Here is a 144,179-nt window from a genome sequence, read left to right on the forward strand (position 1 = left end):
TTTTACAAAACCTAACACCAATAGGAATGATTATGGGATTTTTTTTCTAGAGTGGGAACAGTTTTTAACAAAAGCTTTCCCTTGCAGTGTTCCCAGCTCAAACACTGCAGCTTCGTGCTAGTTCATGAGACCCCTAAATGGCCTAGAGACCAGCTAGAAGTAAACACCGTTACACACACATACACACACACACACATACACACACACACACACACCTCTAAAAGGCTTATGCTCACCTGCCAAAAAGTGAAATTGGAGGAAGTTGGGGCCTGGTGTTCTTAGCAGCAAGCTCTTGCTTGCAGAATTTGCTGCAGCTAGAAGTTTGCCTAGGTCCAAGCCGGACACTTTCAGAATATTTGTCCTGGCATTTCTATAAATTCCAGCTTAGTTGCCTTATCTTCTTGACCTTTTCTCAAGTTCTATGGGTCTTAAAAAGTCTTAAAAGCTTGGGATGTTGAGGAGAGTTGAAGGGAATTACCTCCCTATTTTTATATATAGAGAGATTATTTTTGCCTCAGTCTAAGCTATGTACAGTGCATCCTGATACGACACTGATGAGTGATGTACAAATGCCAACATGTCAAAGGGGGTTTTGAGTCCAAGGCCGGCGGTATGGCCAAGTGGTGAGATTCCAGACTGTGCTGTCTAGTGGTGGGAGTTGGTGGTTGCTTTGCCGAAAGCAGGATTCAGCAGCTGTGTCACCCAGTGGCGAGAGTTGGTGGCTGAGGGTAGTAGAACCCAAGCCCTTCCTGCTCCACCAGGTTCCAACCTAGAGCCCAAAGAAATAATAATTCAAATTGCGCAGCCTAGGAGATGGGCACCTCTACACCTGCTCCCAGAGCCACTTCCTACCCCAGCTTTGGATCCTGTGCTGGTGCCACCTATCTCTCTTGGGGTCCCTTTGGAGTTCCTTTGGGCCACTCTTCAGAGGGTCTTCCCCTCACTGTGGCAGTTCAGCATCTTTGGACCCCGTGGTTGAAGGGTTTGTGGCGGCTTTACCATAGAGCCTGGTCCTGGACTTTGTGAGCTTTGGCAGCTCCTCTGCAGAAGGTTGTAGCACCCAATCATTCTCCTGCGTGGTCAGCCCAGACCAAGCTGAGCTGTTCCCTTTTGAACTCTCCCTTCACTGGGAGCTTGCCCAGCAGTGGCGAGAGGGCATGGCTTCCTGTGTCCAGAATAACTCCATAACCCCAACCACAACAGTGTGGAGTTGGTACACCCTATCACACTACACTAAATAAATAATAATTTTAAATGTGAAATGGATGAGAGCCAAGAGTAAGTATTCATTTTCCACACTGAGAGAAATGAAAAAGTAAACAAACAGAAAAACAGTAAAAATAAAATTAGATTTTGTTTTAAATTATTTCCATTTTAATTACAGATGGACAAAAATGAGAAACCTGAGTCTGAATACCTTTGAATTCCAGGGGAAAGTTCAGATTTAAATCCCTGGAACCAAATTCACCCCTATAGTATTGCTTCCAGGTAGGTTCAAAATGGAAAGGATCCTTTTTTCCAGTTCTGGTTTGGACAAAACTGGAATCTCATAAGACTAGCAAATCTCATGAGACTTCAACCATTTACTGCTTAAACTTCACGTGAATAACTCACTGTTTTTAATGCTGAGTCTTACCCTAACTCTGATCTGACCTTGATCTTAAATCCTAGATTCTCTGGACCAAGATTCACATACTACCTCTTTGGCCCATCCCTCTTATTAATTAATACTATAAAATATTTTTAGTAGGATAGCTAATTTTTTTTCTAAACCTGACACTTTAATAGGCCTTAAAATAATGAAATATTTAAAAATGGAAAGCTCTTGGGTGAGATTTTGTCTATTAAATTAATGCTGGACAAAAAGGTACTGCCACCCTACATAATATTTCTAAAGGGATGAGTAAGACTGCCAACAATTAGAAGGCAGAATCAAGGATGGTATTCATCTCCTTATCTGAGAAAGAAAATTAACATTGATCTTGCAAATAAAGAAATGAATCAATCAATCAACATATAAGAAGATTTCAGGCAGCTATGACACCAGAGAAAGCAATTTGGTTATAAGATGTTCTGGAATACCAAAGCAGACATTCCAGGCTTAATTTTCACAACAATGTACCTGAGACATAGTTATATGTACAAAACCAGAAAAAGAATATAACAAAGAAACCAAGAAAGTGGAAATAACAGGTCAATTTTAGTACAGAACCCCCCCAGGTCAATTTTAGTACAAAACAACCCTACAATACAATACAATATAGAATCAAATTGATAATTATAGGGCAAATTGAAATATCATTTGAGATTTATGTCAAACTTTTTTACTCCGGTCACTTTGATCAGTCTGAAACTCATACTGTAAGTACAACTTCATTTTAACTATGCAGCATAGGGCACGTGTTCAGCCAGTTGCCCTGCATCAAGGATTTAATTAGTGTGATGGGGTTTACAAACCCCACACTAAGGCGAAGGCAGGGGAAAGGCTGGAGTGGTACCATGCCTGGAAAGCTCTGCCTCTCAGCACTGCCAAGCATGCTCCTGGCAAAAGGAGCAGTATAAAGAAAGCTTCAGCAGCCCAGGCAACAGAGACGAGAGATATTTTCAGGATGCCATTTTTCTGCAACAGTAGGAGAAGAAGCTCTTACTGAGGAGGTCTGTCAGTGAGTCTTTTTTTGAGAACTGTGTCTGAGGGGACCAGAAGGTTGCCTGCATCTAGGGTAGCCAGGTGTCCGGTTTTCAACTGGAATGTCTGATTGAAAAGGGACCCTGGCGGCTCTGGTCAGCACCACTGACCGGGCCGTTAAAAGTCCAGTTGGTAGCATAGTGGGGCTAAGGGAACTGTGGCCAATGGGAGCTGTAGGGGTGGCGCCTGCAATGGGGCAGCGTGTAGAGTCACCTGGCTGCGCCTCCGAGTAGGAGCCAGAGAGGGGACATGCTGCTGCTTCCAGGAGCTGCCTGAGGTAAGCGCTGCCTGGAGCCTGCACCCTGTATCCCCGCCCCAGCCTAGAGCCCCCTCCTGCATTCTGAACCCCTCATTTCTGGCCCCACCCCTGGAACCTGCACCCCCAGCCCACAGCTCATACCCTCTCCCACACCCCAACCCCCTGCCTCAGCCTGGAGCCCCCTTCCATATTCTGAATCCCTCGGCTCCACCCTCCCAGCCTGGAGTCCCCTCATGCATCCCAAATTCCTCATTCCCAGTACCACCCCAGAGCCCCAACCCCCAGCCGGAGCCCTCACCGCCTCCAGTATCCCAACCCTCTGCCTCAGCCAAGAGCCCCCTCCCATACCCTGAACTCCTAATTTCTGGCCCCACCCCAGAGCCCACACCCCCAGCTGGAGCTCTCACCCCCTCCTGCACCCCAACCCCCTGAGCCAGCCCAATGAAAATAAGCAAGTGAGTGAAGGTGGGGAGAGCTCCAGACCTAAGGTAAACAGATTCAGTTCTTTGTTCAGTTGCTCATTCAGTTGCCCAGAGTTAAGCGGGGGTGACAGGTAGGCCATTTATCTATGCTAAAGGTTATAAACACTTATACTAACTTGCTAATCATAGCTAATCATATAGGATACAGGCCAGTAGGTTATTTGCATTACAGCCAACTATTATGAATAACCATGAATAACTCTTATAAATATCATAAACTGGAATTCAACATAACCAAAACCCAAGAAAATACTATGATTCACTAATAATAGGATATGATAACAAAATAATATGAATCAAACCAATAAAGAAAACACATTATGCAATACAGCAAGATAGCAAACTGGCCTTATGGGCTACCCCTGAAACTGAGATTACCTCTTAGTGTCACAAAAGACTTTAGCAAGTGTAGAGCCTTCTTTTAGCATGTTCTGCTACAGTTCATCAACACACAGTGCCATCATATGATTATAGTACATTTACTCTGGTTAGCATTTATGAATGAGCTCTCTGAACCTTTAAAATTATAGTACCAATACCGAAAACTCATGACAACTGTATCAACTGCTAATATTCTACTACCGCCTTTTAATGATATGTTGGCTCATTTTGGGCACAGTCATGATTTTTTTAAGTATGTGCAGGATATTATGGAGAGCCAGTTTCATCTGGGTCCTAGGTTTCATCATAAGGTCCTAATCCTTCAAATATTTGTGAATGTTCTTACTTTTACTTTATGAATCGTCCCTTCCAAGTCTCTGTTTTCGTTCTTCACAGTATTAATATACTAAAGTACTGAGTTTACTAGAACATTTCCTACATGTAAAATGTGTACTGCACTGAGGGATTTATGCCATATCACAAAACGGTGTTACTCTTGAATGGCCCAAGTACAAGTTGCAGTTAGATGTTTAATATTAGATGTTAGATCTTTAATATTCTTGTTTTTAAAAAATCATGAAGCTCATATTTCCTAAAGAGAATTTGGCTGCTTCTGTTTTTGTGAGAGTAATTGCTTACATGGGAATACAGACCCTACATAAAATGTCAAGTTTCATGTTCTGTGGGCTTTCATCTTGATAGGCTTTAAAGTAAGTAACTTTTCTCTATCAACATGAAGATTCTAGAAGATAAACTGTTTGACTTGTAGTTCGGTCCCAAAATAGAAATTACTGTAATTTCCTTGTTTCTGAGTTGGAACTGGAGGTGATGAAACTGATAACTGATCATAAGTTTGAACTTTTAATTTTGCTCGTGAGAGAATGTTGAATGTTACTTTTTTCAGTCAGCTCTTTCTATAGAATTTTTATGTTGAACTTTCCATAAACTGGTGACCTAACATTATTTTCCTTTCACCCAGATAAGATAATGCCACTTTCCTCAAAAGTGGTCTTGTGTGTCTGGATTGTTGATATTTTGGGAGGTCACCGATGTCTGTCTGTCATGCAAAACAATGTATTTTAAATTGCTGATTTAAAAGGTGTGACATCCTGGCACTCCCATATTCACCACTGTCATATAATTATGATAAATTTAGTACAAAGTATGCCTTGTGAGGTATCGTTCTAGAAGTCTTGATCTGTTATACATTAATATCTCATTGGATTGTATGTGCTATCATTGTATGTGAAGTTATGAAGTTTGGCTATGTATGGAGTACTGAAACATGTTGTGGGGTTGAGAACACTCACAAGCAACCTTTCAGGTCCAACAATAGATAGGCCAAAGAATGTTAATGGCTTATTGAGGAAATACACACAAGCACAAGGTTTACCCCAGGAACTGTGTACAGAGATAGCACTACACAATGGGAACTGTTTGACCCAGGTCACAGCAAAAGAGCTTTCCAGCAAGTTGGAAGAAGAAATAAAAGGGGGAAATGACATCATGACCGTACCTCACTCTTCCTATAACAATACACCTGAAAGTACCGGAGGAAAAAGACTGAACTGGGGGAAGTGCTGGTCCCAGCCTAAAGGGATTTCTAGCCTATGTATGGAAACTTGGTGGACTGTATGTATCATCATTCAGGGTGAAAGATTACTGATGGAGATCCTATCTAGTTTTGTAGGCTCAGTTTGCGTTTTTGTTTTATTTCATATGGTAATCTACTTTGATCTGTTTGCTATTACTTATAATCACTTAAAAACTATCTTTCTGTAGTTAATAAATCTATTTTATATTTTACCTAAAACACTGTATGTTGTTTGAAATGCAAAGGGGATAAAACTCAGCTCATGATCAAGTGTTGGTGCACGTCCACTTTCTTTTGTAGAAGTTACGGACTGGGCAATAAATTCATACTGGTCGGGTTTTGACCAGGGCAGGGTGGTACAGCTCTGGGGTCTTAGGCTGGGGAACTGGGAGTATTTTGGCTGTAGCCTCTCTATTGTGGGTTCATGAGTGACTGGCCACAGAATTCATGAACACAGCTGCATGTGGATGTTGGTGTGAATACAAGCTTGGAGGGCTTTGCAGCTTGTCACAACATCACGGTGCAAGAGGGAACCCAGATTGGTGACACAGAGGGCTCAGCTGTACCTCAGTTCCAGGTGGCACCCCGGGAGGGGACCTGTCACAAATTAGACTAGCCAAAATTGACACTAGCTAAAGATGACCTAATTCAAATCTCATTTGACCAAGCTGCATGGCTCCAGGGCAGGTCTCACACCTGATTTGTCAGAAGACCTTGGAAGGAAGTGCTTTAAGGAGAAGTAGCAAAGCTGCAAACCAGAAGTATCGAGGATAAGGCTGAGAAGCATAATCCAGGGCTTAAATTCAGCCAGAGCTGCCTGGAGGAGAGCTCCAGTAAATATTTTCAAATATAGCATGCGGGGGAGGATACATTGGGGGTGCTGAGAAATACTCTATGATAATTTAAGCCTTGGGATCATCCCTAGGGTCAACAAGTCACCTGACAGAACAGGGTGAGAGAGGAAGTTATGACATCCACAGACAGGCTGGTCAAAGGCTGGTGAGGTCTCCTTCCACCTGAAGAAGGTCCATTAGTAAGAAGACTTGTGCCAGCAGAACATGACCATGTGATTCCTTGCCTGCAATTTTAGCCCTTATTCTCCAAGAGACTACAAGAGCTGAAAAGTTTGCAAACCCGTTATCTTAAATATCCTATTTTTTTTTCTTTTTCTGTTTTTATTAGCTGGGAATCTTCTGAGCTTTTTCATATTCTTTAATTTTTATGGTGTGAAAGTGTGGTTGTGTGCATGAACCTAGGAAGTCCACACAGGGAAGGCAACAGAAAGAAAACTTTCCCTAGTTTAAACAGGGCTAGATATTGTATCATAAAATTACACATTAGACTGTTAGAATGTTTTCTGTGTTCGATGTTTAAAAGTCCTAAGAGGCTTGAAATTGTCACCTGTAACTTCTGGTAAATAGTTGTCAAACTCTGCTGATCAAGAGTGTTTTGTTAAAGTCTGGAGGGATGGGGGAGGTTCTGTGGCCTGCAATGTGCACGAGGTCAGACTAAGTGATCAAGATGGTCCCTTCTCACCTTAAAGTCCATGAGTCTATGTGTATTTATAATATGTTTGAGGGAGGAGGAAAGGCTTAGAATTCTATTCTTATGTGGTAGCTAAGAAAGAAGCTTTATAATTGGCCCTGAGGTTGTGGTTTAGACATTAAATATTGGGTTTCAGTATTAAACCAATGGCCATCTTTAAATCATACAGTCGACTGATGTTGGTAAAATTCTTTACTTTGGATTTATAATCAAAAGGACAGTCACCATCTTAGACTCTTTCTTCAAATATATAAGTTTTGATTATTTTTGGTAGTAATTTGATGATTTAACTAATTTGTTTTAATTCCAGTCCAATATTGAGATGAATTTTTTTGGTTGATTTGATCTTGACATGATTTTAATTTTATAGTTGAAGTCATGCTCCATTTTTAGTTTCATTTAATATGATTAATGGTAGCTCAGTTTTGGTGATAGATTTTCTTGATTTTATTTGTGTTTAAGTGTTTTGATAAATTTGATATTGGGACACAATTCTTTCAACAAGTAAAGTAGGTTCAGATCATTCAGGATCTCTGTGGATACCAACTGGTCAACCAAGAATCCTGACCACTTCCCTTTAATTAGTCTTTGGTTCTCACATCCTGAAGCCACAGCATCTCCTGTGTCCTGAACTATTGAGATTTAGCATGTCTACATCTTTCCTACTAGCCTCCAAAATGCCATGAGTCCTGATTAAAAATCATAAGATTAGCCCATCTCTGCATCCCCCCTAAAATAAAAATAACTCAATACACTTTGAATTATTTTAATTTACTTTCTGTTTTTTTGACCCTTTAGATGGTAGTAAAATCACATTTTCAAGCCTTTCTTTCTGATTATAAGGGCTAGTACCTTACTTTTTCCTTTTTTTTAAATGAAATCTGAGATTTGCATGTATTCATGATTCCAGAAACTAGAGCTGGTAAGAAAAACATCAAATATGGCAAAACTCATGATAGCGTTGTGAGAATTGGGGATGCTGCTACATTAATGGTACATACCTCCCAAGTGTCCTATTCTCATGGCCCCCCATCCTCTCCTCCTCTTCCACGACCGATAATAAGATGGCCTGAATGCTGCTTTCTTGAGCCTTCTTAGCAGCTGGTAGTATGACAGCTACTACCTTGACTAGCACTGGCAATTGAACCAGGGGCCTCCAGAGCTAAAAGCACATATCTCTACAACTTTAGTTAAAGAGCCAGCCTTTCTAGTTAAGTACAGTAACAGACTTGCCACCTCTGTAAATTGGGCTCTGAGACAAACACAACACATGATGAAAGGGTCAGAGTCATAGTGTTTAAGGCCAGAAGGGACCACCGAATCATCAAGTCTGACCTCCTGTATATCACAGGCCACCCACAACACCCTGCACCCACACACTCAACTCAACAATTGAAATTAGACCAAAGTATTACAACCCACAGGAGACTAGACTATTATGTGCTACTGGCAGAGAATAGGAGAGACTGAGGTGCACCAGAACCTCTGCGATGGCAGGGAAATGATTAAGTGAGGTATACCCAGATAATCCTGGCAAGTGACCAACACCCACATGCTGCAGAGAAAGGTGTAAACCCCACAAGGTCACTGCCAATAGGACCCTGGGAGAATTTCTTCCTGACCCTACATATGGTGATTAATTAGACCCTGAGCATGTGAGCAAGCACCTGAGACAACAGCATGACTCTGGTTACAGTGTGTACAGTTCATCTAAGCTGCCCCCAGAGAGAGAGAGAGAGAGAGAGAGAGAGAGAGAGAGAGAGAGAGCGCTGCTATGCTGCCTATAGAAAATCCATCTCCATCTAGCAGGATGAGAGAGTAGGTGTGAAATGTGCAAAGCAGAATTACTCAGGCTTTGATTGTGGCACAAACCCTGTAGCTCCTAGAATGATGAAAGTTTGCACTGAACATAAAAAAAAATAAGAATAAACTAAAACATAAATATGCCTGTGTGTATTTTATGACATGGTTTTTACTATACAAAACTATGTAATCCCAAGTATCTAAATCTTTGACTCTCCTTGATGAAGGCTAAGAAAAATGTGAAGAATTGAGTTGTAATGGAAATGCTAACGGTGAATTTATTGTTTATGGTTTTGCCTTTCATTGTTATATTGTGCTATGGCAGTTTATAGTTTATGGACAAATACCTCCCAAGAAATTTCCAAGGGCAGCTGAAATAGTTTAATGCACAGAAAACAACAATGATTTATCTGCAGTGAAAATGTGATGTCCACATCACATCCCTTATTTCAGGGGCTTTGGCTCTCCTTGTCTCTCATTCTGAGGATCTGAGTGCACAGTGCTATGTCAGGATACTGATAGGTCTGACCAAAATGGTGATGGGCATGGCAACATACCTATATAATTCTTAGTGGATGATACAGGGATATTTTCTGTATACCGTTTAATATTTAAATGCAATTTGCATGTATTAGATTGATAGCAAGCCAAGGGGTTAGCTTTAGAATGAGAACATTTTGCATACCCTTATTAGTAAAGGTTGACACGGTGATGTAGCCAGAGCTGCCTGTGTAAAGAGATTATGCGGCCACACAAATGGCCACATAATTTACTTTTCTGAAAAGATTTCGCAGAAATCTGTTTGTGCCTCACACGTCTGTCAAAAAACCCCAAACAAAACCCAGACCTTTTCCTGTATAGTTCAGTTTCTGAGCTTAGACACTTATTTCATTTTGCCTTCCTTCCCCATGTCTGTGTGGGTCTGTTTCCGTGATTTCTCCATAGTAGGGTATTCAGCAGGTTTCCTGCTCCAGTGCTGCTGCCCTTGAAGGAACAGAGTTGGAGCCAGACAGGGGGAGATCCTTCCTCATTCAGAACAACAATAAGGGGATATAGGGGCTGGAACTAGGGGTACTGGGGGTACAGTTGCACTCCCTGGCTTGAAGTGGTTTCCATCATATACAGGATTTGCAGTGTGGTTCAATGGCTCTCAGCACCCCCACAATAGAAATTGTTCCAGCACCCCTGGGCAGTAATCTACTGTGCCATACCTTGTCCCAGAGGAATAGGGGCAAAGGAACTTTAATTAAGGAAGGGAGAGCTACTATCTGCTATCTGTGGCTCCAATCCTGTACAGCTCCAGCAAGCCACCCTTTACTTTCATAAGGCAGTGTCCCTGTTGCTTCTGTCACTGAACACTGAGCTTTGGCGTTACCCAGAGCAGTCATGTGGCTATCATACAGAGCTCCTAATTTACACTGGGTCACCTGGGTACTCTTGCTGAGCTCCCAAGCCTTTCACTTGAACTATATATATATATATATATATATATATATATATATATATATATATATATATATATATATATATATATATATAGTGACAAAGCTCTGTCCTTGCCTCCGTGGGTTCCGTGTTTCCTGATGGATTTCGCTAGCCTCAGAGGCTCACTGTGACCCTGCACGTAACCCTTCTCTCTCTAGAGACAACGGTCACAGTCTACTGAGCCATTTTCATCGTAAGCCAGCGAGGGAGGTGAGGAGAAGTTATCCTTCCTTGCACAGTCTCTGTTGTCTCCCAGCCTCAGTGATTAATCAGGGGGCAAAGGTGTGTGTGTGTGTGGGGAGCCCGGGCCCACCATCTACTCTGGGCTCCAGCCCAGGGACCCTAATAGTATCAGCTATGGTAGCTGACCTTTTAGAAACATAACATGTACAATTCCCTGGGCTATTTCCCCCACAACAGCCCTCACTGCCTCAAGCTCCACTTCACCCTTACCTCAGAGCCTCCTTCCTTGTGCATGATATGGTGTGTACTACTCAGCCTCTCCAACAGCGCAACTTCCTCCCACAGCTCCTGACATGCACACCCACCTGACTAATTGGGAGGCTTTTAACTAGTTTCAGCCAGCCCCTGATTGGCTTCAGGTGTCCCAATCAACCTAGCCTTCTCCCTGCCTTCTGGAAAGTTCTTAATTGGCCCCAGGTGTCTTAATTGACCTGGAGCAGCTGCCATTTCACTTATCCTGGTACCAGGGATTTGTTTAGCCTGGAGCTAATATATCTATCTCCCACTACTTTTCTGTAGCCATCTGGCTTTGCCCTGTCACATATCCCTCCCCTCTGCTCAACACCATAGAGTTGGGCAACTTGGGACGTCAGGCAGTATGCTCGTGACAGACCATCAGCATTGCCATGGTGGCATCCAGCCTGTGCCATATACAGAACTGGAATGGTTGGAGGGATAAGAACCACCTGGTGACCCTTGCATTCTTTTCCTTATTCCGCTGCATCCAGTGGAGGGGTGCATGGTCTGTCACAAGAGTAAATCGCCGGCCTAAGAGGTAATAACACAGTGTCTCCATAGCCCATTTGACAGCAAGGCATTCTCTCTCGACTACTGCATATTTCTGTTCTCTTGGGAGAAGCTTTCTGCTTAGGTAGAGGACCGGGTGTTCCTCTTCTCCCACCATATGTGACAGAACTGCTCCCAACCCCACCTCAGAAGCGTCTGTTTGTAAAATAAATTCCCTGTTAAAGTCTGGGGCTATGAGTACGGGGTCATTACCGAAGGCCGTCCGAAGGTCTGTAAATGCCCCCTCTGTTGCGTCGGTCCACTTTACCATGTCTGGACCTTGGGCCTTCACCAGGTCTGTTAGGGGACTTGCCCTAGTGGCGAAGTGGGGAACAAAACATCAGTAGTAGCCTACCATGCCTAGGAATGCACAGACCTGCTTCTTTCAGGTCGGCCGGGGCCAGTTTTGAATTGCCTCTAGCTTATTCATTTGGGGCTTCACTATGCCCCTTCCCACAATATATCCCAGGTACCTAGTCTCTGCTAGCTCTATGGCGCATTTATCAGGATTAGCAGTGAGGCCAGCCTGCCTTAAGGTGCGCAGTACTGCCTCAACTTTCTCCAAGTGGGTTCCCCAGTCTGGTGTATAGATGATGACATCATCTAGGTATGCAGCTGCATAACTAGTATGGGGGTGCAGCAGCTTATCCATGAGGCACTGGAATTTGGCTGGGGCCCCATGTAGCCCAAAAGGGAGGACGGTGTACTGGAATAGCCCATCCGGGGTGGAGAATGCTGTCTTTTCTTTAGCTTATTTGGTCAGAGGAATCTGCCAGTACCCTTTTGTCAGATCCAGTGTAGTCAAGAATCGAGCACTACCCAGTCAGTCAACCAGTTCGTCAATGTGTGGTATGGGGTATGCATCAAACTGGGATATTTCATTCAGTCGGCGAAAGCCATTATCATGGTACCATCAGGTTTAGGCACTAGAACAACTGGACTGGACCACTGACTGTAAGATTCTTCAATAACCCCTAATTCTAACACTTTCTTTACTTCGGCCTTGATTTCTTCTCTTTTGGCTGCTGGGATTCAGTAGGGTCTCAATGTTACCTTGGCTCCTGGGATCGTGCAGATATGGTGATAGGTCTCAGTCGTCCGCCCTGGTTTTGTAGAGAACACATCTTGGTTGTGATTAATCATATCGGCTGCCTCGATCTTTTGGATCGGCGTCAAGTCGGATGATATCCTCACTTGCTCGTGTAAGTTATCCTCCTGGGGAAGGGTCTCCTGCATGACTAAGCATGCTTCTCGATCATGCCAAGGTGTTAGAAGATTGATGTGGTAAAGTTGTTCTGATTTCCAGAGGACTGGCTGCCGCACCTCATAGTTCACCTCTCCCATGGCTTCGATTATTTCGTAGGGTCCCTGCCATTGGGCCAACAGTTTACTTTCTGCTGTGGGCACCAGTACCATCACCCGATCCCCTGGTTGGAACCATTGAAGCTTCGCTTGGTGGTTATAAGGCGTTCATTGGGTCTCCTGTGCTCTCTCCAAGTGTTCCCATACAATGGGCGTAACTCGGGCTATGTGATTTCTCATCTTCAGTACATGCTCAACTATGTTCCTTCTGGGATTTGGCTCCTCTTCCCAGGCTTCTCTGACTATATCCAATATGCCCCGAGGGTGGCGCCCATATAGTAGTTCAAATGGAGAGAAACCCGTGGAGGCTTGCAGAACCTCCCAGATGGCGAACATGAGGTAAGGCAATAGGGTATCCCAATCTTTCCCATCCCGGCTCACCACTTTCCTGATCATGGCCTTGAGGGTCCTATTGAACCTTTCCACAAGGCCATCTGTTTGCGGTTGGTATACAGAGGTCCGCAGGGCTTGTACATGGAGCAATGAACAGAGATCTTTCATCAACTTGGACATGAAAGGTGTCCCTTGATCAGTCAATATCTCCTTGGGTAGCCCAACCCAGGCAAAGATGTGTACTAGCTCCTTAGCTATTGTCTTGGAAGCTGTGTTGGGCAGGGAAACAGCTTCCGGGTACTGGGTTGCATAGTCCAGTACAACAAGCACATGTTGGTGGCCCCGAGCTGTCTTCTCTAGGGGCCCTACCAGATCCATGGCTATCTGTTCGATTATTGGATTATAAAGGATTATTATTGGAAGAGGTATCAAAGGAGCCCGCAAGTGTGGGCGAGGGCTATGTAACTGACACTCCGGACAAAAGGAGCAGTATTGCCGGACATCTTCATGTACTCCTGGCCAGAAGAACGTCTGTAGGATCCATGCCTGGGTTTTCTCTACCCCTAGGTGTCCTCCAAACAGATGACTGTGGGCGAGACGTAATATGGCTTTCTGATGTTTTCATGGCACTAGAAGTTGTTGTATCTCTTGCTCCTGCATTTGCACCACGCGGTACAGGAGATCTTTCTTCACTATAAAGTAAGGTCTGGGACCCTGGACCTTCCCATCCACGGGTATCCCATCGATCTCGGCCACCTCTTTCCTGGCATTATCATATCTGGGGTCCTCCACCTGGTCCCGCCCAAAAGTCTCTCTCCTGGGACTAACCTGCCCAAGCACCCAGGGGCTGGCTTCTGCTTCTTCCAACGGCTTGCCACCGTCATGGCTGGGGGCAGCTTCTGGCTCACCTTCTGTGATGGAAGTTTCTCTGTTGGCTGCTCGCGTCCATCTGCCTACTAGGGAGGTCCTCTGGCCCTGGGTCAGGATCCGAGTTCCCAAGGCCTTCATGGCCTTCCTCTCTTCTTTTGTCTTCCGGATCTTTCGGGGGTCTGAGAACAGATCCTGAGAAATCTCAGAGAACATCGGGGGTTGACATTCCCCCGGTGACGAGTTGCTGTCCTCAGGGTCCCCACCTCCCTCCAGCCTCTCCGCGGGGAGTAAATTATCAAACCCTGGATAGTCCCTCCCAATGACTACAGGATATGGGAGTTTAGGAACTACGTCCACGGTCACCTCAGTGGAGTTTCCCTGAACCTCTATCTCCACTGGGATGGTGGGGTAATGACTCACGGCCCCATGCATGCACGTCACTGCTACGCGTTTGGCTTGTAGCAGCTGACTACTTTTTACCAGCTTACCCGATATGAGGGTGATAGCACTCCCAGAGTCCACAAGCGCTATAGTCTCTGCTCCATTTATCCTCACTGGCCTGGTGTAATTATGCAGGGCTAATGTGACCCCCGCATGGTGGATAAGGGAGCATGGGTCCTCCCAATCCCCCGAGTTACATTGCATAGGCTCCTCGGTGCTGGGACACTGTGCTGCTATGTGTCCCCACTCCCCACATGCATAACACCTATAACTGCTTTTAATCACTGCCCTATCCCGGGGGTTTGGGGGTTTAGTCCCAGAATTCCCCCCACTCAGGCCAATCCCTTCCTTCTGGGGTCCCCACTGGTTTTCGGCTCCCCCCTTCTTCCACCGAGGACTCCCCGGGGGTTTGGCTGCCCAACCTTCCAGGGTTGGGGTCAGGTGCTTGCTTCGAAAGGGGCCTTCCTTGGGTAGTTGGGTCAGTTCCCTGGCTGTCATCAGTCTTTCTACCAGTGTGATCATCTCATCGTACATGGACGGATCATTCTGGCCTACCCATCTGCGGAGATCTGGCGGCAGTCCCCGCATGTAATGGTCTATGACCAGGGTCTCCAAAATCTCCTCTGGCCTGCACACCTCGGGCTGTAACCACTTCCGCGCAAGGTGTATGAGGTCGAATAGCTGGGACTTCGGGGGTTTGTTCTCCTGGTATTTCCACTCATGGAACCTCTGGGCCCTTACCGTTGTCGTTACCCCTGATTGTGCTAGGATCTCTGCCTTCAGACAGGTATAGTCAGTGGCATCTGTGACAGGCAAGCCAAAGTAGGCCGGGCCTCTCCACACAAAGAAGGGGCAAGAATGCTGGCCCACTGCTCCTGGGGCCACGCCTCACGCTGAGCAGTCCTTTCGAATGAGAGGAGATATGCCTCTACATCATCTCCTGACATCATCTTTGACAGACAACCAGTGGCCCTCAGGGTTCGCGTCCCGTCGGACCCCCAGGCCTGGGTGGTGAGGGTCTTCAGCTGGTCCACCACCTCTCTCAAGAGGGCACGATCTTGGGTCGCCTGGCTCATCAATAATTGATTGGTTTCCTGCTGTAGCCGCATACACTCCTGTTGTGCCATTGCCTGAACCTAGGTGGCCTCCTGCCGGGCTGCCGTGGCTTGTACCAGAGCTCTTACTACCTTCTCCACTGTGGTACAAAGCAAACAAACAAACCAAAACAAACAAAAAAAATCCAAAACCCCAGTGCACTTTTTTTTTAAAACCTCTTTCTTCCACCATGCTGTGAATGAAATCCCACTTCTAAAACAAGTTGTGACAAAGCTCTGTCCCTGCCTCTGTGGGTCCCACATTTCCTGGTGGATTTCGCTAGCCTCAGAGGCTCACTGTGACCCTCCACATAACCCTTCTCTCTCTAGAGACAAGGGTCACAGTCTACTGAGCCATTTTCATCATAAGCCAGCGAGGGAGGTGAGGAGAAGTTATCCTTCCTTGCACAGTCTCTGTTGTCTCCCAGTCTCAGTGATTAGTCAGGGAGCAAAGGTGTGGCGGGACTGGGGGGGAGCCTGGGCCCACCCTCTACTCTGGGCTCCAGCCCAGGGACCCTAATAGCATCAGCTATGGTAGCTGACCTTTTAGAAACATAACATGTACAATTCCCCCACAGCAGCCCTCACTGCCTCAAGCTCCACTTCACCCTTACCTCAGGGCCTCCTTCCTTGTGCCTGATATGGTGTGTACTACTCAGCCTCTCCAACAGCGCAACTTCCTTCCACAGCTCCTGACATGCACACCCACCTGACTAACTGGGAAGCTTTTAACTAGTTTCAGCTAGCCCCTAATTGGCTTCAGGTGTCCCAATCAACCTAGCCTTCTCCCTGCCTTCTGGAAAGTTCTTAATTGGCCCCAGGTGTCTTAATTGACTTGAAGCAGCTGCCATTTCATTTATCCTGGTACCAGGGATTTGTTTAGCCTGGAGCTAATATATCTATCTCCCACTACTTTTCTATAGCCATCTGGCCTTGCCCCATCACTATATATATATATATATATAATGTCCTCTTAACCTCAATCATATTTTCTGTTTTTTACTTGAATGTAATATGCATTCATGATATATTTTTGTGCTGTAGTGCACTTTTAGAATAATTTCAGTAAAAGGGAAGGTTGTAGAGCAACTCCATGATCAGTTAACATTGCTTCATCATTCCCAGGTTGCTGCATAATTCGCTGTGGCTCCACCATAACAAAGGAGACCTTGCTGCATAATATAGCTTTAATGTGCTGCATCTTACAAGGAGCCCAGCTAGTATAATACTGAAAGTTTATAAAAGCTTATACAATATTGGAAGCTTATGCATAATGTTCCTGTGAACACTAATAAAAAAAGGCATCTTCTGAATATTGCAAATCTGGTTTAAAAAAGAGAGAAAACAACATTAAAGAGCTCTGTTTACATGATTTAAGTCTTTAGAATTCTAACATCTTCCAGACTGTCCTCTAAGTATGGGTCAGATCCTGAATTGTGATGAGCTCCTCTCTGGGGTTTAGCCCATGAAGAAGTGTGAGTCAGAGTGGGTGACTGAATCACAGTGCTTCTCATCCTCTGATATGCAATTAGAGAGGATATGCAAAGGCATCTCCTGGGAAGTCTGTTTTTGAAGTTTTTTTGTTGTAATATTGTGACTTTTAGGTCTGTAATCGAGTGACCAAAGAGATTGAAATGTTCTCTGACTGGTTTTTGAATGTTATAATTCTTGACATCTGATCTGTGTCCGTTTATTCTTTCACATAGAGACTGTCCAGTTTGGCCAATGTACATGGCAGAGGGGCATTGCTGGCATATGATGGCATATATCACATTGGTAGATGTGCAGGTGAACGAGCATCTGATAGCATGGCTGATGTGATTAGGTCGTATGATGGTGTCCCCTGAATAGATATGTGGACACAGTTGGCAATGGGCTTTGTTGCAAGGATAAGTTCCTGGGTCAGTGTTTTTGTGGTGTGGACTGTGGTTGCTGGTGAGTATTTGCTTCAGGTTGAGGGGCTGTCTGTAATCAAGGACTGGCCTGTCTCCCCAGATCTGTAAGAGTAATGGGTTGTCCTTCAGATTAGGTTGTAGATCCTTGATGATGCGTTGGAGAGGTTTTAGTTGGGGGCTGAAGTTGATGGCTAGTGGCGTTCTGTTACTTTCTTTGTTGGGCCTGTCCTGTAGTAGATGACTTCTGGGTACTCTTCTGGCTCTGTCAATCTGTTTCTTCACTTCAGCAGGTGGGTATTGTAGTTGTAAGAATGCTTGATAGAGATCTTGTAAGTATTTGTCTTTGTCTGAGGGGTTGGAGCAAAGGCGGTTGTATCGTAGAGCTTGGCTGTAGACAATAGATCTTGTGGTGTGGTCTGAATGAAATCTGGAGGCATGTAGGTAAGTATAGCAGTCAGTAGGTTTCCGTTATAGGGTGGAGGTTATGTGACCATTGCTTATTAGCACCATAGTGTCCAGGAAGTGGATCTCTTGTGTGCACTGGTCTAGGCTGAGGTTGATGGTGGGATGGAAATTGTTGAAATCATGGTGGAATTCCTCAAGGACTTCTTTTCCATGGGTCCAGATAATGAAGATGTCATCAATGTAGCGCAAGTAGAGTAGGGGCATTAGGGGACGAGAGCTGAGGAGGCATTGTTCTAAGTCAGCCATAAAAATGTTGGCATACTGTTAAGTGCTGACCCTAACTTCTCTCCCTGCAAAATATTCAGATTTTGTTAGTCAGCACCTGTGTCAGATGTGGCATACAGACCCCATGCTGACCAAGAAGGGGGTAATGAGAGCCTGTGGGCTCTGTCAGCCCTGACCCCATTACACCTATAAGTGATGAGAAGCCTGGAGGGAGGGATTAAAAGGGGGAAAAGCCCAGCTCAGTAGTGGTTGTCTGGCTGAGGGAGTAGCTCTCTTGTACTGGTTCCTTGAAAGAAGGACTTCTTAGGGCTAGGGGGTATCCAAAGACTGCTAGATGCCAGTGCCTACCTGGGGACAGGGAGGCCTGATGTGGGACTTTTATATTTGCTTTGTTTTCTCTGGCTAAGGGATTTGCTTTTTAAACCTGTGAGACTGAGTTTGTTGTTCTGCTTGGACCCTGATTAGGGTTGGAATATGACCATAGTGGCCAATGGCTACTGGCAAGAAATGTGTGTTTATTTGACCCTACTGGAGCCCATGCTGTAATTTGTAATAGGACCTGAAATGACCTGGTCACACTAAGGCATAGATTAGTCATATGTTGACTGAGATTTTCTGGTATGAGTGATGCACTCACAGTGTTAAATCCTGTCCCTCTGCAACAACACTGAAGCCAACAGAGAAACATGACATGTCAGCCAGGATAGAATTTAATCTACAGTTGTTCTGATGTCCATCTTTTAAGCACTGAATGACCCGGAAGGAGGAACGACCTGAATTGTAAGTATCTTTCTTCCTTCCTTGTGATGGGATGTTTCATTTTAAGGTGAAAGTGTACTCTGACTAAAAAGTAAAGGCCTGATTTATACTTATAGTAAGGTCTTTTACAGGGCCAGAGGGGTGAAAAGGGGCCTTAGAGTAGGTATAACTTACCAGCCCACCAGAACAGTATAAAAGCCTTTGTGTAACTGAGAATTCATCCTTAGATATGTAAGTGGCACTGTTGGGTTCATATTATTTCTCTCAAATGTGATCTGATTGCAAGGAAAAAAACTATGGTTTTGCTAACTGCCGGCAATGCAAACTTAACCTGGGATCTGAGTGTCAGGTTGTGTTCTTGCTGGGTTGTGTGCTGTCAACAATGGTAAAGAAAATTCTGCAAATGTCTCTTTGCATTAGTTCCTCATCCTCCTATAATTTTCTGAGCAGTCCCTCTGTGCCGTTTACTGCACGATACTCCTAACCAATCTCAGAAGCAGGCAGGTCATGGTGGAGCTCTCCATCATAGAATCATAGAATCATAGAATATCAGGGTTGGAAGGGACCTCAGGAGGTCATCTAGTCCAACCCCCTGCTCAAAGCAGGACCAATCCCCAACTAAATCATCCCAGCCAGGGCTTTGTCAAGCCTGACCTTAAAAACTTCTAAGGAAGGAGATTCCACCACCTCCGTAAATAATGCATTCCAGTGTTTCACCACCCTCCTAGTGAAAAAGTTTTTCCTAATATCCAACCTAAACCTCCCCCACTGCAACTTGAGACCATTACTCCTTGTTCTGTCATCAGCTACCACTGAGAACAGTCTAGATCCAGCCTCTTTGGAACCCCCTTTCAGGTAGTTGAAAGCAGCTATCAAATCCCCCCTCATTCTTCTCTTCCGCAGACTAAACAATCCCAGTTCCCTCAGCCTCTCCTATTAAGTCATGTGTTCCAGTCCCCTAATCATTTTTGTTCCCCTCTGCTGGACGTTTTCCAATTTTTCCACATCCTTCTTGTAGTGTGGGGCCCAAAACTGGACACAGTACTCCAGATGAGGCCTCACCAATGTCGAACAGAGGGGAATGATCACGTCCCTCGATCTGCTGGCAATGCCCCTACTTATACATCCCAAAATGCCATGAGCCTTCTTGGCAACAAGGGCACACTGTTGACTCATATCCAGCTTCTCGTCCACTGTAACCCCTAGGTCCTTTTCTGCAGAACTGCTGCCGAGCCATTCGGTCCCTAGTCTGTAGCGGTGCATGGGATTCTTCCGTCCTAAGTGCAGGATTCTGCACTTGTCTTTGTTGAACCTCATCAATTTCTTTTGGCCCAATCCTCTAATTTGTGTAGGGCCCTCTGTATCCTATCCCTACCCTCCAGTGTATCTACCTCTCCTCCCAGTTTAGTGTCATGTGCAAACTGGTTGAGGGTGCAATCCACACCATCCTCCAGATCATTTATGAAGATATTGAACAAAACCGGCCCGAGGACTGACCCTTGGGGCACTCCACTTGATACTGGCTGCCAACTAGACATGGAGCCATTGATCACTACCCATTGAACCTGACAATCTAGCCAGCTTTCTATCAACCTTATTGTCCACTCATCCAGCCCATATTTCTTTAACTTGCTGGCAAGAATACTGTGGGAGACCGTGTCAAAAGCTTTGCTAAAGTCAAGGAACAGCACTGCTTTCCTCTAATCCACAGAGCCAGTTATCTCATCATAGAAGGCATTTAGATCAGTCAGGCATGACTTGCCCTTGGTGAATCCATGCTGACTGTTCCTGATCACTTTCCTCTCCTCTAAGTGCTTCAGAATTGATTCCTTGAGGACCTGCTCCATGATTTTTGCAGGGACTGAGTTGAGGCTGACTGGCCTGTAGTTCCCAGGATCCTCCTTCTTCCCTTTTTTAAAGATGGGCACTACATTAGCCTTTTTCCAGTCATCCGGGACCTCCCCCTCTCACCATGAGTTTTCAAAGATAATGGCCAATGGCTCTGCAATCACATCTGCCAACTCCTTTAGCACTCTCGGATGCAGCGCATCCGGCCCCATGGACTTGTGCTCGTCCAGCTTTTCTAAATAGTCCCGAACCACTTCTTTCTTCACAGAGGGCTGGCCACCTCCTCCCCATGCTGTGCTGCCCAGTGCAGTAGTCTGGGAGCTGACATTGTTCGTGAAGACAGAGGCAAAAAAAGCATTGAGTACATTAGCTTTTTCCACATCCTCTGTCACTAGGTTGCCTCCCTCATTCAGTAAGGGGCCCACACTTTCCTTGCCTTTCTTCTTGTTGCTAACATACCTGAAGAAACCCTTCTTGTTACTCTTAACATCTCTTGCTAGCTGCACCTCCAGGTGTGATTTGGCCTTCCTGATTTCACTCCTGCATACCCGAGCAATATTTTTATACTCTTCCTGGTCATTTGTCCAATCTTCCACTTCTTGTAACCTTCTTTTTTGTGTTTAAGATCAGCAAGGATTTCACTGTTAAGCCAAGCTGGTTGCCTGCCATATTTACTATTCTTTCTACACATTGGGATGGTTTGTCCCCGTAACCTCAATAAGGATTCTTTAAAATACAGCCAGCTCTCCTGGACTCCTTTCCCTCTCATGTTGTTCTCCCAGGGGATCCTGCCCATCTGTTCCCTGAGGTTATCAAAGTCTGCTTTTCTGAAGTCCAGGGTCCGTATTCTGCTGCTCTCCTTTCTTCTCTGTGTCAGGATCCTGAACTTGACCATCTCATGGTCACTGCCTCCCAGGCTCCCGTCCACTTTTGCTTCCCCTACTAATTCTTCCCGGTTTGTGAGCAGCAGGTCAAGAAGAGCTCAAAAGATTAAGGACACCCTAAGGTTCTTAGGATTTTGCCTCTTGTGAAGATATTACACTGAATCTGGGGAAATATACTGTTGTAAAAGGAAAATATGCCAGCATCTTAGTAGTACTCTACTAATCTAGAGTAATTAACATGGAACAACTTCCTGTGTTATTTGTTTTATTAAACTTGGGTTAGACAATGTACAAAAGGTTTTCAAAACTCAAAGCCAACTGTTGAGCTCTGAGGTCACATTCACATTTTGAAAAGTCACATTCAACTTAAAATGCAATGTTTGTGTCCAGTGCATAATTGTATGTATTGGATTTACAAACTATCTCATGGTCAGAAGGATATTTCTGTAACTCGAGGGACAGTTTGTGCAGAAATGGAGGCTGAAAAAGAAATGATATTTTAAAAGCATCTGACAATTTTATCCTATCTTTCCTATTACACATGGTCTGCTATCATTACAAGCTTTCCTGCTATAATAACTTGAACCCAATGTACTTTTCCTCCCAGCTACATTCAGCACCAATATATCGCCTAGTGCCAGATTCTAACCTCACTAACCGCTTTGATACAGTGTAACTTTTGACTATAAATGGCTCTACTCCTGCTTTACATCAAAGTAATTAGGAGGCGAATCAGGCACCTAGATTCCTGGTTTTAAACCCTCTATTTTAGACCAAAACCAGTTTGTTCCAAGGCTTCAAGTGTAGATTGTCTCTTTTTTAATGCATAAAGTGAGAAATAGGTTGAGCTAAGGGTCATGCTTGATGTACCCTTCTCAGGAGGAGGCATTAAATCCCTGCTTTGAGAGTAGGGGAAGGGCTAGAGGGAGGGAGAGACAGATTTAGGGCTGTTTCCTGTCCTATACAAGAGCCAGTATTGGCAGAGTGATTTCTGTGGGAGGGTACTGAAGGCTGAGTAAATGTAGCTTGGGCTGAGACTAGCCTCCAGAATACCATCACTCTCCTATCCATTCATGGACATCACAAGAGCCTCAGCTAACTCTCTGTGGGTACATCTACATTGCAGCCAGGGGTATGGATGGCAGCTCATGTACATGTACTCTCTCTAGCTGAACCCTCTATTTAGAAGTGAGAAACAGTTTTGTTCTCCATCGGCTTGGCCTTTAAACCTATGAAAGGGCAAGTAGAAGCCAGGAGAGGGCTCCCTCCAAATCTAAAATGATAGGGAGAAGAACTTATCAGGGGAGTAAGTGACCAATGAATGTGGCTGTTAGTACTATCACATGACTTAATTTGCTATTCTTGCACAAAGTGATGAGAGATTTCACATATTGCAATCTTCCTTTTAGAGGACAATAATGGCCAGACTTTGCTACCCTTATGTTAATTATAGCTTACTCCGTAAGTGGTTCCGCTGAAATCCATGGGACTACTTGCAGAGTAAACTACTATTCAACAGGAGTGTGGAGAGGCAAATTTGGGTGTTGGGATGAGCAAAAGATGTTTTAGGTATGGTGGTGGGCAGAGGTTGCAGAATTGCAATACACATTGCTTCTCTAGTGAAAATAAGAATTGAGTACTTTCTATTTTTTGAGTGAGCACTTATACCAGGGTAGAGATGTTTCAAAGTGAGCAAAACACTGGTTCTCAATTAGAGATGGTATATATGTCCCTTTTTCCACTGAAAAAATTAATTAAAACTTCAGCCAGCTGTGTTCTTAACCTGGGGATTATAAAGGTGTTTATCTTACCTTTCCCATGTTGGTAAATATGAGGAGGTCCTGGCTGGATGGAAGGGGGGTCAAAACAGGATTACCAGTGTGGAGGTATCACTCATCAACAGTTTAGACTAGCAGTAATCAGTGCTCTTGTTTTGTTCAGCCTCATCTTCATAAAGCTATAGGATACATGTTACTGAGTATCCCATAAACAGCTGATCAGTGTTGGAGTATGGCAGGTAGAAAAATAAAATATATTGAGTAACATCTGCATAGATATGAAGATTATGACTTTCTAGGGATGAGCCAAACCACCCCCCCGAAAATGGGGACACCCCACAGAAAGAAGCAACATCTGAGCTGAGTCTTTTTGGGTGAGTATATCGTTGAACAGCATGCAAAATTGGATTTAAACCACAACAAAGCTCTAGATGGCACCTTTAGCAGCACATTGCCTTCTAACACATTGTTGGAGGAAAATGAAGTATACCAGCTACTGAATTTACTACCCCACTTCCCTAGTGATCTCCAGTCCAAGTGTTTGGCCATATCTGAGCCTACTTAGCTTATAAATGACAGTTTGCTTGTTGTCTGTTGTAGGTACTTCTGTTACCTTAGTATCTGAGTGTTTCACAATCTTTAATGTATTTACTCTCTCAACATGCTTATGATGTGGGGAAGCACTACTATCCCCATTTTACAGGTATGGAGCTTAAGCACAGAGAGGCTAAGTGACTTACCCAAGGTCAGACAAGATGTCTTTAGAGGAACAGGGACTTGAACCCAGCTCTCCCAAATCCTAGTGCTTTAACCACTGGAAATGTATCTTGCTGAGAATAGAAATCTGTTAAGAAGCCATGATTAGTCATTATTTTCCTATCTAGTTGATGGTTAAGAAAAAAATATATAATTAAATCTGGATTTCTGTTCCTCTCTAGATGGTAGGGAGATAGAGCAAACAATCAGGTACAATTTCTGGGGTAGCATGTGATAAAGAAGTTTTCCTAAAACAGAGGAGAGGAAACATTGTTGAGCTGCTCACACCAACAACTGTTTGTATAGATAAAACAGGAAGAAAAATAACTTAAAAATGTTTTCTGATGGCAAATTTTGCCATACCCAAATACACCATAATTCACTTACCTCTAAAACATAGAGGGTTAGATTATGATACCTTTAAATCATGTTGAATAGTACTTTAGTACACTAGTGAGGCTGTTGAAATCAGTGGGGCTTCTTGTGCAGTAAGGTACTACTCAGTGTGAGCAAGCAGGTCTAGCCCAAAGTGGCTAAAAGCTGCAAAGTAAACATTATCGTATTGTATTGCAATTCTAGAAGTCAGGAACTTCTGAGTTGTAATTCTGGCTCTGACTTGACATCTAGCCTTGCACAACTTATTTTGGTCAAAACTTTGTTTCCAATAGTGAGGCACCTAAATAAAAGCTGAAGTCAATGAGAGCTATGGATGGCCAGAGTTTCTGAAAATGAGATGCCTGAAGTATGGATTGGACTGTAGGTGGTTAACTTTAAATATTCAAGCTTCAAAATTTTGGCCTAAACCTCTGTAATTCAGTGTCCCTGTTCGCATGGGAATAATGCTACTTCACAGGAGTGTTTCTGAAGATTACTTAATATCTGTTCAACCCTTTGAAGATGTACAGCACTGCATTGCTAAGTAAAATTTATAAGTATTTATAGAAATCTCCTGTTTAAAAAACCAAACCAGAACAAAAAGCCCACTTCTATTAGGCAGTAATTCATTAGAGCTGCTCTATATAGGAATATATTTAATAGCTATTAAGCGTATCCTCTAATCATAATGAGAATAATGCTTAACACTATTTTTTCCAAAGTGCTGCACAAACATTAACTAACAACAGTCCAAGGAAAAACCAGATAAGATTCAATAGATGGCACTGAGAATTTCTGCTACATTTATCCTTTTGGCTATCTTTGCCTAAAGGTAATTGTAATGGAATTCCATTATTTAAAAGTGAGACTGTTAAAGTCCTAAAGAAATGAAGAGCTTCCCATAAACATCCTGCCTGTGAATGGCTAGGGAAATTGCATTTTCTATAGATGAGTTTGAGGGATGGAAAAAGAGAGACATAAGGGAAGATTGTTATTTTAAGAGGCAAGGCACACCTCCACTTGAAAACTATTCCTCTGCAGCAAGCCCAGGAGTAGTCTGTTCAATCTGACTGAAATATACAGTGTTGTATACCACACTTGTGATTTTACAGCACTCTGAACCAACACTGTTAGCTCAGTTATGTACTAGATTGTGCCAGTAACAACTAGGGCTGTTATTGATGTCTATTCAAATGAATAAACACTCCCATGATATTATAGTGGAATTAACAGCTCCCTACTGCTCAACTCTGAGCAACATGTGGAAAACCTTATAGGGTGATCTGTTGCTGATTCATTTAGGAACAGAATCTTCCAGGTATTTAAATGGGTGTACGAAGCAGGGGTGGTATGGCTCTTGATAAATATTAAAGAATACTTGGATAAGTGAGATGTTTTTAAATCAGTAGGACCTGATGAAATCACCCTAGGGTACATAAAGAACTAGCTGAAGCAATAGCTAACAGTTCTGAGATTGTCTTTGAAAACTCATGGAGAATGGCTTAGGTCTCAGAGGACTGGAGAAGTGAAAACATAGTACTGATCTTTGAAAAGGGGAACAGAAAATCTGGGAATTATAGTCCAGTCAGCTTAATTTTGATACTTGAGGAGATACACAAACAAATTATTAAATCAATTTGTAATTATCTACAGGATAATAGAATTATACAGGAGCTCCTCACTTAACGTTGTGGTTATGTTCCTGAAAAATGCTCTTTAAGCGAAATGATGTTAAGCGAATCCAATTTCCCCATGAGACTTAATGTAAATGAGGGGGTTAGGTTCCAGGGAAATTTTTTTCACCAGACAAAAGACTAAACACACACATACACAGTATAAGTTTTAAACAAACAGGTTAATACTGGTACACAGTGATGATGATTGTGAAGCTTGGTTGAGGTGGAGGAGTCAGAGGGTGGGATATTTCCCAGGGAATGTCTTACTGCTAAATGATGAACTAGCAATTGGCTGAGCCCTCAAGGGTTAACACTCACACTCTACAAGGCATCAGGAAAGGAGTGAGGGCAGACAGAGACACACACCCTGTGTGTGTTTGAGAGATAGAGATGCGCATTTCCCCTTTAAGTATGAAGAGTGGGGTCAGTAGTACACTGCCTTGTTAATTAGATCAGCAAGCTGAGACTAGACCACAGCTGTCCCCCCCTGATCTATGGAAGATGGGGTAAGCGGGGTGCAGGAGCAGGGGAGAGGGGGACACCCTGACATTAGCCCCCCTTTTATTTTCCTCCCCCCACACAGCAAGCAGGAGTCTCAGGGAGAAGCTCCAAGGAAGAGGGCAGGAGCAACACATGGTAGTGGGGGGAGGGACAGCTGAACTGCCCGCAATTGATAGCCTGCTGAACAGCTGCTACACAGGGAACTCAGGGGAGCTGATGGGTGGGTGGCTGCCGGTCCACCCTGGTTCCAACCACCCACCAGCTAGCTGCAACGGGCTGCTCTTCCTGCAGGCAGTGGACAAAGCAGGCAGCTGCCAAATGGCCCTAGAAAGGAGCATTGCACAACTTTAAATGAGCATGTTCCCTAATTTATCAGCAATGAAACAATGTTAACTGGGACGACTTTAAGTGAGGAGTTCCTGTAAGTAATAGCCAACATGAATTTGTGAAACAAATCCTGCCAAACCAATTAATTTCCTTCTTTTAACTGAGTTATTGGCCTAGTCTATAGTGGAGAAGCTATAGACATGACACCTCTTGATTTTAGTAAGGCTTTTGACATGATTCCATGTGACATTCTCATGTACTAGAGAAATGTAGTGATTTCATATAGACTACAAGGTGGGTGCAAAACTGGTTGAAAGGCCAGATTGCAAAAGTAGCTATCAAACTGGTTGCTGAAAATGTTGATGTCAAACTGGGAGGACATATCTAGTGGGGTCATGCGGGAGCCTGTCCTGGGCTCAGTACTGTTCAACACTTATAATAATGGCATGGAGATTACCCACAAAACTTGTGCATTACACCACGCTGGGAGGGGTTGAATTCAAAACTGGATTAAAATTCAAAAACACCTTGACAAATTGTAAAATTGGTCTGAAATCAACGAGATGAAATTTAGTAAAGACAAGTGTGAAGTATTACACAAAGGCAAATAATTTCCTAAGCAGGAGTACTGCAGAAAAGGATCTAGGGGTTATAGTGGATCACAAACTGAATATGAGTCATCAGTGTGATGCAGTTGCAAAAAGTCTAATATAATTCTGGGGTATATTAACAGGAGCAATATGTATAAGATATGGGAGGTAATTGTCCCTTTCTGCTTGGCACTGGTGAGGCCTCAGCTGGAATATTGTGTCCAATTCTGGGTGCCTGACTTTAGGAAAGTTGTGGATGTATTGGAAAGAGTCCATAGGAGAGCAACACAATATGATATAGGTCAGGTTTTCTAAACCTTTTGAGGAAAGGTTAAAAAATGACTTAATTTCTTCTAGAGAAGGGGTGGAGGGTGAGAAACCAGATAAAAGTCTTTAAATATGTTAAGGGCTCTTACTAAAAGTGGACAGTGATCAGTTGTTCTCCATATCCACTAGAGATGGAACAAGATGTAATGGGCTTAATCTTAATCTGATGAAGTGAGCTGTAGCTCATGAAAGCTTATGCTCAAATAAATTGGTTAGTCTCTAAGGTGCCACAAGTACTCCTTTTCTTTCTGCAGCAAGGGAGATTAATGTTAGATATTAGAGAAAGCTTTTTAGCTAGATGGATAGTGAAACACTGAAATAGGTTTCCAAGGCAGGCTGTGGACTCCCCATCACTGGAGGCTTTTAATAACACGTTAGACAAACACGGATGGTCTAGGGATACTTTGTCCTAGCTTAGCACAGGAGGACGGATTAGATGACCTCTTGAGCTCCCTTCCAGCCCGACATTTTTATGATTCTATATCAAGGCCAGGAAGAAACTGCAGTCCTTGTATTCAAGAAAACAAGGACTGCTCTCTGACTACTGCTCTACAGCACATGATGGCCCATAGGAAGTAAGGAGGGGCAAAGAATACATGGACCCATGGCTGTGTGCTGGTCCATGTGAGAATGTCACGTTCGTAACATCTTGGAGCATAATGCATTCCAAACATGGTGGGGAGGGGGCAGGCAGGAGATGGGGTTCTGGATCCCCTCCCCACCTGTGCAGGAGGGATGTGGACAGAAAGCTGTACTCCACAGTGGTGCATTAGCAAATGAGTGGTGTCTAGGTACCAAGGAAATCCTGCTACCCCTGGGACTTTCCCCTTACTATGAGCTATACCTAAGTGGCACAATCTAGCCCTTAATTTTTTGTCTATGGCACCTTGCAAACTTCTGAAGCCTCAGACTTGCTGTTTGAAATCATACACCGACTGCATAGCACAGAAGTACAAGTATCATGTAGCTGGTGGTGATTTCATGTGGCATTTGCAGTCAGAAGACACAGAATAAAAGTAACACCAGCTGCAGGGCTGTGAAATGACAAATATGAGGCAACAGCTTTATTGTGCTCCACTGCTTGTACGGCTCACGTACGGTAACACAGAGCTTTTCATGTGATCAAATTCTATGCAGTCTGACTTATGATTGTTATGGAGGTGCTGGTGGTCACTCCATAATTAAGGTTGAGTTGTTTTGCACCTAAAGGAGGAATTCAGCCTGTCATGCATGGAGAATACAGTGCACCATTCCTTAACTGGCAGTACTTGTTCTTCTTGCAAACAATGATTTTTCTGAGGGTATGTCTATACTACCCGCTGGATCGGCAGGCAGCGATTGATCCAGTGGGGGGGGGGGCGTTGATTTATCTCGTCTAGTCTAGACACGATAAATCGACCTCTGAGAGCTCTCCCATCGACTCCTGTACTCCACTGTGAGAGGCGCAGGCAGAGTCGATGGGGGAGTGGCAGCAGTCGACTCACCGCAGTAAAGACACCATGGTGAGTAGATCTAAGTATGTCAACTTCATCTACATTATGTAGACCAGGCCTGAGACTCTACATGCAAATTTGCTAATTAGTTCATGAGTTTAATAACAGCTCCTTTAAAACAAAAGCTCTCATTGACAGGACTCCTTTGTCCTAATGATTTTAATATAAGCAGATCATAGACTCTTCAGATTTCCAGATTTGAAGAAACTGGGTTGCAGTTAAGATTAGTTATTTAAGGGCATATCTCATTGTTCAGGTAATAGACTAATAGAGCCAGGTCAATAGCTCATGTCACTCTTAAGTGTGCCATTGTGATATCAATTCAATCAATCATCACCCTTTGTCACCAGCTAATTTGTATGCTGCAGTTCTGTTTGAAAAGATCAAGGACATGAGGTGGACTGTACAACTTGGATCAGCTGAGGATCTGGCCCAATATTATTACAACACTTTTAGCTTCTTCGCACAGCTCAGATACTATCACAGCTATGAAAGAGCTGAGAGTCTGGAAGAGCAGTCTGGCCAGGGAAGCTGAAGGTGATCAGAAAGAAAGGCAGATGCATCCTTTTTACAAGAGATCCTGAGCGTGAAGGATGGGACTCTACATGGGGATGGGGGGGATGTTGCAAAGTCTAGAAGGGTGGTGCTTACTATTCCTCTTAACACTGACTGACGCTTGTGTCTTCTCCAAGTACTGACCTTACTTGCTGCCAACTAACGCTTGCTGCTAATGGCAGTGTGTGTGCCATCACCTTCCAGCAAATCACATCCCCCCTGGTGCATGTGATGACATATTAGCTAGACACATCATGCCATCAATTTATAATCAGAAATCCCCAGTGGTACCAATGCAGAGTTCTGATTATAGACTGAGGTCATTGCTATATATTTTTCCAGTCAGTCACTTGTCAGTTTATATGTAAACCTTACGTTTCTACTCAGTTGTTGTGGTTGAAGTAATAGGAACTGCTTCTGATAGTTGTTATGCAAACAGTCCCACTGAAATGAGTGGGGATGCTCAGAGGGCCCAATCCAAAAGCCCATTGGAGTCAATGAGAGGACTTTTGACTTCAGTGGGCCCTGGATCAAGCCCATAATATTGTATTATTCTGTGTCATCAAGGATATTGTGTGTGGCTCATAGTATTTAAGAGTTCAAAGGTAACTTAGAAACAACAACACTCTTAATAAGGAGTGATTATAGTAATTCAAGTCCATTAAATTGAAATTATAATTGACATTTAAGTGCACTAGCAATTTACAATTGATATTTAATTTCATGGGCAAGATGGACAAAAATAATTCTGCCTTGACAGACACTCCACCCACCAAAGTTCTTGACAAGTTACATGCATTACATCTCATAAGTAGCTCATGCCCTGTGGACAGAACATTGTTACTAGCTGTGGGAGAAGCAGTTGCCCTTTAAAAAGTGGTGTGGTTTAGAGTGAGGTGTTTCATACACAACCTTATTCATGCAAATATCACTTCTGCCTACTACCCCAGTATTAAAAATGTACTAATTCTTATGCCTCCTCATTGGAATCTTTAGTGTTTTAATAACTCTGTTCCAAACTTTCTAGCAATGTCTAATGACGGTTATGAAATAGTTGGATGATCCTAATAGCACAATTGCCCCATTATTATAGCATTCCCTCCAGTAAAGTACAATAAGTCATATTCATCAAATTAATGGGAGATGGAAGCCTAAATACCTTTTTTTTAAAAAAATCTGAGCCTAAGTGACTTGCCCAAAATCATACAGGAAATGTTTGGAGGAACAGGAATTCCTACATCTTCCAAGTTCTAGGCTAGAGTTCTAATCTCTGGCCTATCCATGCTTAGTCTCACTGATGTCAAAAACACTTAAACTGACACATGGAGTCTCGGTGGCAAATAAATAGCCTTTGAAGCACTCATATATATATCTGTAGCTATCAGGTGCTCATATACTACCTTACAGCCTGACCTTGCACTGCTGAAGTAATGAAGGTATCTCATTGAGTTGAGTGGATGTAGGAGGAGGCCCATAACCCCTAGGTAAATATGAAATCAAAAGTTTTCACATAACTTTTATGTCATAAGTGACAAATAATTTTGGTCAGGAAATTCAGATTCACGGTTTCTAGAGCCCCTTTAACACAGCCTCCTTACAAATGCTTGTGGTACCAGTTAACATATGGCCTGCTACCTCAGAATTCCACAGCACTGCTGAAAAGAGATTTATACCACAATAAAGAAGCAGAGGGACACATTTTCAGAATGGATAGTATACAGGACAGTGTTGTGAATGCTTCTGCTCTTTTTAAGGCCAAGTCTTACAAGCCATTAATCACATAAATGGTCTTTACCAAGTTGATTAATCCCACTGACATCAGTATAAAGCCATATCCATCATATTTTTCAATAAGAATAGGTAAGTGAGTGTTTTCAATACTGAATCCTCTATTGGTCTAGCCCAGTTAGTTCTGCTGTGGATTTTCTTTCTGTTGGTTGGTTTTAATTTTAATTACTGGTTGAGGTTAAGGCTGTCATTCTAGCAGTATTTAGGCCCCAATTCAGTTAAAGATGCCCGTGTAGGAAAGCAGCCAAGCATGTGCTTAACTTTAAGCACTTGCTTAAATTCCATTGGCACCAGTGGCACTTAAGTGCTTTTCTGAACTGGAGCCTTGGGTTTGAAGCTGTGTGTCTTTCAGGGCTAATTTAGATAGCTTGTCTGGGGCACATGCTTTGGAGTTGTCTGCATCTGACAGACAGGACTGTGAAATTCTATTTGCCCCAGACTACAGCCAGAATGTTTTGGGTAGGGTTGTGATCACTCAGTTATTTCACAAAAGAAGGAGCAAGAGAGGGCGGGAAGATACTGTCCAGGCCCCCTGGCACTGTTACCAGAGGTTTTCTTTTCTTTTATTTTCACTTACTTGACTTCTGGGTAATGACTGGCAGTACCCAAGACAGAAGCATAAGAATGCATCTGCTTGCAAGGAAAAACCTCAGAGCGGTTTAAATTGGTGAAACATTCACTTCCCGCAATCAGCTTAATAAAAGTAGTGTTAGAATCAGAGTGCTTTGGCTTGCATAAAACTGTAGCTAGTTTCAGGCTAGATACTTTAGGTAAATTATAATTAATGACAGTTTGTAGTTAAAAATCCAACATGGCCGCTATTATTTTCTATTAGGAATTCCCAAGATGGAGGACACAGGCTAAATTAACCATTAATAAGTCAGAAACAAGTGTTGGAGGAAGGTCTGGAGAATGCCTCAAAACACCTGCAGGGAGTGGGCAGAAGGAGGAGTAGCTATGATGTAAGGGCAAAGCTGATTGGCTGAATGAGTTGCCACCCACACAGGGAGCAGGCAGCTTGAAAAGTCATCCAATCAGAAAAGGTCAGAAAACTGAATATAAGGAGAAGCGCTGGCTAGTCAGAAGGTGCATAGAAGGAGAAGGAGAAGGATGGAAAGCAAAAGAGTGACAGAACAGAAGGACCTAAGATGAGCTAGAGGAAGTTGAGAGAAGGAGTGTAAGTCTGATTTTTGCTTATTTTATAATACTGCTTGTGTGTATGCCTGTCAATAAAGCCAGATGCCTGCTGCTGAGTGAGAACTGCCCCACCCCCTCCTGTGAGCAGCCAGCCACTGCTGCAGAATGATAATTGTTTAATGTTTGTTTAATGCTGTATTGTAGCACTGTTTTTTATGCATATGCATAGGGTACTTACATGTTACATTGCCATGAATCTACGGTTAGAGGGCTTATGCATCTGTATGAAAGGTTCAGAGTGTACTGATACTGCAACATTGCATTTGTCTTAACAGTTTGTGTAGTTTCTGGTACCATTTAAATGCAAGACCTTAAAAGTAATACAGCTGTGCCTTCTTGCCTACTATACATTGTAACTTCTTTTTCTTACTTTACTAGATATATTGTAACCATCTAACTCTCAATAAATAAGACTTTTTTTCCCAAAGCATTACTGCTTGTGTACCTATTCTTGATTGGAGGGCTGTATCCATGTCCTTTCAAAGGTTAGCAGGATTAGTCTGCTCTGGGGAGTCCTCTGCAAGTTAGAGACAAACTTCCTGGCAATTCCCTTAAGGTGGGTCACTACCTTTCTCTCCATTTGGACAGAACAAATTAACAAATCAATTTGGAATTATAGGCAGACCAATACTGAAGTTCCTTAGCTCCAAATTTTGGAGCTAACAAATTCCTATCCCTTATAGGAGTGGGCTCAAAGGTACTATTAAAACCCTAAGGCTTGAAAGCATTATTTTAAGGCCTATAGAGAGGGTATAGCACTCCCTATTGGATAAAAGGACAATAGACCAGCAGTAATTCTCCCCCTGCCCCTTCTTTCCTTTCTCTAACCTTTTTCCTGACTCAGGAAAAAAAATCAGTAAGAAAGAAAAGTTACATCAAAGGTAAGACCATAAAAGGTAGATAATTAAGGTAAATAAAATTTTGTTCATAAGATCTCAAAAGTAATTGCTGTACAGTAGATAATCTCAATACTATGGTGAACCTAATTGTTTTCCTGTTCTGAGGGACAGAAAGGTAGAAATTGTTTGTGCTTTCCTATTCTGAGGGATTTGGAAGTAGAAACTTCTGCTCTTTTTATTTTTGTTTTTTTACTTACCTGTTCTGAGGGATTGGGAAGCAAAAGCAAGTATAAATCACAGTAAACTTTGTCTATTGGGATCGGATAGTTGCAGCAGCCTTACTGATGTATCAGTACTTTTATTACAAGGCAATTGTAGATAGTGAAGATGCTCAACAACTAGGATCAATAGTTCAAAATCCCTATGAAAGGGAAACTGAGGTGTGGTGGTGATTCAGAAATGATGTTGAAAAACAGCTTGGAGAATTTTGTAAAGAAAATTGGATGGGGTTTTTGAAAAGATGTTTTTATTCAGCCCAGTACCTAGCAACAATTATGCAAGCAGTGGGAACAATGGATCCAACTGAAGAGAGGTTTGCTCTCAAGGGAACCAAGCAAAAAGGAAAAGCATGTTGCCTTGCAAGGACTCTTGCTTACAGCCACAATTCTAGATATAGAAATGAATCATAGAATAACAGAGTTGGAAGGGACCTCTGGAGGCCATCTAGTCCAACCCCCTGCCCAGAGCAGGACCAATCCCAACTAAATCATCCCAGCCAGGGCTTTGTCAAGCCTGAACTTAAACTTCCAAGGAAGGGGATTCCACCACCTCCCTAGGTAACGCATTCCAGTGTTTCACCACCCTCCTAGTGAAAAGTTTTCCTAATATCCAACCTAAATCACCCCCACTGCAACTTGAGACCATTACTCCTTGTCCTCTCATCTGCTATCGCTGACAATAGTCTAGATCCATCCACTTTGGATCCACCTTTCAGGTAGTTAAAAGCAGCTATCAAATCCCCCCTCATTCTTCTCTTCTGCAGACTAAACAATCCCAGTTCCCTCAGCCTCTCCTCATAAGTCATGTGTTCCAGACCCCTAATCATTTTTGTTGCCCTTCGCTGGACTCTCTCCAATTTCTCCACATCCTTCTTGTAGTGTGGGGCCCAAAACTGGACACAGTACTCCAGATGAGGCCTCACCAATGTCGAGTAGAGGGGAACGATCACGTCCCTCAATCTGCTGGCAATGCCCCTACCTATACATGCCAAAATGCCATTGGCCTTCTTATCAACAAGGGCACACTGACTCAATCCAGCTTCTCGTCCACTGTCACCCCTAGGTCCTTTTCTGCAGAACTGCTGCCGAGCCATTCGGTCCCTAGTCTGTAGCGGTGCATTGGATTCTTCCATCCTAAGTGTAGGACCCTGCACTTACCCTTGTTGAACCTCATCAGATTTCTTTTGGCCCAATCCTCCAATTTCTCTAGGTCCCTCTGTATCCTATCCCTACCTGCCACCGTATCTACCACTCCTCCTAGTTTAGTATCATCCGCAAATTTGCTGAGTGCAATCCACACCATCCTCCAGATCACTAATGAAGATATTGAAAAAACCGGCCCCAGGAGCGACCCTTGTTGGCAGCCAGTATCAAGTGGAGTGCCCCTAGACACGGAGCCATTGATCGCTACCCGTTGAGCCTGACAATCTAGCCAACTTTCTACCCACCTTGTAGTGCATCTATCCAGCCCATACTACTTTAACTTGCTGACAAGAATATCATGTCAAAAGCTTTGCTAAAGTCGAGGAATAACATGTCCACTGCTCTCCCTTCATCCACAGAACCAGTTATCTAATCATAGAAGGAAATTAGATTAGTCAGGCATGACTTGCCCTTGGTGAATCCATGCTGACTGTTCCTGATCACTTTCCTCTCCTCTAAGTGCTTCAGGATTGATTCCTTGAGGACATGCTCCATGATTTTTTCCAGTGAGTGAGGTGAGGCTGACTGACCTGTAGCTCCCAGGATCCTCCTTCTTCCCTTTTTTAAAGATGGGCACTACATTAGCCTTTTTCCAGTCTTCCAGGACTTCCCACTCTTGCCATGAGTTTTCAAAGATAATGGCCAATGGCTCTGCAATCACATCCACCAACTCCTTTAGCACTCTCAGATGCAATGAATCCGGCACCATGGACTTGTGCACGTCCAGTTATTCTAAATAGTCCCGAACCACTTCTTCCTTCGCAGAGGGCTGGCCACCTCCTCCCCATGCTGTGCTGCCCAGTGCAGTAGTCTGGGAGCTGACCTTGTTCGTGAAGACAGAGGCAAAAAAAGCATTGAGTACATCCTGTCACTAGGTTGCCTCCCTCATTCAGTAAGGGGCCCAGACTTTCCTTTCTTCTTGTTGCTAACATACCTCAAGAAACCCTTCTTGTTACTCTTAACGTCTCTTGCAAGCTGCACCTCCAGGTGTGATTTGGCCTTCCTGATTTCACTCCAGCATGCCTCAGCAATATTTTTATACTCCTCCCTGCTCATTTGTCCAGTCTTCCACTTTTTGTAAGCTTTTTTGTGTTTAAGATCAGCAAGGATTTCACTGTTAAGCCAAGCTGGTTGCCTGCCATATTTACTATTCTTTCTACACATCGGGATGGTTTGTCCCTGTAACCTCAATAAGGATTCTTTAAAATACAGTCAGGTCTCCTGGACTCCTTTTTCCCCTCATGTTGTTCTCCCAGGGGATCCTGCCCATCAGTTCCCTGAGGGAGTCAGTCTGCTTTTCTGAAGTCCAGGGTCTGTATTCTGCTGCTTTCTTTTCTTCCTTGTGTCAGGATCCTGAACTCTACCATCTCATGGTCACTGCCTCCCAGGTTCCCATCCACTTTCGCTTCCCCTACTAATTCTTTCTGGTTGTGAGCAGCAGGTCAAGAAGAGCTCCGCCCCTAGTTGGTTCCTCCAGCACTTGCACCAGGAAATTGTCCCCTACAGTTTCCAAAAACTTCCTGGATTGTCTGTGCACTGCTGTATTGCTCTCCCAGCAGATATCAGGATGATTGAAGTCTCCAACGCAAACCAGGGTGTGCAATCTAGTAGCTTCTGCGACTTGCTGGAAGAAAGCCTCGTCCACCTCATCCCCCCCGGTCCGGTGGTCTATAGCAGACTCCCACTACATCACCCTTGTTGCTTACGCTTCTAAACTTAATCCAGATGAATAAAGCATTGAAGGAACTAAGAAAAGAGAGCCAATGTAACAGCGGAAGCTGAAACATTGAGAGCCACTCTTCTGACTCAGTCACTTCAGATGAGTCACAAAAGGAACTAAATCAAATAAGAGGAGCAGGAGAAACTAACAGTAGAATTTAAAGAATGGAAACAGAAGGCAATCGATAGAGAAGCTGCAATGAAATTGATCATCTCAGATGCAAAAAAGGAAAGAAATTAAATCATGACACATGTAGAAAGAAAAGTCACACATTAGAGGAAGAATTGAAAAGCAACATGGGAGCCATAGCAGCAATAAAATCCCTACGTGAGGAAGAGGAGGAATCAGCTGCAGAAGACATGGGTCCTCATTGTAATGAGTATCCCAAAGAATCTATTCCAGAATTTCACACCTTCAAGAGAAGAGCTGGAAGAATATCAAAGGCCACCTCCCATAGCTCCAATTACCTCCACAGTCAAAACTACTGCACAAGGAAACAGAGGTGGTACAGAAGAGAGGGTAGAGGAAAGAGCTCTAGGAAAATCCGTGGGTCCTTTGAACAAGAACACAGTGATTGGATGGTTAGCTAAAACAGGGATACCTGGATTAATGGGAAGTGATTTCTCTGCATTAATAGGAGTGCATGAATTCAGATGGATTTCTGGACCTCCTTATGACATATAGAGAGGATGAGAAGGTGGCACTGATTTAATAGGAAGAGAAATTTACAAGTTTTTCCTGGAGAAGATCCAGTGGTAAAATGGTTGCATCAGGAGAAGCAAAGACAGGAGGAAAGACCTGAACATATATAGTTAGGAAGAAATTTATTGTACAAACATGCAGGAATCATTCCATTGGATTATCAACTAATATGATTCCCCACCATTTAAAAGAGCATTAATGCTAGGCTTTGATCCAATCATCAGAATGGCAATGGCCTCTGATCTTGAGCAAACTCCTTTTGTACATTATAGAAAATAAAGTAAAAATTGTATGAGATACAGAGGGACACCATGTCATCTTCAAAACCTCCTCAGAAAGGAAAACTTGAAAATATCGGTAATAACTTTACCAAATAATGGTCCCAAAGGACAAGGAAATGAGCAGAACCAACAAAATAAAGGGGGGTTAAAGCAAGAGGATAGGAAAGGTGAGCCAGGAAGAAATTGGCTATGGAGAAAATTGCTGCAGTATGAACCTTTCAAACAAATCGCTGGGTTACCTACCGAAGAGCTACTTCAAAGATTGACACACCATGAGAAGAGCATGTCTACAGCTCCATCACACCCTAGAAATCACATATAGGGAGGCCAAGTGCCCCCATCTCCCCACTATTAGCAAAAGAAGATCAAGTTAATTTAGTAGCACATTTACAAACAGATGACTGGGGGAGACCCACTGTATATGTGGAATTTAATAGGGGAGAGTTCAGACAAAACATGTTGATAGACACATGTGCCACATTTTCTGTAGTTAATATAAAGAATAAGGATTTATTAGGACCTCCTGTGATAGTCAGAAAGCTGCAGGGATTTAATGAAGCAATGAGTAGAGTGGTGGTTAGTGCTTCAATTCACTTAGGGTGAAAACAAGGTAAATAACATTTTGGTTTGAACTAAGATGGTGATAAAATTGATATTGATGTGTTAGGTAAACTTGAGTTGACAGTGGATAAGAATGTTGAAGGGGTCAGTGGAATAAGAGGGCAGATGAACAAGATAAAGAGAGAGCCAAGGAGGGGATAGTATGGCAACCACAACCCCAATCGATCCCAATAGCTAAGAGAAGGAGAGAGGCTAGAGAACTGATTTAGCAGCTTTACAAAGAAAAGACCCTGAGGTACAAAAACAGGAATCAAGAGACCCCAAGGATGGGGAAAATTTGGCAACATGAAACAGGATTAGTATTGGCAACCAAAACAGAAGAGGATATGTCTAGTTCCAAACTAAGTTAGAACTGAAATGATCTCACTGGTACATAATGAACATAGAGGAAATAGATAAAACCCTCAACAGACTGCAAATGGCAGGTTGATGTTCTAAATCTGCCCTCATTTGGCCCATATTGACAGTTGTTTACCCTGTGCAGCAAATAATGCGGATACTAAAATCACAAAAGGACCATTAGGACATCAGAGAAGAGAGGGTTCATGGGCTAGGTTACAAATCTATTTTATTGGTCCATTGGCAAAAACTGCAAAAGGAAACCAGTATTGTTTGGTAATATTGGACCCTTTTACTAAGTGGGTGGAGGCAATTCCCACAAGAAATAATAGAGCATTAATCACAGCTAGAGTTCTGGTGGATCAAGTTATTACAAGATGGGGTCTCTCTAAAGAAATAGATTTCAGATCAGGCACCTCACCTTGATAGGAGAACTACAAAAGGATTGTGCCAGGCTTTTGGCATTAAACAAAGATTGCATATAGCTGGACATCCTTAGACTTCAGGAGAGTAGAAAGGACCAATAGAACAGTGGTTCTCAAACTTTTGTATTGGTGACCCTTTTCAAACAGCAAGCCTATGAGTGCAACTACCCCACCCCTTATAAATTAAACACATTTTAAAAAATATTTAACACTATATAAATGCTAGAGGCAAAATGGGATTTGGGGTGAAGGCTGACAGCTCATGACCCCCAAGTAATAACCTTGTGACCCCCCCTGAGGTGTCACATCCCTCAGTTTGAGAACCCCTGCAATAGAACAAACTTCTCCAAGGAAATTGGTAAATCAACAGGGTAAAGATTGGTCAGAAACTACCACTAATATTGATGGCTATTATAGGAACTATAGCATCCCATGGTGTAACTCCATTTAAAGCCATGACAGGGAGAGATATGAGGTGGCCTGAACAATGGTGGGTAACTGGTACACCCACAGATGGATTACAACCTAGGGTGTTAAAAGACTAACAGATGCAGAAATTACTAGAATCTATTGCTGAAATGCATAAACAGGTAGAAATAACACTTAAAGTAAATGGACAGGAAAATGGGACCAATCTTGCACACAGGAATAGCAGATTAGTGATATCGTCATGTGCAAACACACAAAGGTTATCTTAAGCTCCATTTGGGAAGGACCAGTTAGAATAGTCAATAAAGCAAGTCCTACAGTGGATCAATTGGATATCCGACAATGAAAAAGGAAAGTGTCAAAATGGTTTCACTTATCAGTTAAAAAGGTGGAAGGTAAAACAAAAATAGTTAATGGGGGGGGGGGGGAAATGCAGAAAAGTATTGAATGAGATATGGGATAAGGAAGATTGGTCCACCCTTGAATTCTGACTAGTTGGCTCAAGAACAGGCACATTTTCCAGGAACTCCTCTAACTCTTGCTCTGTCCAGGTAGAGAAGCTGAAGGTGGATACCAATCATCCAAAATGGAAGCTGCAGTTTATCAAATGGAAGGACAACCCCTTCAAGTCATATGTCCTTAACATAGAGATCAATGTGGAAGACCAGTGGTTATAATGTACATAAAGGGAAAATATATCAAGTGGGATATCTAGACACAGGATCTTCCTATTCCATTTTAAACAATATATACATATAACTCAAAATTCCTACCCTATTTCTCCTCTGATATAGCTGAAGTATAAGGAGCATCAGGAATAAAAGGTGAAATCACTGTAACAATCCCATTGGATGTTAAGATAGGGAACAAGGAAATATACAATATACATTTTGGAGTTATGGAGTTGGAACAGAATAGACTTGGAATAATAGGGATGGGCATCCTTAATGCATTACGTTGTGCAATAGATTTAGATAGAAATAGCCTGTGGGCAAAGTAAAGAGAATATTGTTAATATATGTACATATGACTAAACTAGTGATTGGTCTTTTTCTTTCTCTAGCAAATAAAAAATAAGGGAAAAATAGAATCGATAAATGGTAGCTTAGTTTGAGGAAATCCTGAAAATGGAGGAAGATGAGATGACTAAGAAATCAGATTTAATAAATGTAGATTTGCCAATAGATGAAGTTCTAAGACTAGATGCAGCAGTGGATGAAAGATACAGATGAAGTAAGTGGGATTGAGGAGGAAGAAGAGCTCCCCCTCTAATTGTCCCAGATATATTTCGATCTGTACATGAGACCAATGGCTCCAATACAAATTATTGAGGCAGAAATCTAAACCCTCTGCTATAGGGATACAGGGTCACTAGTTTTGATGATACAGCAGTAGATGTGGATATTACATGATATATGTCAGGAGACACATACGCACTTATGGGACTATGGGGAGAACAGATATCAGTTCCCTTAAGTATGCCTCTAATCAACAAATAGATGTGCAATTTGGTTTAGCAAATATGGGATTTGGTAGTAGAGGACTCATTCTTATAGATATTATAAAAAGTTTGAATTGTATGATAGACATAAAAGCAAAAGTACTATGGAATACTGGATAAGACACAATGAAGTAAGAAAAGTATGATACAGAAGGGTCAGATGTTAATAGACAGATATTGAGTGTAGTTATAAGTATAGAGTATAAGAAGTTCTTTAAGTATAATAAGAGTAACAATACTAATAGTAAATATAAGAATAAGTTGAACTAACAGATAAGTTAGTAATAGTAGTGATAACCCTTTTGTTCTAAAATAGGGAAAAGGAAGAGTAGCAATTCAGAAAAAGAATAAGACAGAGAATGGCAGGTGAATGGTCTGAGAACCTACCAGATTTAAATAAATAGGATATGTTGAATGTAATGGACATGAATGAGGAGGAATTACAAGATGTACTCAGTGATATAGAGGAAGACAGTGACAAATCAGAATCGGCAGATAGCAGAATAGAAGAAACAGCTGAGGACGAGAAGGAAGAAGTAGCTCTCCTAATGATAACCTGTGGCGGTTCAATGATGAGACAGAACACAGCTTTTAGCAAGCAGGCTGGTCTCTAACGGGCTTCCCCCTGTCAGCTTTCCACCTTCCCCTTTATTCTCTCTCTCTCCCCCCGCGCATTACATTCTCCAACAGATAAAAGGAATACACTGGCTTTGTTTAACATTCTTATTTACCAATTTCTATCTACCGCATTCCTTGCTCTCGGGCCTTGAGCCCAGTCCTGAGAGGCTTCCCACGATACATATCATCTTGGCGAGATTCCAAGGTTGATGCCCTTGAAAGGAGCTGTGTGTGCACTACTCCTACACAACACTCCGGGTGTGCCCTAAATGTTGCCAAGCGCATAAACCTTTATGAATCCTACATCCCCTCCTTTTTTGTTTATTTGTGCTCGGCCATCTCATGGTAGCCATCAATTTGCATTTGCAAGCCAATTAACTCCCGGACAGACAAGGTCATAACTCGTGGAGCCTGCCAGGGCGGGTCTCGACAAAGCCTTAACAAAAAGGAATACATTGTACACAGCAGCAGCAAAAAATAAGCTTAAAAAGGTAAAGTGTGATTGGCCTGGCCCCGATTAGCCATGCTAGAGTACTGGGAAGAGAGGTTCAAGTAAGCGGCGAGCATCATCTCATTCCCAATTTCCTCAGGGTGATGACATACTGGAATAAGGCACGTACCTAACAATTCTTCAGCTGCTACAAAATCAAATAAACAAAAGTGGGTAACATTTGCTATTGAAGCCAATCTTTCCCATAGGTTATATGTCATTCGGGCCCGTAACGGAGAAAGCGCTCCCGAATCAACCCCTCCAGGAAATAGCAGGCACAAAAGGCATACAATCAGTACAGAATTAGCAGTAATTTGGGCGAGAATTGCCACAAACAAAGTCTCAAGAGTCTCTGGCTGTTGGTTTGCTGCCAGTCTTCGTTGAGCCGCGGCGACCAATGCTTTTACTGCTCCCCATGTCACGGGCTGGCTTGGGACGCTACGCCTCTTCTGTTTCCGTCCCGCCGTTGTCGACCCGGGAGGCACCGCGGTCTCCTCCAAGGTCAGCTGAAAATCCGGTATGGGGTTCGACAGCCCTGGTGCCACGCCATGCTGTTTCAGTGCCGGTCGCACACACCAGGCCGGAGCCCACAACAGTCCTGCAGGGAGAAACACAGCAGCATATCCCCGACCCCAAGTGATTAGAGGTACTGGGCCCAGCCACTGCGGATCGGGCAGCTGACAGTAAAAGACACGCGGTCTTTCCAGTACCTCAGATTTGTGAAAATGGCGATCCGCGGGGGTCTGCTGATCTGCGTTCAGCGTTAAATTATTTAAAGTAAACAAAAGGATATGCAATTGTTGCTGAATGTCTCCTAAGATTCGGAGACGCAGCTCCCCTTGTTTTAATTGTTTGTCGAGCAAGATTTTTAGCATGCGATTTGCACGTTCAACAATAGCTTGGCCTGTGGAATTATAAGGGATCCTGTGTTTGAGACGGATGTCCCATTGGGCACAAAAGATGAAAAGTGCTGTGGAGCAATAGGCTGGGGCATTATCCATTTTTATCTGGCTCGGGTGACCCATAACAGCAAAACAGGCTAGCAAATGGTGAATAACTTTGGGAGTGGCTTCCCCACGCTGTGGGGTCGCCCAAAGGAATCCCAAATAGGTATCAATGAAAACATGTAAAAACGAATAGGGGTGGAATTGTGGCACATGAGTGACGTCCATTTGCCACAGCTGATTCGCTGCGGTACCTCTAGGGTTAACGGCATAAAAAAAGGTAGGGGCAGCAGCGGCACAGTGGGGGCAGGAATGAACAATAGAACGTGCATGATCAGCAGGAATATGAAACTGCCGGGCCAAAACAGAGGCAGACTGATGAAAAAAGGAATGGCTTTCAATGGGGTCAGAAAAAAGGGAATTTACCTGACCACGTAACGCGCGATCGGCGCGCGCATTGCCTTCAATGAGTAGCCCAGGCAGAGGGGTATGACTGCAAATATGAGCAACAAAATAAGGGAAATTACGAGTGGTGATGAAATACTGTAAGGACAAAAACAGGCGAAGAAGGTCCGCATCGACCTGAGGGGTAATGAGGGCAAGGGGTAAATGATCAATTACCTGATAAACATAATGCATGTCCATGATCAAATTAAAGGGACAATCAGCAAAAAATTGAAAGGCCAAAATAACAGCAGCTAATTCCAAGGACTAGTAAAGCTCTCCAAGCGCTGTGCATGCAAATATTGTTGTACAAGTGAATGAAGCGCTTTCAGCTTTTCTAGAGGGAGCGGCCACTGGTCAATCCATACGGGCTCTAAGGATTGCCATACCAATGGTAATGCGGATGGCAAGGTGGGTGAGGGAGGATTTTGGGCCATTATATATTAATATCGAGGGTGGTGTCCAGCTTTGTAAGTAAATCGCGGCCCCAAATACTGAGGTGGACAGGGAGTACAAAAGGGCGGATTGTAGCAAGGGCACAGCCTCCTGGTTTAGAGACCGTGACCCAAGACAAACTTTGGCGCCCGGGTTTGCTACCCTCGATCCCCCCACAACTCTTTAGAAGGAACTGTTGGCCAACCGACCGGCCACTCCGGATCACGAATCACCGTAACATCAGCTCCAGTGTCCACCAACCCTGTAAAAGGAACATTATTTAAGAGAAGTGTTAACTGAGGTTTTGAGGGGCGGACTGACATTGTCAGAGCAACAAGTGGAGAGGACGCGCTGTGAGACGGCGAGTGAGACAACGTTGATCCAAAGCCGCCTCCGCCCCGAGTTCGATCCTCGGCAGCTGGCACCTGATAGGGGACTAAAATCAATTGTGCAATTGACCGTCCACGCGGGAGCGATTGCGGAAGATGGGTCCACACCTGAACCTTAATAACACCAGTGTAATCAGCATCGATGACTCCTGGGATGACAAAAAAACCCTGTTTCCCAGCGTGTGAGCGAGGGAGAACCAGACCCACAAATCCGGCAGGGAGAGGTCCCGTCACCTGTGTAGGTATGGCGCAAACCTCCCCTGGCAACTGAAAATCAGCGTCCTCCTGCATAATCAAATCAAGCCCTGTACTTCCGGCAGTCGCCGCCCTCATGGAATCTATGGATTGTAAGGCAGAGGAACAGTTGTCTGAGTGGGAAACACCCCCGTTTGGCCCTGGGTTCGGGGGGGACCCGTCGTGCGGTTTCCCGGCCCGCTACGACACTGATTAGCCCAGTGATAGCCCTTCTGACACTTGGGGCACTTTTTTGAGGGTCGGGCGGGCGCCGTCGATGAGCGGCACTCCCGCTGGAAGTGACCCTCCTTGCCACAGCGGTAACAACGCTTCCCCTCTTTCCTGGTTCTTTTTAGGGCGGCAGCCAGAACTCCAGCTTTATGTGCTTGGGTTCCGATGTTTTGGCACGCCCGTAGCATGTCTGAGAGCTCTAAAATGCCAGAGGCTTGCGCCGTCTGGAGAGCGCGGCGGCAATCCTCATTTGCATTTTCAACTGCCATTTTTAACAGGATCTCCTGAGCTGCCGCAGCGTTATCCACCTGTCGGAGGATAGCCTCCTGCAATCTGTTGGTAAAATCCAGAAAGGACTCTGATGCACCCTGACGGATACTAACAAAGCTTTTAGTAGGCTTGCCTGAATCCGGGACCTTCCGGAAAGCATGCTGGGCGCAGGTGGAAATAAGGGGGAAGAGGGCCTGAGGGAGTTGAGTTTGCATCTCAACGGTAGCAAACGGCCCCTCCCCTGCCAAGTGCTCAAAAATAATACCTTCCGCTCTATGAATCTGGGCCTGGCGTTCTGCCTCCTGCCGATACTCACTAATCCAAATAACATATTGACTGGGTGACAGCATCATGCGCAACAGCGCCTTCCAATCTTCAGGGATCAGGGAGTATCCACTACCTAGCCCTTCAATGAGACCACGCACAAACGTGCTAGTCAGACCGAACTCGCGAATTTGCTTTCTTTACCTCTCTAATCACCGAGTAAGGCAAACTGACCCAGGTTCCAACCGGGTTGCCCTGGCCATCATTCTGCCAGGTCACCGGACAAACCGAGACCAGCTCAGCCAGCTCCTCTGCTGTAAGATCTGAGCGAGCCTTTGCTGCGTGAACCATTTGTTGCACCAGCGAAAGCCTCTGAGCAGACGCAGACGACCCCCCGGGGGGCCCCGGAGCATGGGGCCCCACGGGCGGAGGGCGATCACACACCGGCTCCGGTGGGGAAGGCCAGGGAGGCAGTGGTAATAGAGGCACTGGGGGCGAAGCAGGGGGAGGGATGGTTGCAGGAGTGGACAGGGGTGGCGGGATCGGCAGCCCCTCTGTTGGCGCGGGAGAGGGTCTTTCTGAGGTGACACACCGTGTTGCATCGGTAGGAGTGGGGGTGGCTGCAGGAGCGGACGGGCGTGGCGAGATCACCAGCCTCGCGAGGGAGGGCCTGTCCGAGGCGACACGCTGTATCGCGTCGCGGCAGAGGTGCCAGGCATGTAAAGCCTGCACGGACACCCGAGGCTCTTTGTGCAATGTCTGGCCCAACCGCTCCCAGTCCGCTAGCTTAAGGGTTCCGGCTTCAGGGTACCACGGGCATTGGGCACTCACTTCCTGTAGCAGGAGAGTGAGTTCTCGAGTGGGGCAGTCATGCTGAGCCTTACGCAGCAAATACTGTAGCTCATTGCGGTGTTGCACTTGCAAAGCAGAGAGGGAGCTTCCCATACTTACCACAACGAAAAATACTCACTGGGATCCACGAAGCGGATGAGTGACGCGTCTGAAACCCTTGCCGGGCGAGGTGAGTGCTGAGGGCCCCACGTTTGGGCGCCAGTTGTGGCGGTTCAATGATGAGACAGAACACAGCTTTTAGCAAGCAAGCAGGCTGGTCTCTAACGGGCTTCCCCCTGTCAGCTTTCCACCTTCCCCTTTATTCTCTCTCTCTCCCCCCGCGCATTACATTCTCCAACAGATAAAAGGAATACACTGGCTTTGTTTAACATTCTTATTTACCAATTTCTATCTACCGCATTCCTTGCTCTCGGGCCTTGAGCCCAGTCCTGAGAGGCTTCCCACGATACATATCATCTTGGCGAGATTCCAAGGTTGATGCCCTTGAAAGGAGCTGTGTGTGCACTACTCCTACACAACACTCCGGGTGTGCCCTAAATGTTGCCAAGCGCATAAACCTTTATGAATCCTACAATAACCCACTTGATATTAGACTCACAAGGAAGACCTTTGGTCCCTATAGTCCAGAATGACCCAGGTGTTACAGTAGGGATACTCTGCCATATAGACACAGGGTCATCAATGTCCATACTGAATCTAGACATCAGTATAAATCTCGGGGCTCTGCCATGATGGTAAACGGGGTAAGGGGACAAATCGCCATCCATATCAGCCTGCCTATGCCTGTTAGCATAGGCAATCGGTTGATTCTAACTTGATGTGGCCTCACGCACAGGGGCGTGGGAGGCTATGGAATCATCGGGGTAGATATTATTAATCTTAAATTGTCTCATAGATCTGAATCACCGAGCCTTATGGGCTGCAATATAATTCTATTGAATGTTTTATTAAAATCTAAATGTTATAAAATTATTGTTAAAAATTACAATATAGTTATGTTAAGTTAGTATAGGGAGATAAAATAAGATGAATTAAATTTCATTTTATATTTCATGAATAGAATTTTATAATTTTTAAAATAAAAGATGAATTTGTTTAAAGGCTTTTAGCAAAAGTTATATATAGTTAAAATAAAAATCAAGCTTGTTTTGAAAAGGAAAGTCTTTCGTTTTCTTTATCTTTCAGAAGGGGAAGCCAAGCAGTAGGGGATGCGATTCTATTCATCTTGATGCTTCTGGGTATTTGTGTCTACAGGATTCTACTATGGTGGTGTGAATTTGGACACAACACCAAAGAGCCAATGGGCCAAGTCTCATCCCAATGATAAGGTTTTGGCTAATAGTATAGAGCAGGAGTTACCAAACTTGGTTCACGGCTTGTTCACGGTAAGCCCCTGGCAGGCTACGAGACACTTTGTTTACCTGAGCATCTGCAGGTACAGCCGCTCGCAGCTACCAGTGGCTGTGATTCACTGTTCCTGGACAATGGGAGCTGCAGGAAGTAGTGCCGGCCAGACCAAGTAAACAAAGCATAACAATGCTGCTTAATGGTACAGGAGCAAGCTGCTTTTCCTTCAGCCTCCCACTATCTTCCGTGTACAGCCCAGCTGCATACTAGGGGCAGCATTTAGAACAGTGGTGGGCAGCCTGCGCCTCTTCACTCTTCCCAGCCAATGAGAGCTGCGGGAACTGCAGCCACTGGGAGCTGTGGACAGTCAATGTAAACAAATTGTTTCATGGCCTGCCAGTGGATTACCCTGATGGGCTGCAGGTTTGCCCACCACTGGTTTAGAATTATTAGGTTATTCTGCTTTCTCAGGGATTGGGCCCTGATCCTGTATTGGGATCTGGAAGCCTGACTTCCAGTGGACTCTGCATAAGTGCAGGCATCCTTGCTTGCAAATCCTAATACAGAATCAGGGTCTTGGCTTGGAATTAATTAGGCAGTATACCTAGTATATACTATGTTTCAGGGGGAGGGGATTTTTTCATGAAAATGCATACACAAATCCAATAGAATACTGACAATGAAAAATAGCATTCTAACTTCCTGCTGAATAAATCATTGTTAAATGGTTGATGCGTTCTCAGCACTTGTATCTTCCAGAGCACCCTGAAGGCACAGCAGCATTTGGTTATATAAGTGATATCTCCAGGGAATTAATAACAAAGGATTAGGGTTAATGGTCTTTCATCTCTCCCAACCTCATACTTAGCCTGAGGTGAAGTCTTGGGACTTGTTTAGTATTACTTAGTCAAGGGACCAACACCGTTCCTTTAGAACTATTCACATCTCTTGGGCAAATAAGTAACAAAGCATTTTGCTAATACAGCATTCTATTTATTAGAGAAATCAGAATGAGTGAAAATCAATTAATAAACTAAAATTCATATCTACTTAAGCTTTAAAAAAACTGCATAGTTAAAACATGTCTGTGACTAGGCAACTATGTGGAAGCCTCTGATTACTTAATACACATAGTCCATGCTATTTACTCCCAAAATCTGACCAGGGTAACTGCAGTATCATGCAATTAACTCAGTTATGCATAAAAGCATAACACAATCTCAAACAGTTACAATGTGGATCATGTCACTCTCCAGGACCAGGTACATGGGGTGGAAACTCCTACAACTAGTGATTGCTATTATAAAGAATAGAAAACTATTATTCATAGGTTCTTTTACAGCCCTCATCACTGCAGTATCTGAGCACCTTCTGGTAGCGCCTTAAGTGACATGACTAACACCTGTCACTGGCTAATACTGCCCCCAGCAGAGGTATTTAAAATAGAAAGTCTGTGGCTCCTTTCCTGAGGTCACCTGTCAGGAATTGTATGTGTTTCTGCTTAGGACACAATGGCCTTATGCCCTTAAATGAAAGTTACCAGCACCCTCCAGTGGTAAAATACCTGGAAAAGTCAGCCAGGAAGAAGACCAGGGGAAGGCAGCCTACCAGCCAGCTAAGGAGAACTGACTCAGGCCAATATCTACTGATGCATCCAATAGAGCTGTTAGGGGGCTTATTCCTTCACCTGCTTCCTTCCCTGATCCTTCTCGCATGAACAGAGAGCAACAATACCCAAAGTCCAAAGGTGCAAACAATTTGATGTTTATTGGGGTGAACTTCGAGCAAGCATGATTCCAGTTTCCTTCCTTAGTGTCCCCCTTCCCAACTCTGACACCACAGAGCCTTACACCTGTGTCCCTGTTCACATTCCCTCCCCCTTAGTAAACATGATTCCAATTTCCTCACCCCCATTCCCTGTTCCCATCTCCCCCTCCCACACCCACCCCCTCCCACATCATGAGGTTTTCTGTTCATTAAAACACAACAATTCTAGCAACAAGACAAACAACACAAAACATAGATCCATGGTATTCTGAGTTATTCTTCCGCTGGCGCCAGCTTGCTTTTAGAGTGTCTGAGAAACAATTTCCATCCCCCTGGTGGGGACAGATTATTGCTTAATAACAATACCACTTTCCTTTACAAATTTCCTTGCTAATTGCAGGAAAAACAGAAGAATTACCTCCAGGCTGTCCTTATTTTGTGCTGTAATCCGGCTGGTGAATTACCTCACTCACTGGTCATTTATGAAATTCATGAGATGGTGTACCTCAGTTTCCCCTTTTGTACAACAGACCAAGTTTGCAATAGTTTCTCTGCTGTACCAAGCTTTAAGTTTATTCTCAGGTAATAGCTCACACACCCACCCCCTTAAGGTTAACCTGTCCCCCTTATTTTCAGGCTTGACTTGTTTTTTTTCAGCTCCCTTTCCTGGAGGGCCATAATCGGAGTCTTCTAGTAGCTTGTTTGCTGACCAGATGTATTCATCATTTGCATTTACACAGAGGCTTACTAGCTTGCTTCTGGATCCAAAGCTGTTAGCAGCTCAGACATTGTCTTAAAAGGGAAGCATTTTACTTCCACCAGAGTTCTGATTACTTTCATCTCCTGCTCCAAATCACACAGATCTGAAAAAGAAGGCACAACCTATTGTGGGCTCTTTTGGAGCCCTAATAGGATTTTAATTAAGTACCATGTTTTATTTGCATTTCTTTTACCCCTTCAATAGACACTCCACACGTCCTGGGAAAATGCACATTCCTTCCATATAGTTTAACCTCCATAACATCATATTAGCCAAATTAATTTTACACAAGGTGTAACTGCCTCCCCCATGCCCACAGAGTTTTCATGCACACCCACCAAAGCAACAATCTGATCCCCCCCCCCCCCAGAGCCACCCCAAGGCTCAGTGCCCCCATCATTCCACCCTTTTCCTTTTTCTTTTACCTGTGTGCACACACAATTCTCTTTTGCCTAACATCCCTTGCACTGTGATTACTCTTTTTACACAACTGTACCCCGATTACCCTGCCATCTTGTACAACTAGACACAACCAGGGGCAGCCAAGTTAAGTTCCAATAGAAACCCCTTCCATCTTTAGTGATTTTGATTACATTACCCAAAAGTCAAATAATTTTGATCAGATTCTCTTTCTGCCTGCTACCTGCAGCAGTCCCCTACAGACCATTTCTGTGGGAAAAGGGCCCATTTTCCCTCAGAATAGCTGTAAAGGCTTCTGGGGACAGAAACATAGTGGTGGGAGTAGCCACTCGACCTGACCCCCTTGGAAAATTGAATTACCAAGCTTCCATCCAATGTGACTGCACAGAGTTGCACATACAGTTACATTTATATAACTGGGTTTTATCATTAAACAAACTTCCTTCTTGACATCTTACATAAGTATCCAAAGTACCCTCCATTAAAACTTCAGAAAAACAAGAGTGGAAAGGCAGGTTGCACTTTGAAACTTTTTTTCTCTCTCTCCACTCCCCCAGGACCAAGTCCCAGCTCCAGGCTCTAAAGGTAGTCTGTTAACTCTGCTTTTGACTATAAACCCTTTTGTGCCAAATCATCTTTCACTACCCCTAACTAATTTACAACCCTTCAGCAGCCCTTGCTGAAGCAGCACCAAACTTGAAAGATTCCTGGCAGCTTCCCATAATGCTGCCCTCACTTCAAACCGCTCACAAGCGGACTGATGTGCCTCCTTTCCCTGGAAGGCATCCAGTCCCCATGGGCAGGGACCTTCTTCCACTACCCATATACCAAGGAGGGTGGGCTCCTCAGCCACCCCCCATCCCTAACACTTCCTCCATTTCCTTTTTATCTCATCCCAGGTTGACCCCTGCACCTAGTATGGCCCTGGTTCTTCCTTATCCATTTATCCAAAAAATCCTTTACCCTGGCTTGCCAGAACCCACAACTACCATCACGAGAGTTTGCAATACCCCCTCCAAGCAGCTGAGCGGACTGTTGGGGAGGGGGACTTACAGGCTGCCACTCACCTATCCAATGCGATGCATCCGAGTCAGTCACGGCACCAAGATGTTAGGGGGCTTATTCCTTCACCCGCTTCCTTCCCTGGTCCTTCTCGCATGAACAGAGAGCAACAATACCCAAAGTCCAAAGGTGCAAACAATTCGATGTTTATTGGGGTGAACTTCCAGTGAGCATGATTCCAGTTTCCTTCCTTAGTGTTCTCCTTCCCAGCTCTGACAGCACAGAGCCTTACACCTGTGTCCTTGTTCCCATTCAAAAGGCTTTTGGCTTCAAAAGACTGACCTTGGGGGGGGGGGGGAGAGATGTGTATGGGAATGCAAAATGCTCAACTAGGAGGCCAGCATCTGTGTAATAGCTACCGTGGTACCTGGAAATGGAATGGCAACTAAGGTAGCCCCCACAAGCCCTACGGAACTAATGAGAAGGGGAGGAGCTCACTGGGAATCAATGGAGGGGTGTGTAAAATAGTCTAAATCAATAGAAGATGTTTGGATGTGCCCCTCTCCTGTGACTATAGAGGAGCCTATGCAAGGGGTGGACAATTGGGTGTACTGTGTATAAGGTGTTTTGCTGGGAATGTACATATTACTGGGGGCACAATTACACCAGCCCATAACCAAACTACAAACATCTACATGCTGCTATATGGACTTTGGTGCACAAATGGATCTGTGAATCTTATTGCTGTGAATAAGCCAGGGCTTACTGCCTGATTCCATACCAAGTGGTCAAGCTGGTTTGGACAGTATCCCATTTCTCTGTGAACATTCAATGGACTTATGATATGGACAAAAGCAAGCAAAACCTCCAGGGGCAGCTTGTTGCAACTGCCAGCAACTGGACACATAAGATCGTGACCCCGTCGAAGGAGGAGAGGCAATGTTTTGGGGGTGTCTCGGATGTTGGACCATACTGCAGTGGTCAGGACTCAGTGTTGCTATGGATTTTGTATTGTTAACTGTACTTGTGTTACGTTGCATATGGAGATAATCTATAAGTAATGTAGTAAGCCCTCCAAACCCTACAGTGTACTAGACAACCCGGACCCAACCTTCTCGGGCCCGCTATAATGGGAAGTCTGGAACACTAATTGGAATAGGTATGGTATGCCCGTACGAGAGAAGGTGCAGGGCACTATACTACACAAGGGGCAGTGGGACAGATGGAATATCGACACCTTCCACCTTAATGTCTGGCCCTATCAGGAAATGTGTCACCATATGCCCTATGGTTTTTCCAGGGATATCTGGGCAGGAGGATCCCAAAAGAAGAAAAGGGGTGGAGAGTTAAGATATAGATATTCAGGCCTGTCTGCAAAGGCCTGTACTTTAAGAATTTAGGTGTATTCTTATCACTTGGCTAGTTCTAGAGGTATAAAAGAGAGAATCAAAATCACTGTCTGCTGGTGTAAGGGCCTTCTCTTACTGTGACAGTCTGAGGCCCTGTTCTTAGGCTAAGGCCTTTGGCTAAGCAGCAGAGGCAGCCATAAGCTAGGAAGCAAACAGTCACATCCTCACATTCCAAACTAGTCACATTGAAATAAGGTGCTATTGGCTGTTAGGAATACAATCCTGTCCTGATAGTGACTATCACCTCCAGAGAAAGGGAAATGCCTAGAAAATGTAAAAGGAAACTTAGTTTGATAGCATCCTGTCTGGCAAGAACTCACTTATCAATAGCTGGGATGTGAAATCCTCACTTCTGTATTGTCTTGTTGTTATAGTTCCCACTTTGCTATTGTTTGTCTGTATAATCTCTGTCTGGTTCTGTGATTGTTCCCGTCTGCTGTATAATTAATTTTGCTGGGTGTAAACTAAGGTGGTGGGATATAATTGGTTACATAATCATGTTACAATATGTTAGGATTGGTTAGTTAAATTTCAGGAAAATGATTGGTTAAGGTATAGCTAAGCAGGACTCAAGTTTTACTAATAATCTGTAGTTAATGAGGAAGTGAGTGGGTGTGGGTGGGGGAGATGGGAATGGGGGTGAGGAAATTGGAATCATGTTTTGCTAAGGGCAGGAATGGGAACAAGGACACAGGTGTAAGAGCTGGGAAGGAGGACACTAAGGAAGGAAACTGGAATCATGCTTGCTGGAAGTTCACCCCAATAAACATCAAATTGTTTGCACCTTTGGACTTTGGGTATTGTTGCTCTCTGTTCATGCGAGAAGGACCAGGGAAGGAAGTGGGTGAAGGAATAAGCCCCCTAACAAGAGCTCTCTGTGTTTTGATTTACCCTCTGTGGACTAGCTGGTCAGGTGGTCTGTCAACAGGTGCTGTTGTGATCCTACTCCACACATAGTCAGTACATGCTGTATAGGGTGCAATCTTGCACCAGTCCTGCGATATGGCTTTATTAACAAGTTCAGCTAAACCTTCTCCCCAGGCATGAAGCCCTTAAGGTTTCACAACCTAACTTCCTCTGCCCTGAAGGCCATTTCTTATATCTATAGTGGAGTTAGCCAGCTACACCTGACAGTGAGTCAGCAGGGCCCCATTAGCATCTCTCTGCAAGGTTCCAACACCTGCTAAAGTTAAGTATCAGGAGGTAGCCGTGTTAGTCTGTATCCACAAAAACAACAAGGAGTCTGGTGGCACCTTAAAGACTAATAGATTTATTTGGGCATAAGCTTTCATGGGTAAAACACCACTTCAGATGCATGGAGTGAAAAGTACAGATTCAGGCATTATATAATGACACATGAAGGGAAGGGAGTTACCTCACAAGTGGAGAACCAGTGTTGACAGGGCCAATTCGATCAGGGTAGATGTTGGGAGTGGACTACAATAGATGAGGTGTCAATTCCAGGAGAGGCAAAGCTGCTTTTGTAATGAGCCAGCCAGTCCCTATTCAAGCCCAAATTAATGGTGTTAAATTTGCAAATGAATTTTAGTTTTGCTGTTTCTCTTTGAAGTCTGTTTCTGAAGTTTTTTTTTTTTTTGGTTCAATCTTCCTGGACAGATTTAAAGGTAGCTATACTTGAAGTGTTTTCACTCCTTGTATCTGAAGTGGTGCTGTACCTATGAAAGCTTATGCCCAAATAAATCTTAGTCTTTACAGTGCCACCAGACTCCTTGTTTCTGCTAGAAGCTGGGTTTTCAAAAAGAAGAGCCCTGCTTTGAGGTCTTACTGCTCTTTCCTTGGTGGTTAATAAGCATAGGCTTTCTTTGTCTTCATTGTAAAACTGTACTGCTTTGCTTCCATTCCAGTTTTTCTGTTTTTACAATCTCCAAAATAAAGTAAGAAGAAACTGTTCAAATGTGAGTGAACAGGTATATGCCAAGTGAATTGGATCCTAGTTACAAACAAGTAAACTTACCTTACTGTTTCGATAAATTAAAATGTAAATACAGTTTGACCCCAAATTTGGCCCTTGTAAAAAGCTTATCTTCACTAAGATTAAAATCGACCTAAACTGATGTTCAAACTGTACATGGCTTTTTAAAAACTTCCTGGAAAGTAGTTTTTATAATAAACTCCCCCTTCAGGGTTTCCAAACCAAAGCATTGTTCTACTGTGTGGGGATCTAAATGTGACTAAAATGACTGTCGTCCAAAGCAAAACTGATGGAAATGTAATTAAATGCAGATCTGAAGAATAAATATCAGGCTTTATAAGAAGTGTACCTCTACACCATATCAACATCATGCATTCCAAATCTTGGTGATAACCAGACAGGCTACAGAGTCAGTCCTTGGTTCATCAGTATTTACAATAGCTAAACAAAAGCTATAAAAGAGTGATTTGTCTAATCAATAAGCCTTCTGAGGTATTACATGGCTATAGGGTTGTAACTGTAATCTCATGGCCAAAGCTCGAAAGCGTCATGGTGGCATAACAGCAGTGATTTCATGAAAATCTTATGGAGGTTAAATTTAATTCTGTTACTGCTCACTACAGAACAGTTCTCAAATTCTCTACCCCCTTGCCACCCTATAAGTGAAGATCTGCTTCAATTTTTCCCTCCCCAACCCCCTTTTCAGCTAGTAGCAGTGAAGTGGGGGCACGGCATAAAGTGCCTCGCATCTATATTCAAACACTGCTACAGAAATGATTGTAGAAAGGTGACTGTTAGAACAAATGCAGTAAGCCACTTGACTGGGACTTAGCAGATCTGGGTTCCCTGCTTATGTCTGAAATTTCTTATGTGGCTTCAGGCAAGTCACTTAATCTTTCTTTTGCCTCCGTTTTCATCTGTAAAGTAGGGAAAACAATACATTATTTCATGTACTTTGTGCAGGGAATAATACAAGGTCTCCATGTTTTTAAAACTAAACAGACTCATTATTAAGAGCACTTTACAGTGATGCTGCAACTGCAGCTAGCATTTTAGCCATGTGCACACAGACTTGGTTCCTAGCGCCTCCTCCAAACACTTCTCTCCTGCAGCCTGTGCTCCTCCCTCCAAGTTCTGGCACCTTTTCTTTCAACAATGTTTGTCTGTGCCAACGTTTGCCGATGTGGTGACCAGAGGTGCATGGCCCACTGTAGGGCCATAGCCTTTACCAGAGTCCCATTGCTACCTCTTAGGCCTCCCAGTCCTTTGAATGTGCTGGGTTTGAACCAGTCTCCCACTTCTTGCTTGTGTTACCACTGTTTGTGGGGGACTTTCTTCTACCCTGTGGCTTCCTTTGAGTTGTGTCCTGTTGGTCCCCTGTATTATTCATAAACCTTATTTCTTTTGACACTCCTGAGTCAGGCCTGCTGATAGGCATTTGTATCCAGCAGTACTGGCCAAAAGGCATAGCAAAGTTTGAGGTCACTGGATGACTCAATGTGCCACAATCCATTCTTTTGCCAGTGAACACTGCCCTGGGTAAATCAAGTAGCATGTCCTTAGTTATTTGTAATGTGTAGTGACTTCTCCTCAATGCTCTGTTCAGTGGTTTAAGGTCAATACAGATCCTCAGTTTACCTGACGGTTTTATCGCCACTACTAGGCTGCTGATCTTCTCTGTGCTAGTTTCAGTAGGTGTAGAAATGCCTCCTCTTTGCAGGATTGCCTGTTGCTTCTTCAGTGGCTTCACCTGACCTAACAAAACTGTTTTCATAGTCTCTCACAGGCTACGTGTGGGGGGGGGGGGCGTGGGAGGGGCAACAGGGAGGGGTCTGCTTTTAATTTCAGCTTGTCCTCTAGGCATCCATCTCCTTGAAATGTCCTTCTGTTCTTTTGGAATACAGCCATGGCCCAAGATGACTGTTCTCCCTCTTCTCACTTTGAGGCTATTCTGATGGTGGTCTTTGTTCAGTTCCATGACTTGCACTACCTTGCTGCCGAACAAGAGGTGGTACTCCTGTGTGTTAATGACTATAAACTCCAAGCAGGAGATCCTATAGTAGAAAGTGGGGATCATGTTTGTCGCACAATTGTGACTGGTCCAGGGACCCCATAGTGACTGCTAATGTTCTCAACAGGAACCCTCAGTGTTCTGACAGCTGATTATTACAGTTGGATAGCCATGAAGGCAGTGCCCTGTTAAATCAAGCAAAACAGGTGGTTTAATGTAGGCTTTGAAATGAATACTTATATTTCCTTTAAAACACCATCAAACTGTCTGATACCCATTAATTTGTTTGAATTAGGATTCTGGATGCCTTCTTGGCAGTGTGTGTTACATCCTAATGTAGGTCAGATAATCCAGCTATGATGCCTTTCTCCCTTTAATCTGAATCCCTGTTAAAATTAGAAATGAGCCTGATGGGAACCTCAAATCTCAACTTCCTAAATGTCGGGTGGATGGCTGGTTTTGAACCATTGACACTGACCAGATAACTTTGGTTCCATGTTGATCCAAAACCAGAAGGAGGCTATCTTCCCAATCTGGTTTGGATATGGGCCAAACTGGCTAAAATGTCACAAGAAAAATTACAAGAGGGTGCCATTGAACCTAGTCTGTATCTAGATCCAGACTCTCTCACTGTCTCCTTGCTGCATATTCAGCTATACTTTGTAAAAAATGAGCCAGTTCAGAGGACAGATGGTTGGATAACTTTTTTTTTTTACTGTTCACCTCTAAGTAAAGCTAGGCGAATAACTGGTCCGTCCCGCGCCCCCCCCCCCCCCCCCCGTTCCCTGGCAGTTCTGGTGGGGAAAAAAGCTGACTTGAATAGAATCAAAACTGATTTTTTTTTTTAATTAATTGAAAAAGCTGACAAATTTTGTTTCACTATATATGCACACGCACTCAGACTTCCTGACTGCGCTACAGTGCTGAAGAAGAAAAGCAACAGAACTGAAAAAAAACAAAACAAACAGTATGACACAAGCTTAAAATCTTTGTACAGATCATGCCGGGGTAACAGGTGTTTGTTTCTCTCTCTCCTCTCACTACACTGTGTACCATCACAATGAGTGAAAAGGATGCACTTGTATAGTCAGCATTAAGGAGTATACATCCCTGTCATATTAACCAATACAATCAACTAACTTTTCATAGCCGTCCTTTTCTGGAGCCATCAATATGTAAGAGACTCAGATGGGAGGGTCATCACCTGTATTGCCTTTACAAACCAAGGGCCTAGTTTATCACCGCGTTTCTCCAACATATGCTGGTGCAACACTGCTGTGACATTGATGTATTTCAGTGCTGTTACACAGGAGTGATGCAGGGTGAATCAAGCCTCTTCTGTCATTGACAGTACTAGTTCACAGAAGAGTGCGCCTACTAAGGAAAATGACTCATTCTAGCTAGAATTAAAATCCTCTGTGGAAGAGGAAAAATACTATGGCTGATATTTATGCTCCCTAGCTGTTCTATACAGTGGGTGACCTAATATACTGGTATCTTATGAAACAAAAAAGATAAATGGGCTTTTATTATGGGGGTTTCTCTACTCTAGATGATAATGGGGACCCTTTAAAGGTAGTGTGTGGAACACTCACACAGTGAGGAAGAATGCAATGCAAAGAATCCCAAAGGACAGATGGGAAAGATATCCCGCTTCTTGTAATTAGGAAGAAGCAGCAATGGGGCACAATGGGATTTAGTATAGCTAGGAATTAAAGAGCTTGGAGACAAATTACCAGACAGCATGCACAAACATAAACAAATTCTACTTTAAACAAACAATTGCAAAAAAGCAAATATATCAAAGCACTAGAAAAAGCAATTTTTGTCATATAATGAAGGCCCAATTCAATGAGAGAACTAATGTAGTTAAATGGCTGAACTCTCTCCTTCAATAGTGCACACCTGGCCCAAAGCCTGAGTAATCAGACTTAACAGGAGGCACAAAGTGGCCACTGTTTTATTCCCAGTGAAACTCAGAGAATCTGATCCAAAGTCTAGTGAAGTCAATAGTCTGTTTGCAGGGGTGGGAAGGGGAGAGATTCATATTGCAGGCACCCCTTCCACAGTTGTTCCAGCGCATCGGCTGGAACGGTTCTTCCCTACCTTATGTGGCATGTTAGCACCAGTGCATCTGCATCAGTGCAGGCCAGGATGGTGTCCCTAGTCTGTTTGTCAGAAGCTGGAAATGGGAGATGGGATGGATCACTCAATGATTACCTGTTCTGTTCATTTCCTCTGGGGCCCCCCAAATTGGCCACTGTCAGACTGGATACTGGGCTAGATGGACCTTTGGTCTGACCCAATATGGTCATTCTTATCTTCTAATGCAGATCAGGAAGGTTTTTGTGTGTGTATGTAAAATTACGCATAACGGTCTAAAGCTGAATTAAACTTGCACCTGTACACACAAACTTTTTCAGGTGTTCCTCTCCCCTTTCGATACCGTTCTTCCCTTTCTCTTTTTCACAATTGATTGGTCATTGTCTTGTTCACTCTCAGGAGCTCCTGAAATTCATAACTAGCATAAGATCAAATGTATTGCAGCAAATTTCTTAATTACCCAGGGCATCAACAGCATATAATTTTTGTTTTAGACAATTCCTGTGTTTTTTTTTTGGTCATGCCCAAATCACCCTTTGTTTACTCACAACTTGACTGGCTAACTGGACAATAAAGGTTATTCAAAGGTTAATGTCACTTATGAAGTTCATCATTGCTTTTTCTAGCACAAAGGTTGGATAAGGCCAAGTTTATGAACAGATTCCATCCACATCTGTTTTGAGCCTGGTGGGGTGTTGCCTGGATGGTTTTATATACCATGTTATACCACTGTCTCCTTGGTTGTCCACAGCACCTCTCTCCATGCACACTTTAATAGAGAACAATTTTAAATGGCTGGGCTGGGGTCATTCTAGCAATGTGACCACACAACTGTAGTTGGTGCCTTTTTGATGACTTTTGATGATCACGTGCTGCACTTTCAGTCTTCTATGGATGCGGTAATTTCTTAGCCTGGGCCTGACAAGGCTAGATAGATTAGGGCACAGGCATCTCACTGCAAATGTTCGAATCTTTTGCTCCAGATGCTTTATCAGTATCCATGTTTCATAACCACAAAGTCAAGTGGGAACAATAAGCATTGTATATAATCTGATTTTTAGCTGTCATGGACACTGACTGAAGGTTCCAAACTCTTTTCAGGCATGCAAACGTTCTTTTGGCAGTAGCTATCTGCTTGTCAATGTCATCTTCATAGCTGTCCTATGTTATCATGGAACCAAACAGCAGAAACTGTCTACTTGTTAGTCTACATCATTGACTAGGTTAGGGGGTGTGTGTGTGTCTTTTTTGTTACTATTAGTTTGGTCTTTTTTTTTTTTTTTAATCCTCATTCTCTGGCTGTTGTATACAGGTTCGTTGCTGCTTCTTGGTTGTATTTCTGCAGGCATGCCTATGATGTATATTTCTTAGGAGCAATTTAATGCCTCTTAGTTCATTTAGATGGACATCCAATGTAAATTGTTCAGTTGTTCCTTGCACTGTCCATTTACAAGAGAAGTAACTATGTTGTGGGGGAGAAACCATGATGTGCCTGTTAACTCGCACTGATAGAAGGTATTGAAGCTTTCTGAGAAAGATGAAGTGATCCCTGCCAACTCACTGTGGAAGGGTTCCCCTCCAACACATCCCAAAAAGTTGTTACCTGTGTCATTCTCAGTCCCAAAACGTGCTGAAATTATCAACAAGCGTCTTTTGTAGTAATAATAAAAATAATCCCAGTAATATCAGTGATGCTGAGGTACAGTGTTAGCTTCATCATAGTGATACTGTCTCCTCTCTTTAATAGCCATAACATGAGATGGACCAAGGAAGAACTTTCAAAACTCCCTGTGTCCTCTGTCTTTTATCAGCTTCCTAGAGGCTGTAATCCCAGATGTCTACTCCCCCCCCCCCCCCACCGTTTCCACAAATGGCATTTGTGCTGGTCATTACATTCATGGAATGTACCTCCCAGGCTGTCGTAGTCTGGCAGTCCTTCATCTGTCTTCTGAATTGTTGTAGTGTGGCTTATACGCTCTAGGCTTTTTGCCTTATGGTCCAACATGTCATTTTAATTGGACTCAAATTAATTCTCAGTAAACAAAGTGACCATAATAGGTTCAAGCTCTGGCTTCTGAAGTATTTGCCCATGAGGACCTGATTACTTTCATGAACAAAAGTAAAGAACAATATCTTTATGCAGTACCATATGTAATTGGTATGGCTTCATTTTCTTCTCTTATATGCAATTTTTAGCAGTGCTATAAACAATTTAGCATTAAAAATGCCTACCATTTTTTTTTTTAAAACCCAGTGCAAATTCTGCAGTCACTCTGGCTTGCAGAAAAATCCATTTATTTTACCTAGGGCAGAAGTACTGGTTTGTAGTTAAGGCACTAGATTGGGATTCTGGAAATAGATTAAATTCCTAACTCCCCTACAGGCTTCCTGTGTGACCTTGGATGGTCACACTCTGTTTCCCATCTACAATATAGAGATCATAATATCTCCTCAGTGCCTGGCCTATTAAAATTGCAAGCTCTTTGGAGCAGGGGACTATCTGTTCTGTTTGAGGTCCCATTGTGTTTATGCACTGTACAGTCTCTGTTGGGGGGGCTGTAAGCACTACTGGAATACAAGTAGTCCTAGGGAAATGGCTGTACAAGCATCCTCATGAAGAAAAAGGCTGCAGAATATAACTTACAGATGTGCTCATTTGAAACATACTCCCATTATACTAATGCTTAGCAGTTGATTCATATTCTGACTTTCTTGCTGGAAACTTTACAATAAAATGTGTTTTCTATAAGTTTTGTACTAAGTATAATGAAATCAGTGAAACTGATGAAACACCATTTATTTCTTGTTTTTTTGTTTTTTGGGGGGGGGGGGGGAAGTGGATCATTAATTGCCAGATCAGTGTAATGCATTATTTATCCCTAATCTTCATTGATGCAGCATGACAAAAATACACAAATGTGTAGAACTGAATACACAGCCCTCTTAAAGGAAAGAAGCAACCTGAATTTTTTTAACTTTACAGTCTGTGGCTTACTGCCACATAGCTGTAAATGGAAAGGTATTGTGATCTCGGACTGTCTCCACCAGTAAGTGAGTCAGAGACAAAGGTGCACAGATGAGAAAAGGAAGTTTGGTCCAGATTTTTCAAAGGCATGTAAGCATTGTCCTCAGTGTTGCAAGGCTTATCTGATTTAGGAGCCTAAATTCCATTTTAATAAGGGATTTAGGCACTAAGGAGTCGATGGAATTGAAACTCCGAAGTGCCTAAATCCCTTTTGAAAATGAAGAGCTCTGTGTAAGCTCAAAAGCTTGTCCCTGTCACCAACAGAAGTTGGTCCAACACAAAATATTCCCTCACCCACCTTGTCCCGCTTGAAAATGATATTTAGGCTCCTAAATCATTTAAGTGTTGCAAAGCTGAGTGCAGCAAAGCTTAACAATCTGGGCCTTTGTCTTTGTGGTATTTGAATATTATGTCTTGTGGGAAGTAAATCCAGGCGCATGCAGAGGAATTGGTCCAACTCCATTATACCAGCAGAGCTCCAGTACACAGCCTTTTGCACATGGTTTCATATTTTGAGGGAGGGGAGGGGGAGAGACAGACCCACCAGGCTACTATTTTCTAGTGTAGCACATAAATACGTCCTTCCCGCAAAGGAAGACAGTAGAGTTGAATATAATGGTATCCCCAAACATGGTGTCAGACACTGCCTCTGTATTCCTGCTTTCATGTAAATTGGTAGGGCAACTCAGCCTCCACAGCACCGTGGAGACAAGGGGTGTGTTAAATTGAGCACCAAGAATTTTTATCCCCCAAATTACTAAAAATGTATAATATGGGGAAACAAGAAATGGTACATCAAACTAGTTATCTCTCTCAATGCCAAGTCAGGAATGTGATTTACAAAAACCTCCATGTAATTAAAATAGTGATTCCTTAAGACACTGAAATTAGAAACAAGCAAAATAACTGACTCCTGTATTGTTAAAGAAAAATATTAAACAAAACAAACAATGGTTACTTCAGTTGTCTCTTCTGTAGGTCTCTCTGTAGAGAGCTTACATAAAGCTCTCCCTGTGATTGATAGAGATTACACCTTTTAAAAGTTGGGCTACCGTTGGAAAGCACCAAAGTACCTTATTCCCAAAATTAGTAGTGAATCCTGTCTCAGAATATCCTAGATAACTAAAACTTTATATATTGGCAAAAGAACTTTATGGGCAGGTGAAGTCCTGTTTGATTTCTCATGGACAACATAAACCATTTATAAACAGGCAAAGATGAGTAATTTTAAGAGGTTTTTTATTTTTGCCTCTTGCAAAAGCATGAGGTCATAGTGTATAACTAAACTGTTTCCTATTACCTACATTTCTTGTGTCTACGATTGTTTGTGCTAATGGTTCTATAATTAAACCAAATAACAACATTGATAAAGGACTCCCTTGTCTTGTTCCTCTGTATAATGGTATTGACTCAGAGCAGGTCTCGACTACGGGGTTAAGTCAACTTAAGTTATGCAACTCCAGCTACAATATTCACGTAGCTGGAGTTGACGTACCTTAGGCCGACTCATTGCGGTGTCTACACTGCACTGGGTTGACGGGAGAAACTCTCTTGTTGATTTACCGTATGCTTCTCGTTCTGGTGGAGTACTGGAGTCAACGGGAGAGCGCTCAGATGTTGATTAGTGGGTCTTCAGTAGACCTGCTAAATCGACCCCTGGTGGATCAATCGCCACAGCGTCAATCCATGGTAAGTGTAGACTAGCCCTCATCTTTGCAATATTTCCCCAAATATATTCTTTAGGATTTTGTACATAATTTTAATCCACGTTTGAAAGCGTGCCCTAAAACCATATTTCTCCAACAGCTTAAATAAAGGGCATTCTACTGAAACTGAAAGACTGTTCTGCATCCATAGGTAGCATTCATTCCTCTTTATTAGTGCGCTTGCAATGCTGTGCCACCACATGTCGAAGTTCTCTTAAATTGCTTCTTCCTTTTTATAAAGCCATTTGACTTCATTGTACTAATTTAAGCATGGTCTCTAATCTGGATGCTAGTATTTTAGTTAAAATTTTACTAGTATATTTAATCAGCCTGTATGATGCTGTATCTGATAAGTTCTTAGGTGTTCTAGGTATTAACGCTTGCTTGATATAAGGTATTTGGTAAGCATTCTGTTGCCCAAGAAGGCTGAAATATATTAGCTGCAAGGGAATTACTTGTGGTTTTTAAACCTCTTATAGAATTCAGAGATTCCCTAGACTCTGTTTGCCAGAAGCTGGGAATGAGCGACAGGGGATGGATCACTTGATTACCTGTTCTGTTCATTCTGTCTGGAGCACCTGGCATTGGCCACTGTCAGAAGACAGGATACTGGGCTCGGTGGACCCTTGGTCTGACCCAGTAGTGCCATTCGTATGTTCTTATGTATCCATCTGGTCCAGGACTTTCCCTGATTTTAATTATGAGATTGCCACTCTTTCTTCCTGTGTTACACCATCTGATGATACCCAGATTAACATAATAAGTATTTTAAGTTACCACATTTCAGTTTTAAAGGCCTCCCATCTGGTTCCTGGAGCTATATCCTCTAAGAGTATTTTTTATTAATATGGCCTTCCATTTGATTCAAAGTCTGTTTTAACAATATATTACTAAAGCTTTTCTTCTCTTATTCATTAGACTTTATTTTCATGAAGACAACTGCATGGTTCAAGGTATATGTATTACATGAGGTTCTTGTTAGAGTTGGACTAAAATCATTTGATGTCAAAATGATCTATCCTAGTGTGTGTTCTGTTAGTTTTGGAGAGAAAAAATGAAATCTTGCACCCTAGTGAGAGATTATCTCCAAATTTCTCATGTCCTGTTCTCTTTGAACTTCTTTTCATGGAGCTTCTTGCCTATTTGGTAGTCTATCCCACATCAGGTTAAAACATTAAAATCACCTGCCACTCTTACCTGTGAATTCTGGACTGTTATGATCATTCCAAAATATTAAAACATGCGCTATCCTCCTCATTTGGGGCATAGCTGTTACATATTGTAACAGGCTTACTCTCTGTACAGCCCTGCACCAAAACCCATCTGCCCTCTGTCTATTTTTATAGTTTTACATTCCCATACTACTTCTTAGTATACATTCCTCTCATGGGAACTGAAACAAGTTCTATATACATAAGAGTTCCATATCCATGAGATATAGGAGATGCCCATTTCCTTTTACATTTGATTACTATTTTTGTTTCTTGAAGCATTGCCATTGATACCATCTCCTTTTTGAATGTGGAAAGTATACTTTTTTCATTTTGAGTGGTTTAGTCCGTAACATTCCAGGAGCACCAGATTGTTGCTGATTCTTTTTTACCCATTTTTCAAACTATTTGTCATTATGATGTAGCACCTTCTCCCTCCTCTTCTACACACACCTCCCAAATATCTGTATCTATGTAGTATTTATCAGCTTCCTGGCATTTATATTCATTTACCAAACTTAAACCATATATTACATATTCTATTCATTTTTCCATATATTTTAATGTTTCTGTCTTTAATATTTACACTTTCCTAACATTAACTTCTGTGTAAACTTATTTAAAATTACTTAAAATTTCTAATACATTTAACTTACAAATCATTCTAAAGATTTCTGCCACTGAAGTAGTATTTTTCCATTGTGATTGACTACATTTGAAAGTCATCCCAATTCCCCTTGCCCAATACTTAGTTTTTGATGAAGTTTCAACCTGAATCTAACTGGTTCCCACTTCATTTTGGTCTTCTGCATTTGGTTCTGATACTGAGTTCAGGAATTTTTGTGCTTCTCCTGACATAAAAGATGTGAGTTTGATCTGTCTGTTATATGTTCAGGATTGCTGGGGAAATCAATGCAAATCAAAGCTGTTTGCAGACTTCTGTAAATTCAGCCCCTTTCCTCTGTAAACCTAAGGAACAATTTTGATAGAAGGAGATTCTGTAACTCAACTCTTATTTCTTTCAGCTTCCTGGCTGTGTCAAGAATCAAAACTTGTTCTCTGAAGTTATATAGCCATATTATGACAGGACAAAGTCTAGTCAAATTTCTGTTGCTGGTACCCTGATCCGGTGTGCCTCTTCCATCTTAATTTTATCTCATTTGCCCAACAGACTTAGGGCTTTTGGAATCCTTGTTTCAAATGTTTGTATGGGGGCATTTGCTTTTGGTCCTTTCTGGCAGCTCTACAATCCCCATTTTTCCTGTGGCCCCTATCTTCCGAATCTTCCAGTTCTTCAGTCAGTGTTCTGGCTAGAGACTCCAGGGCTGCAAGTCTCTCCTCCTGACTCTGCCTCTCCTCCTCAGTGCTGGCAATTCGAGCATCCATGTCTGGAAAAGCAAATGCTAGTTCATTTGACTATTCATTGTTTCCTGTTTGTCACTTGATTTTCTTCAAGCTTGCTGAAACAGGCTTCCAGCACTACCATTGAACTATGCCACTATTCTGTTTGCCATCCCCATGGCTGCTGAGTTTTCTACCTCCAGCTCTTTAGTTGGCATATATCCTTTTGCCCTCCTTTTGCATTTTTTTGGTCTAGACTTGCCAACCATTGGCCACATTTCTGTGATAGACATGGTAACTGTAAGACCACCTGCTGTACCCCTCTGTCCTGCCCTGTATTCTGGAACAACCATTGCTCTCTGAGCCTTCATCGGGGGCAGGGAGGGCCTTCTAGAGACTCCACTCAGCTCAGCAATGCTGGCAGGAGATCAGAATGTCGTCTGCTGCTGCAGTACTAATGTGCTAAGGAGGGGGAGAGCTGTCCTCAGCCCCTAACTTTGCTGCTCTTTGCAATCCTTGTCAGGGGACAATGAAGGGCCACTTGTTAACTTCTTCTTTTGGCTTCCCAGCAAACACTGAGAGTTTGTCTCCTGTTGCCTCTTCAGGGAATCCAAGGAAGGAGGGACTTGAGTGGATGGATGAAGCCACAGTCTTTCACTATTTATATCCCAGAAGTGAGGCAGATGGGCTTCTCACTCACCTCCAGCAATGATGACAATGTAGCTTCAGTCTGTTGGTGGGGAGGAGAGGCCTCCAGCCTACTCTGATCTTCTCCGCTCCTGCCCCTTACACGCTATCCTCGCCTGGCACCTGCTCTCCTGGACTCCTCCAGGTCTAATTGGACATATAGGGTCTAAGTGGAGGGCTCTACTGAAAATTTTGCTGAAAATTAGGGTAGGCGTGAGTGGGAGCTCAGCAAGCCTGCTTCCTCACACCAGAGGTGACAGTCACATTACTTTAAGTCCTATGCAGCCAAAGAAAGTATTAGTCAGGTATTTTAAAAGAGGACATTCAAAGAGCTTTTCTGAGTCTGGCAAACTAACGCTTCTCCAGGAATACATTATTTAAACAATTTTTGGTTAACGGGAGAAGCTATTCATATTTTTACAATAGCCTTTCAATATTGCCTGTAAAAGTTTCAGATTTTTTGGTAATTATAACTTCTTGGCAATGCTTTACAGCTTCATCTCACAAAAGCATGTTGAAGTCTAGGTGGTGATGTCCCCTGAACTGGAAGGATGCTGCTTCTCTGTGGCTGTCTTTACCCCAAAAAAAACAACAAAAAAACGCTAAGCAGAGATGAGAAACCGAGAGCAGACTATACTGCTTGTTCTGTTCAGAGGGTTTTTATCACCCCCTTATTCCATAGGAAGGAGGTAAGGACCCCTCTCAGGGCTGGCTGGATTTTAAATTAGCTGTTATCCTTTCATTGGCTCAACAACTTCATGGATTGCCTTGTTAGCAGTTTCAGCTCATGAATATGTAGTATGTTTAATACATATATGCAGCATACTTCTAATCCCCTCTGTTCCTGTGGTGGGAATCTCTCAGAATATCTTCAGAGTTAAAATTTTAAAATTCTTTATTTTTATTCAGCCCATTTTCTGGGTTATCCCTTTAGCTACATCAGGATTTAACATGAGCTGCAGTTTTGCTTCAAATAAGTATAAACATCCTTAATTTTCTACATAACTTTTTCAGTTCTCAGAATAGTAATTTAAAACTTAAGGAGTGTCTTCAAACTTACAATGCCTTCTTGAATGGCTATTTATCTTCTTAACAGTCTTTGGAGAGGTAACATTTTGTCTTTCTGAGCTGGTAAGGAAGTTGTTTAAGCATTGCCAGGTAACTAATCCCCCAATTAATAGGAATATTATATACTCAAGTGGCTTCTTGTATTAGTACCCAGCATCAAATACTCGTGTTCTGTTTGTGCATAAAGCATCTCCTATTCATCTGAAAATGGCATTAGGAAGGTATGAGGCTTGCATTCAGATATAAAATATTTGCAAATAAACATCACAAAAGGAACTTATTTAAGGAATAAACAAAAGTTTACATCATTAGGAGGAAACGAGGTATATGGAAGTAACCAATATCTCCTGTAAGGCATTTTCCAACCATCAGTATTTTTCTTAGTTTGAAGGCATTAGTGCTTATAAAAATATTTTTAATCATGAAGCAGGGGTTGAAATTGAAGTGCTTTCTTTCTAAAGAGAGGAGGGGGAAGAAGTTAGTTGTATAGCTTCTGTTAACATCCCTTATGCACCACTCCTCTTTGAAGTAGACTGAATAGAAAGTGTTCTTAAATTTTTTTAAAATAAAGGACTTTTCTAAAACATTATCTTGCAAATCTTTTTTCTCTAGGTAAGATCATAGCTGTATCAGCCGCTATCTTACACATAAGCGTGAATAAATTGAGCAACTGTCTTGTGAAGCTTGAACAAAATAAAAGTATTGCAAATGTTAGGCCTCAAACTTCCGTATACTTCAAAATGTAAGCCTTGCAAAAATAAAGCTTAAGCTTGTGGCTTGTGGTCAGGATGCACTGCAACCAGATGACAATTTATGCTGACTCCTATGTACTTATCAACCCCAAATTACCCACATTCAAGATCTAATTGGCTACCGAAAATAAATTATACAAACAACTAAGAATTGGACAAAAAAATTAAATATGCATCAATTATACAACTAGGGCAAACACAAACAATGTGGCCAACCCTGACTGGTTGGTCTGTTCTAAAACATGGCTGTCAGATCAGATAAAAAGAACGAAGGCATGGGAGTGAGTGTGAGTGTGTGTGTTTGTGTTTCAGTAAACCTGACCCACACCCCCTGAATCGAAGGGATGTGCACTTCTCGACTGTCTGTACCTGGCCAGTGTGGAAAGCAGCCGACTGAAGGGTAACGTATTTTCGGACGAATGCAGAATAAGTCTATGGAGTAAAGAAGTCTGGTTGCTCAAGCCGAATTGATCATAGTTTTGTTGATACTGTAGTATAAAATCAATAGTAGGTGGCTGATGCATAATAGCTTTGCATGTATTTGTGCCTGTCTTTTAAGTAGTCCGAGCGGATGCGTGTAGTGCAGTCATTCATTAGCTCCTTATACGTATAGTTGTGTTGCCACAATATTACATGTACTTGCCCTTGTCTTCAATATAATCTGCCTTTTGTATGAATTCTTATTTAGTGCTGGTCTTTGGTTTTCCTTTTCTTGTTTTGTTTATGCTGTTATAGTTGAAAATCATTAAAAGCCTTTCTTGAGGAATAATTAGTTCTTACTTACTTATTTTATACGGACACCACTTAACCTCATTACATCTGTGCTGGGTGGTGGGACATAGCAAACACCCCAGGGTGAAATAGGGCCCAGAGATGTGCCACCTCCTCCTTCCTTTATCTCTGCAATAAGATGTCTTCTTTGATAAGATCCCTTGTTGCTTGTTGGCCTTTGGACCAAAATGGTTCTTGGATTTACAGACCGCAATTTGCAAAACGTTTACATTTCATGATTTCCATTAAATATTTTATACAAAGCACAACAACCAATGGTAATATACATTTCTTTAATTTCTATACTATTTCCTTTTATGTTATGTTTTGAGACTGTAAAATGAAGCTTTTTTTAACATGGATGTAATAAGGTCTTATGGCCATGACCAGAGAGGTGTTCTCTTCCCTGACACTTGGCTTGTCCCTGAGTGACAGAATGCAGAAACATCTCCAATTACCCTGAACATCTCATTTAATAAAAATAAGCAACCAAAAACATTAGTTGTGGTATTTTCTACAAGTGTTTGTCTGAAAGCAAAGACACAAGTTATATTTTAGAGACACCATAATGCAAAAATATTTTCCAGTTTCTGTTAACTGCTATTTAAAATAAGTTGAATCACTCACTAAAACACCATAATTGGAGCTTACTTATAGGGCTGGAGCATGACAATTTCTTTGAAAAATTGTCTTGTGGGTTTTCTTCCCTACCCCCTCCAAATGAAATTTCCAGGAGAATTTTAATTAAAAAAAAAAATCAACCTGGCCTACAAGCTACCTGTGATCTCATTGGAGAGCCTAGATTCATCTTGTAATTCCTCATACTGTAACATAATGAGCCAAATTTTAACTTGATCTAGCAGTTGCACATGCCAGGCTTCTGTGAGGCATTAATAATGCTGTAGAGACAGCACTCTGTGCCCACCAGCAGTCATTCACTCAGATTGGCTCCTCCTTCCAGAGGCAGATTAATTTGAGTTATTAGTGAAGGAACTCTCACCCTCGTTTGATCATCTAGTTCTTCCCTCCCTCTAGCATTATTCCCTACACAATATTGCCAAACCAAAGCATTAAAATTCATGAGTTAGCCCCCCAAAAATCATGAGCAGACTTTTAAGCCACTTTTTTTTAAATTCTGTTTCTGCTGCCTCTAGTGTTTGTTTGAAACATGAAGCAAGATTTTTTTTTTCTGCAACCATAAGGTCTAGAAACTTGCTGTTTTGTAAACAAAAGCTGAGATTCTCATGCAATCTCTTGATTCCTCTTTTGGGGCTTTAAGAAAAATAGGAGATATCACAAGACTTAAAATAAAATTACAAAAGTGGGCAACATTGTCAACACATTTTCTAGTCTACATTTCTGGTTTACTTTGCTTGAGAGAATATTCCACAATTTAACACATCTCAGCTTTTATTCCTTGTACTCAGCCTACATTTTCCTTTTCATCCTAATAACAAGCCAATATATCACCCTAAGTAATTCTTCCCAATCAGTAACAATTAGGGTTTTATATTTTTTCCTTTTTAACGTTAGATTCTGTTCAGCGCTCTGCCTGCAGTGACTAACATTTCAAAGTTCTGCATCTTGACTGGAAAATTAAATTAGCAATATCAGACCTGAATGTGCTTTGATTCTCTACCCTACCACTGCCACTCTTTTGCTTTGCTGCTTTGTTCACCCATACTGTAGAGATACTCTGTAACTAAGCTGATTTAAGGGTAAGAGATGGTGGAAGAATCTAGACACCTCAGGATAATCTTGGCCATTAAGGGTAGTTTGAGTGCATAATACCATACAACCCCCACCTCTGTGAGTGCAGAGACTACCCAGTTCTGTAGGATGGTCATGCTGCTTGGAGGGACAGGGCATAAGCATTCTAGCTATCTTAGGGTTTTATAATTCTGCCCGTCACCATAGTATCTGAATGCCTTCCACACTAAATCAGTAGTAACCGTGAAGACTCTAATGGGTTCTGGGAGTCTCTGGCACTTATTGCCTTTTCAGGTAAAATATCTACTTAGGATAGGCTTTTATTTTAAGAGTTAATTAATTTGCTCTTATGGTGGAGAAGTCTTTTTGAAGAGGAAGATTTTACAGTGTTTCCTAAAGACTGTCAGACTCTGGATTCATCTGATCTTCTCTGGAAGCTTGTTCAACAGCTGTTTCCCCTCAGCTAAAAATGGATGGGTCCAGAGGCTCTGTTCTGCAGATCTACTTTGACGAAGCATGAAGAAACACACAACCTCCTCCAACTATTAGGCCTAAATGCTACACCTATCTATTGCCTAAAATCCAGAGCCCAGTGATCTCAAGAACACTGGGCTCTGGATTTTAGCTTCTAGGAAGAGAGAACTGTGGTGTTGGCTGACCAGGTCATGCTAGAGTGTATTCAGGTCAATTCACTTGTGTAGAACAAAGTAATGGTTAGATGTGTAAGTGTGTATTCAGATCTTTAAGCTTCTAGAAAACTAATGGGTAGTTGCTTGTCTTGTTCTTGTCTATTCCTGTTATATAACACCAATATTTACATTTGTGTATACCTAGTAACTAAATTACCCAGCGAAGAAATCTTGTGAAATGCTAATGAAGGACTTAAGGACTTTAACAGAAAATGCTAATTTCAAAGTGAGTGGTTGAGTGGTCATTGTGTATGATGGAGATCAAGCACTCTAAGCGCATTCCTCACTGTCATCAAACAAAAAGCCCATGTGGGTACAGACACGATCAGCAGGCTCTGTGTGGTAAAGGAGCTATAAACATGGATTGAAGAAATGATCCATCTTCTCTGAACTGTCCTGGACTCTTACAGGGAAGTATACCAGCCGCAAAGCAGAGATCCCCAGGATTATTTTGGGTACCCTGGTGAGACTTTTGGGAGACTGGCAATTTATAACATCACTGCCACCATTTGGAGTTACAATGAAATGAGAATACAAGGCACACTAAAGAAATATGTTACATCTATCATGATATCGATTTTACAGAACAAAGCAGTGTTTCAGTGTTTTAAGCAGGAATAAATAGGTCTGTTAATGCTAGAAATTTACACAGAGATTGGTCCTTGAGGATCTATATCAAGTCATGAGCACCAGACCTAGTAGACCAAGAAAATTTGGGGAATATGTATATATGTGCATTGAAGACATTACACAGAATTATAGAAATATAGGGCTAGAAGGGACCTAACTGGACAGTCAATGGCCCGGTCAGCGGTGCTGACTGCAGCTTCCAGGATCTTTTTTGACCATGTAGTCCAGTCAAAAACCGGACACCTGGTCACCCTACCTCCAGAGATTGTCTAATCCTCTCCTTTGTGCTGAGGAAGGACCAGGTAAACCTAGATCATCCCAACAGGTGTTTTCCCCAATTGTTCTTTAAAGCCTCCAATGATGGGGTTCTTCAACCTCTCTTAGAAGCCTGTTCCCATACTGAACTATGCTTATTTTCCCTAATATGTAACCTAAATCTCCCTTGCTGCATATCAAGCTAATTGCTTCTTGTCTTACCTTCAGCGGACATGGAGAAAATTTGATCGCCATCCTCTTTAGCGTACTCAGTGTATTTGAGGATGGGACTTGGTAGGTCTTCAGTCCTCTTTTCTCAAGACTAAATGTGCCCAGTTTTTTTACCCTTCCTTGTAGGTTTTCTAAATCTTTTATCATTTTGGTTGCTCTCCTGTAGACTTTCTCTAATTGTCCACGTGTGGCTCCTAGAACTGGATACAGTACTCTAGCTGAGGTCTCACCAGTGATGAGGCCTCCTGTGTCTTAGAAACAATGCTTTTGTTAATACACCTGTGACAGACTATACCCCTGTGTTCGCATTCTATACACTATTGTAATGTTTGCATAACGCACGCCTTGTAAGGTATCACTTGAACTCTTAATTTGCTGGTCAATATTGTCCTGATAAAATGTGTGACAACATTGTATGAGAAGTTAGGATTCTCTTGTATGGTGTTCTTAGCACATGTTCCAAACCCCATAGCCCTGTCCAAACAGAAGTTGGCAAATAGGTCTGTCCTAAACAAAGAAAGGTGTGTTCTGCTTAATCTGTATTTAAGCAGTAAACAGAGTCAACAAGCAGGAAGGAAAGACTAAGGAAGTTCAAACAGGTGAGAAAACCAGGAGGGAATATCCTTCCACATAGACTCTCTGGATCCTGGTTCTCAGCTGGAAATGTTTTTCAAGAGGGGGATTGAAACTATATTAAAAACAAATGGACAAATGGCCCAAGGCACCCCTGTGTCGCTCTCTTTCCCCATCACAGTCACTGCACCTGAAGAAGCAAAGGAAGCAGCCATTGGACTGGGGGAAGGGTCTTGACCTGAGAATTTGGTCAGTTATCCGCTGGAGCATGTGATAAAGTTAGTTGCAAAGCAGAGAGAGTTTAAATTGATATCCGTAAGAATTTTATCTTGTAATCATTTCTGATTTTTATGCTTCATTATTTATATTCACTTAAAATCTATGTAGTTAATAAACTTGTTTTGTTTTTATCTAATCCAATGGATTCAAGATGAAGTATCTGGGTAATTCCATTTGGAGAAACAAGTTGAGAGCATATCATTCTCTTAAAGGAATAATGGGCTCAATATATCTTGTACTGCCCATCCTTCACCTGGACAGTACAAATATGTTTCTAGGGGGGAATCTGAGACTGGGATGTGTTGTGGTTGGTTTTTTGTATGATTTGTTCTTAACAAATCCATGTGGTCTATTACTTTATTACCTTACATGTAGCATTCAGCCCTCTAATCCCAAGAGCTACTAAAAATGTGTAGTCTAGAAAAACAAATGGCAGGCCAAATCTTCAGATTTGTGTCTCAGTGCTGATTCAGGGATATGATTCTGACTATTGTAGTCACACAGGTCATCTTAACATGCCTTAGGGAACACCGTGATTTAAAAGAAGCAAAATACCATAATCACAATTGTTGACAACTTTTGCTTATTAAGGAAAACAAATGAAAAATAAAATGGAACATAAGAAATGAACAATAGTTACTTCAGTTACAATCTCTTGTGTATGTCTCTGTGGAGAGCTTTCACTTGAGATCACATCTCTGAGAGTGGGCCTGCCCTTGTGGGGACATTCTTCTTTAGGTAAGATAAGACCAAAATGCATCATTCCCCAAATTAGTTTCAAGTCCTGTCTCAGTGTGTCAGAGATAGAGAAGACCGTTTATCAATAGGCAAAGGAATTCCAATTAAGGCAGGGGTGGGCAAACTTTTTGGCCCAAGGGCCACATTGGGGTTGCGAAACAGTATAGAGGGCCGGGTAGGGAAGGCTGTGCCTCCCTGACTGCCCCCCTCAGAACTCCCGACTCATCCAACACACCCTGCTTCTTGTCCCCTGACCCCTGTCCACACCCTCGTCCCCTGACTGCCCCATCTCCTATCCGACCCCACCCTCTAACCAACCCCCCCTGCTCCCTGTCTCGTGACTGCCCCCCCCAAACCTCCACCCCATCCAACCACCCCCTGTCCCCTGACTTCCCCCCCAGGACCTCCTGCCTCTTATCCAACCCCCCCCCTCCCCCGACTCCCTGCCCCCTTACCATGCCACTCAGAGCAGCAGGACTGGCTTATTGGAAAACCTGGGAGGTGGGAGGGTGCAAGCCGCACTGCGGGGCAGGGGGAACAGCAGGGGAGGGGCCGGGAGCTCGCCTCCCCGTCTGGGAGCTCAGGGGCCAGGCAGGATGGTCCTGTGGGCCGGATGTGGCCTGCGGGCCGTAGTTTGCCCACCTCTGAATTAAGGTCTGGTGAATCCTGTTTCGTTTATGATGGAGTGGGCAAATTAATGAATATTAAGAATCTTATATTCAAATACAATTCCACTATTACTGTTTACCAAAGTAAGTTTATGTTGTTTTCTAGGCATACAGTCTGAATAATCAGGGGTTTAACAGGAAAAACAATTAGTACCTTAATTAAAATAGCATTTCAATATCCCATTAAAATTACTACAGGAAAAATTTAAATCTAATCCCTTGGCAGTGATTTTGCAAACTCCATCTCACCAATGATACTGAAATATCTATGATGTCACCATGTTTCAGAGGCTGTGCTGGGCTGTAAGGTTGTTGCTTTTTGACGCTGTGTTGTGGCTTCTTTGTTCTTAGCTGTCTGGCTTTCTTAATTCAGAAAGATTTATGCTCCTCCTTTCTATAATCTTGCTGAAGGTGGAATACAGGTCTTTCAGGGGTTTGGTTAGATTCAGATATCAGCCGCTGTCACTTTTCATTCCCTTAATGCCTTTGTAGGATAGTCTTCTTAGTTTATTCAGTTGACTAATATGTAATTCCCCTAATGCATATGCAGCAGGGTAGTAATTGCTTTTGTCCTTCTGGCTAGAAACATTCAGTACATCTTTAGTTGGATTTAACTTTCTCTTATTCAGTCCATTTTCTGAGATTTCTTTAGTTCCATTAAGGTTTAGGAATTGAAATTCTGTTTCAAATAATCCAAGCACTCCTATTTCTTCAGCTCTCAAACAGTACTTTTAAACTTTAAGAATTCTTAGTCTTTAACCTTAAATAGTCAAAGTTATTGTCTTTCCTTCTTACCAATCCTTGGAGAGGTGCTTCCTGTCTTTTGGAGTTTGGTAAGGAGGTGCTTCAGCATTGCCAGATAACTAATTTCCCAAATAATATCAATATTTTATGTTCAAATGGCTTCTTACATTAGTAACCAATTATAGATAAAGTGACCTTGTTATATTTGTACATAAGGTATCTAATTGTTCATATAACAATGGTATCAGGAAATTATTATATGAAGACTTGCATTTAGATACAAAATATTTGCAAATGTACATCTTTTTTTTCAAAAAGCTTATATCAACTGAAGCATTTTTCACCTTAAAGTACAAACATGAATTAGAAATAAATATGTCCATAAAACATTTCCCAACCATAAATGTTCTCTTGGAAGTGTAAAGAACAGACATGAAGGTTTAAAAAAATCAGTTTCAATAGCTATATTTCTAGAATCCTTTATGTGAATTTAAACTAAAGGCTTTTCTGCTTTGCAAAGAGGAGGGATAAAATAAAAGCCCACTTTTATTATAGCTCTCACACATCCCTAAATATTATTATTTTTTGATCCTGAATAGGGAACCCCCTTACATTCTTTTACGTGATATTTTTACAAAGTCTGTTTTCTGGAGAGAGAAATCTTCTTGATACAAGAATTCTGTCTTAGATAAAGGATTCTGTCATAGATAAAGGAATGTGGCCTGTTCTTTGAGAAGACCTTCTTATGGTGATTTACCTTTTTGACCAAATGGTTCCTAGATTTACATCCCACCATTTGCAGTACATTTACAGTTGGCAACTTAAGTTGCCTATCAACTATTCTATTAAAAGCACAAATGACAATGAATGTTTTATATAAATATTCCAAAACAGTTTAAAAAAATAAAATAGAATGTTAAATAATAAAGCTGCATTCCAGATTTTGTGTAAACACACATGGATGTAATGTTTTTTTTATCAAGGAGGTATAATCTTCCTTGAGCAAGGGGCCTATTGTGATGACAAAGTGGAAATTTACTAGGAATTTCCTTATTTTGAATATCTTGAACAACTGAAAGAAACATAAACTATCATTCTCCAAGCTCCATATGTATAAAAATAATTCTCTCAAATTCAGTAAAGGCAAGTCTGTAACAATTTAACATTATATGAATAAATTAACCTTTTTGCATAAATATTGAGGACTACCCTCTACAGGAAACAGTGTGCTCAGAGATGGAAAATGAGAGGAGTGTTTTCATCTATGGACACATGAATAATACATAGCAGAGCAGGGACCAGGGACCAGAACCCAGAAGTCCTGAAACCCAACCCTGTGCTATAAGCACAGAAATATCTTCCCCTTGGGTCTCAGCTTAATGAATCTTGGTAGGGGGTCTAAAATTGGGATTGTAAAATAGTGCACACTCATGTTCCTTATTAGCCCAGATCTCTCACTCTTGAATTGATTTGAAAAATTCCTTCTGGACAAAAACAAACTCAAATGCAGTAATTTGAAACTGCTTGTTGCCAGATAACTTAGATCAGTGTACTGCTGCAAAAAAATGTAAGTTAATGGACTAAAGCACATTATACAAATGAAAGGGAAAAAAAGTGTAACAGAGTAGACTGAGTTGAATTTTAAATTAAATCTGGAATTTTTATCCAATATACATAATAGACTGTGCATTTGTTCCTAAATAGATTCCTTCACCATAATCAAAAGAATTACAAATGTATTTTAAATGTAAAGCTCCGTATCCTCTAGAGAACATTTTTTTTCTGTTTTTACTTTTATCAAGGATCTCCAGGATCTGTCTTGCTATGTATGAATCTCATCCATATCCTATTGAAGCTGATGAGTGTTCCGTTTGACTTCAATGGAATTTGGATTAGGGTCTATGAGAAAGAAGGGTATAAAAGCCAGAATTTAGGTGTAATCTTTTGTCACCAGTCCTTGATGTGGTCTTTTGAGGGGGTCTCTACTGTCCCTGATCTGGCTTTCTTTGGTTATCCCCTTGTCAGGATAGTTCTTGGCCCCTAGTTTCTAATTAGGCCTAATGGCCTGTTTCATCTCTCTGGCTGTGTTTCTGAAGGCAGTCTGCTGCAGGGGTGTTGCCCCTTCACTGTTCAAGGCCTTTTTACCTCCCCTTTCTTCTCTGTGCTCTCTCCTTTTATAGCAGGCCTTGTTTCCCCTATTGGTTGCAGCCTGTCTCCAGTGGGTGCCTGCCTCCATGATTGGCTGTTGTGGCAGCTGCATGGGAGTGTGGTCAAGCTGCTTGCCTGTAGGCAGGAGAGGCTTATCTCCCTCTTCTGCTTCTGTGCAGTATGGGGTTTGTAGACCCCACTACATCCCTAAAATATGTAGAATGAAAAGTTTAAAAATACAGCATATACCCTACTCTACTGCTTATTCTAAATGTGCAGCAATGTTTCTGAATCACGTGTTCCAGCACCTTTTCGGCTGCTATCTTATTTTGCAAATAGGATTTATGTTTGTTTCAGAAAAATATAGGTATGTATTTTTATTTATTTATATAAATAAATTATAAAACTTGGCATATATTTAGTATAGCTTTGGGATGAAATCTTCAGTTTTGATAATCTGAAAAAATGATGAGGACTAATGAAGTTAAAGATAGCTTCATCTGCAGCTTGTTTATGGTAGTTTAGTCTTTTATTAAAGTTCTAGGTAATAGACAGTATGCTTTTGATAGCTTAACACTTCCACTTGCAATGCAAGTGGATCAGATTAAACGTCTCCCAGTAGGTTGATGTCCTAACACCAGTCTGGTTAATGGTATCTAAACAGTGATGACGTAAAAGATATGACCTGCTACTATTTATTTAGCGATACCAAATATAGAACAACTTTCCACTAAGTTAGATACTCCAGGTTTTTGTCAAATGACAATTGTAAAGAATGACAAAGAATCATTTTTTTTTACCCGTGAACAAGGAACCTCATTAGAAAAGTGTAGCAGTAATATCTCCACAACATCCTCCCTCTTATTCACTGCAGATGATTTTTCACAGGCCTCCTCTTTCCTGGATTCCTGCTGTGTACAGTATTTGTTAAAAATCTACAATTTTTCTCATCCTCACACTTTTTCCCCCTACACAGAAGATTTCACAAGCACAACAAAGTAAGGACCCCAGTAAGTCTCTGGCTTCAGCACTCTTTGCAATCTAGTGATCTTCTGGCCTTGGGGAGGGCTTTCCTTAGCTGTTTCACATAGGCTTTAGAACATACTTCAGGAAGATTATCTCCCTTCTCTAACGTTGCAATGCAAGTAGCAGGGTACTATGACAATTCATCTAGGTTTGGAATGCTGCTTATTTCTTCTGTACTGAGAATTGATTTTTTTGGATTATGGGAGCACCTGAGTCTCATTGTGTACAAATATACAACAGTCAATCCCTACCCCAAAGAATTTATACTCTAACACCTGGTCTACACTATGGGGTTAGGTTGAATTTAGCTATGTTAGGTCGATTTTAAAAATGACTGCGTCCACACAACCAACCCCGTTCTGTCGACCTAAAGGGCTCTTAAAATCGACTTCTGTACTCCTCCCCGATGAGGCGAGTAGTGCTAAAATCAACCTTGCTGGGTCAAATTCAGGGTAGTGCAGATGCAAATCGATGGTATTGGCCTCCAGGAGCTATTCCAGAGTGCTCCATTGTGATTGCTTTGGACAGCACTTTGAACTCTGATGCACTAGCCAGGTACACAGGAAAAGCTCCAGGAACTTTTGAATTTCATTTCCTGTTTGGTCAGCATGGCGAACTCAGCAGCACAGGTGACCATGCAGTCCCCCCAGAATCCTAGAGCGTAGAATGTTTCTACACTCCCCTTATCTCCATCCCTGTGGTTATCACAGATTAGAAGGCAAAAAAACCCACACTCGCGATGACATGTTTTCCAACCTCCCGCACTGATAGGGCATGGCTTAATGCATGGAGGCATTTAGTGGCAGAAGCCAAGAAAGAATTAAGCGAGCGTGAAGAGCGGAGGCAGGAGGCGATGCTGAGGCTAATGTGGGAGCAAATGGACATGATGAAGCCTCTGCTGGAGCTGCAGGAAAGCCAGCAAGAGCACAGACCCCTGCTGCATCCACTGTATAACCGCCTACACTCCTCCCCATGTTCCATAGCCTGCTCACCCAGACGCTCAAGAACGCGGGGGCGGGGGAGAGGATCCAGGCACCCAGCCACTCCACTCCAGAGGATGGCCCAAGCAACAGAAGGCTGTCATTCATACAGTTTGCTTATTGTAGCCACACTAAAAATCAATGTGGCCTTGTACTTCCCTCCTCCCCCACCCCACCCGGGCTACCTTGTCCATTATCTCTCTTTTTTTAAAAAAAAATATTATTTATTATTGGCACAAGTGGCTTGTGGTCTATTATGAGCACGTAGCACTGATTTACCCCAGCTAAGGACCTAGTCCATAAATATTTTTGTTCATTTCTAATTCTGGGCAGGGTTTTCAGCTAGTTCCTATTGTAAAGCAAAAGTTACAATGCACAGGAAGGCTGGTGTAAGAGAGAATTTGATTTTGTGGCCAGAGTAACCTGACATGCGTCAGCTACAAAAGTAAAGTCTTGTCACCTGGCAACTGTCACTGTCTACCATTACACCTATTTTTTTTTCTAAACTAGTTCATCCATTTGTTTGTTACGATAGGATTCAGAGCAATGTAGATACAGTGAGATCTAGCTGATGTGCTATAGTATGAGAAATTAAATAAAAGGTATAATACTTTCTTGTTGGCATTATATAGAATGGTTCATCCATCAAATTCAGCATTATCTTTCACTTGTTATCAGTAAATTTTTTTTGGTTGCTTTACTTGGATCGGGTGCTAGTATAGCAAATTGTGCTACTTGCTGTTTTCACAAGGTGTTAGCCTTCCTTAATGATTTCAACTGATACTTATGCTTGCATGTTTTTACAGAAGGTGATACAAAAAATATTATAGGGAATTTGCCAATAGGTGGTGCTGCTGTAACTAAATTCTGATGGGACTCATATGCAAATTTAAACTAAGGACTTCTGGGACTCCCCATTTATATATGCTTCAAAAAATAATTGTTGCTTTCATTAACATTAATCTGTTTTGTGATTTAGGATGCTGGCAGGGAGTTCCAGAAAATGAGCTGGTTAAGAAGGTGCAGTGGATTTTTAGCATTCTACAATGCACAATCTTTTAAAAAGGCTACAATAAATTAAAAGGACACTTGATTTTAAAACTGTGCTTTTGGCTGAAAATCCTGTGTGTTAACTGTCAAAACCAGTGTAATTAAAATAGATTTTTTTCCCCAAGTTTGTTTGCACTGTGCATAATTTGTTTATAGTCCATTTCCCTTCTTACAGCAGCTGAGGAGAAGAACACTTTTTTGAAATGAGAAAATGGAATTGTGGAAGTATAAAAATGGGCAGGCTGACTCATACAGGTAAATACTGGAAAACTACTTTTTAACATCCTTTTGATATTATCTAAATATCAGCTGATGGTTTCCCTCTAAAATATTCTGTACTGCAGTTCATAGAAGCCTTAAGCATTCTCTTTGGTATTATCTTATTTTCTCATTAAGAGTGCAAGTACTGCAACCAAGAAAAAAAATTCCTGAATTGGTCCCTTATGGAAAAAATGCTAGAGGATTGAATAGTGATATTTCCCCCCCCCCCCACATAATCTTAAAACAATTTATAGCATTTCACCGTGGATATAATTCTCTCTTATCCTTTTTTTGATGGTTTATGCATGCTGTAGAATGGACAGTTTTTCCTTTCATTTTGTAGGGTTTTGAGACTGTTTTGTAGGCACAGCCTATGGTAAGTGGCCGCATGGAAACAAACACTCCAGTGGGAACATTGGGAAGAATCCAGCCCCCTTGTCTGCCCATACTACATTTCTTGAGATGCAGCTCACTGGCCCAATGCAGCTGGCCAGCTGGTGCATAGGAAGCGCAGAACTATGGCCTTGCTGCCTCTTGGCCCTTTTGAGGGCATCATGTAGCTTTGGGGGGGAGTCAGGAGGGAGCAGTCCATTTATTGGCTGGAACACAGGGACTGCAATTCTGCCTCAGACTTAAATGGACAGTGCAAGGATTAAGGTTTATAGAATCCTATTATATTTCTATAAATGGTTGGTTGGTCCATTGGTTTAAGCTCACTTAGCTTCCATAGGATTTTTCTACAAGTATAGTTATGGAAAAAAAAAAACCTGTTTGCACTGTGCCTTGATGTTTATGGGGATGCTATACTTCACTTCTAATAGTCTCTGTTACTGCCTACAGCATCAATAAAAGTGACTTAGGACAGGACTGTGGAAAAATCATTTTACTGTTATGAAAACTGTGACAAAGCCCACTTTTCAAAAGGAATCCAGAGAAAATCTGAATATTCCTTTGTTTCACCAAATATTTTTGCACCAACAAGCAGCAAAAGCGTGGATGTATAGTCTGAAAATTTCTGAGCAAAGAAGCCAGAGAGATTTTGCTGCTGAGCATTATAAGTGCAATTGTACAATGATTCACTATCAGCCAATAAGAATATAGTAACTTGCATAATATTATAATGAAACAGTGGCTATACAGAACCAGACAGTGAGCATGAAGACATAACTGACAAAAACCTGCACAATTATGGGTTGTTATTGACAACATCCCTGCCCTTTGGCTGAGCCAATTTCATTTCAGTATAAGTTTTGATTTTTATACCTAAAGGGGGACAGAGTCACTTTTGGTCGGTCAATGTAATCATAAGGTAAGCAGGGTCTGAATGAGCTCCCCCCTGTCGTCTAGTGATGAGCTGGGGGAAAAGACTTCAGGAGCAGACCATGTTGCATAGACATGCCTACTCTGCCCAGGTGCACAGCAGATGGAGCTGCTTTGTCAAAGTGATCAATTTTAGCCTGGTTTTGGGTTACAAATCACTCTAGTATTTGAATGCAGGGGTAATGAAATGTTGTTATACTTATTGGACAAGTAAGTGGCAGCAGAACTGTGCTTAGCATGCCCTGATTGAGGGGGTCACCCTAAACTGAACCTCACTTGCTAAGCAGGGGGCAGGGATGCCACATCCCAGTGAAAAGAGTAGGCAGGGACAGCTCTTCTTACCTGGAGATGTGGACTCTTCCTAAAGAGTCCTAGACACCATTTCACCTGCCCCCTCTAGCTTTTAGTGACAGAGGAGATTGGACTCAATTGAGTCCTTGTTTTTGGCTGGTGATTCCTAGAGCTGCCATAGCTGCTGAGCAGGTCTGGGGGCTAAGCCTTAGACCTTGTCTGGGGATAGTGAAAGACAACACAGAGAGTGCACTGACGGAGGTTCTCCAGCACCTGCTGAAATCACTAAGTGCTTGGTTAAGTGGCAACACCTCAGAACATGATGTTGCAGGAGCAGCAAGCAGCGGTGGCAGAGAAACAGTAGCAGCTTGAAGGCAGCTGCAGGGGTAGCAGCGGAGGCAATGCTCAAGGCCACCCTAACCCTGCAGGGGGGATGTGAACCCCTGTGAATGCAGCTCTAAACTCTAGGTCTTCTCTAACCAAGGACAGCCAACTGTGAGTGTTGGTGCAGCGAAGGGAGAGGGGAGTGATGTGTTAAAGGGACATATATTTGTTGGACTTTCCCACTTCCTCCTTGGATGCACGGACAATGGGAGAACTGCATGGGGGAAGTAAGGTGCATTCTACAAAGACGCAGTATTTGGTTCATTGCGTCTATATGCCCGGGTGTTCAGGAAGCATTTTTGTCTCAGCTGCTCTGCATTGGGACAGTGGGCTGCACCTACAAGGAAAAAATCAAGCCCTTTATTACTACTACTATTTATATAGCTGTATAGAATGCTCAAGGAACTTTACAATACAGATAACAAGGAATTTCCTTCCTCAAAGAATTTGCAGCCTGTAGATTTGAACATTAATCACTCTTTTTTAATCCAAACTAGTGACAACCAGCCCTCTTTCACTTCCTTTGGTTTGTTTGTAAAGTGCTTTGCAGATAAAGATCACTATACAAATGCTAAATATTAAATAGTATTACTAATAATTAAGTCATTATTCCATCAGTAAATCTGAGTTTAGGACTCTTTGTTTCCTCTGCCAAAATTCTGATGACCATTGTTAACATTGTAAGATAGGAAAATGAAGGGGGTGCGGGAGGAATGGGATGCCTGGGTCACTCTTCTGCTGAGTATTTGTAAAAAGAATCTGTAAGGAGGAAATAGGTAGCTCCATAATGCAGATGTTGAAGTCTGGAAATAGCAATTACTGTGGATTTATACCGGTAGTATTTGGCTCTAACTTCATTCTGTACTTTCAATTCAAGTCTGAACGGGTTTCACTTGATGGTCCAGTGTGCACATTTTTATACAAAGAGTTAGCACTTCATTTCCCACCAAAGATGTAGGAGCTTTTATTTAAATCCATTATAGCCTGGGCAGAATCTAAAGAGGCTTTGATTCATCCAACAGTTGTCTCTAGGCCATTAATGGCAGTGACTCCAAGGGAAATAGAGGAGATCAGGGTTGCTGAATGGATACTTAGATCCCGGGCTTCAAAAAGCCATTTGCTTTATTTTTAATTTTGGATCCAAGGCAACTTTCTTTAAGCTAAAAAGAAAAGGAATACTTGTGGCACCTTAGAGACTAACCAATTTATTTGAGCATAAGCTTTCTTTAAGCTGACAGCAGCACCTCTTAATGCCTGGTAGTGGGAGGAAAGGTGCAGTCTTTAAGGAGGTCAGTGTTTAAAGGGAAGATTTACAGGCCAAGGCAGGAGCTCTGAAATTGTCATGATATGGCTGACTAGCTCTGCTCCCCCAGTTTATTTTTAGGGTGTGACTTTTTAAAAAGATCTCAATGTTGGGCTAGCTTTGCTCCCACGGAAGTCAATAAGAGTTGGATCAAGCTGAGGACTTTTGAAAATCCACCCTGAATATATTCAGATCCAGAAGTAAATGTTTCTATTATAGTTTCATTATTTACAGATTGAGGGTAAAATTAAATTAGCCCCCAAATGAGGGGTGGTCTTCCTATTTTCTTAATTGCTTGAACATAAATAGCAGCATACATTTCAAAATGTAATTGGGGTAAGAAACTAATTGCAAAGGACAGTCATAATGCTTGCAGGTTTGACTCAGTATGTTGTACATTATACATTGTACAGTCTGATGGATGTTGGATTGTTGCAATCTGCGTGGGCACCGATTATGACTGCACCTCAGTATCAAAAGGTTCTGAGCACCTGCTAGAAGGTTAGAAGGTGCTGAGTGCACTCAGCTCCTGGTGACTTCAATGGGACTTGAGGACAGTTAACATAAGAGCTCATTAGCAAATGGGACCACCTCCAATGGAAAATTGAGGTTTGGGCGGCTAGCTCCCACCACACACAAACCTACATATTTCTCTTCTGAAATCAATCATAGAATATCAGGGTTGGAAGGGACCTCAGGAGGTCATCTAGTCCAACCCCCTGCTCAAAGCAGCACCAATCCCCCAGATCCCTAAATGGCCCCCTCAAGGATTGAACTCAAGCCTGGGTTTTAGCAGGCCAATGCTCAAACCACTGAGCTATCTCTCCCCCCCTGCTGTGCATGAGTTGTAATTGAGATGCCTCATACTCCTGTTTTGCTCAATAGGGTGCATTTCCTGCTTGGATTAAATATCCCATGATGCACTATGGTCCCTCCATTTGGAGAGGCATTGTATCTTGGAAATTGCATGGCCATCGTGCAACATGGGAGATAGTCTGACTGGGAAGTCAACCCCATAGATGAGAATGGGAGCATGCTGGACCTGAGCTACAACTGCCAGGAGAGGCACCATGGCAACATTTTGTGTTGAAATATTTCAGTTTTCAGCTGAATTGTGGTGTGCTCAGTTCTTCTAAAGATTCCAAGGAAAGCAGATATTTTGGAAAGTTTGATGGAAAAGTTTCAACCAGCTCTAATCGGTATCTCACAGAATCAAGCCCTAAGTGCTTGAAGGATATCTTTGGAATTTTTAAGTAGCCAGATAATCAATGTTAATTAATGTTGACATCTGCAATCTGGGCAAGATGGGGCTCAGCTCAGAAAAATTTGAAAGATGACATGATGATACATTGAGATAAGACTCTATGTATGGCATCCTGCAAAACATATTGCCAGATGTTTTACAGAGTTAGACAATGTACAGAATTAAAATAACAATAAGGAACATGAGGGAAAGAAATAAAGATGAGAGTAAAGATATATTGTCATATGAGATTTAGAGAGAGAGTCAGTCAATGTTGCTGAAAAATACAGATAGGTTTGTTCCAAATGTCAGGAGCTGCTGTGGTGAAAGACTTCGAAGAGAGAACAGTGTCACTGTTTGAATGATATATTATACTCTATAAAGTTCTTCACTCCAAAGTATTTAACAATATGCTAATACAATGAAAGTTCCAGAAACATACCTGCTAAGTGAAAAGATCTAATTTAGAATATCACTCTGATCTTTTTGCATGCGATAGACATTCTATAGAAAATGCACAGCTAACATGTATAATTTACAAGGTTAATATCAGTCCCTGATTACCTTAAAGTGATAGAGCATTTGTTTAAACACTAATATAATATGGATGCAGAAAATACTTAGCTAATGGTGCTGCATGCAAGCTTCTGTTATGAAAATTCTGTATGTGAATCATCTCTTCTGAATTATACAAGAAAGTCCATGTTACACAACTTAGGCTGGGAGGCTAGTTTCTCAAAATGCAAATGGATGGTTGTGGAAAGTCTAAGATGATGCACTTACTGAGATTCTGGTGGATACGTTTATGTATTCTGTTTTGACTTTCTGTAGTTCCAGGAAAAGTCCACAAGCATAACTTAATCCAAATGCTGGCTCTTGAATTTGTGTAGGCACAATACATCCTCACTAAAGATCTGCACATGTATCCTATCCTACTGCAATTTGCTTTGCAGTCATAATCTTTCTTATGGAGTCGACATTCACAGATACTTACCATTCACAAGTCCAGAATAAAGTACTTCAGAACTGAGAGGCAGCATTAGTTCCTATCATACCAACTCCAGCACATTCCTACTCTTTCGAATCACTTTACCCAACTAATATTCCACGTAGGTGAAGGAGAAAACCTGCAATAAAGCAGCAATCAAGGACTAACCTGTATCCACACAAATGAGGAAATTAAAAAAAAAAGTTTCTTGGTTAAAGGTTAACTCAACCACATGACACTTACTGGGCCAGATGCTAATTAGTTAGATGTGAATCTGATTTGACTTACTGCAGTCAATAGACAAGTGACTACACTTTTCACAGAACTTAGGGGTGTTAGCCCCAGTGTCCTGGTCAAATGCTCGGTTACAGGTTGTTCCTGTGCCTAACTAGGGGTGGCTTCTAAAATCCTTACCTTGAAAAACACAGTAAAAGAACCAGAAAAGAGCCATGATGGCTTTACAACCATGTAAAAGAAGTAGTGAGAGATAAAAAGCCATCTTTTAAAAAGTGGAAGTCAAATCCTAGTGAGGTAAATAGAAAGGAGCATAAACACTGCCAAATTAAGTGTAAAAATGTAATAAGAAAAGCCAAAAAGGAGTTTGAAGAACAGCTAGCCAAAAACTCAAAAGGTAATAACAAAATGTTTTTTAAGTACAGCAGAAGCAGGAAGCCTGCTAAACAACCACTGAGGCCCCTGGACGATCGAGATACAAAAGGAGCACTTAAAGATGATAAAGTCATCGCGGAGAAACTAAATGGATTCTTTTGCTTCAGTTTTCACGGCTGAGGATGTTAGGGAGATTACCAAACCTGAGCCATCTTTTGTAGGTGACAAATCTGAGGAATTATCACAGACTAAAGTGTCACTAGAGGAGGTTTTGGAATTAATTGAGAAATATAACAGTAACAAGTCACCGGGACCAGATGCCATTCATTCACCCAAGAGTTCTGAAAGAACTCAAATGTGAAATTGCAGAACTATTAACTATGGTTTGTAACCTGTCCTTTATATCAACTTCTGTACCCAATTACTGGAAGATAGCTAACGTAATGCAAATATTTAAAAAAGGGCTCTAGAGGTGATCCTGGCAATTACAGACCAGTAAGTCTGACGTCAATACTGGGCAAATTAGTTGAAATGATAGTAAAGAATAAAATTGTCAGACACATAGAAGAACATAAATTGTGGGGCAAAAGTCAATATGGTTTCTGTAAAGGGAGATCATGTCTTACTAATCTATTAGAGGTTTCAGAGTAGCAGCCATGTTAGTCTGTATCCGCAAAAAAGAACAGGAGTACTTGTGGTACCTTAGAGACTAACACATTTATTAGAGCATAAGCTTTTGTGGGCTACAGCCCACTTTATCGGATGCATAGAATGGAACATATAGTAAGAACATATATAGAACACACACACACACACACACACACACAGAGAGAGAAGGTGGAAGTTGCCATACAAACTGTAAGAGGCTAATTAAGATGAGCTATTATCAGCAGGAGAAAAAAAACTTTTGTAGTGATAATCAAGATGGCCCATTTAGACAGTTGACAAGAGGGTATGAGGATATTTAACATGGGGAAATAGATTCAATATGGGTAATGACCCAGCCATTCCCAGTCTTTATTCAAACCCAAGTTAATTGTATCTAGTTTGCATATTAATTCAAGCTCAGCAGTTTCTTGTTGGAGTCTGTTTTAATAGCTTTTCTGTTTGCAAAATTGCCACCTTTAAGTCTTTTACTGAGTGGCCAGAGAGGTTAAAGTGTTCTCCTACCGGTTTTTGAATGTTATGATTCCTGATGTCAGATTTGTGTCCATTTATTCTTTTGAATAGAGACTGGCCAATTTGGCCAATGTCCATGGCAAAGGGGCATTGCTGGCACATGATGGCATATATCACATTGGTAGATGTGCAGTGAATGAGCCCCTGATGGCATGTCTAATCTGATTAGGTCCTATGGTGGTGTCACTTGAATAAATATGTGGACAGAGTTGGCATCAGGCTTTGTTGGAAGGACAGGTTCCTGGGTTAGTGTTTTTGTTGTGTGGTGTGTGTGTGTGGTTGCTGGAGAGTATTTGCTTCAGGTTGTGGGGCTGGTCTGTCTCCCAAGATCTGTGAGAGTGAGGAATCATTTTTAGACCAATCCACACAAGCAGTCCATTTCCTGGACACTACTGTGCTAATAAGCGATGGTCATATAACCACCACCCAAAACCGGAAACCTACTGACCGCTACACTTACCTACATGCCTCCAGCTTCTATCCAGGACACACCACACGATCCATTGTCTACAGCCAAGCTCTACAATACAACCACATTTGCTCCAATCCCTCAGACAGAGACAAACACCTACAAGATCTCTATGAAGCATTCTTAAAACTACAGTAACCACCTGCTGAAGTGAAAAAACAGATTGACAGAGCCAGAAGAGTACCCAGAAGTCACCTGCTACAGGACAGGCCCAACAAAGAAAATAACAGAACGCCACTAGCTGTCACCTTCAGCCCCCAACTATGATTCCTGATAATACCTCTCCAGCACATCATCAGAGGCCTACAACTTATCCTGAAAAATGATCCCTCACTCTCACAGATCTTGGGAGACAGTCCAGTCCTTGCTTACAGACAGCGCCCTGAAGCAAATACTCACCAGCAACCACACACAACACCTGTACATCTACCAATGTGATCTATGCCATCATGTGCCAGCAATGCCCCTTTGCCATGGACACTGGCCAAACTGGACAGTCTCTATGCAAAAGAATAAATGGACACAAATCTGACATCAGGAATCATAACATTCAAAAATCGGTAGAACACTTCAACCTCTCTGGCCATTCAGTAAAAGACTTAAGGGTGGCAATTTTGTGACAGAAAAGCTTCAAAAACAGACTCCAACAAGAAACTGCTGAGCTTGAATTAATCTATTAGAGTTCTTTGAAGGGGTCAACAAACATGTGGACAAGGGGGATCCAGTGGACATAGTGTACTTAGATTTCCAGAAAGCCTTTGATAAGGTCCCTCACCAAAGACTCTTATGTAAATTAAGTTGTCATAGGATAAGAGGGAAGATCCTTTCATGGACTGAGAACTGGTTAAAAGACTGGAAACAAAGGGTAGGAATTAAGTGGTAAATGTTCAGAATGGAGAGGGGTAACAAGTGGTGTTCCCCAAGGGTCAGTCCTAGGACCAATCCTATTCAACTTGTTCATAATTGATCTGGAGAAAGGGGTAAACAGTGAGGTGGCAAAGTTTGCAGATGATACTAAACTGCTCAAGGTAGTTAAGACCAAAGCAGACGCTGAAGAACTTCAAAAAGATCTTACAAAACTAAGTGATTGGGCAACAAAATAACAAATGAAATTTAATGTGGATAAATGTAAAGTAATGCACATTGGAAAAAATAACCCCAACTATACATACAATACAATGGGGGTTAATTTAGCTATAACAAATCAGGAGAAAAATCTTGGGAGTCAAAGTGGATAGTTCTCTGAAGACGTCCACACACTGGGCAGCAGCAGTCAAAAAAAGCAAACAGGATGTTAGGAGTCATTAAAAAAGGGATAGAGAATAAGACGGAGGATATCTTATTGCCCTTAAATAAATCCCTGGTCTGCCCGCATCTTGAATATTGCATACAGATGTGGCCCCCTCATCTCAAAAAAGATATACTGGCATTAGAAAAGGTTCAGAAAAGGGGCAACTAAAATGGTTAGGGGTTTGGAACGGGTCCCATATGAGGAGAGATTAAAGAGGCTAGGACTTTTCAGCTTGCAGAAGAGGAGACTAAGGGGGAATATGATAGAGGTATATAAAATCATGAGTGGTGTGGAGAAAGTGAATAAGGAAAAGTTATTTACTTGTTCCCGTAATATAAGAACTAGGGGGCCACCAAATGAACTTAATGGGCAGCTGGTTTAAAACAAATAAAAGGAAGTTCTTCTTCACACAGCGCACAGTGAACCTGTGGAACTCCTTGCCTGAGGATGTTGTGAAGGCTAAACTGTAATTGGGTTTAAAAGAGAACTGGATAAATACATGGAGGCTGAGTCCAGTAATGGCTATTAGCCAGGATGGGTAAGGAAAGGTGTCCCTAGCCTCTGTTTGTCAGAGGGTGGAGATGGATGGCAGGAGAGAGATCACTTAATCATTACCTGTTAGGTTCATGCCCTCTGGGGCACCTGGCATTGGCCACTGTCGGTAGACAGGATATTGGCCTGGATGGACCTTTGGTCTGACCCAGTATGGCCGTTCTTATGTTTTTATGAAACCCAGCAGGCCCTGCAAATTACTTTTACATAGCTCCACCCAGACTGGCAGTGAAATTGCTGAAATAAACAAACCTTGAAGCAAAAAGCCCTCACAATAGAGCATAGTTTGGAGGCGGAATCAAAACAATTCAGTCTCATTGTCCCTGGCCTGGGAGAGGTTAGGAAGCAAATAATCCTCTTTTTACTGCTGTCTCTCTCTATGAGGAAAGAGGCAGACTATATGCTGACCTCCTTCCCAGAACTTGTGCTGATTGGCTGAGACAGATGAACACTGCGCTCCCCTATGCTACACAGTATAAGTCTTGGTCCCAGGCCCTAAAAAACCCAGTGGCCCAGGGATTTTCCATGCACCAGTTGTTACCCAGGGACCACTTCCTCTCTGTTAGAATCTTCTTCTGTTATTCTCCAGGTCTCTGGCCGCAGCAGAACTCCTGGGGTGGGGTACTCTTGCCTCTGAGAGTCCCCGCTCCAGCCTTAAAGGGACAGTATACCCCATTAAAAGTACTCCAAATGCAGCTTCAGTTGTACTACTTACAGCGTAAGGCACTGCTCCATGTGAGTAGGGAGGCAGATTCAGATCTCAGAATTATGCTTATTTAAATTGGATGTAACATTCTTCATTTCTTATCCTAAACTCCTAAACAGCTGCTACCAGCTGCTTCACGGGCATGATGGATTTCCTGCATATTTGAGGCCAGAATCTACCATCCTCTCTCACACTGAGGTTATGTCTACACTATAAACTAAGGTTATGAGTCCCTTATTCATTTACACATACTCACCCTGGTTTGGGGAGAGCTAGCACAACTATAAATAGCAGCGTAGCAGCAGAGGAAAAATAGGTGTGTATGTACTCAGCATAGCTCAGCCAGGCTTCTGCTGCTGCTGCCCAAGCTACCGTGGCTATGCTGCTGTTTAAACTCGCGCTAGCTCTCACCAAGCTAGCATGAGAATATGTCCACAACAAAGGGAATCACACCTCTCGCTTGTACTTAGACATAGTCACACTGAGTAGTACCTTAACCCAGCCCCACTGATCAAAGAGAGACTAGTTCATTGAAGTCTAGATTGTGGCTTCAGGTACAGCTCTGAAAAAGAACATGTTGAATAGGAGTAGTCCTGGGAACTATTATGATTCGGACATTCCTTGGAAATGCAATTTCTCTTTAGCTTCCTCCTTGCTTTGGAGGGGTAGTAATAGCAAAAAACAATACCCTCACTCTCTGACCACCTGTTCCAGCCAAGGGGCAAGTAGGTGCATTTATTCCTATACATCCTCACCAGAGGTTCAGGTAGTCCATTCAGAGGTGTAAGTGGGGTTGTTACTCCTCCTTGCTCTCATGGGGGTATGTAGTCCTAGCGTAAGCAAGAGAGAATCTGGTCTGAAGTTTGCGTGTGTTTTTGATTCCGTGAGTGTGACAAGAATATAAATTAAATGGTGCCATTTAGAGCTGCAGCAAAATTAGAGTGCTCCAAAAAGTTATAAAAAACAAAGCTCTGGATATTGTTTCTTTTGGCTTCTTATACTAATAAAACAAAACAAAAACACTTACTTGAAAATCCTGTTTCCAGAGTTGCTGACCCTTCATCACTTTTCTCTTCCCCCCTCCCCCCTTCCAGTCTCTGCTTAAGCTTCCCATACTCACATAAAACAAAGCATATTCAGAACAAGATTGTGGAACAGTGATATGTCATATTCAGGCTAACCTCTTCTTTCATTGGCTTCTGTGCTTATAGCCATTCTTTACATCTAACTGAGTCAGTAGCCTTTATTTGTAATGGTTAATTTTGGACTATTCCTGATCAAAACACTGAATTGCCATGTCTGGGCTTGTGATTAAGAACAAATTTATAGCGAGAACAGCAGCTTCCTGCAGTAGTTCTAAGGTTCTCCCCACCCAAATCTGGTCAGTGGATCAGAGAGTCTGTTGTCTTCTGCTGCTGCTTTGCTATTAAAGTTTGTCAGTGAGCAAGGATTAAAATTAAGACAATGAGTGTACCAGAAATTCCATCATGATGTTTGTGGTGACGTTTCTTTAAATATGTAGTGGCAGGCATGCTGCAGAAAGGTTGTGGACAAAAGCACAGCACTGAAAAAGAGGGCCTTTCAGGCTAATTTTGTTCTCTTCAGTCTAAAAGTTCCTTCATCAATTTTATAATAAAATGACTGATTCTTTGCCACGGTCACATGACAGTGTCAGAAGTTGACTCACTTTGAACCAACATAATTAAGAGGGGGAAAAAGCCACCAAAGTTCAACCCTTCACCAGACTTTAAGACAATAGAATGGTCTATCAGTCCGGAACACATCACCAAATCCCAAACCACCAGGAAGTTTAACACAGAGGCAAAGTGCAAGTTGGCCTGTTAATTCATGCAATTAGGAACAAGATTGAAATCTATGTGGTAAAATTCCAGGATTGTCATCTGTCTGTGTGGCACTCTGAAATCCAGTTCCAAGTAAGTGTGAAGCAACAGAAACAACTACAAGCATGGTTGAAAGCTCTTTTTGTTCAGAATATCACTAGGTTTAATTTTTGCTGGGATTCACAGTCTGTTGCCATCCAATTTTTAAGTTCACGGCCATTTTGACTTTACAAAATTAGACCAGTGTGGTGTACAGGTACAGTAAGGCATGTATCTATGCCAGGCCAAGAGTCCTAGACCATTGTGATATCAGAGGTAACTCAATCACCACCCTTCCTCTACAGCAGTGTTTCCCAAACTTGGGATGCCGCTTGTTCAGGGAGACCCCCTGGTGGGCCCGGCCGGTTTGTTTACCTGCCACGTCCGCAGGTTCGACTGATTGCGGCTCCCACTGGTCGTGGTTCGCCGCTCCAGGCCAATGGGGGTTGCGGGAAGGGCGGCCAGCTCCCCCATTGGCCTGGAGCGGAGAACCGCAGCCAGTGGGAGCTGCGATTGGCCAAACCTGCGGACGCAGCAGGTAAACAAACCAGCCTGGCCCACCAGGGGGTCTCCCTGAACAAGCGGCGTCCCAAGTTTGGTAACCACTGCTCTACAGGTAACTTGCATTCAGTGGTTTCATTGGTTGTATGAGGGAGATTGCACAGAGCTTGGAGAAGCTGGCCTACTTGCTATAGTTCTTCAAAACCACCTACACAATAATCTCAGACACACACAGTCCCTCACCACAGACAGCACACACCCCTCATTTTCTCCCAAACTGCCTGTGCCCCTCCCCAACCCCACTCACCTAAGTCATCACTTTACAGGTTCCTATAGCCAACTGCCCAGGAAGTAGGGCAGCTCTGAGAGCTTCCTGCCCAGGTTGTTGACTGCCTCACACCCCAACACAACCACTATCCATAATAACTTCAAATACACACAGCCATAAAACCAGCACACACATTACCCAAACACTTACAGAAAACCATAAGCTTGAGCAGCAAAGCTGCTGGTCAGCACTACTTATGTATAAATCATTTGTCTTCACAGACAGAGAACATCAGAATAATTATATCATTCTTAAAATGTCAGAGCATTTCATTTCAGAAAGGAATCGAATACGAGAATGGGCATGCTTTTATCAGAAGGTGCAGAGTCCCAAGGAAAATGTGTGGAATCCTTTATAAGGGGCCCTATATGAACAAGCAAAGCACTGAAACTCAGCAGACATAATGAAAAACACAGCACATACCCGATCACCTAGTAGCTAGGATTTTAAACAAGGAACATTCATAATTGCCACAGTGAGTGTCTGAGCTAACTGGAACAGGCATTGTACCTGGCATGACATTCTGAGTTATGGATATGCAAGGCATCCAGCAAGGAAATATTGGAAATATATTAGCACAATGCTTGAAATAGCAAAGATAAAATTCCCATGAAAAAAAGTTAAGCACAATTAAAAATGACTCAATAGAACATAAGCAGAAATGTGGCAGGTGTGAGAACGGAAAACATAGGACAGATGAAGTCTGCCCAGCCATTAGAACTACGTACACTTTTATATGTAATATAAGTCTTCTTAGGTAACTAGTACCCAATCCCAAATATGGACAGGATACGTTGTAAGAATTTTCAATGGCCACTACTAGTTCATGTACTTGTATTAGAATCTAGACAGTTTGTTCAGAGAAAGGAAGTCACATGGTACGAGGCACTCTTCATCCACACAGAAAGATGGTCCATGCTCAAAGAGCTTGCAATCTAAGTTTTCATTGAAAAAAGGAGTCTAGAAAGAGCATGAATCAATTGAACTATGAAAATACAGAATAACATGACTGACTGCAGACGTGTGTAACTGTAATGGTCTTCACTTGTGGGGTGTGTTGCCTAGTGGTCAGGGATTAGGCCCTTCAACATGCCGAGGGCGGGGGGAGGGGCTGATAGGGGAGCCCAGGCTTTCCCATTCCACCAACCTCTGGGCCAAGGCCACATGAGGTCAACCCAAGGGTCTGACACCCAGAAATTCCTTAAGGCTGCCCTTTTTGGGCCACTTCCTAGCACCCTGCTATTGTCGAAAGTTCACAGTCTATTGCAGGAAACTATGAAGGGTGTCAGTTCACCTCTTGGCACCTCTTCACATCTGGATGTGGTAGCCCTCTCACTCTTGGGGCAGCGGCTGCCTCCTCTTGTGCCTTGGCCCTCCAGACAGGTCAGTTCCAAATCTTTCCCTTTCCAGGGTAGGCCATAAACAAAGCACAGGGAATCAACACAAATAAACTGGGTTAGCGGTGAGAGGGGGAAATGCCTTCCTCTCTGAGTATAACAGAAGCACGTCTCCCCCCGCATCCCCTCAGGGAGGGACCTTCAGGCGGTTGCTGAGGGAGAGATCCTGCCTTCCCCCTCAGCCCTTTTCTCAGGAGCTACAAGGTAAAGGTCCTTTCTCTTTCCCAGTCTGCCCACAAGTGGGCTGTTCTGCTCCCTCCTCTGTTCCAGTCTCTGCATCTCTTGCATGTGTGGCGGGGCAGGGATGGATGAGCCCAGAGCAGCTCCTTAAGCCCTTGTTGTCCAGTGTGGGCTTTGTATGCCCCACTCTGTAACTCAGAGTAGTTGGCCCAATGTAGAACAAGACAGGATTAAAGTTTCCATTGCTCAGCATACTCCTTCGCAGATTTTCTGGCTGAGAATTGATTTACCGCTTTTTACTAATGTCCAGAAGAATAATTCCATTTCATGTGTGAAATGTATGATTTTGACAATACCTTTGGAAATGTTCAGCGCACAATCCATTCCTAGGACTAATTTGTATTTCATGGGTTGTACAGACCATATGACACATGAGGTTGCCACTGTCATGTTGCCACTGCTTTTCCATGAAATATCTGTTTCTTTGATGTAGAAGTAATAGCAGCAGTGTATCTGCAGCTAGGTTATTCCACAGAGCAGAACCTTCATGTCAAGTCTTTCCAAGATCAAACACAAGAAGATGATTTATGGCCATGTATTTCCAGGGCTATTGGAATATGAGGCAATTCATGTGTATTTCCTAACTACATCTTTCATTGGCTAGGGCTTTTGCGATTTATGACCAGTCTACAGTGAATTTTTCTGTACCTAGTTTTACGTACTTGATTTTCTCACGGCAAGGGGTGGAGCCACTACTTATGGACATATTTGATTCAATGATAGTGGTTATTAACAGCCATCAGTATACACTTAAGTAATTCAAGTAAAGGTCATGATTAGGCATAACAAATATAGCATGGAAGGGAGGGAGTCATTCACATCTGAGACTATAGAAAACTCTGCAGGCTACGTGTTGCAGTTAGTCAACTTAATGGCATAGTGTTATTTCTTAGGGCTCTTCTACTTTGGCCATGATGGAGTGTTGCAGGATGCTGTAGTGTTTAATTTCTTACAGAAACCAAGTTTAAGGTTCAATGGTCCTTCCTTTTTCACATCTTTGGAAGATTATTCAGTTTACTTATAGATGAATTTCAACAGGAAGTTTTCATATTGTGGAGACACAAATTAAACAGTAATGTCATAAAATTAGATAGGAAGCACACAAATTGAGTCCAGCAATGATTTATTATGCATATTTCAAATGGAAGTATTAAGGCCTGTTTGTAAATGAGGTAGGAAAATTTATAAACGCCAAATGGTATGTTTGTAAAATTGTCACTGAAGATCCATTTATTGGTACTTTCGTTAAAGCTGCTTCATGGCAAAAAGTCTCAGTCTAGTCAAAGTGAATTAAAGGCATAATATGACACTTTTTTGAAATGTATATTATAAAACATATCAGAGTTAACTCTTCTCAAAGGTTGCTTAACCTTGCTTCAGAGTGAGGCTGATGAGCAGAATTTTCACTTCAGTAGGTTTCTAGATAGGATATCTCTACATTATCTTCATATTTCAGCCAAAAGACCAACCAAATTATTAATATAATCTGCTTGACTAAATGGGCAAGCAAGCCAGAACAACATAGGAGTTCAGCAAGGGACAGTCTAATATACCCCAATGAACAATTTGTAAAACAGTTTATTTAAAATAACAAGATCTATATTCTAGGTTTAAAGCTTGCTTGGATTTTCCAATTTGCAATAATTGTAAAACTAGGGAAATCTTCTTATCCTCATAACCTCCGTCAACTTGAAAAATAGCATATGTTAAACCTTTTTAGATACCAGCCTATGACTAGCCTGTATTGTGAGCTCATTACTTTTATTGTAATAGCTTTTATTGTAAGAGACTTCCATGGTCGTTAAAGTAACAAATGTTTGTCACCTTGTTGTGGGGTGCTTTGCCTGGCAAAATCTGCCAAATACTCCCAAATGTGTTGTATGCTATTAGAAACTAATAGCAATATGAGTCTATGAATAATCAGGTTGAAGGAGAACCAGAACACATTGTAGAATAAAATCATATAATAAAAATGAAGCACCAATCAAATGAGTTAGAATGGCACTAAAGTTGTCTTATATCTAGGGCCCTACCAAATTTACGATTGTGAATTTCATGATATCAGATATTTAAATCTGAAATGTCACAGTGTTGTAATTGTAGGGGCCCTGACCCAAAAAGGAGTTGTGGCGGGCTGGCGGGGGGGAGGGGGCTTGCAAGGTTATTGTTGGGAGGGTTGCAGTACTGCTACCCTTACTTCTGCGCTGCTGCTGGCAGTGTTGCTGCCTTCACAGCTGGGCTCCTGGCCAGCAGCTGCTGCTCTCCGGCCACCCAGCTCTGAAAGCAGAGCTGCTGCCAGCAGCAGCGCAGAAGTAAGGGTGGCATGGTATGGTACTGCTATTGGGGTGCTGCCTGCAGAGCTGTCCCGCCCAATAGCCTCTGCTCTCTGGCTGTCTAGCTCCGAAGGCAGCGCAGAAGTAAGGTTGGCAATACTGCACCCCCCCAATATAACTTTGTGACCCTGCTGCAACTCCCTGTTGGGTCAGGACCCCCAATTTGAGAAAAGCTGGTCTCCCCCGTGAAATCTGTATAGTTAGGGTAAAAGCACACAAAAGACCAGATGTCACAGTTTGTGACATGTTTTTCATGGCTGTGAATTTGGTAGGGCCCTACCTCTATCTGAGTCCTGGGGGGTAACATCAGAATTCCCTATGTTTTAAATCTGTTCTAAGGGGGTCTTTTCACTCTCTGTGTCCCAAAATTATATTCTCCATCACAGCGAATTCTTAACTAGGCCCTGGTCTACACTAGGAGTTTAGGTCGAATTTAGCAGCATTAAATTGATGTAAACCTGCACCCATCCACACGATGAAGCCCTTTTTTTCGACTTAAAGGGCTCTTAAAATTGATTTCCTTAATCCACCTCTGACAAGTGGATTAGCGCTTAAATCGGCCTTGCTGGGTCGAATTTGGGATACTGTGGACTCAATTAGACGGTATTGGCCTCCGGGAGCTATCCCAGAGTGCTCTATTGTGACCGCTCTGGACAGAACTCTCAACTTAGATGCACTGGCCAGGTAGACAGGAAAAGGCCCGCGAACTTTTGAATTTCAATTTCCTGTTTGCGTGGTCACCTGCAGCTTGCCACGCTGGCCAGAGCTCATCAGCAGAGGTGACCATGCATAGCTCATCAGCAGAGGTGACCATGATGGAGTCCCAGAATCGCAAAAGAGCTCCAGCATGGACTGAACGGGAGGTACGGGATCTGATCACTGTATGGGGAGAGGAATCCATGCTATCAGAACTCCGTTCCAGTTTTCGAAATGCCAAAACATTTATCAAAATCTCCCAGGGCATGAAGAACAGAGGCCATAACAGGGACCCGAAGCAATGCCGCGTGAAACTTAAGGAGCTGAGGCAAGCATACCAGAAAACCAGAGAGGCAAACGGCTGCTCCGGGTCAGAGCCCCAAACATGCCGCTTCTATGATGAGCTGCATGCTATTTTAGGGGGTTCAGCCACCACTACCCCAGCCGTGTTGTTTGACTCCTTCAATGGAGATGGAGGCAACACAGAAGCAGGTTTTGGGGACAAGGAAGATGATGATGATGAAGTTGTAGATAGCTCACAGCAAGCAAGCGGAGAAACTGGTTTTCCCGACAGCCAGGAACTGTTTCTCACCCTGGACCTGGAGGCAGTCCCCCCCCCGGACCCACCCAAGGCTGCCTCCCGGACCCGCCAGGCAGAGAAGGGACCTCTAGTGAGTATACCTTTTAAAATATTATACAAGGTTTAAAAGCAAGCATGTTTAATGATTAATTTGCCCTGGCATTTGCAGCTCTCCCGGATGTACTCCCAAAGCCTTTGCAAAAGGTTTCTGGGGAGGGCAGCCTTATTCCACTCACCATGGTAGGACACTTTACCACTCCAGGCCAGTAGCACATACTCGGGAATCATTGTAGAACAAAGCATTGCAGTGTATGTTTGCTGGCGTTCAAACAACATCCGTTCTTTATCTCTCTGTGTTATCCTCAGGAGAGTGATATCATTCATGGTCACCTGGTTGAAATAGGGTGCTTTTCTTAAGGGGACATGCAGAGGTGCCCGTTCCTGCTGGGCTGTTTGCCTGTGGCTGAACAGAAATGTTCCCCGTTGTTAGCTGGGGGGGTGTGAGGGGCTAGCCACGTGGTGGGGGGGAGCAAAATGTGACCTTGGAACGAAAGCACATGTGTTGTGTATGTAATGTTAACAGCAAGGTTTACCGTGAAAGAGTGTAGCCATTGTTCTAGAAAATGTGTCTTTTTAAATACCACTGCCTCTTTTTTTTTTCTCCACCAGCTGCAGGTGTTTCAATGATCACAGGATCTTCTCCTTCCCAGAGGCTAGTGAAGATTAGAAGGCGAAAAAAACGCACTCGTGATGAAATGTTCTCTGAGCTCATGGTGTCCTCCCACACTGACATAGCACAGATGACTGCGTGGAGGCAGACAATGTCAGAGTGCAGGAAAGCACAATATGACCGGGAGGAGAAGTGGCGGGCTGAAGAGAGTAAGTGGCGGGCTGAAGAGAGTAAGTGGCGGGCTGAAGAGAGGGCTGAAGCTCAAATGTGGTGGCAGCATGATGAGAGGAGGCAGGATTCAATGCTGAGGCTGCTGGAGGATCAAACCAATATGCTCCAGCGTATGGTTGAGCTGCAGGAAAGGCAGCGGGAGCACAGACCGCCGCTACAGCCCCTGTGTAACCAACCGCCCTCCTCCCCAAGTTCCATAGCCTCCTCACCCAGACGCCCAAGAATGCGGTGGAGGGGCCTCCGGCCACCCGGCCACTTCACCCCAGAGGATTGCCCAAGCAACAGATGGCTGGCATTCAATAAGTTTTAAAGTTTTAAAGTGCTGTGTGGCCTTGTCCTTCCCTCCTCCACCACCCCTCCTGGTGCTTCTCTCCTCCACCACCCCTCCTGGGCTACCTTGGTAGTTATCCCCTTATTTGTGTGATGAATTAATAAAGAATGCATGAATGTGAAGCAACAATGACTTTATTGCCTCTGACAGTGGTGATCGAAGGGAGGAGGGCAGGGTGGTTAGCTTACAGGGAAGTAGAGTGAACCAAGGGGCGGTGGGTTTCATCGTGGAGAAACAAACAGAACTTTCACACCGTAGCCTGTCCAGTCATGAAACTGGTTTTCAAAGCTTCTCTGATGCACACTGCGCCCTCCTGTGCTCTTCTAACTGCCCTGGTGTCTGGCTGCGCGTAACCAGTAGCCAGGCGATTTGCCTCAACCTCCCACCCCTCCATAAATGTCTCCCCCTTACTCTCACAGATATTGAGCGCACAGCAAGCAGTAATAACAGTGGGAATATTGGTTTCGCTGAGGTCTAACCGAGTCAGTAAACTGCGCCAGCATGCTTTTAAACTTCCAAATGCACATTCTACCACCATTCTGCACTTGCTCAGCCTGTACTTGAACAGCTCCTGACTACTGTCCAGGCTGCCTGTGTATGGCTTCATGAGCCAGGGCATTAAGGGGCAGGCTGGGTCCCCAAGGATACATATAGGCATTTCAGTGTCCCTAACGGTTATTTTCTGGTCTGGGAATAAAGTCCCTTCTTGCAGCTTTTGAAACAGATCAGAGTTCCTGAAGATGCGAGCATCATGTACCTTTCCCGGCCATCCCACATTGATGTTGGTGAAACGTCCCTTGTGATCCACCAGTGCTTGCAGCACTATTGAAAAGTACCCCTTGTGGTTTATGTACTCGACGGCTTGGTGCTCCGGTGCCAAGATAGGGATATGGGTTCTGTCTATGGTCCCACCACAGTTTCATAGATTCATAGATATTTAGGTCAGAAGGGACCATTATGATCATCTAGTCTGACCTCCTGCACAACGCAGGCCACAGAATTTCACCCACCACTCCTACAAAAAAACCTCACACCTATATCTGTGCTATTGAAGTCCTCAAATCGTAGTTTAAAGACTTCAAGGAGCAGAGAATCTTCCAGCAAGTGACCCGTGCCCCATGCTACAGAGGAAGGCGAAAAACCTCCAGGGCCTTCCAATCTGCCCTGGAGGAAAATTCCTTCCCGACCCCAAATATGGCGATCAGCTAAACCCTGAGCATATGGGCAAGATTCATCAGCCAGATACTACAGAAAATTCTTTCCCGGGTAACTCGGATCTTACCCCATCTAATAACCCATCACAGGCCATTGGGCCTATTTACCATGAATATTTAATTACCAAGTTAGGGAATCCCATTGCAGCAAAGCCATCCACTATGACCTGCACATTTCACAGGGTCACTACCCTTGATATCAGCAGATCTTTGATTGCGTTGGCTACTTGCATCACAGCAGCCCCCACAGTAGATTTGCCCACTCCAAATTGTATCCCGACTGACCGGTAGCTGTCTGGCGTTGCAAGCTTCCACAGGGCGATTGCCACTCGCTTCTCAACTGTGAGGGCTACTCTCATCTTGGTATTCTTGCGCCTCAGGGCAGGGGAAAGCAAGTCACAAAGTTCCATAAAAGTGCCCTTACGCATGCGAAAGTTTCACAACCACTGGGAATCATCCCAGACCTGCAACACTATGCGGTCCCACCAGTCTGTGCTTGTTTCCCGAGCCCAAAATCGGCGTTCCACCACATGAACCTGGCCCATTAGCACCATGATGCCCACATTGCTAGGGCCCCTGCTTTGAGAGAAGTCTGTGTCCATGTCCTCATCACTCACGTTACCGCGCTGACGTAGCCTACTCGCCCGGTATCGCTTTGCCAGGTTCCGGTGCTGCATATACTGCTGGATAATGCGCGTGGTGTTTAATGTGTTCCTAATTGCCAAAGTGATCTGAGCGGGCTCCATGCTTGCCGTGGTATGGCGCCTGCACAGAAAAAAGGCGCGAAACGATTGTCTGCCATTGCCCTGATGGAAGGAGGGGCGACTGACGACATGGCTTACAGGGAATTAAAATCAACAAAGGGGGTGGCTTTGCAAGAGACTGAATGGCCCCCTCAAGGATAGAACTCGAAACCTCAAGGATAGAACTCAGAACTGGGTCTGGCAGGCCGTTGATTTCACAGAGGGAAGGAGGAGAAAATGAATACAAAACAAATCTGGTCTCTTTCTTGTTTTGAGCCACTTCATCTATCTTTATACATCTTGCTGGCAGCAGACTGTGCAGTACGACCGCTAGCCGTCATCATTTCCTGGGTGCTCGGCAGAAGACGGTGCAGTATGACGACTAGCCATCATCTTCTGCTGGCTGGAGGTTAAAAGACAGTGCACTGCCGGTAGGACTGAATCGCCACAAGACGAAACTTAAAAGGGAAATGACCTGGCTGAGTCACTCCCATGTTTGCCCAGGTGCCCAATTAAAAGAGCACCCAGGACTACGTCAATGACGGCTACCAGTCATACTGCACTGTCTGCTGCCAAAAGGCAATTAACTGCTGCTGTGTAGCAATGCAGTACCACGTCTGCCAGCACCCAGGAGACATACGGTGACGGTTAGCTAAGCGGGCTCCGTGCTTGCCGTGGTATGGCTTCTGCACAGGTAACTCAAGAAAAAAGGCGCAAAACGATTGTCTGCCCTTGCTTTCACGGAGGGAGGGAGGGAACGGGGGGCCTGACGATATATACCCAGAATCACCCGCGACAATGTTTTAGCCCTATCAGGCACTGGGTTTTCTACCCAGAATTCAGATGGGCAGCGGAGACTGCAGGAACTGTGGGATAGCCACCCACAGTGCAACGCTCTGGAAGTCGATGGTTGCCTCGGTACTGTGGACACACTCCGCCAACTACATGCACTTAGAGCACTTGTGTGGGGACACACACAATCAACTGTATAAAACTGCTTTCTACAAAACCGACTTCTATAAATTGGACCTAATTTCGTAGTGTAGACATACCCTAGGTGAGCTATATCAGAAATAACTCAACCTAATGGTAAAAGATTGCTTTCTGGAAACATCTACCATTTTTTCCCCTTTTGTCCTTCGTCCTAAATCTGGGAGGATATGTATTATATTTCCCCTATATTCCTTATACATGTTGTATCCACATATTGACTTTTGTCTTATACTTAGATTGAAGCTCTTCAGCTCATGTTTTTGTCATGTCTGTATACCGTGCTTAGCACAATAGGGCCCTAATTGTTGGTTGGTGCCTTTAGACATTACCGCAATACAAATAAATAATAATATTCCAGCTCTCTTTTCCTTATGGGCATGGGACTGAATATTTTTCTTTCTTTCAATTCAGATACAATATTTGGATGAGCACCATGACAGGGTTTTTACAGTATTTTTTAAAACAAAGATTGACAAATAGATTAAATATATGTATGCTGGGTCAATCTATCCAACAAGTCATCAGCTGGAATGCTCTGTGAATAGCCACTATGTTTTGTCTGAAGACCTAGAACTATAATATCTGAGCTGCTTTCACCCTAACAAAATTAGGAAAAGTTAGAACTCTGTGATCCCTTCAAAATATTGTGTGGTCTTGCCTAACAAAGCATATAATACAGACAAGGTCAGTTGGAAAAGGACAATTCCAAAAACGTACTTCATAATTGTATAATTTATTTTATTTGGCTCTACAATGTGCGGGAAGCTTAGTCTGCCTGGACCATCCACTTAAGTTGGATCACGTACTGGGCCATTAATCTTCCAATACAAATGATTTATTTGCAGCCTCTTTTGGGATTGATGTGGGGTGGGCGGAAGCTTTTATCAATGGAGAGGGAAATAATCCTCAGCACTTCAAATGCTTCATACGTGTAGAATATAAGCAAATATTTATTAACTGTTCGGAAATGGCAAACATTCAGTAACTCTTATGAACCATATATATGAATATTTTGTTAGCACTCTCCAAGAGTTCCATTTTCCATCTCAGCTGAATAGGATTTCTCTCTTGAGGGAAATTACAATGGTGATAGACTGGAAATCAGTAAAGTTCAAACTAGAAAAAAGATACAAAATGTTAACAGTGAGAATAACCATTGGAACAACTTCCCAAGGGATGTAGTAAATTTTCTGTCACTTTAAATCAAGTTTAATTGTTTTTCTAGAAAGCATGTTAAAATTTGAGTGGAAACTATTGAGCATAATGCAGGAATCACATAGTGAAAATCTGTGTTTTCAGTGATGAAGATTAGAATAAATGTTCAGAATAGCCCCCCCTACCAGAAAATTTATGAGCCTGATTCTCATTTACACTAAGGTTCCTTTACACCGCTGTTACAGTGCATGTATGGCTGTATGAGTCTTTGACTCCATGTAATTCCTATTCCTCTGGGCAACACTGGCTGGTGTGTATTCAAGAAGTATGCTGGTCAGCCCACAGCAGGCCGTTCATTTCCGATCCCCACAGGGCTAGTACACAACAACAATTTATGGAGATGAGCAGTTATGATAAAGTCAGACTAACTGAAGATTGTACCAAAAGCACAAGGCAATGTGTGTAGTTATTCTACTTGTCATATATACATACTCACACATGTGTATTGATATATGTACATACACACCATCAGCTTGAAGCATATACATATCTTGGGGGTAGGTTATGAATAGTGACAATTGGAAATACTAGGGGAAGAGTTAAGGTTCTGGGTGGTTAACTGCATAACATTACTGTTATATGTAATTTGTTATCTAGAATACAATTAAAGGAGAGAATACATTTTCTATGAGGGAGGTATTTACTAAAGATGAATTTCATCTTAAAAATAGATGTAAATATAACGGATATGAAAAGTACTTCTAAAAGCCAGGAAATGCAGCGGTATGATGGTGGGTCAGTGCAACTGATGCTGGGCTAATACTAGATAGCTGGAATTACAGTATTTGAGATTAATTCAATCATAGAATCATAGAACTGGAAGGGACCTTGAGAGGTCATCTAGTCCAGTCCCCTGCACTCAAAACAGGACTAAGTATTATCTAGTATTATCAATGATGCCTTCTGACCTCTTTGGTGTAGCTCTGCTTAAACACTTTTATGAATAACAATTATTAAGGCTTTAGGCAGCCTTAGTGGTTAAGGGAAGTTGCAATTAAGTGTTATATAACTTTATTCCAGGAGACCATGTAATCACTCCTCATTTTCTCCATATGAAGAAACCAAGGGTCTACACAAAGGGCAGTGTAGGACATGGGATCAATGGCAGAAAGGTGTCTGTTTTAAGCCTGTGTCACATTTACAAAGACTCGGCTTCTGCTGAAGTTTTTCTGTTCAATGAAAGTAAAAAGTAGAAAGTTCAAGCAGTAGAACAGGGTGGAATTAGAAGAAGGTGTCTAACCATCAGAGGAGTAAGGCTGTGAAACAGCCTGTCGATAGGAGCAGCAGAGCAAACATCCTAACTGATTTTAAGATGGAGCTTGATGCATTTGTGAATGGGAAATTATGAAGGGGTTGCCTGTGACCGTAGAAGAGTGGACTTGATGGCCAGGAGGTCCCTTCCAGTCCTATGTAAAATCAATTCTGATCAATTTAGATGTTAGGCAAGACTACACCATAGGCTCCAAGCCATGGGTCTTTCGTGCTGCATCCGCTAAATTTTAATTCTTCACATTATAATCTTTGCTTTTTTAGTGAACATTGCATTCGTATCAACCAGTATAAAATGATGTGCATAGCTAGTCTAGGCAAATACCTGCTTGTATTACTGTCTCTTCCCTCTCTTATCATTAACCAAGATTGTGAGCACGCCGCAGTAGGAACTGCCTTTCTACTACTTGTTCGTAAAGCACCTGCTGCAATGAGGCGTGATCCTACATAGAGAGGAGTAAATCTATTTACTTACCAATTCTGTGCTATAGAATTTCTTCTAGCTGACTTACAATACTGGTACAGACAATGAAGTCATAACCTTGTGAGAGACTACAGCTAGATTCTTCTATAGAAACCCTCTAAATAGTAAAAGTGGAAATAATCAGATTTTTTCTCTCTCTCTCAGAAATGGCAGGCATGCACACCAGTTTCACATTTTTTGTTACCGAATAACACTCCAGAGATAAACTCTTACAGAACAGCAGTTACAATGTGCCCTAGGTAGGCTAACATCACTAACTAGAGACATATTTTCCTTTAAAATGAAAAATATAACAGCGCCTAAACTCCAAGATATATGTATTTAAACCTCACAGAATAATTACAGGGGTTGGTACATCGGACAATCTGCTTTCATGTAGGCTTACCCACGGTATTATGTTGACAAATAGATGAAACATTTAGTTGCACGACATAACAAGTTGTTTCAGCATGCACAATACCGAACACGTACACAACTTCAAATAAGAGGCTGACAATTACTGTAGCTGTTAGGCTCACACGGTGTCTTTGGTTCAATGGTGTAATACAATTCACAAAGACATTTGGCCTCCAGTCTGCGATTCCTCCTTTATGGTGTTTTCCCACTCACTCCCACTAACTTCTGTAAAATTATAGGAAACTGTACTGAGATCCAACCCAGAGATTCAGTGTGGGTTCCCCTAGCAGCTCTATCTTCTCCCTGCAGGGCTGGGATGGATCTGACTGGTGATGCTCAAATCAGCTGCCAGTTTTGTACCCCTGCAAGAACTCACTACTGATTGGTCAGCAGCTTCCAGCTTCTAATCGAGGGTGTAGGTGTGTACATGCAAGAATGTTTGCCCTTAATGAAGACTTCCACGCTAGCTTCAAAACAGCTACTGAGCATGGCTAACAACTTCCTGCACTCCTCAAGTGAGCTGAAATACCAACTAAGTTTGCAGTCACTAAGCCTTTATACTGTCCCCTGGGCTGGGAATGTTACCATATCACCTCTGAATAAGTAGAAACAGCAGCTGCAATTATATCAAAGTTTTTGGCTGACATCCAGAAAATAAAAGAGGAAAAAAGGGGAGACGAGTTACACTATCATTATCTTTTTATTTATATTTTAAAAGTGTAACATGTAAGTTCTAGAACATTTAATTTACTGTAAATAGCACAAAGTAATCACAAATTGTCTATATGCAATTGACGAGAATGAATATCCCAAATACACATCTGTTTGCCAACAGATTTACATGCTGGCATATAGATTTCCCTTCTGTGATGGAGGGTTGCCCATAATTCCAGTTCCTTGGCAAAAGGAAAAATAATTGCTCAGACAGGCTTAACAAGAACCCTCACAAAACCAAGAACATCCAAGATGGTCTAATCATTGTTTCAGACTTCTTCTCTTCCTCAGTAGACCCTCTCTAGAAGGTGGAGAATGAAACTGTTTTACCAAAACCTATTGTCTATGTAACTGCAGAAACGTGACTTGAAAAGTGAAGGAAGCTGCCCTGGATCAGTTGAAGCAAATCTGGACATGAAAGCAGAGACAGATGTAGTAGCTTGATAGGCAGGTCTTGGGCATATCAGCGAGATCTCTAGATATAGGAGACAGCTACTTTCTGTATTGTAAAAGAAGCTGCCCTCTGACCAAAGAGTGGTCTGAGGAGGGATTATTTTGAAAGGATATAAGCAGTTTACATTCCCTTTTCCCTCATACCTAAACTGAGAATGCCTCATGAAAAATATAATTCCAGATAAGTTAAACTGTTTCTTTGGTTTTAATTCCATCTTCCTCTGTTTTTAATAAATCCTATTTTCATCAAGATTACTTCTCTATGGATAATTTTACAGTGAAATCTCCCATCATGAGAGAACACACCATACCATAACCTCTAAGGAGAGCTGCAGATGGGTAAATAGTTTCTTACTCAGTCTCGGTCAAGGGGTATAGACAAAGGTATCTACTCCCAGTGAGTTGTGCTGCCATCAGATTGCCAAAGGGAAGAGAAAGCGAAAGAACAAAACCACGAGTGTTGGTGAGAGGGTGTCAGTCACATCTTTGTTGGCCCTTATGAAAGAACTGTATAACACTGACTGTGTATGAACTCACACATGATACTCAGCATTATGGAAACAGCCTTTGCAAATGCACTGTATGAAAGCTAGGGATAACAGGTCTTTGATATTAGTTATTTGAGGCTGGAGAATTGCCTCAATACAGTCTGCCCCTCCTGATTGTTCTGCAGCAGTTGTTTCACTTGGGTGCATTTTGGCAATGGGACATGGCCCATACCTTTGATTTCCCATGCCCAAATGAAGGGAATTATTTCATTGCCCAAAAGACAGAAATCCTAAGGCACAGGCCCAAACACAACAATACTTGCAAGGGGGTTCAGTGGTATTGGTGTCTTGAAAGCGTCAGAGCAATAATCATTTTATAATAAATTGTCAGATTTGGAAATAAGAATTATTAATTGAAATTTAAATAGAGATTTGAATTCATTTTTCCCTATGGCACAAATGAATATTTTTCATCCTGAAAAAAAGGAGAGTGGAGGAAGTTTATGTATGTTTGTCATTATCCCATACGAAGGAGATTTAGACCAAAATCAATTCAACTTCATTTCAAATTTACTTCCCCCATGCTGGTAAGGTCAGCTGGGTTACATTTTCTGTACAATAAGTACTGTCACAGTTCAGGGTAACTGCACCTATATTCCCCCTTCATGGTCCCTCAAGGGCACCAATTTAAAGTCTGCTGGCTCCTAGTTATCAATTCTCTTGCACAGAAACAAGTGTCACACTCCCTTCTGACCAGGGGCTTTAAGGCTACACAGCTCCTTGTCTTATACTGTGATATTAGGCTGCCTAAAAGACTGGTGCCTGCACTTTGCTTTTTCTCCGAGGTCTATAACCAGTTTATTGGACACACATAACTTACCACACACCCCTTTCTAAGCAAGCACAGTTTTTCTTAAGGTAAACACATTACAGAGAAAACATATTAAAATAATAAAAATCTACAGACATGCTAAAAGGCTTACCAGAGGTCAGCCCCAACTCCAGCCTAGGGCTTTGAAAAAAATCCAGAACTGGGTTTTCCCCATATTTACAAGTTCATCCATCTTAGAGCCAGAGCCTGAAAAAAGTCTGGGTAGATCAGCTGTTTCATTATACTTTATTCTTTGATCTTGGTCTTCCGTAACAGGTAATCAGCAGATAACTCTCTTCACAGGGCATAGCTTGAAAAGGCTGCGGTTTTGCATAACTGGAGTTGGGTAATTTGCATTATCTTCTCCCACTGGATTCTCCAGGAAATCCATTTAACACTTTGTGACAGATATGGCAATTTCCTGCCATATCTTTGAAAAATCTTATCGAATTAAGTATACGTATCTTTGTGGTCCATTGTACTAAATGCAAAGTTTATGTATTATTGTGGGCCGGGATTGCATGTCACCTGTATGGGAAAGAGGTGCTGTAAGGTCTGCATGATTTAAGAACTATATTGAACAATATGCCAGACAAGAGTGGACTTTTGGGAAAATATGTGTTAGGTGGATTTCCTGGGAAATATCTAGGTGAAGGTGACTGCAAGATCCCCACCTCCAGTTATGCAAGCACCCAGCCTTTGTAAGTTCTGCCCCAACAAGTGGGCCTTCTGTCTGCTGATCACCTGTCACAGGAGGCCAACCTTAAAGCTCCAAGACATGGAAATGAAAGACATGGTGGTTCTAGTTCTGAATTTGAGGAAGTTATGAACTTTTAACCAGGGGACAATCCAGTTGTGAGTTTTGAAGGATTGATACCTACCAGAACCCAAGATTGGAGTTGGAATGACCTCTAGTAAGCTTTTTAGCATGTGTGTAGGTTCTTTCTTTTGTTGTGAATGTTTTTTTCTGTAATGCTTTCACCTGAAGAATAACTGTGCTTGCTTATAGAGAGGTGCGTGGTAAATTGTAACTGCTAGAAATTCCAGTGGTTCATAGCCTTTGGAGAGAAAACAAAGTGCAGATGCTGGCCTGTTTAGGCAGTCTGGCTTGCTGGGGATATCACAGTGTAGGCAAGGAACTGTGCAGCCTGAAAAATCTTGTCAGAAAAGAGAATGACACAGGTCTCCCCAACAAGAGGGGTGATGGCCGAAGAGCCGGAGTCTAGAGTGGGTGCCCTTACTGGTTCACGAGGGGGAAATACAGGTGCAGTTGCCCTAAATGTGACACACTTATTGTCCCCAAAGTCTTTACTTGTCTAGCACACTTTCAGCATCATCTTTTGAACTTCCAGGTTTTGAATCTGTCACATCTTCCCTGTGGAGAGGATACATACAAGCCCGACACACAATAATACATACATTTATTACAGTAAGGTCTTTCAAGGATATTGAAGGAAATTACCATATCTGTCACATCTCCCAACTATAGAAGTGGGCATAACTAGCATGCTTGACTGGCATCCAAGGGGAACCCATTGATTTATATTATGGAAAGGTTTATTCCCTGGATGGTGTTTCTCCCATGACCTTTCATAATTTCACATTACAAATATTTAGATAATAAACATTCTGCAAGTAAGTCAGCACACATCATTTAAAAATCTGTTCAGAGCCGTTTAACAACCATCCCATATAATTTCTCTCCTTAGAACATACGGGCTGAGCTCTCACATGCTCCTTCTTATCTTTATTTGAGCATAAGCTTTTGTGAGCTACAGCTCACTTCATCGGATGCATTCAGTGGAAAATACAGTGGGGAGATTTATATACATAAAGAACATGAAACAATGGGTGTTACCATACATACTGTAATGAGAGTGATCACTTAAGGTGAGCTATTACCAGCAGGAGAGCAGGGGCGGGGGGGAATCTTTTGTAGTGATAATCAAGGTGGGCCATTTCCAGCAGTTGACAAGAACATCTAAGGAACAGTGGGGAGTGGGGGGGAATAAACATGGGGAAATAGTTTTACTTTGTCTAATGACCCATCCAATCCCAGTCTCTATTCAAGCCTAAGTTAATTGTATCCAGTTTGCAAATTAATTCCAATTCAGCAGTCTCTCATTGGAGTCTGTTTTTGAAGTTTTTTTGTTGAAGAATTGCAACGTTTAGGTCTGTAATCGAGTGACCAAAGAGATTGAAGTGTTCTCCGACTGGCTTTTGAATGTTATAATTCTTGACATCTGATTTGTGTCCATTTATTCTTTTACGTAGAGACTGTCCAGTTTGACCAATGTACATGGCAGAGGGGCATTGCTGGCATATGATGGCACATATCACATTGGTAGATGTGCAGATGAACAAGCCTCTGATAGTGTGGCTGATGTGATTGGGCCCTGTGATGGTGTCCCCTGAATAGATATCATCAAGGATCTACAACTGATCCTGAAGGACGACCCATCACTCTCACAGATCTTGGGACACAGGCCAGTCCTTGCTTACAGACAGCCCCCCAACCTGAAGCAAAACTCACCAGCAACCACACACCACACAACAAAAACACTAACCCAGGAACCTATCCTTGCAACAAAGCCTGTTGCCAACTGTGTCCACATATCTATTCAGGGGACACCATCATAGGGCCTAATCACATCAGCCACACTATCAGAGGCTCATTCACCTGCACATCTACCAATGTGATATATGCCATCATGTGCCAGCAATGCCCCTCTGCCATGTACATTGGTCAAACTGGACAGTCTCTACGTAAAAGAATAAATGGACACAAATCAGACCTCAAGAATTATAACATTCAAAAACCAGTCGGAGAACACTTCAATCTCTTTGGTCACTCGATTACAGACCTAAAAGTTGCAATTCTTCAACAAAAAAACTTCAGAAACAGACTCCAAGGAGAGACTGCTGAATTGGAATTAATTTTCAAACTGGATACAATTAACTTAGGCTTGAATAGAGACTGGGAGTGAATGGGTCATTAGACAAAGTAAAACTATTTCCCCATGTTTATTCCCCCCCATGCCCCACTGTTCCTCAGACGTTCTTGTCAATTGTTGGAAATGGCCCACCTTGATTATCACTACAAAAGTTCCGCCCCCCCTCCCCCCCCGCTCTCCTGCTTGTAATAGCTCACCTTACCTGATCACTCTCGTTACAGTGTGTATGGTAACACCCATTGTTTCATGTTCTCTATGTATATAAATCTCCCCACTGTATTTTCCACTGAATGCATCCGATGAAGTGAGCTGTAGCTCACAAAAGCTTATGCTCAAATAAATTGGTTAGTCTCTAAGGTGCCACAAGTACTTCTTTTCTTTTTGCGGATACAGACTAACACGGCTGCTACTCTGAAACCTTCTTATCTTTATTACTCCAAAACTTTTAGGTGTGCACTTGCGATGTGGTCCTCTGACTCCCAACCAGTTTCGGGGAGTGTCCCTTTGTGCCTCAAGGGGCCAGTTGCCCCAGTGATGGGTTGATCTTCCCCACTCACCCTGGAAATAGTATAAGTAGCAGTTCTTTCAACCAAAGGGAGAAATAAGGTTAGGCTGCATCCCTGTGAAGCGACTCTCAACCATGCACTGCTTTCAACAGCATACAGTCAGGCAAGGAAGATACTTAAAACCTCCCCATAGCCAAATTTTTTTCTCTGCCCCATCCCTCTCAGAAGTCAGGCTAGGGGACTCCTGATGCTAACCTCAGTTTCTCTTGTGGGAGGGGGAGGAGTATTGATCCCTCACCCCACTGCACTGGCCTTTTGTTCCCCCACACAGAGTCAAGGTGAACTGAATTTCCTCTGTCACCCAACTCAGTGTCTTTTACATTTTCATGGACCAACAATCAGGCAGACTGTGAGACGATGTCCCGCTCCTTCCTGGCTGTAGTTTCCTATCTCATCTCCCAAGCAGCTGTCATACACTTTATTTGGGCATTTCCCACTCTGGGGTAGATGTCAAATTTTCACTGCAGCTGCCTCAGTGTTCCTACTTTTGGCTGGAGAGACTGCCATCACCATGCTCTGAACTGCCCCTGGTTCCCTGGCAAGGGTAGCAGAGAGCTTATTTCCCTAGCCTGAGCTTCAGGACTCAGAGAATTTCCCTTTAAATCAGTAGTTCTCTTCACCCTCCTCTCCTCAACTATTTGTTTGCATATAATGGCAAGGAAACTTGATTCATCTTGGACACTGGCAACAGGGACCAACACCTGTCCTCTCTGTCAGGTTACACTTTGGTTAATGCAGTCCCTTGCAGGGCTGGCACTGACTGAGGAATCCGATTCACTTCTGAAGCTTCTGCAGCCATACTGCCATTCCCTAAGAGCAAAGAATATGGACTATCTGATAACACCTCTACAACCAGTCCCCTGATCCTTCCTGGGTCTGCATGGAAATTTGTGCTGGGGGTATAATGAAGCCTTTTATACCAGGAACTTCAACCCAGATTTCATACCCCGGGAGCATCTGATGGGGTTTCATGACATAGGGCTTATCTGTAGTCTCAGCAGTCCCACTATCTCTCCATCCAGTGAACATCTCCCCATTAACTATCACCTTCCACTCCCACTGGTGAACCAATGTGTCTGCACCCAGGAGGGTGCAGCATGATGTGTGGGCAGTGATTAGCAGTGTGAATGGCTTAGCATGAACATTGTATGTGAGCGGCAGACTGGCTGTGTGACTCCCTCCCTTCCTCCGGAGATTCATTTACATACTTAACTCTGTGAGGTTGTGGTGCAGCTGGCACTTCCAGCACTGGACGGGGCCTCAGTGGGCAATCCCAGTCAAAGTGACTCCACTGGCCACCCATGGAACACTGCTTTTTCCTACCTGTCCAAGGACTTCTGAAAGGTGTTTTCTCTCCCTCTTGTGTGAGGGGTTTGGATTGGGGCCCATCCCTGTCCTCTGATCTCATTCTCTTCCTATTAGTTTTTTTTTAATCAAACCCAGGCCAACTATACACACAATGGTCAGCCCATTACCCAGCTGTGGTTTACATCCCTGAGACTTTTGTCTGCTAACCATGATTTTAGGTTGGGTTTTAGGCAGAGTTTATAGAATTATTGTATACCCATTAATCTGTAGGCCTCATCGATAGTGGTAAATCCCAGCTGGTTCCTCATTTTCGTTCACAACCCCTACTTTGAGTTGAAATCCTCAGCATAGGTCATGTTCCCCTTTTTTCTGAACTCCCCAAAACCTTCTCCTAAACACCTTGTTAATATTGCTCATAATAGTTATAGTCCTCTGTCCATAACAGTGAAAATGTCCAAGGTCTTTCTCCCTGACAATAGTGGAGCCAAATATCATACCATGTACACCTGCCCCACCTTGTTCAATTCACACCCTTATTTCAAAAGTATTTAGAAACACAATCATGTCATCCCCCTCTCTAAAGTGAGGAAGTAATATGGAGTCTTTAATACCTTTTGGGACAGGTACCTGGGGTCTGGCTTCACCTACAGAACTATGGTTCTGCTAGACCAATTTCTTCATCTTGAGCTGATGTTGTCAGACTGGTCCTGATGGTGCTCTCTCTCTCTATCTCAAGCTGATATTGACTATCCTGTTCCTTCTTTCTTGGTCGTCCTGGTGCTCCCAGTCCATTCTCTCTTGCTCATGATCTGCAAGCTGCTGGATTTCCAGATACAGTCAGTCCCTCTCCTGCTCTATGCTCTGTTGATCACCCTATGGACTTGTCCAAAATCCAGCTGCAGTGATTAATTTGAGCTGGACAGAACATGATTGCAGCGTCTGTCCGCTTCTTTCCAGCCTCCCTTCAGGGAGTTGGCACCAAGATTCCCCCCCCCTCCACCTGTTGTATCCTCTGCCAATGGGCTGGATGTTCCCTGCAAATCTGTACCATCACTGCTCTTCTGGTCCTGAGAATATAGCAAGTAGACTAGCTGTGTCTTTGTCTGGTCCGCAGAGTTGAACTGCTTTTCTTTGCATAGCTCAACTAGCTGACCTTTTTACAACTGTTCATAATTCATTTTCCCCGTCTCTCCTTTTGCTATTCTTTTAAAAAAAAGATTGAGGGGTTTTTTTTGCGTTTTTCTTTTCTAAGGTACTTGCTTTCACTGCAGTTGGCATTTATGACAATTCATGCTCTCATAGATCCCACACATACTGTTGCCATATATCAGAGTTCAAAGCATCTATACCTGTATTCTTCTTTCATGATCCAGCAAGGGCACCAGCTTTTAGGCTTCCGGATCCCAGCCATTGCCTCTCTTGGGCGGAGACCCAAGTCTGTCTCCTTCCAGACCCGAGTTTTTCCAGGCTGCACAGTTCCCTGCCTGCACTGTGTTATTGCAAGTAAGGCAGACTGCCTCGAGAGGTAGCATCTTTGCATTGTGCTCTCTTCAGAGGTGATCAACAGTGTAATTGCTCACAGTTATAAATTACCATACAATTCTTTCTAAGCAAGCACATTGATTCTTAAGGTAAAAGCATTACAGAGAAGACATTAAAAATAATAAAATGGCCTACACACATGCTAATAAGCTAACCATTCCTAATCACCAGGAGACTGGAGTTGTCTAGGTTGCACGAGCAATGATATGAAACACAGAGCTGATCACTGAGTCCAACTTTCTACAATGACTGGAGCCCCATGCTGGGGCACAATATTCAGCAGATGCACTAATTAGGACATTGGTAGATGTCTATAAGGTTGGAGCACTAGCACCATTTGAGTTGGCAGCAAGCTTGTGGATGAGTGCAACACTTAACTGGACAAAGAGCAGTCAAGCTTTATTCCCAAAAAAGTAGGGTGTGGTTCAAAAATGACTGGCTGATTATTCAGAAGGACCTGCAGCTGTCAATGAGCTAACTAGTTGGTGAGATGGAAACAAGATGACACTGTCTTTAGTGCGTGTAGTTTAAGTTGCCACTTCAAACATAGTTGGCCAGGGTGTCCAGCTCAGATGACAGGCGGGACTCTAGCTCCTCTAAGCTCCTTTTGGCAAGGCAGATGTCATCCACATACACAAATTTAGTTCCCGAAGTTGGGCAGTAAGTCAGCCAGTACAGATTTCTGTAGGAACTTTTACGACATCTACTGTTGACCAATTGCTTACTTGTCACTTAAATGGGTGGGGAAAGTGTCTTCAGAGCCTGAATGGGAAATTTTAATGTCTATCTGAGCAATCATTTGACTAACCTCCCAGAACCAGGCACCCTCAGGAAGCCCTACCTGAAATGGAGGTTGAATTCTTGGGTACATTGGTCCTGTGTTTTGCTCTAGTTCCTTGATTTTCTGCACAGAGATCATTTAATTCCAATCAGGTATGGAGTGTTAGCAGTGTCAGTTGTGCCCCAAGAGGCATTTTTATCAGTGACAGTAGATGGGGCTTTTACTGACACCTGACCCTGGGTTTCTGCGCAGCTTTAACTTGTAATGGGGACATCCATACCTCCGGAATGTTGGACCACATATAGAGCTAGATTTAGTACAGCAGTATTGCAAACCCCAAGCATCCAGAAATCATGAGTGACTCATACCATGAGATTTTGAAAGTAATAAATTTTGGGATATTTATTATTTGCCATCTTGTTTTTATATTGATCCAAAACAAAACTTCTGGATTTTTTTTTTCATGGCAGATTTTGAATTTTTTTTTATTTTTATTTTTGAAGGCTTTTTATTGCAACACAAACATTGTCCATGCAAAAGCATTAAATAAATGAATAAAAGCACTGTGGTACCACAAAAAATATTTCAGTATTATAATCAGGCAACAGCCACCATTGGTGTATAATTATAATACACTACTGGTTGTTCAATATATTTTTTTGCAAATGTTAGTTATAAATACAGGTACGTTTGCCTCAATCAATTTTAATTATAAACCATTTTTGTATGGATTAAACTTTTCTTTATCCTATTCTTAATTTTAATTTGTGGTTTGTTAAGCAATGTGGTCAGTTGTTTGGCATAACCCAGGTTAAAATTCATAAGTTAATTTAAAAAAAAACAATATTAATGTAGTATTGATAGCTGTATTGTAGCTACAGTGTTTCATAATGTAATATTATAGATTGTTTGTTTGGTTCTCTGTGCTATAAATTGTTAAACCTAATCAAATTAATGCAAAAAAAATCAGGTCCCAGCTAAGTAACGTGGTGTAGAGGTAATGATCAGATTATCACCCCAGCCAGGGACATAGGGCATACAGTGTAGACCTGATCTGAGAGATTTACCTTGGATCAACCTGTGATTGACATGCTACGGAGCCTGGGCTTGTTGATTATAGGCTGAGTCTGCAGGAAGTGATTCAAAGGTGATGATGCATGAAATTCCTTATGGAAGATGGAAAAAAAGAACCCAGTGTGAAAATTTGGCATTAGGAGGAGTTATAATAAATAAATTGAAACATGCAAATAAAGAAGAATATGAAGCATGTATCCAAACTAAATATATAAGAGAAAGCCATATCACCAATGTTCAATTTAGATTGGAATTATGGAAACCAGTAGTGAATTATAATTATGATAATCCACTGTACAATTCTATTAAATATCCTATTGTAATGGAAAGGCCTGTTAGTATTAGTCCATTAAGTTTAATTCACACACATTCCTGTTGTGTTAAATTTGTCAAATTGGCATATAGGTGAATTTAACTGTTGTGAATACACCAATGTGGCTTTTTTTCTCCAGTGCTCCTTGTGGATAGGATTAGTACTTAATCAGCTATGAGTACAGAATATTGTAAAACATTTGTTCTGCATATGGCACATATGTGTTAAATACCATCACTAACACCTACAATTTTTAGAATTGGGATAGGTGTGACATTTAATCAAAGATGGAAAAAAATTAATTGGTATTGTCCAAAATGCATTCAAAGACAGAGAAGAGAGAGCCAAATGCTCAACTAAATGTAAAAGGATATCAGGGTAATCAGAAACATAGGATCTTGTAGCAAATTATGGTGACAAGTTTCAGAATGGTAGCCATGTTAGTTTGTATCAGCAAAAACAATGAGGAGTATTTGGGCATAAGCATGAAGTGGGTTTTAGCCCACGAAAGCTTATGCCCAAATAAATTTGTTAGTCTCTAAGGCAGAGTTTCCCAAACTGTGTTCCATGGAACATTGGTGTTCCGCACAATGTGAATAGGTGTTCTGTGAAAGAATGTAGAATTTAATTTTGACTCTTGCATTTGATTTTTGTACTACTTTATACGCACTTTCCAGTTAGAAATTGTTAGTTCAAGTTATTTTAAATTTGTATTTTTGCTTTGTTTTATAAAATAAAATATATTTGAGCATAAATAACGCAATTTTTTATTTGAAAACCAAGTGACTACAAAATAATATTATAAGTGTTCTGTAATAGGCTAAAAAGTGTTCCGTGGCCAAAAAAGTTTGGGAAACGCTGCTCTAAGGTGCCACAACGACTCCTCGTTGTTTTTGTAGCTAATGAGTTCATTTTAGCATTTAATGATATCTATCGTTGTGGCATATATAATCAGTGTATGATGAACAGATGTAGGTTGTAGGTTAGGAATAGATGTAAGTATGTTAGTATTATAGGAATATAAAATCGATAAGTATTTAGGAGTAATCAGTGTGTATTAGGCATATAAGTAAACTAAAGCAGAATCCAAGGCGCACAGGCTAAAGCCTTTAAGATTTCAGATTAGCCATGCTAAGCCTCAGGCTTAAGGAGGCTTGATATAAGTAGATGACCCAGGAATAACCCTGTGCCAGTAAAGTTACAAGACTACTGTAAAGAGTGTGCCAATAGGTGATGTTCTCGGAAACATGTTCCCGTCTAGATGCAAGGCACCTGATTGAACTTTCCATTGAACATCATGGAAAGTTCTGTCTTTCCTCAGGTTATCATGGAATCAAGTGTCCATAGATGCTAATAAGAAAAAGGGGAACTAAGGGGACAATCTACGAAAAGCAGGTCACTCCAAAATTTATGGGGTGTGGAAGTACACATAAGGAAAAGGTTGGAACCCTCATGCATATGGATAAACTGTGAGACGTAGTCAAAACAACAGGATTAAAAGGGTTCCCTGGTATGGATAGTGTGGGAAGACCCCATGGGAAGACTCCATCTAGAACCACCCCTCTGCTGATGGCCACCTGTTGAGAGACCTACCAGACTTTGTAATACCTTTGGGTATGTGAGTATGAATACTGCATCAGCTATTGCATGAGCTCTCTCAGGTTTTGTATACTTATGTGTGATTGTAACCTCAATAATCTGCTTAGTGAAACTTACAGTAGTGACAAGATTTCTTGCTTGTGACTGTGTGTTTAATTGCTGGCCTCATTCCCCATGTGTTCCTAGAACCTCCCAATCTAAGAGAATCATGAAGGGTAACTTTCACTCTGTTGATCTGAAAACTGTAGCACCAAAGAAGCCGGACTCACTCCTGGGGGTTACTGTGGTTTAATACAGAACTATCAATTCAATTTTAGATAGGGGCTACAATCTGTAACCCCACATTCTAATCATGATTCATGTTATGTAAAGAAAAATTGTGGTATATCAAAATCCTTGTATGTCTCATTCACGGTGGCTTACCAATGTTCGATCCAAATAAGGATGTGTTGGTAGTCATCCACTGTAGTGGATGGTCATCCACTGTGTAGGTCATCTGGAAACAATGTCTACAGAGAGCAACTGAATGTGTTTTCTTTAGTGGTGTATTGTCCAGAAATCCAAACCTGGAAGATCCCATTAGTGTATCTGCAGGTATGTTGTTTTTGAGGTAACAACATAACTATGTATTTAAGGAGAAGACAACCAACAAGGAGACCAGCTAAAATCCAGTTAGACGCCACTGGCTCGTCCAGTGAAACTAATGAAGTTGAAATCTCCTATGGAGAAGGTGATCTATAATGGAAACAGGCAATATTGTTTAGTTATTACCCAAAATAAATTTTATTATGGTCAAATTATGTGCATGGTCAGAACTCAAAACTTGATTTAAGACAAAAGTGTATATGGTTATTGGGCATGTAACAATCTCTTCTATACCTGCTCTTAAAAATAAAACTGCATTCCAGGTTATTAAAATCTATCAGAACAAAACACCCAAACGTTTCATGTGCACATTCCACCACTGCATTTAAACTAAAACAGTTAAAAGAAAATGTTCATTTAATTGAAATCAGATAGTAACATAAACCAAGCAAAAACAAACATGAAATGAACTATTAGGTAGAACAAATGAAGTGTGAATGGAAATTGGATTAAAAGGGTGGATTGTAGTTCAAGGTATCATTATAATAATAATCATTGTGTCTCAATTTACTTATGTTAGTGTATAACAGAATTAAGACATTAAATCAGAGTTATCAAAAGAAACCAAGGAACCAGACACAATTAATTCAGCCTATTTCCCTACAATTCTCACCATGACTGTTCCAACCAATATCCATAATCAATTAGTGGGCTCCATAGCCACAGTAAAAAAAAATAAGTGATAAATATTTGTTCTGATTATATCTATATCTATCAGACGAAAATGGAATATATATCCCTATGCTTCTATTAGTCCGTCACAACCAGTTAAAACAGTATACTAACCACACAGATGAAGAAACAGTCAGCCCTTAAGATAGTCATGTGTGAAGGGGTTCTTATAGCTAATCAACCCATCAAGGGAAGAGACTTATAGCCAAGGATAAAAGGTATCAGGTATATTTAGGCCATAGAGGTGAAATAGAAAGATAATTAATTTTGTAATACATGGCCTACAGGCCCGTAAAATATTTAGCTTTGCAAAGTTAGGCCTTGGATTTAGGATAAATTAGCAAAAGTAAGACAATAAACCTGCTGAGCTTGTGTCTATGTTTGTAATATGCTGATGTTTTGGAAAATAACTGCTGCATTTGGATAATAATGGCTGCGAGAGATCAGTAGATGCCACAACGTGATCATTGATAGCTGGGGAGAAATGTTAGAGATTTCCTTAGTATCGACCCTAGCCTGGAAACTGACTACACACTGCCCACTTCAGGTTTGCCCCTGCTCTGACCATGGGTCCTGACTGCCTGTGTTGGGATCCTGACATAATTCATTACAAAATAATCAATTAATATTCTGGATGTTTTTGTGCAGTACTTATCCACCTCTTATATTTATCATATAGCAAAACATCACACTTGAAAAAACAAGTGTTAAATAAATAACAAAGGACATTCCCACCATCACTTGGAATAAAATGATATGAGCTATTTTCTAGATATAGAAAATGAAAAAGGAAAGTCAATTAGAATCAATAGGACATTTTAAAAATCTAGGCTAATAACTCTTGACAACTTGTTCACAGTTCAGTTCAAATAAAGATGCCAACAACTTTAATAATGGCACTATTAAGGAAATGAATTAGAAAGTAAAAAAAGAAACCTTAACCCAGAAATCTCTTTGATGAAAGGCAAAGAAGAGTTTACTACTTATGATCCAACAGCTATAGGGACATATTAAGAAAAAATCATCATCAAAAATTTCAAGGCTTAAATTGAATAATAATCCTACTTCATCTATTCATTTAAACCCTAATTCTGAGGGAAATAATTCTTTTAACGCAAATAATGAAGGGAGTTCATAACCAAATGCAAATGTACAAAATAATGTAACTAGCTGAGAACCTGCATATGATTGTATTCCAAGGTAATATGGACAAAAAGTCAGAAGAGCAGATTTAGGAAACTGAGATGTAGTGATACAAAGAATATTTCTGTGTCACAACTAAGATAGTTCAGGCTTAAAGAGCCAAGCTTCTTTCTTGTCACATAGCCCTTAATTATATTTTGTGGGTTTGAGTCTCTTTTGCCTTGCATATTGTATAGTCATCTTGCACCTCGGCAGAAGGAATATAAACGTTACCATTTGGAAGGGGTAGTCTTTTAGATCCTCACTGTCTCAACTTGTTTAGCTGTAGGTGCCTACACAAATTGCAAGGTATTGGGGAATCAGAGTAATTGTCTTTTGATTAAACAAATGATAGATAATGATAAAATATGCATGCTTAGAAAAGAATACTCACAAAGGACCTGTTTTTTATAAAATAAAGTTTACAAGCAATGCATAATGAGGTGTTTGATATGCCAATGAGCATTTAAACATCTAAATGTATAACTATGCTATGCAAACTATTATACATACATAGACACAATTAGTTCAATTTTCCTAAAATTAGGCCTTCTTACAATACATTTTTGCATGGCTGTATTTATATACATATGAGAACACACACTAGGTACATGCACAGGCTAATGACTGTTTATTATTTATTTATTTGTAAAAAGCATACTAGGTCTTTTCTACTGGATCTGAAGACAAGGGTAAGTTATTTATAGCTGTGTGAAATACTACCAAATCAGGATTCTGTACTTACATCTCTACTCTGTACTTACTTTGGACAAATATAAATAACTATACAAGAGGCAAGACAGTGGAAAATTAGGTTCTAGGTCCTTCATTATAAGGAATTTGTAAGCTGCATAGACAATAAGAACATAAGAATGTCCTTCTTTGTAGTTTTCCAATTCTAATTATCGTTTTTTGAGATGGGGTTACCAGAACTACACTCAGTATCCAAGGTCTGGCCATACCATGGATTTATATTGGCATTATGATAGTTTCTGTCGCCTTATCTATTTTTTTCCTATAGTTTCTGAACACTAGATTTTTTGACTACTGCTGCACATTGAGCAGATGTTTTTGGAGAGAAATATACACTACAACTCCAAGATCTTTTTCTTGAGTGGTAACAGCTAGTTTAGACCCCATTTTTATATGTATAGTTATGCACATAGTTCCAATGCGCATTACATTGCATTTAGCAACACTGAATTTCATCTGCTATTTTGTTGTTGCATCACCAGTTTTGTGAGATCCCTTTGTAACTCTTCGCAGTCCACTTTGGATTTAACAATCTGAGTAATTTTGTATTGTCTGTAATCTTTGCCACTCCACTGTTTACCCCTTTTTACCAGATCATTTATGACAATATTGAAGAGCACTGGTTCCAGTACTGATCCCTGGGGGACCCTACTATTTATCCCTCTCCATTATGAAAACTGACCATTTATTCCTAGCCTTTATTTCCTATCTTTTAATTATTTACTGATCCTTGAGGATCTTCCCTCTTATCCCATGACTGTTTAGTTTGCTTATGAGCCTTTGGTGAGGGACCTTTTCAAAAGTTTTCTGAAAGTACAACTACACTATATCTATTGGATCACCCTTGTCCACACGTTTGTTGATCCCCTCCAAGAATTCTAATAGATTGGTGAGGTACGATTTCCCTTTACACAAGCCATGTTTACATTTCCCGAGCATCTCATATTCATCTGTGTGTCTGATAATTCTGTTTTTTCCTGTAAATTTCAATCAATTTGCCTGATACTGAAGTTAGGCTTATCAGAACCCTTTTTAAAAAAAATCAGCTAATAGATTACATATAACCACAGGGCAAGGGAATAGGAAGCAAAGCAAACAAAAAAACCACAAAGTGAATAAGCAATTAAGTGTAAAGTGTTCAAATCTACACAGGATTCAGGATCTTTGAATTAGAAACCGAGAGCAAAGCAACGACCATGCACAAAGCTCACTGGTCTTTCAAACACAGGTCCACTTAATGCCGTGTTGAATTTGGACTCATTACCCACTGGAGTCCATTACCTGTCACCTCAAGGTGGCCCACTTTCCCTGGGGTATTGCCATTCATAAGGTCCCCTCTTTCCATAAACACATTTATATGCAGCATATGTAATTCACAAAATAGAACACAAAGAAACTCCAAACAATACAACATAAAGCACTGGGGTATAGTTAGAATGTATGCAAATTATGCTTGTCAGAGCTAGCTAGCTTTTTTCCTAGGGTGTGGAGCAGAACGTGTCTTTTCCCTTTAGCTTTCTAGCTCTGGGGCTTACACATATAGAACTTCACTGCTCATTTATGCTATTTTGTTGCTCCTATGTCACCCCTTTTCCTCCTAACCTTTTCAGTGTTTGGAGATTGGCTTCACATTGTCAACTCTTTGGGACAGGGATCTTCATATTTGCCTGTAGATAATCCAGCCAAACTATGAGTACTATACATATACATTATGAAAATAATATAGAAACAAACAATATATTTATGGGCAATCAATTCACCAAGTATGTACCTGGTGAATATGCACTCACTACCACCATAACTGGGTGCATGCAAAATCCGCAGTTTATGAAAATTAAGCTGCATATGTATATGTGAGCATGTATGTGTATAAATGGATGGCTATCCTAGAAGTCTACAGAAAAGCTTTAAATTTTATAGTTAAAACAGAAATCTTAAAAATCCTAATCAAACCGTTTTGGGAGAGGGGGCTTGAGCCCCACATAAACCAGTTTCTTGGTTGCTGATGTCAGCAGAACCCCACAATGGAATGCCACCTATGTTACACAGCTGTCCGTTATTTATTCTATATGCAAACATTGTGCCCTCAGTAGGTGGCTGCAGTTACTACAGTTACCTCCACAAAAGATAGATCAACACTTCAGAATTCTCTTAGCAATGATGGAGCAATTTCTTAGCCCTTCCTCATGGCATTTAAAACTGAGCTTTATTTCTCCAACCATGTTTTCTCTTTTCTCTTTCAGCAGATATTTGGGAGTAAGGTTCCTCTCCAACCTCCACCCCTTCCTTTTCTTAGAATGGTTAGTCAAGACTAGCAACCTTAAAAAATTCCAACCCATATCACAATTATTTAGGATCTGTGCTGCAATCTGGATAAACTGGCCATGAACAAATTCAGGCTGGAAATTAAAAGAAGGCTTCTAACCATTGGAGGGGTGAGGTTCTGGAACAGCCTCCTGATAGGAGCAGTGGGAACAAACAACTTAATTAGTTTTAAGAGAGCTGGACAAATTTGTGAGTGGGATTGTATGACAGGGTTACTTGTGATGGTAGGGGGCAGGGCATAAGAGCCCTGGAGCTCACTTCTGGTTTATGTCCTATGTTCCTAAAGTTCATGCTTAAAGGTTTCACTCACCAGCATGGGTCAGGAACAATGTTCCCTCTAAGTTTTTACATCCAAGTGAGGAATGAATTTTGTTATGTGCACCAATATGGAGGTGATGTGTGGTGGGTCTGAGGGGTTCAGAGTGTGAGGGGGCTCAGGGCTGGGGAGAGGGTTGGAGTTCAGGGGGGTGGGGATGAGGGATTTGGGGTGCAGGAGTAGGCTCAGGGCTAGGGCAGAGGGTTGGGGTGTGGAGGGTGAGGGCTTTGGGGTGGGGCCAGGGAAGAGGGATTTGGGGTGCAAACTGCCCCAGGGCTGCGTCAGGAAGAGAGGACTCCCCCCAGCCCTCTCTCACCCCAGCAGCCCGGGATCGGGGGAGAGTGTCTCTCCCCACCGCAGCAGCCCTGGGGCTGGGCCAGGGGAGAGGCTCCTCTCCCTATCTGCAGCAGTTCCGGGGCTGGGGCTGAGGGAGAGGCACCTCCCCCTGCCTGCATGACCCTTCATAACCTGATGTGCGGCCACGCAGCTTAGAGGGAACTTAGGTCAGGAAGGAATTTTTCTCCCAGTGAGAAAGCTCCTGAGAGTTTTTTTTTTATCTCCTTCCTCTGAAGCATCAGGAGATAGCCATGGCTGGTTATGGGACACAGGATGGGGAGGGAAAGGGCTCTAAGATGGCACCAAGCACTCTCTCTCTCTCAGGTGCTTGGCTGTCTGTTCTTTCTCACACAGAGTCTAACTGATCATCATATGTGGGGTTAGGAAGGAATTTTTCCCCAGATCAGATTGGCAGTGACCTTGGGGTGTGGGGCGCAGGGACGTTCACCTTCCTCTGCAGTGTGTAGGTGTGAGGCACTTGCCAGGATTATCTGGGTATATCTCACTTATTCACTTTCCCCTATTAGGCTATCGCTATACTACCACTGATGCTGGTATAATTTATGTCACTCTGGGGTGTGAAAAAGCCTCCCCCGGAGCGACATAAGTTACACCAACATTAGTGCCAGTGTGGACAGCACTATGTTGGTGGGAGAGCTTCTCCTGCTGGCATAGCTACCGCCGCTCACGGAGACTGGAGTAGTTAAGCTGACATCAGCGTAGAGTGGCTACATTAGAGAGCGTAGCTGCACGCTCTCTAGTGTAGCCATAGCCTTATTCTCTTCCTGAGACACAGACTAGTCTAGACTCTTGTAGGCTGTAATACATTGGTCTAATTTCAGTTGCTGGGCTTAGTGTGTGGGTGCTGGTGGCCTGTGATACACGGGGTCAGATTAGATGACCGGGTGGTCCCTTCTGGCCTCATATTCCATAGCTTTATTATGCTAATCACTGCCTCTGTCATGCCTTAGCATTGTCCTTGACTTCATTTCTTTGAGAATAAACAAAATACTGCATTGCAGCAAAACAAATTTCTCGAGCCATGGGATTAGGGCAGAGGTCTGGATAAGAATGGCTCAGCTTTACTAACCTCAGAGCAAAATATTAAAACTACCAAGGGACATGGAGAAGCGGCATATTTACTCCATTTCTTATGTTTTATTTTATTCACCAAAACTCTTAAATGGAGCCCGCTAGACACATTGCCTTTTATTTGAGGACTGCAGCAATGTGGGTTGTCAGAAGCATAGTGCAAAGCTGTCATTTGATATTGCTACAATCAATGCAGCATATAAAACCCATCCAAATGAAAGTGGATGAATAGTAAAAAGGTAATAAATTACAGCTGCACTGTACAGCTTTTTTTTTAAAGTTAAGAGAGTTTAATCTTTGAAAACTACACAGCGTTCTCCACTTCAGAAAGGAGAAGTTAAAATTAGATGGATAGAAGCTATCAGATTAGTTCCCTAGAGGAATCTAGAGCCAATGGTTTAGAATTCAGAGTTTATTTTTTTTATAGCATTCCAGCAGGTAACCTTAGCATTATCATTGTGGCATTTTGGTAAAATTAGAAGCACAGAACATTCCTTTAACCTCAGTATAAATTTGACTCCCCACCTCCAATGCAGGCTCGGAAGGGTCCCAGGCAGTGGGACTGGTGCACATCCTCTGCTTGAGAGGGTAGCTTGGATGTAGGAGGACTGTTCTCTTCGCAGGGAGGTTGGATCTACGGGACCAGCCCCCATGTAACCACATCCAGAGAACAGCTGGGCTTTGGCTGGAGGATTTGCTGCTATGTGATGGGCTGAAGTGAGGCAGCTCCCTAGCTGCTCTGAAGCCTAAAGGAGAAGATTCCTTCCCCTTGCATCCCATGCTGGCGTTCACGTCAGTGCTGGGCACAGGATTTGGGTCAGAATGAATATATTCTTTCAAGGTGCTCTCATAAAATGCCTGGAATGTGAAGGGCAACATTTTGTTCTCTTACCCCTCCATGTAACCAAATACAGCCTAAATCTTTATTATTCTTAATATTTCCTCCCCTCCCACAGTCCTTATTCTTCAGACATTAACTAGAACAGTAGGAAAAGGCTGTTTATAGTTAGGGCCTGATCTTGATTCATTGAAGGCAATGGGGGTCTGATCCTCAGCATAGCTCAGTTGACTCCAGTAAAGCTATGCCAATTCACACCGGCTGAGGATCTTCCCCTGGGAGTTCTGCCATTAGCTCTAGTGGCAGCAGGATGGAGCCTTGGTTCTTTTAGTAAATGCTACCAATGCTAGGTTTTGTCATTATGTTACTTCTGAGTTAAAATTATTCTTAGAGTTGTAGTATGAAACACTCAGGTTTCAGAACACACTTGAACCTTTGAATGCGTGCCTGAGATGCCACAGAGTTAGGGTAGGCTGCGAAACACATTTTGAAGGTACAGATAGGGGCCACCCAGAGCATAAAGATTAGAACCTGATCCTCTGAGAGCCCCCAGTTCCCAGTGAAATCAATGGGAAAACATTGCAGGAGCTGCTCCTATATCTTTCCTATTAGTGGTAGAGGGCTGTGCATTTTAAATCCTTCCTCAGATAATGCAATTTCTGCCTTCACCCAGAATGTTCTGAGAGGCATTGAAATCAGATGTTCATTTTCCAAGCCTACAGAGTGAAGTTCAAAAGGGAGAGCACAACGTGTAGAAATGTCTGGCTGTGTCTGGCTTACTGTACAGGGATAATAATTTATAATTGATGTAATATAGAGAACTGCATCTGTTTATTAATGGTATCAGCTGAGAATACACAGGACATTATCAGATCATTGAACATCTTGCAGAATGTCTCAAAGCTCACACTAGAAGGGTATGGGAGGAACTTGCTACTGCTGGGGATCTCAAGAGAAGGCTGCCTGACTTCACCTCCTGGGACCTCCCAGAGAGCACACTCCAGGTGTGGCAGCTCCTCCACCCTTTCATGGGGTGCTGCATGTGCTCCCCTGTACTCTGTAGTCTAGCTAGCTCTGATGGGTGGTGTCGAGTGGGAGAATGGCATGAATAGGCTTCCAAAGAAGGTTGTGGAATCCTTTTCATTGGAGTTTTTCAGAACAGGTTAGACAAACGGCTGATTGTCTAGATCTAGGTATATAGGTGCTGGACCAGATGACCTCTTGAGCCTAAGTCCCTCCAAGCCCTACGCTTCTATGATTCTATGAGTCTGCATGAGTGGTAGCAGGTAGCAAAAGAGGCATCTTATGCTATTTTTCCCCTATGCATTCACATTGAGCTTGGCACAACTGAGCCCTTAGAGCTCAGTATGATTATTCCAATAGAAGTCAGATTCTCCTCAACACCATATTTGCTCTGTTGCTGTCAACCTCACCACTGTATTGCTTTGTGATGTCTCACAGGTGTCAACTGAAGAGCACAGGCATATCATATGTAGGCCATACATATATAGGGGTACCCTATCCTGGGAAGCAGTGACTGAAAAAGATTTGAGGGATATGGTGGTTAATCAGCTGAACATGAACACAGTTAATGCTGTGGCCCAAAGAGAAAATGTGATCCTAAAAAGGGGAATCTCAAGAAGCCGTAGAGAGGTTATTTTACCTCTGTGTTTGGAACCAGTGCAACCAATGCTGGAATAATGTCTTTAGTTCTCATGCCCACAATTCAAAAAGGATGTTGCTAAATTGGAGAGGGTTCAGAGAAGAGCCATGAGAATGATTAAAGGATTAGAAAACATGCCTTATAGTGATAAGCTAAATAGATTGAGCTCTTTGAATCTAATAAAGAGAGGGTTAAGGGGTGATTTGATTGTAGTCTATAAGTACCTTGACGTGGAACAAATATTTGCCAGTGGGCTCTTCAATCTAGTAGAGAAAGGTATAACATGGTCCAGGGACTGGAAGTTGAAGCTGGAAAAACTCAGACTGGAAATGAGGTGTACATTTTTACCTGTGAGAGTAATAAATTATTGGAACCATTTACAAAGGGATGTGATAGATTCTCCATCACTGACAATGTTTAAATCAAGATTGGATGTTTTCCTAAAGAAATATCCTCTAGGAATAATTTTGGGGAAGTTCTCTGGCCTGTGTTATATAGGAGATCAGACTAGATGATCACAGTCGTCCCTTCTGGCTTTGTAATCTATGAATCAAGAAGGAATATAACTCACCAGTTGTTTCTCCAAAATCATATGCCCTACACTCATGCCCCTAGTCCTACACACACCCTACTTGAGTGACAGGAGATAAACTCCATTAGCTGTTTGTGATGTTAGTGCTCATCTTATGTTATATTCTTATGTTATCCCATTGCATACCAGCCCCTGGAGGGTCATTTGGGTCTGATTCCCAGCAGAGTGCTGTGGCTGAAAAGCTTCTCTCTTTCACCAACAGAAGTTGGTCCAATAAAAGATATTAGATCACTCACCATGTCACATAGACAATAAGACAGACACATGCCACTACAATACTCTGAGAAACAAGGTGGGTGAGGTAATATCCTGTATTGGACCAACTGCTCGTGAGTACCTTTCACAGATCCAGGGAAGAGCTCTGTGTTGCTTGAAAGCTTGTCTCTCTCACCAACAGAAGTTAGTCTAATAAAAGACATTACCTCACCCTTCCTTGTCTCTCTTATATCCTGGGACCGACACTGCTATAACCCTGCATTGTACAATACCCTGATCATTCACATTTAAGTGAATCTTAAGATGCAGTTCTGCATATTGTACTTGACCTGAAATTAGGATTTGTCTGCATGCTATTCCACCTATGTATACTGAAACCTAAATTCTCCACAGAAGCTTACAGCACATAGAGAAGATCCTTTATACAATACTTTCTTAGAAGTGGAGAGTATGTATCTGATGTTGTATTCACCAGACACAATTGTTAAGGTTTCCCTCTGCTGGGGAGCCCAATTCTGCAAAGTATTGAGTATCTTCTCCTCCCATACAAATAGCTCTTGGCAAATGATACTTGGTGCGTCATGTGTAATGTTTTGCCTCCCTTGTGTAGCATGTTATGTTTTGTGCAAAGAATAAAAGGGCTAATCTGAAAAGGTGGAATGAAATCCTGTGAGCAAGCACCTTCCCTGTTTTGTGCTGAAAATGCAGTCCACCCACTATGGTTATGTCTTGCCAGTGTTATGTTGGGGGTGGGTGAAACCTCACTGAAGCTGACTGGCATAACAGTTGCCCTTAATTGAGGATACATGTAAAAAGCAATTAAGCTCCTTTGTGGGATAGATAGCTGAAACAATAGGACTCATTGCTCAAAACACAGGCCAGAGGCAAGGCTGGAGTAGGAGCTCAGCCATGTGGTCTGAAGTGTTTTCCCTGGGGTTTGAATGCAGACATGGAAGGCTGGGTAGTTTTTGATGGAACGGTCTCTGTGTGAGGGAAGAGGCAGAAACACCAGCTGCAGAGTGCACGGAGAGGCAGAAAGGAAGCATCCCCAGTCAGCCAGAGAAGCAATTGTCATGTGATCTTGTGAAAAAGATAAGAGAGCTTTTGGGTAGAGAGCTGGGTGGAAAGAAGCTTGGAATAATGAGCGGAGAAACTGACTCCTGTTGCTTGGTATCGCCTGTGTTCAGGGAAACAGGACTTTACATACACTCTCTGTAAATAAATAGGATTGCATCAGAGAAATAGTGACTCCTTCTTATGGAAATAATCTACAAGACCCCAAATAACGGCCAACTGCTTGGATCAAAAGGGGTAACACTAACAGGAAAAAGCAAGTATTTATAAACTTGTGTCAAGCTAATATTTCAGTCCAAGTGAAGAGAAGGCAACTGTAGTTGTAACCTGTGTTAGCTGCTCTCCAGACTCTCTCTCTAATCCAGAAGCTCCTTTAGGTTTTCCATTAACACACAATTAGCTTTTTAGCTCCTCGCCTACTTTTCAGCAAGTGTTATCACAATGTTCATTTCTGATTTTTTTTTCAAGTAATTCTTCTTAAGGAAGAATGTCAGGGTTTGTAACGTACTTTTAAATTTGAAAATAAAGGTTATTGTTAACTTCAGAGAAAAGTAATGCTGGCTGAAAGGGGGAATATAACCTGATTTGACAAGGTGAAAGTGTGGTAAATGCAGCAGGATCTGCAGTGACGGTTTCCTTTGCAGTTACACTCTTTTCTGCATTATGACAGCCTTCAAACTGTAGCTATTTGCAGAGAGGCAGGACAGTGGAATATGTCATTCAGGAGAAGTGCCAACTCTAGAAGATAGAACAGTTAGGTGTTAGTTTGGGTCTCAGACCTACATTCAATTCTCTACTGTACCACAGTCCCTGGGCCAGTCACTTAGGGTCAGATTTTTAAAAGGTACTTAACTCTCATTGATATCAAATGAAATCAGTTGGAGTTAGATACCCAAATCAGACATGCCAAACCCATGAAAAAAACACAGAAATAGGGCTTGTTTTTGGCTTAATTGGCTTGTGATTTGCTTGTTGGCTAGTTTTTGGCTTGTAGCTTGTTGCTTGTTTTTTTTTTTTTTTTTTTTTTTTGGATTGGCTCCTGGAAAGCAGGGGCAAAGGGGAGCAAGCCGGGCCAAGGGGCAAGTGGAAGAGAGAGTCAGTGGTGCACAGAGGACCCACCACAGTGCCAGACTGCACGCCAGGGGGATCTAGTCACATAGGGTGTTGGGGTTGTTAGGGATTGGCTTGTTTTGGCCTTGTTTTGAAATGGGATTAGCTTGATTTTTGGCTTATTTTGAAAGTTGAGGTGCTTATTTACTGCGTGAAAGTTGGCAATTGTGACCTAAATCTGACGTATAGTATCTTGATTCCTCATCCATGAAATGGGGATAATAGCAGTTCTCTACCTCAAAGGGGTGTTATGAGGATAAAAAAAATAAAGACGATAAGGCACTAATACAATACGGCAATATACATATCTCAGACATATAAAAATGCTACTGAACCATTAGATTGGCATTTATTGTGTTGCAAAATGACTCAGACATTTTTAGAATGATGTCTTTAGAAACCTATTAAATTCTTTAGCACCTTATTTGTTTCATCTATTAAAATCTATATGACTTTTCCATGCAAAGAGGAAGTCAGGTAAGTGTTATTATGCACATAAACAATGAATCAGTGTGACCAAGGCAAATGCTGTCAAAAAAATGTCCACTTTGCGTGCTTCAGTTATTGGCTGCTCAACAATTGGCAGCTATTGGGGACTGATGTTCAGAGCTGCTAAGTACATACAGCTTTGAGAGATTACCTTGCAGCTGAAGATGTGGTTGTTCAGAACATCTCAAAGTCAGTTCACAGGTGTCTCAAGTTGGGCTTCTGAAATAGGAGGCACCCAAAATTAGTGGCTACTTTTTAAAACTTGGGCCTAATAAATTGTCCAAGATTACACAGAGCATGCTAGTGAGAGGCAGATATAGAATCCTGTCCCATAGTCCAACTACTAGTCAACCCTGTCTCTCAGTTTCTTGGCTTGTAATAGGATTGTGTCATTATCAAGTGTAAGTGTCGGTCCAACTGGAGTATTAAAGAGTATGAGAATAATAGAGTCTCTCTCTAGTAAATCTTAGCTCTTTCCAAAGATAGATAGAAAAAGTTCCTCTCTTGGGAAGGCTAAATTGTACAGCACCTGCCAAAAGTGAATTAAGTTCCTTAAGCACAGCATGCTGGAAAACCTCAAGAGTCCAGAAGGACCTTGTACAGTTTATGTGCCAGACTTCTGCATGCAGAATCAATCTATCCCAGGCACCCAGAGATCAGAGACTCTAGCAGAGCCCAAGGGACAGGCTCCAACACTTTTTTTGGTGTGTCGGAGGCAGACTTTTATAATGTATTGTGCCGATGAAAGAGCAAAGCTTGTTTCAATGCTAGAACTGGATTTTGAAGTTAAGAATATGAGGTTGAAAGATCCTGCACAGATTTTCAAGACACAGAGCCTCAGGCTAGCCTCAGATTTTTTGCCAAGACTGAACTGCCATGAAATTGCTGTTGAGTGGGAAATTCAACTATTTTTCTCTCTCAAGAACTTGGCTGACATTTAAGTTTAAAGGGGAAAACTGATGTTGAAAAGTATTGGGCAAGTACAACTGCAGCTAAATCCTCGTCGAAAGCAGAATCTGAAAGTCAGGTTTTTAAGCATTATACTGACATGATAAAGATCAAGTAGACAACTCACCTTCAAACATGTCAAATGGAGGCAATGCACTGGGCCTTATTCTCCTCTGATATGGACAGGAGTTAAATTGGAGTAACCATTGACTTCATTAGAAGTATTCCTTGTTTATTCTACAATAAGTGAGAGGAGAATCAGGCTCATAATCTGTACACACAAATGCAGGACCAAACATCTGATCTAAGTCCCAGTACTCCCTTCCATAAATGGAGGGTAGTTGCTACCTGTAGATCCCTGCTGCAGGAGTGTAGATAGTGGGGAGTGCTGGTTGCAGAACAAGCACCTCTATTCATTGTTCTGCAGAAGCCCATCTACAGGAGCTGTTCAGGGTTCAGTCTCTGCAGCTTGGGAAATGCTGGAGGGGTCAAAATTCAGGGGGCCACCTATGTTCCTCCCACTAAAACCATGTCAGTACTGATGTGTGCTTTTCTACATCTCTTCTAATCTATTGTTTCCCCTCTACCAAGTAGTAGCAGCTGTTCGGTGCCTTGAAAGTTAGCTTCCCACTGGCAGAGAACAGACTCACCTGCCGCTTGCACAGGTCCCTCTACTCAGAAACTTGTGTAACAAGAAACTACCACCATCAGAGAGCATGTCTCCCCTAGATTAAATATTTGCTTGCATGCTAAGAAAAAAAACTTGGAAGACTCTAACAGCACCAGCTGGTGACACCTTCCATAACACCAACTCATCTACCAATCCATGCTTTTGTACCATATTCCATGGTGTCTGAGTGCCTCAGAATATTCCATGGTGTCTGTCATCCGTCTGATAATGGCTAGGAAGGTGGTAAATTGTGATTACTGTTACTTATTGACTCAGAACTGGGTGTGAATAAGAACTGTACAGAGCTAGTCTATTCTATGCCATCCTATTCGCTTTCTTATCTGACCTTCTTCCTGCCATGCCCCCTTGTTTGTTTCACCCCCCTTTGTCTTCTCGACTCTGAGGCAGAAACAGTCATTCACTCTATATTTCAACAAAGTCTAGCCCAATGGAGCCTTGACCTGGTTGAGGACTCTACGAGCTACCACAGTATAAATTAATAATAATAATAATAATTTCCCTCTCTTCCCACCTACTTTTTACCTTTGTCCCAGTGTTTCACAGAATTGACCTTGGATATTGTTTGTGGATTTGTTTGCAGTATTGCCAATCCCAGTCATTCAAAACTCATGAGTAAGGCTCCGTGTTTGCACGGAGGTTGTGGAAGTCATGGATTCCGTGACTTTCCATGACCTCCATGACTTTTGCAGTGGCCACTGTGGCTGAGCTCAGGGTCACCCAAGCAGCTGGCTCCAGGGTCAGTTGCTCAGGTGGCCCTGAGGACAGTCACACCGACAGCTGCTGGAGCGGCTCTGCAGCCAGTTGCTGGGGTTGCCCTGGGGCCAGCCGCACCGGCCGCTGCTGCTCAGGTGGTCCCCGGGGCCAGCTGCCCATGGACTGCCAGAGCAGCAGCCAGAGCGGTGGGGTGGGTGGAGCAGCCACTGTTGGAAGCCCCCAGCAGCGGTCCCCTGGCCTCTGCCAGTGGTCCCCGGAGCAGGCATTGCTTGGCAGCGCCCTCCCCAGCAGCAGCCTCCAGGCCACCCCTCCAGCAGTGGCACCCCAAGATTTAATCAGGTATTTATAATATAAGTAATGGACAGGTCACAGGCTGTGAATTTTTGTTTAATGCCCGTGACCCGTCCATGAATTGTATTAATACCTGTGACTAAACCATAGCCTTACTCATGAGTTAGGTCCCTTTAAATCATTAGTCTGGCTTAAAAATCAAGTGATTTAAAAAGTAATAATGGTGGGGGGAGTTGACTTCTGTTTTTTAAACATTGAGTTCACATTTTCAAGCTTTCCTCCACTACTATGAGGGCTAGAAACTTGCAGGGCTTTTTTTAAATGAAAGCTGAAATTATTGTGGAATCACATGACTCCAGGAGCTGGAGATTTATGAAAAATATTGTGATACTTGTGATAAAATCATTAGGATTCATAGCACTGTTTGAGTGCTCCTGTGAGAAAACTAGGTCAGGAGAAGTGGATTTTGCATTTTACCCTGATGTTCGCCTCTAGAATCCTGGGCAAGCCAATGGGAATCCATCTTTGAGGTGCATGGGGAAAGCCATGGACAGTCAATGCAGAAAGTGTGCCCCCACATATCTAGGGAGCAGGCTGGGAGCAGTAAGGATGCACAGTTCTTTCATGTGCCTTGTTCTGTGGCTCCCCACAGGTTTTGGGGAGCTAAACCCACCTTACAAACCCTGCCCCCTACTGTAAGCATTAGAAGATTGAAGATTTACACCAATGTAACCAAAGCTATTCTTCACAGGAGTCAAGGGAGTTATGATAGGTATACAGGTATAAATATAAAAGCATATTTTGACTTGTATAGCTAATGCCAAGGGTAAGAATGAAGCCGACGACATAATAAAAGTTACACAAAAGGGTGAATAAATTATGTATGTTATAAATGAGTTATTCTGTGAGAATGTACATGAATAAATGCAGGGAAGGCAGAGATACAGTGGCAGAAATGGGGCTTGGGCAGGGATACACTTTTGCATGCTGCCACCACAAAGGCAGGTAGAGAAACGAGTAGGGTCCTATCACTCTTTTAAATGCTTAGAACTATGGGCCCTATTGTCCACTGGGCTTCTGCTAAAATGGGGGGGACAAAAAACCAGAAAAATCCTTGGGGAAGGGGAGAGCACAAAGGAGTGAAATATTGCTTGTGTTGCATGCTTACCCCCTTCCCTTGAGTTTGCGGAAACCCCTCTGAGCGTGCTGTAATTGGATTGAGACTCTCAACTGGCCCAATGGCTGACTCTAGGATCTTTTCCTACTGAAACTTGACAAACTTTAGGAGGAAAGCTAATGCTAAACCCTATGCACCACCTGGAGCCATAATGGTAAGAGATCAGAGGAGGTCCCTGTGGATCAGAATGCAAATCCCTAGCCTCTGCTTTGCCCCCAGATACTGCATGGATCTTGAGGATCTACTTTGGAGGATGGCTGAACCCACTTCTGCTTCCAACTGCAGAGGGCAAGCCATGACCCCATTGAAGAATTGGAAGGAAACTCTGTGAACGCTGAGGTTCTCTGCCAAATCCTGTTCCTTTATTCAGGAGCAGGCTTTGTAGGGGGGATGATGAAACCGTAAGCGAACAGCAGTAGGGCAATGGCTGGAAATTCTGAAGTACCTCCTCCTATTTTATTTAAAAATAAGTTTCTGTATTTCTGTGACCACAACCTAAACTGAACTAGCACATCCCTATGACAAACAATCTTTAGCAGAGAATTGACTGTGCATTCCTATAAGAGTACAGGGGAAAATGCATTTTGAAATTTAAAAAATAAAGACAAGTATTTCGGTCTCAAAACAAAACAGTTGAGAGAGTTTGTTTCATGGGTTGCTAAATATTTGTTTAGTGCAGCAGAAACTAGATTCAGAGCAGTCATAGATCTTCTAATTGTTCGTTTCTGGGAGATCTTGAAAGCATCCTTCATATGTTGTTTACCATTTATGGGAGGAAAGACAACTTTATGGTTTTAACAAACACGACTGACAAAATGGTAAATCTGATTTTATGAGATTGTCTTTGTAATTGCAGAAACAACAAGTCAGGGACGGGATTGAACAGATAAATGTAACTAAACTACAGTAGTTTGCTATTCTTTGTCATTCTTCAGACTTAAGAAGGAAGGCAAGCTTACTGAACAGTTATCCTTAAATGTACCTTGCTTAGGGCTGAAAAGCTTGGATTAAATATAATGTGAATAAACAGTGGTTTCTCCCCTCCTTGTGTATGAGTGGGACATGATGCCTCAATGTCATTTTGTGAGCTCCATGTAACTAATTTTGAATGGATCTAGAGTGGATTTCTCCATAAATATATTGTGTGAAGTTGCCCTTTACAGTACTAGGTAAATTTCAGACTAAGATAACTTAGACTGCCACAGATCCTATAGTAAAACTCACTGTGCATTACAGTGGCCACTGCTCCAAACCCTTTGATGAATTCAAGGGATATGAGAGGTCCTGAAGCTCTTCTGAGATCAGCAAGTGGAACAACAGATTAACACCACAGAGTCCGGCAAACCAAGACCTGTGTGATTCAATCTTTTTATCCTCCTACAATTGGGACAACGAATTTCAGCTACAGGGCTTATTTTGTTCATCAGCAATGAGCACTGGGCTACCTACCGTGTAATGTCTATTTTCGAAGAAATAGATAGGAATGAATAGTGTAAAAAACCCTGAAATGAACCACACTAAATTTTAGGTTAAAAAACTCACATGTTGTAATAGGATTTCATCTTTAAAGTGTTTATAAATGATCTATAGATGCTTTAATGAATAGTAATTCAATTGTTTTAGATGCTTAAACCCATGGCTTGTAACCATATACAAACATTTCCTACTGATGTGCTCAGAACCCTCTACATCACATACTACTCGCCCATGTAAGATGCTTCTAACATTTATTGGTCCTTTATTAATAGTTATAAACTGTTTATAAATGAAATCTAAATAAGAAGTATGAACCCCAAATGCTTATGAAATGGCATAAGATAGAGAGCGTTCCCTACTACCCACTGACAGAGCTGTGAGCACTTTGTGAAATTTGAAACTGAACTATGGGAATTCTGTTAAGTGTTAACATCAGAAGTGCAGCCCTACCTGGAGCATCCTCCATGGGCAGGCTGAAGCATGACAAGTTCACCTGCTCCAGTTTCCCCTCTTCCTTTGGAGCCCCAAAATAGCCCAGAGGATCTTCTCCAAGTATAACTACAGCCCTTGTGGGGCTCATATATTACCAAAGTCCTGTGTAACAGAAGTCCTACAACCATAGTCTGGAATTTCTCCAGCATAGTCCAGACACTGCATGCAACATACAGCTCTGGCATCCCCCACTATGCCCTGGCTCTCCCGTGTAGTCATCTCCTGTCCTTGTACCAGGACACCCTGCTCTTCCCACCCCCCATGGTCTCTCAGCTGGCAGCATCCTTGCCAAAATTCCTCACTCTCCCCGGGCCTATTCATGGTTCCTCTGGGTCCAGCTCTCCAGCCCTGGAGGTGTCAACACTTTCCCTGACTGCAGCACTCTGCCCTGTGGCTCCAGCGCTCCACCTGAGTGCCTGTTATCAGCTGGCTTGAGAGTTCGTGGGTTCTTTCCATGTGCTTTCCCAGCTCTGTGCAGATAGCGGTTCAGCAAACCTTGATAGTACCACCCAGTGTGGTCAAGTGTTGGGTGCCGGAATGCTGTTGCCTCAGTACCACTGGTTTTGCTTAGTGCTTTTTTGTCCTTGGAATGTTCATGTTTTTAGCAGATAGTGCAGCATGTTAGTTCAGTGGACTTTGATATTACTGATAAAGAAAGACCACAGGCACAGCTCAGTGACAAAGTCACTCAGCCAGGTTTATTGCTCCCGAGACACAGTCTCAGTTCCCTGGCTCCATGGTTACAGATGCACTGATACATGGGAGTCTAGTAGCAAGGAATGATTCAGTCAGCAGGCAGAGTTCTGCTGTGCCCTCGGCCACACAAAGAATTAAGGCAAAGTACCCTGACATTTATAGGCTAAAAAACAATTAACATACACGACTTCCACACCACCTTACATATTTCATGACATCTGTTTGTTACCTCCCCTTGTTCCTGATATCTTGGACAGAACATCCCTATTCATTATTTTATCAAACCATCTTATCTGATACTAGATTGGGGTTTACCTGCACTAGCTGGAATATATTTACACAACTATGTAGTGCCCACACACTAACAACAACTTTCCCTACTTCATGTACTGGACAGTGAACTTGTAAACATCTACTTTAATATATGACCTGACTTTGGTTCGCAGTCTTTGGTTCAGGGCTCAGATCTTGCACCGGGCCCAGTGCTCCAGTGTCTGTCTCTCTCGCCCCCCCACAGCGCCAACAAACACCACCCTGTCCTGATCCTCCTGCCCTCTTCAGCCCTCAGTCTCTGGCTTGGGGACACCAGCCAGAAAAACCCACTTTCTGCTGTCCTGCCTTCAGACTTCTCCCAGACCCCAACCATACAGTTTCCTAGCCAATTCCTCCCTCTTCCAAGGGAGGCCCTGCAGAGAGCTTTCTGTTCACTGGAGCTTCCCCTAGAGACCTCCTCTAATGTCCTGAGTTTTCCTCAATGAGTTTCTCTTTGGCTTCATCCCAGTCCTTTAAAACCTCCAGGTTCTGCCCTGCCTTCTTAATTGGACAAATGGAAGCACATGTCCTGGCGCAGCAGCAGTGGGCCTACTTCATTTACTGGGACCACCCACCCTCTTGCAGTTAACAACTCCCCCGCCCCACACACATTTTTCTATCTTTTTTTAGTTTGTAACTTTATATTTAACATTACCAAAGCATCCCCAACCTACACACTGTCCTTCAAATCCCTCCTTAAAACTCCCCTTTGCTGTGATATCTACAAGAAACTTGACAATGGGTAGGCTGCTGGTGTGCTGATACCACTTGTTAGGATATAGATATTCAGGCCTGTCTGTAAAGGCCTATACTCTAAGAATTTAGGTGTATTCTTATCACTTGGCTAGTTATAGAGGTATAAAAGAAAGACTCAAAATCACTGTCTGCCGGTGTAAGGTCCTTCTCTTATTGTGACAGTCTGAGGCCCTGTGCTTAGGCTAAGGCCTTTGGCTAAGCAGCAGAGGCAGCCATAAGCTGGGAAGCGGCATCCTCACATTCCAAACTAGTCACATTGAAAGAAGGTGCTATTGGGCTGTTAGGAATACAATCCTGTCCTGATAATGCCTATCGCCTCCAGAGAAAGGGAAGTGCCTAGAAGATGTAAAAGGAAACTTAGTTTGATAGCATCCTGTCTGGCAGGAACTCACTTATCAATAGCTGGGATGTGAAATCCTCATTTCTGTGTTTGTTCTATCACTGTAGTTCCCATTTCCCTATTGTTTGTCTGTACAATCTCTGTCTGTTTCTGTGATTGTTTGTCTGCTGTATAATTAATTTTGCTGGGTATAAACTAATTAAGGTGGTGGGATATAATTGGTTAAATAATCATGTTACAATATGTTAGGACTGGTTAGTTAAATTTCAGTAAAATGATTGGTTAAGGTATAGCTAAGCAGAACTCAAGTTTTACTATATAGTCTGCAGTCAATCAGGAAGTGTGTGTGTGTGTGTGTGTGTGGGGGGGGGAAATGGGAACAGGGAATGGGGTGGGAAAATTGGAATCATGTTTTGCTAAGGGCAGGAATGGGAACAGGGACACAGGTGTATGGCTCTGTGGTGTCAGAGCTGGGAAGGGGGACACTAAGGAATGAAACTGGAATCATGCTTGCTGGAAGTTCACCCCAATAAACATCGAATTGTTTGCACCTTTGGACTTCGGGTATTGTTGCTCTCCGTTCATGCGAGAAGGACCAGGGAAGGAAGCGGGTGAAGGAATAAGCCCTCTAACACCACTACTTATGCTAAACAATACGGTCTCATTGTTTCCTTGTACTCCTGTCTTCTCTCATTTTATACTTAGACTAAGTTCTTTGTTCTGTGTTTGGACCATGCCTCATATACTGGGGTCCTGGTCCATGACCAGGTCTCCGACATCTACTGACCGCTATTCCTACCTACATGCCTCCAGCTTTCATCCAGACCACACCACACGATCCATTGTCTACAGCCAAGCTCTACGATACAACCACATTTGCTCCAACCCCTCAGACAGAGGGAAACACATACAAGATCTCTATCAAGCATTCTTACAACTACAATACCTACCTGCTGAAGTGAAGAAACAGATTGACAGAGCCAGAAGAGTACCCAGAAGTCACCTACTACAGGACAGGCCCAACAAAGAAAATAACAGAACGCCACTAGCCATCACCTTCAGCACCCAACTAAAACCTCTCCAATGCATCATCAAGGATCTACAACCTATCCTGAAGGATGACCCATCACTCTCACAGATCTTGGGAGACAGGCCAGTCCTTGCTTACAGACAGCCCCCCAACGTGAAGCAAATACTCACCAGCACACAACAGAACCACTAACCCAGGAACCTATCCTTGCAACAAAGCCTGTTGGCAACTGTGTCCACATATCTATCCGGGGACACCATCATAGGGCCTAATCACATCAGCCACACTATCAGAGGCTCGTTCACTGCACATCTACCAATGTGATATATGCCATCATGTGCCAGCAATGCCTCTCTGCCATGTACATTGGTCAAACTGGACAGTCTCTACGTAAAAGAATAAATGGACACAAATCAGACCTCAAGAATTATAACATTCAGAAACCAGTCGGAGAACACTTCAATCTCTTTGGTCACTTGATTACAGACCTAAACGTTACAATTCTTCAGCAAAAAAACTTCAAAAACAGACTCCAACGAGAGACTGCTGAATTGGAATTAATTTTCAAACTGGATACAATTAACTTAGGCTTGAATAAAGACTGGGAGTGGATGTGTCATTACACAAAGTAAAACTTTCCCCATGTTTATTCCCCACCCCCCACTGATCCTCAGACGTTCTTGTCAATTGCTGGAAATGGCCCACCTTGATTATCACTGCAAAAGGTCCCCCCCACTGGTAATAGCTCACCTTAAGTGATCACTCCTGTTACAGTGTGTATGGTAACACACCCATTGTTTCATGTTCTTTCTCTATATAAATCTCCCCACTGTATTTTCCACTGAATGCATCCAATGAAGTGAGCTGTAGCTCACGAAAGCTTATGCTCAAATAAATTTGTTAGTCTCTAAGGTGCCACAAGTACTTTTCTTTTTGCTACATTCTGCAGTAATACAAATAAATGGACTACGGACAAATACATGCAGCATTGTTGGTGTTGTGAAAGTTGGAGTGGCAGAAGCTCCTTAAGGGGGGTGGGGGGCACCAGTACCCAAACCATGGCCCTATCCCCTTTCCCCCAAGGCCCTGCTCCCGCACCGCCTCTCCCACCCCCAAGACTCCACCCCCACTCACTTCTCTCCTCTCTCTCCGTCCTGTCGCTTGCACTCATGGCCAGTAAAAAGTGATGGAGCCATGGCTCCTGGTCCCTCGCCCCTCCCCCAGTCTGAAAGGCAATAATTATCAACAGATGCAAAGTAGTATGCACATTATCCCTATCTCTTGGGGATTCTGAAGTCTCAAGAAGAAGTTGAATCAGGACAGTTCTGCTGCACAAGGAAAAGATTTAGGAAGCATACACATTCTCTATCCCCAGCATAGCACACAGCTCAGCTTCACACGGGATCCTGGCATGCCATCATGCAGGAGAAAGATCGGGTGAGGCAGGGAGAGGAATACAGGTAGAGATAGTGCATCAGCCCCTGCACAGCTCCACAGGCTGTCTTTTGCTACAGAGACATGTAACATGTAGAGACTGGGGCTCTAGCCTAGGATTTCCCACTGCTTTGTTGTGCATCGTACCACCTCCCCAAATCAAAAAATGCTCTTATTTCACTTTTGCATGTTGAATTGCTCAAGTTCAGTATCCTTATCTAAGTAAGTGCTAGCAACAGGGGAAGGGGAATAACACAGATGCCATTGTACTTGCCCATGGATTCCTCCTTCATGCATTTCAACAGCAGAGTCCACCTAGCATAAAATGCTGTTTGGAGAACAATAAGCATGTTTCACAAGACACTGAAAAAAAAATTCTGATATTTTCAGCACCCCTCCCACCCAATAAAATT

At 42.5% G+C, this 144,179-nt stretch overlaps 1 long non-coding RNA gene across 1 annotated transcript; it reads left to right on the top strand.

The window, feature by feature from the left end:
- The first annotated feature begins 32,671 nt into the window (after nucleotides 1-32,671).
- LOC141983791 (uncharacterized) lies at nucleotides 32,672-100,806 on the top strand. The gene is made up of 3 exons (XR_012638512.1): nucleotides 32,672-32,783; nucleotides 81,522-81,601; nucleotides 100,567-100,806. It is a non-coding gene; the product is annotated as an uncharacterized LOC141983791 (long non-coding RNA).
- Nucleotides 100,807-144,179: the final 43,373 nt, after the last annotated feature.

The sequence above is a fragment of the Natator depressus genome, chromosome 3 (assembly GCF_965152275.1).
Source record: "Natator depressus isolate rNatDep1 chromosome 3, rNatDep2.hap1, whole genome shotgun sequence".
Classification (NCBI taxonomy): domain Eukaryota; kingdom Metazoa; phylum Chordata; order Testudines; family Cheloniidae; genus Natator; species Natator depressus.